We start from the raw sequence: 122073 nt of genomic DNA on the forward strand, positions 1-122073 counted from the left end.
GAGAAAACTTTTGTTGCAATTTTTTAAGGTCAAACCATAACCGCGCCCGTCTATAGGGTAAATGGATTAATAAAATCCATACTGAGTAATACATTACTTTATACTTTGCACTATACATTACTTTATACTTTGCACTAAATTCTCCTTGTGATAAATACCTGTTAGAAAAAGTTTCCCAAATGACTCAGATTTTTTTAACTGCACATTCAGCATTTCTGCGGCTTGTACGATGTTTTCTTCCTGATATGGTTTCATATTATGAAATAGCACCAGAGATGCTGTTGTGCAAATATTTCCTCGACAAGAAACTGGGTACTTCTCACAGTCACAGGATAGATTAGTGGATGAAGTATGACAGATTCCAATTTATTATATTGCTAGAGAACTATTTAAATAACGGCTCACACGTCATCTCCTTACAAGTGTTGAAAAAGCATTGTTTGAGGAATTATATAATCACTCAAGAAGGGGTAAGTTTTCATTTTTCATATATAAAAAAAAAAGCGCCTAAAATCTTTTAGCAATTTTCATGTAATATACATACAGGAAAAAGCTCGACTTGGACCTGCATCAACTTGAATTTACACAACGCAAAAAAAGAAGAACCAAACCTCTGCAGCCACGACAATGGATAAAGCTGATGGAAATGATAGCTACAGACGTCTCTCAGTGGATGGCAGAAAGCTTTATGATTCAGGTAAATGATTTTGTATCTTTTGCAATATATTGAAATATTTTGTCACTCAATACACCATGTGATGTAAATTCCAAATTGAAATTATTTGTCATTTCTGATAATTCAAAAGCCCCCCCCAGCTTTAAATTATAGCTGGTAACTATTAAATATGCAATGACCGCATGTCCCATCTCGTCTCGGGTAACATTCAGTATCATGAGGATTTAAATGCTAAACTGTTCTGTTGTTTGTTCTTTTCCTCTTGTCTGCTTCCTTTTTCTCTGCCACCCCAAATCCCCTTTCTGTCTGCTTTTTTTCTGCTAATAAATAAAACAAAATGAACAACCGTGATGGGAGTATATCAAACTACCATATGGCATAATAAAATTATTTAGTTAATAAGGACACTCAGTTTCCCATTCTTCATGTCTATGCAGCTGAACAGGACAGGCATTTTTTTTTTTTTTTAAAAACGGTAAACTAATCTCTTCTAATTTTCTCTTAATGCCTTACCATATTCCATTATGCACACTAATGGACTTCACTGAGATGGAAGAAATTTAGCACATGAGAATTTCAACATCAATGTCTTCACTTTCTACCCTTTCTTGGATCTTATAAAAACATATTGGTTTGTATAAAGTGCATCATATGTTTTTGATTAATGGCCTATAATATTTTTTTATCCAGTTCATGCATTGAAAAACAGCCCTATAAGGGTTGGTACACTTTTCCTTGGGTTGCTGTGTGCCTTCCTGGTGGCTGGAATCATTGGTCAAGCAATCTACAGTGAGTCCGTTTTATTTTGGTATGATTGTTATAAACATTAAAAGTTAGCAAATGAGGTATTCTATTAAAAAAATCTATATATTTTCCATCTTCTTCTGCAGACGGGAAAGTGGTCAAAGATCATGAGAATACATTAGAAGCTGCCAGAAAGGAGAATGAAATCCTACAGTCAAAACTGAAGATTGTACAAAATGACAAGACTAATCTTGAAATCAACCATGGGCATTTACAATCAAGTTTTAACTACATGTCTAAATCAACAAATCAAGTACAAAGCAACAACAACTTACTAACAAATGAAGTGAACACACTTAAACAGAGTCAAAGCAATTTGCAAGTCACTAATGCTGCTTTGAACAAAGAACGTGAGCAGCTTAAGGCCAGTAAGGAGCAGCTACAGACTAATAATAAGGCCTTGTCGACTGCTAAAGACTTACTACAAACAAAGATTGAATCACTGACCAAGAGCAAAAATGTCTTACAGACCAACTACGACTCTGTGACTAATGAAAGGGACAATTTGCAGAGAAAATTCAGTAATGCAACAAGTTCAAAAGAGGAGTTGCAAACGAATTACAACAGCCTGATCAAGAATATTGAGCACCTACAGGAAAAACACAGAATCTCCTCAAGCGAGAGGGACAGCGTTGCCAGCAGTCACCAGAATCTAACATTGGAAACAGCACATTTACAGAATGCATACGCCATACTCGCCAATGGCACTAACAACTTAATATCTTCCTACAATTCTGCAGTCTTAGAGAAAGAAGCCATTGAAACCCGCTTGCAAAATATGACTGCAGAAAGAGACCAGCAGAGAGTGAATATCAGCAACATGAATGCAGAGATAAACCAGCTGCAGGCTGACATCTCAACTCTGAATGCAACAGTGCAAGGTAAGGCAGTATGTATAGCAAATATATAATATCAATGTGAAAATACCTTTTTCACCACTGAGATAATCATGGCAATACTTCTATAACATCTTAATACATTATTGTTTTCTATACCTGGTCGTAACATATAATCTTAGAACACCTTTCAAATGTCCAACCAAAATAACCAAAACAAAAATCAAGTACAGTATTGAATCTTACAGCGAATTTAAACAAGGTCTGTCCGAGTGGCTGGAAGAAGTTTGAGAAAAGCTGCTACCTTACTTCTACATCAAAGAAGACATGGTACCTGAGCAGGAACAACTGTCAATCAAAAGGAGCAGACCTGGTTATCATAAACAGCCAAGACGAAATGGTAGGTTGATTCCATACTGCATTTGAAATTTTAATCAGTGATGGTCGGTCATGGTTAGTGGCCTACAGTACCTTTACCCAGGGGTGAAAGTGGGCCGGAACGGTCAGGAACGCAGTTCCGATATAAAATTCAGGGCCGAAACGCTGTTCCGGTGTATGGTGCTTCGATTCCGAAAATATGATGGCAATTGTCAAAACGCTATGTAAAAAAAAATGTTAAAAAAAAAACAAAAAACAAAACTGCCACACATGCATTTCATCTCCAAGAAGATAACAATCTACCAACATCAGATTTACATACACAAGTGTCAACAACAAGCATAATAAAGTGCTTGTGTATCGTAATCCCTTTCCAGCGATATTTATTATTTATTCTATTCCACGGAAGGCATGGAGGTTTCCCCAGCTGCTGCAGGTATCAGAGTCTGACGATGACGAGTCACGTCAATGTGCGAATGCACGCAGCAAAGCAAAACGCCTGGACTCATTTATTCGTTCAATTGGCTGACATACTGACATGTGATCAGTCAGCTCTATTAGTTCAAATGTGCATGTTTTCTGGAACAGCAAAAAAAAAAAAAAAAGTTTGTTGAATTGATGCGACAAAAAAAGGGCAATGCAACAGAAAATGGATCAAATCTTTAAGAGCAAGGAAGGAGTTGAAGTGGCTTATTTATCATATTTAGTATTATTTGCTCTGTTTGGGAGGTTCAAAACATCTTCGGTGTCAATGTGTACTTTGGACTTATATCTGTTCATTTAGTATGTTAGGCTACTTATTCATTTCCTTATGATTTGGAAAAGTCAATGTTTGCGTGATCTTCAAAATATATTCCACTTCACTCTGCATAAGATAAGTCATTTGTACTTATTTTTCTGACTGTATGCTGCTTATATCTTTATTATTATAAAAAAAAAAAAAAAAAAAAAAAAAAAAAAAAAAAAAAAAAAAGTAGATGTTTACGTTAACTTCAATTTTAATATACATCCTATGTTCGTAAGTAGTTAAAATTGAGATTTGGCATTTAGTATGTGAGGAAATGAGGGAAAATAAAAATTAGGAGATGGACGTTGGGGTTATTGCTGTTTTTGTTAACTTTTATTTTGCAGATCACTGAAAAAAATACAATTTTGAATGAAAATCAGTTTTTGTATGTGTTATAGAAGAAGAAAAAAAAAAAAAATATATATATATATATATATATATATATATATATATATATATATATATATATATATATATATATATATATATATATATATATATATATATATATATATATATATATATATATATATATAAATAACATTTCTGGCTCCGTGGCGACCTTCACGTCGGGGAGTTCCGGCAAGAAATTCTAGCCACTTTCACCCCTGCTTATAACAGCCTGTGTTAGATTTCACAGGACTTATGGTTTACAGCATTGCACTGTATGTTGGACAAAGACCAAAAATGACTGATTTATTTCTTTTTCCAGGAATTTGTTAATGGCTTGTTGTCAGGTGCAACCGAGGGCTGGATTGGACTGAGTGATGAGGGAATTGAGGGTCACTGGAAGTGGGTGGACGGAACCCTATTGACCTTATCGTATGTAAACCACATCTACATTTATTCTTCTTTATTACGTAATCATACCAATTGTTTGTTATTTCTTCTGTTGAACAACCAAGTTTAGTACTTTTATTAACTTTGACTATTGTTGTTTCTCTCTACCATGCAGTTTTTGGGCTGACGACCAGCCCAACAGCTTTGATGGTGACCAGGACTGTGTTGAGCATTGGCACCGCTCTTCGGGGAAGGGCAAATGGAATGATGCAAAATGCAGCTCAAAGAAAAATTGGGTATGCGAGATGTAGGCAGAACTAACTGGTAGAATTCGCACAATGTTTTTGAAAGATTGACTGGAATAATTAAGTAGGTGTATGTCCATTTTGATACTTTATGCAACTAAGATAAAGATTTAATTTGTAATTTATATCCAAAATGTTCTAAATAACCTTTGAAAAGTTCGAACACAAAAACTATTAAGTACTCACAGCTTTATTTACAGTTAACACTGAAATGTATGTAGGTAAATTTAAGTATGATCAAGACAATGTCTGTGAATTTATGCAAAAGTGCACAACCTTGCACCAAACATCAGAAAGCCAAATGAGCTACACCTCTGGATGCAGTGTCAGTGGAAGCTGTCTACAACAGTAACAAAATCTCTGACCTCAGCTGTACTGCAAACAATAAATAACTGATGTTAGTATCTCAGGATCGGTCCTGTTTGCTGCGCTTCAAGAGGATCATGGTCACAGTAAATCTATCAAATCAATTGAAACAAGGAGCTTTCTAAAAAAAAAAAAACCTGAAAACTTAGTGAGATCATAATGGGAGTACAGTTCATGTATTTTTTTCAAATGCTGAATGATAATGCATGTTGCATTGTTTTGTCCAATGAATTGCATGTATGGTTCAGAACTGCTGTTTAAATGCAAAGCAAATTCCAGATCTTATGTCTGACAATAAAGTATTTCATGTATCTATGTATCTCTATTCATCTGCTCATTGATTTAAGATGACAAAATAAGGTACACTTGCTCGGGGAGGGAAGAAGGTACAGAGAATCCCGAGTGTACACAAGAATATGACAAAGAGAGTCAAATTTTAAATGAGTTGGTGGCAGGCACTTTACTGAGAATAGAAAAACATAAGGAAAGATAGCCTGTTGATGATGTGATTGTTAGGGCAGGGTTGGCAACGCCGATGCGGACCAAAGTGCGACCAGGAAGCAGATGGACAGTGAAGTGATTTTTATTAACAAAGACAAGGTTTTAGGTGGATGGCGGGGGTCAGAGGTGAGTAAAGTAGCCAAATACTTTACTCAAGTAAGAGTAGCATTACTTCAAAATAATATTATGCAAGTAAATGTATAAATAGTCATCCAAAAATTGTACTCAAGTACAAGTAAAAAAGTACTTGGTGAAATGAATACTCAAGTAATGATTAACGTTGCAAGTAACTGCTTAGATTTTTTTATTTTTTCATTTTTTTTTTTTAAACACAGGTATTTTTTTCTCAGCACAGTTATCTATATGAACTGTTGTTATAATGATACTGTACAATAACCCATTACATAACTATATTAAGCCAAAGGGGGGAAAAAAGTCATTGAATTCAGGCGAGAGGGGAAAAAAATGACAGAAATGAAGCATTATTCATCCAAAGAGCATGAGTGCCTTCTAGTGGAGAAAATAGTTCCTAGTTTGAATAGTGAATAGTTCCTTCATAGTTCCTATTATGAAATTAAAAGGATCATACCTCCATTTTTCCGTGGTGAGTCGGTGCCAGATAAAGGGGAGATCAGTGGGAGAGAGCTTAAAATCCACACATTAGAGTCATGTTGAGGGCAGCGCTCTATATCAAATACTTGATCTTTTACGGTGCTTTAAAGACGCCACATGAATGAACAGGCTGCTGTGATCATATAACGGCAAGCTTGCATCTGATTGGTATAAGGGAGTCATGTGATTATTGTTCTGACGTCTCATTGGTGAAATTGGTCAAACTACTCTTAGCATTACTGGCAAAAATAAAATCAATCTAATATGTAGTAAAAAAGAGGGAAAATGTAACGACATGCAGACATGCATGCTTGTGCAGTCCAAAGTAGTGGAGTAAGTGTTTTTCCTTCACAAATTTACTCAAGTAAAAGTAAAGAGTATGGCTTAGCAAAACTACTCTTAGAAGTACATTTAAATGTAATAGATTACATGTAACATGTTACTACCAGTGTTGTTAATCTTACTTTGAAAAAGTAATTAATTACTGTTACAAATTACTTTTCCCAAAAAGTAATTGAGTTAGTGACTCAGTTATCTGAATGTAAGAGTATTTAGTTACTTGGCAAAGTAACTGGTGTTACTTTTCATGTTTTTTTTTTTCCGTTCAAAAACATAAAAAATAAAAAAAATAAAAAATTGGTCACACAATGTGAAGTTCAAAGGGTTTATGGGACAATTAACCCTAACACAATTCTTTACCCTAAGCTTAACTAGACACAGGGAAATTGTGAATGTTGCGATAACTCGATAGTAACCTTTGCTATGTTGGAAAGTCATTTAATGTTGTGAATCAACGGTTCAAGTTGTTAAAATTGCTCCCGTTAGTGCATTAGTTCCCGTCTCTCTATTTTTCAAATGTGAAAGTTTTAAAACTGTTTCATGATAGATTCAAGTCAAGATTTTGCCAATATAGGAATATTTTAGATAAAAAGTTACTTTGGTTTGCTAGGAAGGTTCTCTACAACAGAGCCTTCCTGAGAAGTCTACTTCTTTATGATGGCGGCTGTTTACCAATGCTGGCAAGTGTATCATCTCGCATCTACTTCTCTATACATTTGCTAACGCTGCCGAGTCTGTCATTTCGCATAGTTCTATATGCATGTGATATCTACCGTAGCATAATGTGGGCGTGGATTGTAGGCTCCCCTCCCTCCCTCCCTCCCTCCTTCCCACTCCTCTCTCACCGTGTCCCTCAAACTTTTCTCGCGTCATTCAACCAACGTACTAACGCATAGTAACGCACGCCTTTGCATCCTCAGTAATGGTAACGGCGTCGCAAAGATGAAAAAAGTAATTAATTAGATTACTCACTACTGAAAAAAATAACGCCGTTATACTCCAACGCCGTTATTAACAACACTGGTTGCTACCCACCTCTGGTGGGTGTGATAGGTCAGTAGATGGCTGTGGCAGGGGGCTTAGCTGGGTGGGTGTCCAGAGTCAGACTGGAATCAACTGGCACATGCTTGCTGCCCAGGCCGCACCTTAAAAGCAGTGGTGATTACTGACAGGCTGCAGATGTACTCCCAGGTACACCACACCCAGCCAACCAAGGTTGAACTAAGGCCACAAGTCAAAACAGGAAGTTTTACCCAAGTAAAAGGTAGAGGGGAGTCTGGGCAAGGACCACTACAGAGATTCTAAAAACTGCATCATAACAAAGCTCATTTCTTGTGAAACTGATGTCAAATAGTTTCCAAAGTTAAGATGGACAAAAATGTGAAGTAATGGCTGTATTTCCAGTGAGCAAATGCAGCCGTTTGTGGTATCTCTCCTGCCTTTCACTGTTAGCATTCTGACGAGGCAGCGAGGCTAAGTTGTGGACCGCAGTGGCAGACAGCACCCGCATGGTAATACACGTGACCCATTTTTTTTCCCCCCCGATGAGAAAACGTGAGATGTGATGTCACTCCCAAACTCAAGAGCAATATTTTCTATTCAAATGCTCTTCATACATTACTACAGTATTCTTCATTCTACATACAATATGAGGCAACAACAAAATAGTAACGCACAGGCACTGAGGAAACGAATCAGATTACTGGCTTGGAAAAATGAACGCGTGAGATTGCTCGTTACAGGAAGTAAGTAATCAGATTACAGTAACGCGTTACTGACAACAGTGCTGATGAGTCACGTTGATGTGCACATGCGCGCAGCAAACCATCCTGGATTGAGCTGACAGACTGACATGTGATTAGCATGGATAGTTAGCTCTGATTGGTTCAAATGCAAATGTGTTTTCTGGAACAACAAAAGAGAAAAAAAAAACCAAACAAACCAAAGATGTAATGACCAACTTAATGAATTAATGCAATAAAAAACGAAAATACAAATTAAAATTCATCAGACCTTTTTAGAGAAAGGAGAGAGTTGCAGAGGCTGATTTTATTTTATTTTATTTGCTCTGATGGGGAGGTTTTGCTTGTTTTTGCTAATTTACTGTATGTTAGGCTACTTATTTATTTCCTTATAATTAAAAAAATTCAATATTTCCGTCATCTTCAAAATATATTCCATTTCAATATGAACGATGTAAGAGTCATTTGGACTTATTTACTTTGAATAAGTAACATAAAATTAACAAAGTAACTATATTATTTTTAAAAAGTCAATGTTTACATTATCTTCAATTTTTAATATACCTCCGTCTGTTCTCAAGTTATGTTCTATAGTAGGTAAATTTAAGGTTTTGCATTTAAGATGTGAGTGAAAATAACATTAGAAGATGGAAGTTAGGGTTACTGTTTTTTTTTTTTTTTTTTTTTTAAATCACAGCATTGAAAAAATAAAATTTTGAATGAAAATCAGTTTCTTGTGTATGCCTTGCTGTAAGTGCAATGCAGTAGCCCAATGCATGTGTAAGACCTGTTGTGTTTTTATTGTGTGTTATTGGTATCACTGTGCCGAAACAAATTTTCTTTGCATTTCAGTGTTCTTAGGAGGTTTTGAACCAAGCTCTCCTCTGATTTGTTCCGCCACTGATGACAGATGTTTAGGTTACATTTTTTTTGGTCATAAGTCCATTGAACTTGTATTTTAACATTTGTCCGTCATTCCACCCACTCAGATAGGTAGGCAGTGAATTAGTTTGATACCACTGTGTAGGAACAGCAATGCGCATGGATATGTTCCTCCACTAAGGTATTAAAGAATCTCTTTCTAAATGCCAATTGCCTAAATCTTGTTTCATATTAAACACAAGGCCCACTGCAACAAGGTCGAAAATAGATAAATAAATAAAAAAAGTACCCCCCCCCAAAAAATAGGTGTAGATATACATACACATACACAAATGTACATCAAAGTATTATAAAGAAATAGCAGATGTTATTTCGTAAGTTTTCCCCATTTTGTAACATAGTTATTTAGTTTATTTAGTTATTTATATTGGTTAGTTCTCATAATTACAGCTTTATTTTATTTATTCATTTTTAACTCACCAAGACACTATGTGATAAAATGGTATATGTATAAAAATGGTATTTAAGTTTTTAAAAGTGTATTTATCCTACATAGTTAGGAGTTTTTTTTGGGGGGGAGCAGGAGCGGATTTAAAGTTTATGCAGACTTTTTTGTATGACGCTATAAAACAGCACAATCAGCAACTCTGTGGAAAAATCGCTTCCTTGTTTCGTATTGTGAAATACTGCACACACTTCTGTTGTGCATCCATTTTTTTCCCTGAATGAAACTGGTTTATTTCTCATAGTCAAAATCACAGGATAGATCAGTGGTTGAAGTGTGACGAAGCTCACATTTTAAGACATTGCTAAGAGATATTTTAACCAACTATTCTCTTACTACGTAAATCTATATAATCACTGCAGGAGTGGTAAGTCTGCTTATCTTATATTTTACATTCCATTGAATGCGCCCAAAATCAAAGGTGAAAGCTTTTATTTGTAAAGAGAAGAGCCCAAGTTGTATTTTGATCAACTATTGCCTTCAGTAACAAACAGGTAGCTGAGGCAAGAATGACAGTTAAGTACCAAACTTCGACGGAGACAACAATGGACATAGACGATGGAAATCTTGGTTACAAGCACCTTATCATGGATGGCAGCAAGTTTCAATATTCTGGTAAGAGAATTCCAGTTTATTCCCTAGCTCAAAACATAAAATGGTCAAAAGGTTTCCCCAATACTATTATCATTATTATCATTTGTACAGTCATTATGTATGTTTAAGATTTTTTTTAAAAATAATGTTTTTATTTTATTTTTTAAATACTCAAAGGCAATTTTATGTTCTTGCAATTTTATGTACCGGTTACATACTGTATGTGTGGATTCCTCTTTTGGTCTTGTTTTGATTACTCTTTTGTGATTAAGGATTACATAAATAAATTTGACTGGACATTTTTTAGGACATTATTTCTGGGCTATAAAGAATAATTATAAATGAAATACTATTAAGATGTAGTTTACTTTTTTTTCCAGTATATGCACTGAGGAACAGCCCGGTTAGGGTTGCTGCGCTTGCCCTTGGGTTTCTGTGTGTATTCCTGGTGGCTGGTCTCATTGGACAGTCTGTCCACTGTGAGTTTACCTTATTATCAATGCTACAAATGTCAAATTTCCCTAGTAGGGTATGTTTGCCTAAACTGAATGAATTTTCTATCTTCTGTGACAGACCGGAAATTGGGCAATGAGAATCAGAACAAGTTAGAAGCTGTTAGAGGGGAGAGAGACAATCTACAGTCCAACCTGAAGACTGCACAGAATGACAAAAAGAATCTTGAGGTCACTCATGAGCATTTACAACAAAATTACAATTATATGTCCAAATCAAAATATCAAATGAATAACAAAAACAGCCAACTATCAGAGGAAGTAACCAAACTTAAACAGAGTGAAAGCACATTGCAAGCCAGTAACGCTGCTCTGAGCAAAGAACTTGAAGAGCTTAAGGCCACTGAGGAACAGTTGCAGACTGATAACGAAGCCTTGTCGACTTCTAAAGACTCACTTCAAGCAAAGTATGATTCAATAGCCAAGAGCAAAAAGGACTTACAGGCCAACTTTGACACAGCGACAAAAGAGAGGGACAATTTGCAGAACCAATTTAATAATGCAACAAGGTCAAAAGAGAAGCTGCAAAACGATTATAACAGTCTGACCAAGGATATTGAGCACCTAGAGGAAAGATATCGTGCCTCTTCCAATGAGAGAGACAACATTGCAAGCAGTCACCAAAATCTGACATTGGAGAAAGAAAATCTACAGGCCACGTTCACCACACTTTCCAAAGCCACTGACAAATTATTAGCCTCCTACAATTCCTTAATTGAAGAGAAGAAATATCTCGAAAGCCGCTTGAAAAATGTGACTGCAGAGAGAGACCTGCAGAGTGTGGAAATCAGCAACATAAGTTCTGTGGTTGACCAGCTGCGAGCCACCGTCACAAGACTGAACGCAACTGCGAAAGGTAATGCAGGAAATAACAGATTTATTGTTATTGTTTGAAATGAAAACTTTAACAGAAGTACTCCTCAGAACAGAGACTTGTCATACGACAACAATTATTTTTAGAGTTGTCCGATAATGACTTTTTAACCGATAACCAATATTGTCCAACTCAAAAAATCCGATACTGATATCCAGTGTTGTTAATAACGGCGTTACAATATAACGGCGTTACTAACGGCGTTATTTTTTTCAGTAGTGGGTAATCTAATTAATTACTTTTCTCATCTTGGCAACGCCGTTACCGTTACTGAGGACGGAAAGGCATGCGTTACTATGCATTACTATATTGGTCGAAAAGTCTGAGGGAGACGGACTCACCGAGACGACAGAGCAGAGCAGGAGTGGGGAGAGGCAAGAAAGTTGTGACGCCGAGCAGACGCGATGCTAGGTAGCTCCAATAATACATGTTGTAGCCGATAGCCTACAAACTACGCCCGCATGTTATGGTAGATATGGTAGACATGGTAGATACCACATGTACTGTATATAGATATAACTAGATACAAAATGACAGACATGGCACTAAATGTGTTAGTAGACAGCCGCCATCTTGAAGCAGTAGACTTTTTAGGACGGCTCTGTTGTACAGAACCTTCCTAGCGAACCTAAGTAACTTTTTATATAAAATACTTCTAAATCGGCAAAATCTTGACTTGAATCTATCTTTAAATGATAAAACAGTTTTAAAACTTTCATATGTCGAAAGTAGAGAGAAGGGAACTAATGCAATAATGGGAGCAATTCTAACAACTTTTAACAGTTGATCCAGGGTAAAGAGTAAATTAGGGTAAAGAATTGGGCTCGGGCCAATTGTACCAAAAACCTTCACAAAAAACTTCACATAGTGTGGCCAATGTTTTTTTTTTTTTTTTTTTTTTTTTTGAGGAAAAAAAAAAAAGTAATTATCACCAATTACTTTGCCAAGTAACTAATTACTCTCACATTCAGGTAATTGAGTTACTAACGCAATTACTTTTTGGGAGAAGTAATTTGTAACTATAATTAATTACTTTTTTTCAGTAAGATTAACAACACTGCTGATATCAAACCGATACCGATATATGCAGTTGTGACAATCATAGGACGTGCCAATGCAGTGACAATTCCTGAGATGAATTTTGCTAGATTTTTGTATTACTTTTCTCGTTTCCATAGTGACAAATACTTTCTGGTAATGCAGTAGTCATACGTAATGAGTTTATAATTCATTATTTTTCAATCATTTATTGTATTTAATTTTTGCACCATGAATGCAAATGGTCTGCTCACAAAGCAAATCCCAAGCATCTTAATTTGAAGACATCTGATGGTCAATAACCATAACTACTGTGCCAAGCTGTGACCGGCAGAAGGCTTCTACATTCACTTTTAAGGCAACATGCATATTGAACCAAAATATATTGTGAAAAACCATTGCCGATATTATCCAATATCATTTTAGTATGCTTCGATAGGCCAATATTATCGGCCACCCGATAATATCGGACAACTCTAATTATTGTCCTTATGAGTTAATTATGGCATTGTTTATCTGAAGTATTATTATATTATTTTTGTATACCTTGACTTCACTTGCAGTCACAAATGACGAAAAGAGAGTAAGAAAATCAACTTGCTTGTTTGGTTTGATTGGTGAGAGATTAACATTCTTTTTCAGTCTGTCCAAGTGACTGGAATAAGTATGACACAAGTTGCTACTTTGCTTCTAAAACCAAAGAAACATGGTACGTGAGCAGATCCTACTGTCAAAGCAGAAAAGCAGATCTGGTCATTATAAACAGCCATGCTGAAATGGTGAGTTGATCCTTTATTACGCAAAATCCTTTTATCATAGAGATAAAATGAATCAGGTGGTTTTCATACAAGCGACACTAAGTTTCCGTGTGTGTGTTTGATTTTTAAGGTGCACTGCACACTTGGAAAATTATAGCAAGTTTCCCAAAAATTATTCATAAAAACAAAAATAAGTGAAAGTAAAAATTATCATAATTATTATAATTTTTATCAGGCATAAAGTAGAGTCAGATCACAGAAAAAAATCCACTTTTCTTGAAGGTTTGATTTTTGTGTGTGTAGTAAATCAATCATTTCGCCGTAGAAAGCACAAGGTTTTCTGTAACCTCACCTTTGAGCAAATTATTAATATTTTTATATCAAAATATAATGATTTTTTGGGGTCACACTTAATTTGGTTTCACCCATTTCAAAGCAGATTTGCAGATCTTTTTTTTTTTCTACGGTACGATCTTGTGTATAAATTACCAACATTACGAATATGTATATGCATTTTTTTTTCCCCCTAGAAATTTGTCAATAACTTGTATTCAAGTAACGGAGAAATCTGGATTGGCTTGACTGATGAGGGAATTGAAGGTCACTGGCTGTGGGTGGATGGGACCCCATTGTCCCTACAGTAAGAAAATATATTGCATTCTACTTTAACAACACAATTGATCAAGGATTTCTGGTAGTGTTAACAATCTACATTTGTTTTTGTGTTTTTTACCTCTCGACATTGCAGATTTTGGGCTGATGACCAGCCGAACAGTTACAATGGCAACCAGGACTGTGGAGAGTTTTGGTACCGTTCTTCAGGAAATGCCGAGTGGAATGATGAAAAATGTAGTTCAAAAAGATATTGGGTTTGTGAGATGTAGATTTGTCTTTTGATTAGTTTTAAAAGTGATTTTTTTAATGATCTCATTTGCATGGAATAATAGCTTTACCTGTAAAGCATATACGCAAATAAAGAGAGGGCCTTAAAAGGAAAGTACAGAACTAAAGGCTTTTTTCCCCTTATCTCAACGGCTGCCATTGATAGCAACAGACTTCTGATGCATTTGTACTGGGAGGCGCTGGCAGTGAATATTCATTGCCACCTAATCCTAGTTAAAATGGATTGGACATCTACTATCACCATCCATGGCAGCCAAAGAGTGAAACAGTGAAATATGGATGATATTGGCACAAAAAATACGACATGTTATGCAATTAAATTTTAGAACTGAGTTTTTATGTTCTTGCTTCAGAGTTCCTAGTTCTTCATATTAATCTTGGATGTGTACATATATTATTCTGACTGATAACATGTTGTGGATTCACTTTAATGCTACACGTATAAATGCATAAACCCCTCTGGAATCTGTATGAGCTAATCAATTATGCAATGGCGTACCGCAAGCAACACGTCACTTTTGCTCTTTAATATTCATGACATAAGCAATTGTTGCTAGGCGGGTCAACCTCCCATTTGTCCCTAATAGTAAATGCATGGAAAAAAGTTGGGCAGACAAGATGTTTACTGAGCTAAACCTACCAATTTTTCCGAAAATGATGTCCCTGATGCCAAATTCCCCCTTACCAATGTTCGGTTAAAGTGATGGTTTGAGTGTCGAGGGCTGAAAAAGACGGGAGAAAGAGGTGACCTGATGTGCTTTTTTATTGACACTTTTTTTCTTGTGTGCATTGCCTTACTCCATTGACAATGAATTTTCCTGTTTCAATTCAGTTCAATTCAGTTTTATTTATATAGCCCTATATCACAACAATGTTGTCTCATAGGGCTTTGCAGAGGCAATGTGATACACAGTCAGAAATAGTAGATGAATTAATAAAGTTCAAGTCCTGAGCATCCCCCATCCTTACACCCTCCATGTCGGCAAGGAAAAACTCCAAAAACCCTTGGGAAAAATGAGAAACCTTCATTCAACAATCTATCCTTTACCACCATATGCCCTGTCTTTCTTATGGTGTATCACAAAAGAGAGTACACCCCTCGCATTTCTGCAGATATTTAAGTATATATTTTCATTGGAAAACACTGACAAAATGACATTTTGACACAATGAAAAATAGTCTGTGTGCAGTTTATATACCGTAAATTCCGGATTACAAGCCGCTACTTTTTTCCCTCATTTTGAATCCTGCGGCGTATGCAATGATGCGGCCAATTTATCAATTTTTCTAACGACCGCCAGGAGCACTCGAGCATAAAATGCAAGCATAAGACACGTGGAATATGTGTGTCGAGGAAGACGCTAGTTGGCACTCTTACCCGTATTTTAAGTTTGTGCTTTGTGCACGAAAAAAAGTAGCAGACCCTCATCTTTGTGCATTCGTAGAATTAGCATAGCCTGGTACTCCAGACTCACTGCTTTTCCAGCTATTGAGTCTGGCCACCATTAAGCGGATACAATTTTCAGAGCGGAGCAAGCCACAGCAAACAGACAGCGGAGTGGACCAATCAGCGACGGGCGGGACGAGGGAATTGCGCGCGGAAGTAAACATACGAGGAGAGCGGAGTTTATTCAACATGTTTGAAAAACACACGGAGAACAGTCTGGCCGTGCCAGGCAAGAATTAGCATACCCGCATCATGCTAGAAGAAATGGATATGATGTGCCGAGTTGAATTGAAGGCTTGGATGGCCAGCGGCGTCAGATCGTTTACAAAAGTGGTCGTATGCGAAGAGCAACTTTTGCAAAAGTCTGACAGCGTGGAGCAGCATGAAAAAAAATCCACCATCACCAGCGGGTTTCGAAAAGCCGGAAGAGGACGACACGCTAAGGAGTGAGCTTGAGGAGTCAGCTAAGTGCCGTGTTGCTGGCGCTGTTTGGAAAGAAAAGTTAAGGTATTGTAACGATGACAAATAGTAACCCGTTAAGTTAGGTTGCAATTCTTTATTTTGGAAACTCGTCGAACAACACACGACTGCTGCCTCTAGCAGCCGACGCACACACACAGACACATCCGCAACAACAACGACAGCACGTCTCTTGCTCTTCCGCACCTCCCTTACCTGTAAGTCATGCGCTGTATCATAACCCGATTTGTTAAAATATGGTATTTAAACTTGGAAAACTGTGTATTTCTTTATAAATATTTCAGTTTAATATGTGGGCACACGCGGCTTATAGGCAGGAGAGGCTTATGTATGTACAAAATTCTTTTTCCCTTAAAAATGTACTGGGTGAGGCTTGTAATCCGGGGCGCTCAATGGTCCGGAATTTACGGTAATAGAGTTCATTTTTTTAAATAACAAAGTATTGAGATGAACTTTTGGTATTGACCAAATACTTATTTTCCACCATGATTTGCAAATAAAATCTTTAAAAAATCAAGCAATGTGATTTTCTGTTTTTTTCCCCACATTCTCTCTCTCATGGTTGAGGTTTACCCATGTTGACAATGACAGGCCTCTTTAATATTTTCAAGTGGGAGAACTTGCACAATTCGCGATTGACTAAACTTATTTGCCCCATTGTATACACATACACGAATGTACATCAAATTATTATAAATAAATAAATTTTATTTCTAAAATTTTCCCCATTTTGCAACACAGTTATTGAGTTTATTTAGTTATTTATTTTAATTAGTTTTCATAATCACAGTTTTATATTTTTTAAACCCACCAACGGACTATTGTTTTAAAAGGGTATATGTATAAAAATGGTATTAAAGTTTTGAATGTATAGATAAAATGCATGTATTTATCCCATATAGGTAGTTTTTTTTTTTTTTTTTTTTTTTTTTTTGAGCAAGAGCGGTTATAAAGTTTACCTAGACTTTTTATGTATGACATTATAAAACAGCACATTCAGCATCCCTGTGGTAAAATCACTTCTTCCTTGTTTCGTATTGCGAAATAGTGCACAGACTTATGTTGTGACTCCATCTTTTCCCATGAATGAAACTGGTTTATTTCTCATAGTCACAATCACAGGATAGATCAGAGGATGAAGTGTGACGAAGATAACATTTTAAGACATTGCTGAGAGACATGTCAACCAACTGCGCTCTTATTTAGTGAATCTTTATAATCACTGCAGGTGTGGTAAGTCTGCTTATCTTATATTTCACATTCCATTGAATGCGTCCAAAATAAAAGGTGAAAGCTTTTATTTGTATAGAAAAGAGCCCAACTTGTATTTTGATCAACTACTGCCTTCAATAACAAATGGGTAGCCGAGGTAAGAATGACAGTTAAGTACCAAACTTCGACGGAGACAACAATGGACATAGACGATGGAAATCTTGGCAACAAGCACCTTATAATGGATGGCAGCAAGTCTCAATATTCTGGTAAGAGAATTGCAGTTTATTCCCTAGCGCAAAAAATAAAATTGACAAAAGGTTTTGCCCATTACTATTATCATTATTATCATTTCTATATTCATTTTGTATGTTTAAGATTTTTTTATTTAATATATATTTATTTCATTCTATCTTTTTTTTGATACTCAAAGGTAATTTAAGGATCTTCTTCCAATCGTATATTCTTGTTACATACTGGATGTGTAGATTCCTGTTATGGTCTTGTTTTGATTACTCTTTTGTGATTGGGGAATACATAAATAAATTTGACTGGACATTTTTTTTTAGATAATTATTACATTGCCTTGCAAAAGTATTCGGCCCCCTTCAACCTTGCAACCTTTCGCCACATTTCAGGCTTCAAACATAAAGATATAAAATTTTAATTTTTTGTCAAGAATCAACAAGTGGGACACAATCGTGAAGTGGAACAAAATTTATTGGATAATTTAAACTTTTTTAACAAATAAAAAACTGAAAAGTCGGGCGTGCAATATTATTCGGCCCCCTCGCATTAATACTTTGTAGCGCCACCTTTTGCTCCAATTACAGCTGCAAGTCGCTTGGGGTATGTTTCTATCAGTTTTGCACATCGAGAGACTGACATTGTTGCCCATTCTTCCTTGCAAAACAGTTCGAGCTCAGTGAGGTTGGATGGAGAGTCTTTGTGAACAGCAGTCTTCAGCTCTTTCCACAGATTCAGGTCTGGACTTTGACTTGGCCATTTTAACACCTGGATACATTTATTTTTGAACCATTCCATTGTAGATTTGGCTTTATGTTTTGGATCATTGTCCTGTTGGAAGATAAATCTCCGTCCCAGTCTCAGGTCTTGTGCAGATACCAACAGGTTTTCTTCCAGAATGTTCCTGTATTTGGCTGCATCCATCTTCCCGTCAATTTTAACCATCTTCCCTGTCCCTGCTGAAGAAAAGCAGGCCCAAACCATGATTCTGCCACCACCATGTTTGACAGTGGGGATGGTGTGTTCAGGGTGATGAGCTGTGTTGCTTTTACGCCAAACATAACGTTTTGCATTGTGGCCAAAAAGTTCAATTTTGGTTTCATCTGACCAGAGCACCTTCTTCCACATGTTTGGTGTGTCTCCCAGGTGGCTTGTGGGAAACTTTAAACGAGACTTTTTATGGATATCTTTGAGAAATGGCTTTCTTCTTGCCACTCTTCCATAAAGGCCAGATTTGCGCAGTGTACGACTGATTGTTGTCCTATGGACAGACTCTCCCACCTCAGCTGTAGATCTCTGCAGTTCATCCAGAGTGATCATGGGCCTTTTGGCTGCATCTCTGATCAGTTTTCTCCTTGTTTGAGAAGAAAGTTTGGAAGGACGGCCGGGTCTTGGTAGATTTGCAGTGGTCTGATGCTCCTTCTATTTCAATATGATGGCTTGCACAGTGCTCCTTGAGATGTTTAAAGCTTGGGAAATCTTTTTGTATCCAAATCCGGCTTTAAACTTCTCCACAACAGTATCTCGGACCTGCCTGGTGTGTTCCTTTGTTTTCATAATGCTCTCTGCACTTTAAACAGAACCCTGAGACTATCACAGAGCAGGTGCATTTATACGGAGACTTGATTACACACAGGTGGATTCTATTTACCATCATCGGTCATTTAGGACATCATTGGATCATTCAGAGATCCTCACTGAACTTCTGGAGTGAGTTTGCTGCACTGAAAGTAAAGGGGCCGAATAATATTGCACGCCCCACTTTTCAGTTTTTTATTTGTTAAAAAGGTTTAAATTATCCAATAAATGTTGTTCCACTTCACGATTGTGTCCCACTTGTTGTTGATTCTTGAGAAAAAAATTAAATTTCATATCTTTTTGTTTGAAGCCTGAAATGCGGCGAAAGGTTGCAAGATTCAAGGGGGCCGAATACTTTTGCAAGGCACTGTATATGCCATACAAGTGATGACAATGCTTTAGCTCATCCGTGTAAGGTGCACTATTTCTGGGCTATAAAGAATAATTATAAATGAAATACTATTAAAATGTAGTTTACTTTTTTTTCTCCAGTATATGCACTGAGGAACAGCCCTGTTAGGGTTGCTGCGCTTGCCCTTGGGTTTCTGTGTGTATTCCTGGTGGCTGGTCTCATTGGTCAGTCTGTCCACTGTGAGTTTACCTTATTATCGATGCTACAAATATTAAATTTCCCTAATAGGGTATGTTTGCCCAAACTGAATGAATTTTCTATCTTCTGTGACAGACCGGAAATTGGGCAATGAAAATCAGAACAAGTTAGAAGCTGTTAGAGGGGAGAGAGACAATCTACAGTCCAACCTGAAGACTGCACAGAATGACAAAAAGAATCTTGAGGTCACTCATGAGCATTTACAACAAAATTACAATTATATGTCCAAATCAAAATATCAAATGAATAACAAAAACAGCCAACTATCAGAGGAAGTAACCAAACTTAAACAGAGTGAAAGCACATTGCAAGCCAGTAACGCTGCTCTGAGCAAAGAACTTGAAGAGCTTAAGGCCACTGAGGAACAGTTGCAGACTGATAACGAAGCCTTGTCGACTTCTAAAGACTCACTTCAAGCAAAGTATGATTCAATAGCCAAGAGCAAAAAGGACTTACAGGCCAACTTTGACACAGCGACAAAAGAGAGGGACAATTTGCAGAACCAATTTAATAATGCAACAAGGACAAAAGAGAAGCTGCAAAACGATTATAACAGTCTGACCAAGGATATTGAGCACCTAGAGGAAAGATATCGTGCCTCTTCCAATGAGAGAGACAACATTGCAAGCAGTCACCAAAATCTGACATTGGAGAAAGAAAATCTACAGGCCACGTTCACCACACTTTCCAAAGCCACTGACAAATTATTGGCGTCCTACAATTCCCTAATTGAAGAGAAGAAATATCTCGAAAGCCGCTTGACAAATGTGACTGCAGAGAGAGACCTGCAGAGTGTGGAAATCAGCAACATGAGTTCTGTGGTTGACCAGCTGCGAGCCACCGTCACAAGACTGAACACAACTATAAATGGTAATGCGGGAAATCAACTTCAACAGGCTTAATATTGGAAATGGAAACTTTAACATAAGTACTCCTCAAAACAGAGACTAGTCATACAATAAGAAATATTTTTAGAGTTGTCCGTTAATAACTTTTTAGCCGATAACCTATATTGTCCAACTCCAAAAATCTGAAACTGATATCATACCGATACCGATATATGTTGTTGTGACAATCATCGGACGTGCCAATGCAGTGACAATTCGCGAGATGAATTTTGCTAGATTTTTGTATTTTATTACTTTTCTAGTTTCTGTAGTGACAAATTCTTTCTGGTAATGCAGTAGTCATATGTAATGAGTTTATAATTCATTATTTTTCAATCATTTATTGTTCATTTAATTTTTGCACCATGAATGCAAATGGTCTGCTCACATAGCAAATCCCAAGCATCTTAATTTGAAGACATCTGATGGTCAACAAGCATAACTGCTGTGCCAAGCTGTGACCGGCAGAAGGCTTTTACATTGACTTTAAGGCAACATGCATATTGGACCAAAATATATTGTGAAAAACCATTGCCGATATTATCCGATATCATTTTAGTATTCTTCGATAGGCCAATATTATCGGCCACCCCATAATATCGGACAACTCTAATTATTGTCCTTACGAGTTAATTATGGCATTGTTTATCTGAAGTATTATTATATTATTTTTATATACCTTGACTTCACTTGCAGTCATAAATGACGAAAAGAGTAAGAAAATCAACTTGCTTGTTTGGTTTGATTGGTGAGAGATTAACATTCTTTTTCAGTCTGTCCAAGTGACTGGAAGAAGTTTAACACAAGTTGCTACTTTGCTTCTAAAACCAAAGATACATGGTACGTGAGCAGAGCCGACTGTCAAAACAGAAAAGCAGATCTGGTCATCATAAACAGCTATGCTGAAATGGTAAGTTCCTTTATTACACAAAATCCTTTTATCATAGAGATAAAATGAATCAGGTGGTTTTCATTCAAGGGATACTTAGTTTCCGTGTGTGTTTGTGTGTTTGATTTTTAAGGTGCACTGCACACTTGGAAAATTATAACAAGTTTTCCAAAAATTATTCATAAAAACAAAATATATGAAAGTAAAAATTATCATAATTATTATAATTATTATCAGGCATAGAGTAGAGTCAGCTCAGAGAAAAAAATCCACTTTTCTTGAAGGTTTGATTTTTGTGTGTGTAGTAAATCAATCATTTCGCCGTAGAAAGCACAAGGTTTTCTGTAACCTCACCTTTGAGCAAATTAATAATATTTTTTATATAAAAATATAATGATTTTTTGGGGTCACACTTAATTTGGTTTCTCCCATTTCAAAGCAGATTTGCAGATCTTTTTTTTCTACGGTACGATTTTGTGTATAAATTACCAACATTACAGCTATGTACATGCATTTTTTTCCTCTAGAAATTTGTCAATAACTTGTATTCAAGTAACGGAAATATCTGGATTGGCTTGACTGATGAGGGAATTGAAGGTCACTGGCTGTGGGTGGATGGGACCCCATTGTCCCTACAGTAAGAAAATATATCTTATTCTACTTTAACAACCCAATTGATCAAGGATTTCTGGTAGTATTAATAATCTACATTTGGTTTTGTTTTTTTTACCTCTCGACATTGCAGGTTTTGGGCTGATGACCAGCCGAACAGTTACAATGGCAACCAGGACTGTGGAGAGTTTTGGTACCGTTCTTCAGGAAATGCCGAGTGGAATGATGAAAAATGTAGTTCAAAAAGATATTGGGTTTGTGAGATGTAGATTTGTCTTTTGATTAGTTTTAAAAGTGATTTTTTGAATGATCTCATTTGCATGGAATAATAGCTTTACCTGTAAAGCATATACGCAAATAAAGAGAGGGCCTTAAAAGGAAAGTACAGAACTAAAGGCTTTTTTCCCCTTATCTCATTGGCTGCCATTGATAGCAATAGACGTCCGATGCATTTGTACTGAGATGCGCTGGCAGTGAATATTCATTGCCACCTCATCCTATTTAAAATGGATTGGACAGCTATCACCATCCATGGCACCCCAAGAGTGAAACAGTGAAATATGGATGACATTGGCACAAAAAATATGACATGTTATGCAATTAAATTTTAGAACTGAGTTTTTATGTTCTTGCTTCAGAGTTCCTAGTTCTTCATATTAATCTGGGATGTGTACATATATTATTCTGACTGATAACATGTTGTGGATTCCCTTTAATGATACACGTATAAATGCATAAACACCTCTGGAATCTGTATAAGCTAATGAATTATGCAATAGCGTACTGGAAGCAACATGTCACTTTTGCTCTTTAATATTCATGACGTAAGCAATTGTTGCTAGGCGGGTCAACCTCCCGTTTGTCCCTAATAGGAAATGCATGGAAAAAAGTTGTCAGAACAAGATGTTTTACTGAGCTAAACCTACCAATTTTGTCCGAAAATGATGTCCCTGTTGCCAAATTCCCCCTTACAAATGTTCAGTTAAATTGATGGCTTGAGTGTCGAGGGCTGAAAAAGACGAGAGAAAGAGCTGACCTGATGAGCTTTTTTATTGACACTTTTTTTCTTGCGTGCATGGCCTTACTCCACTGACAATGACATTTTCCTGTTTCAATTAAATTAAATTCAATTCAATTTTATTTTTATAGTCCTATATCACAACAACGTTGTCTCAAAGGGCTTTGCAGAGGCAATATGATACACAGTCAGAAACAGTAGATGAATTAATAAAGTTCATGTCCTGAGCATCCCCCATCCTTAGACCCTCCATGTCTGCAAGGAAAAACTCCAAAAACCCTTTGGGAAAAATTAGAAACCTTCATTCAACAATCTATCCTTTACCACCATATGCCCTGTCTTTCTTACGGTGTATCACAAAAGAGATTACACCCCTCGCATTTCTGCAGATATTTAAGTATATCTTTTCATTGGAAAACACTGACAAAATGACACTTTGACACAATGAAAAGTAGTCTGTGTGCAGCTTATATAATAGAGTTCATTTATTATCCCCTCAAAATAACTCAAAATATAGCCATTAATATCTAAACCCCTGGCAACAAAAGTGAGTACACCGCATGGGAAATACGTACATCCCTAAATGTCCAAATTCAGTACTGCTTGTCATTTTCCCTCCAAAATGTCATGTGACTCATTATAGGAGTGCTGTCAGCATTGCTGCAGAGATTGAAGAGATGAAAAAGATATACTTAAATACCTGCAGAAATGCGAGGGGTGTACTCACTTTTGTGATACGCTGTATGTTATGTTCTAAAGTAGGTAATATTGAGGTTTTGTATTTAAATGTGAGAGAAAATAACATTCGGAGAGTGAGGTTGGAGTTACTGGTGTTTTTTTTTTTTTTTTTTTTTTTTTTTATCACATCATTGAAAAAGCAATTTTGAATGAAAATTAGTTTCTCGTTGCAGGAGTGCTGTCAGCATTGCTGCAGAGATTGAAGAGGTGCGGGGTCAGCCTGTTAGTGCTCAGACCATACACTATACTCTACATCAAATTGGTGTGCATGGCATTATATCTTCTGGTTGTCTTACATCACTGACCGTTCTTGGGGGTAATTTACATGGCTATATTTGTGTAGCGATCGCAAGTACTACTAACTGACAGCTAACAAACACTTTTAATTTTTTCATTAATAACAAATCTTAATTCTGTAATTTATTTACACTTCCGCCTTCATAAGTTGTTTTTTACAACAGAAAAGGTAACAACAGTGGCAGTCAGATACCATTTTAATATTTTTCAAGTCAGTCATTGTCAGAGAGAAACAGCACGGCAAAACGCCACGTTAAAAAAATAAGTAAAAATATCAAAATGACTTACCTCTTCGTCCTTCGTAGGACCTTGGCCCTTAACAAAATGTTAACTGCATATGAACGTGAATGGCTTCACCTAGCTTGTGTTAAACTGGTCTTTTGACATCTGCACAAGTTGATCCATTCTTCACATTTTTTCCTCTGAGTTTTTGGCTTCGGGAAACTTATGAAGAAAACATCCTTCATATGTCGGCATGTTCTTTTTTTTTGAAAGATTACTGGTAGAAAAAAGAGTAATGACATGAGTTTTATGCTAGGGCGTCTCTATGTTGACGTACGGTCTAAAAACAGCATTAGTGCGGCACGCTATTATGTTGGGGCAGCTAAAAAAACACTAGGTTGTCAGAGAAGCTATAAAACTGACCTTCTTTTGAGCTAGTTGGTTATAAGGAGCATCACCTTTGTGGGTTTGATTAAACTTTCAAAATGGCCAGAAAAAGAGAACTTTCATGTGAAACTCGACAACCTATTCGTGTTCCTTGAAATTCAGGCTATTTCATAGAGAAATTGGCAAGAAATTGAAGATTTCCCACATTGTGTGTACTACTCCCTTCAAATAGCAGCATAAACAGGCTCTAATCAGAGTAGAAAGAAAAGTGGGAGGCCCGCTGCACAACCGAGCAAAAACACAAGTACTGAAGAGTCTCTAGTTTGAAAAATAGACGCCTCGCAGGTCCTCATCTCGCAGCTTCATTAAATAGTATGCGTAAAATGCTAGTATCAACGTCTAAAGTGAAGAGACGACTCTGGGATGCTGGCTGTCAGGTCAGCGTCGCAAAGAAAAAAGCCATATCTGACACTGGCCAATAAGAGGAAACGATTAACATGGGCAAAAGAACACAGACACTGGACAGAGGAAGATTGGAAAAAAGCGAAAAAAGAAAAAAGACATCATCGAAATTTTAGGTGTTTGGACTTTGGATCACAGGGAAGAACAGCAGCAGCTTGACCGTATGGTATACAAGAAGTGCCCATCAAGCCAATCCAACTTGTGGGAGGTGGTTCTGGAATCATGGAGTTTCTCCAGATTACCTCAACAAGTTTACAGCTGGCATGCCTAAGGTCTGCAGCGCTGTAATTGTTGCAAAGTAAGCTTTTTTTGATGAACACAAAGTTTGAAGGAGAAAATGATTATTTCAAATAAAAATCCTTATTTCTAACCTTGTCAATGTCTTATGACTATATTTTCTCTTCATTTTGCAACTCATTTGAAAAATTGTGAATTTTGAAGGAAAACACATATTGTCTTGGTGACCCCAAACTTTTATACGGTTAGTGTATGTTGAGATAATTATCGGGGTTTGATTGATTAAATGTTTGCTTGGTTGGTTGATTGAATATTTGCTTGTGCTCATATATACCATAAATAATACATATTGCCATATTCTTCTTACTTCTAGATTTGCTTGTGCTCATATATACCATAAATAATACATATTGCCATATTTTTCTTACGTATATAACCAGTAAATGATTATTGCTTGCTATACCAGATTGTAGTATAATGCTTAAGTGTTACAAAGAGTAAAAGAGGGTCGGGGTGACAACTGCTTTGCTTCATGGCCGCGTCGTTGCGTAACTAGACCTTCCAGGCATCCTCAGCACCTGGGGTTTGGACTTTCGCCTAGCCCTTCGAGGACAATTTTCCATCCGAGGACATCTTCCAGGGCCACAGCGGTGCATAACTGGAAGTGTTTGGATTATTGTGCTGATTGTTTAACGTTGCATAACTAAAAGTGTCTGCATTATTTTGACTGTTTATATATTATTTTGACTGTTTATATGATTGTTTTGATTGTTTACATAAGCTCTTGCTCCACACACGTGTATCACTTAATTCCACCTACATGCACACACATATCCAATCAAAAACCACATGGGTGTCGCCAGCTTGCTTTACCCTTCCCTTTAGGGCGGCCTCAATCTTGTTCAGGGAAAACCCCTAAATAAAATACCAAGGAGGTTTTTTGTCCTTTAGATCAATTTTGGTGACTCACGAGTCACATTGGTCTCCTTGGCCAAGAAAACTGAGTGTCTTCTCTCCTTATTTTTGGGTAATTTTACAATGTCTACCTAAGGATCTATTTTTGAACTTGACAGTGTATAATATATATATATATATATATATATATATATATATATATATATATATATATTTATATATATATATATTTATATATATATATATTTATATATATATATATACGTATATGTATATAGATCGTTCAGATCGTTTGTGACCCCAAACTTTTGAACGGTAGTGTATATAAATCCTGCCAGGTTTCCACACATGCATCTCATCAAGAAGAAAACTAACTACTACTACATGTACTACTGTCGGATTTAATTACACAAAAGTTGACAAGAAGTGTGGAGCATAATCCATTTCCACTGATATTTACTATATAGTATTTATTTATTACACAGAGCTCTGTGCACTGGCTCTTTGTCTGTGTTTCCACTCGGTCAGCTTTGACGGAGATAGGCCCCCTATGAATCGGCCCCGTGTCCCTTCAATACATTCTGAAGTCTATGGTACCTCCTTCTGTTCTTACAGCGTATCACAAAAGTGAGTACACCCCTCGCATTTCTGCAGATATTTAAGTATATCTTTTCATGGGACAACACTGACAAAATTACACTTTGACACAATGAAAAGTAGTCTGTGTGCAGCTTATATAATAGAGTTAATTTATTTTCCCCTCAAAATAACTCAAAATATAGCCATTAATATCTAAACTCCTGGCAACAAAAGTGAGTACACGGCATGGGAACGACGTATATTCCTAAATGTCCAAATTGAGTACTGCTTGTTATTTTCCCTCTAAAATGTCATGTGACTCGTTACAGGAGTACTGTCAGCATTGCTGCAGAGACTGAAGAAGTGAAAAAGATATACTTAAATATCAGCAGAAATGCGAGGGGTGTACTCACTTTTGTGATACACTGTATGTTATGTTCTAAAGTAGGTAAAATTGAGGTTTTGCATTTATATGTGAGAGAAAATAACATTCGGAGATGGAGGTTGGAGTTACTGGTGTTTTTTTTTTTTTTTTTTTTTAAATACATCATTGAAAAAGCAATTTTGAATGAAAATTAGTTTCTCGTTGTTACCTTGTTACAATAAGTGCAATGCCTAATGATTGTGTAAGATGTGTTGTGTGTTATGGGTATGGCTCTGCCAAAAGCATCTTTCTTTGCATTTCGGTAGTCTTTGGAGGTTTCGAACCCGGCTCGCCTATGATTTGTTCGGTCACTGATTACAGATGTTTAGGTTACATTTTTTGATCATAAGTCCAATGGACTTGTATCTTTACATTTCTCAATCTTTCACCCCATCCACCCAGATAGGTAGGAAGTGAATGAGTTTGATACCACTGTGTAGGAACCGCTATGTGCATTGAAATGTTCATCCAATAAGATATTAAATAATCACTTTCTGAATGCCAATTGCCTAGATCCTGTTCCACTTTTAATACAAGGCAAACTGCAACGAAGTCAAAAAAAAAAAAAAAAAAATTTTAATTAAAAAATTAAGAACCCCCCACACAAAAAATATACAGTATATAGGTGTAGATATATACAGTAAGGCAAATAAATATTTAGTCAACCACCAATTGTGCAAGTTCTCCTACTTGAAAAGATTAGAGGGGCCTGTAATTGTCAAAATGGGTAAACCTCAACCATGAGAGACAGAATGTGGAAAAATAAAAAATAAAAAAACAGAAAATCACATTGTTTGATTTTTAAAGAATTTATTTCCAAATTAGAGTGGAAAATAAGTATTTGATCACCTACAAACAAGCAAGATTTCTGGCTGTCAAAGAGGTCTAACTTCTTCTAACGAGGTCTAACGAGGTCTTACGAGACTCCACTCGTTACCTGTATTAATGGCACCTGTTTTAACTCGTTATCGGTATAAAAGACACCTGTCCACAAGGTCGGTCAGTCAAACTCCAAACTCCACTATGGCCAAGATCAAAGAGCTGTCGAAGGACACCAGAGACAAAATTGTAGACCTGCACCAGGCTGGGAAGACTGAATCTGCAATAGGTAAAACGCTTAGTGTAAAGAAATCAACTGTGGGAGCAATTATTAGAAAATGGAAGATATACAAGACCACTGATAAGCTCCCTCCATCAGGGGCTCCATGCAAGATCTCACCCCGTGGCGTCAAAATGATAACAAGAACGGGGAGCAAAAATCCCAGAACCACACGGGGGGACCTAGTGAATGACCTACAGAGAGTTGGGACCACAGTAACAAGGGCTACAATCAGTAACACAATGCGTCGCCAGGGACTCAAATCCTGCACTGCCAGACGTGTCCCCCTGCTGAAGAAAGTACATGTCTAGGCCCGTCCGCGGTTTGCTAGAGAGCATGTGGATGATCCAGAAGAGGACCGAGAGAATGTTTTATGGTCAGATGAAACCAAAATAGAACATTCACAGGTTCTCATGTTTGGAGGAGAAAGAATACTGAATTGCATCTGAAGAACACCATACCCACTGTGAAGCATGGGGGTGGAAACATCATGCTTTGGGGCTGTTTTTCTGCAAAGGGACCAGGACGACTGATCTGTGTAAAGGAAAGAATGAATGGGGCCATGTATCGAGAGATTTTGAGTGAAAATCTCCTTCTAGGGCATTGAAGAAGAGAGGTGGGTGGGTCTTTCAGCATGACAATGATCCCAAACACACAGCCAGGGCCACAAAGGAGTGGCTTCGTAAGAAGCATTTCAAGGTCGTGGAGTGGCCTAGCCAGTCTCCAGATTCAACCCCATAGAAAATCTGTGGAGGGAGTTGAAAGTCCGTGTTGCCCAGCGACAGCTGGCCTCCATTATTGCCAACAAAGGGTACATAACAAAGTATTGAGATGAACTTTTGGTATTGACCAAATACTTATTTTCCACCATGATTTGCAAATAAAATCTTTAAAAAATCAAACTGTGATTTTCTGGGGTTTTTTCCACATTCTGTCTCTGATGGTTGAGGTTTACCCACGTTGACAATGACAGGCCTCTCTAATATTTTCAAGTGGGAGAACTTAGACAATTAGTGGTTGACTAAATACTTATTTGCCCTACTGTATACACATACACGAATGCACATCAAATTATTATAAATAATACATTTTATTTATCAAATTTTCCCCATTTTGCAACACAGTTATTGAGTTTATTTAGTTATTTATTTTAATTAGTTTTCATAATCACAGTTTTATATTTTTTAAAACCCACCGACGGACTATTGTTTTAAAATGGTATATGTATAAAAATGGTATTAAAGTTTTGAAAAGTATAGATAGAATGCATGTATTTATCCCATATATGTAGGAGTTTTTTTTTTTTTTTGAGCAAGAGCGGTTAAAAAGTTTACGTAGACTTTTTTTTTTTATGACATTATAAAACAGCACATTCAGCATCCGTGTGGTAAAATCACATCTTCCTTGTTTCGTATTGCGAAATAGCGCACAGACTTTTGTTGTGACTCCATCTTTTCCCATGAATGAAACTGGTTTATTTCTCATAGTCACAATCACAGGATAGATCAGAGGATGAAGTGTGACGAAGATAACATTTTAAGACATTGCTGAGAGACATGTCAACCAACTGCTCTCTTATTAAGTGAATCTTTATAATCACTGCAGGTGTGGTAAGTCTGCTTATCTTATATTTCACATTCCATTGAATGCACCCAAAATGAAAGGTGAAAGCTTGTATTTGTATAGAAAAGAGCCCAACTTGTATTTTGATCAACTATTGCCTTCAATAACAAACAGGTAGCCGAGGTAAGAATGACAGTTAAGTACCAAACTTTGACGGAGACAACAATGGACATAGACGATGGAAATCTTAGCTACAAGCACCTTATCATTGATGGCATTAAGTTTCAATATTCTGGTAAGAGAATTGCAGTGTATTCCCTAGCGCAAAAAATAAAATTGACAAAAGGTTTTGCCCATTACTATTATCATTATTATCATTTCTACATTCATTTTGTATGTTTAGGATTTTTTTGTTAAATATATATTTATTTCATTGTATCTTTTTTTTAATAATCAAAGGTAATTTTAGGTTCTTCTTGCAATTGTATAGTCTTGTTACATACTGGATGTGTAGATTCCTGTTATGGTCTTGTTTTGATTACTCTTTTGTGATTGGGGAATACATAAATAATTTTGACTGGACATTTTTTTTTAGATAATTATTATATGCCATACAAGTGATGACAATGCTTTAGCTCGTCCGTGTAAGGTGCACTATTTCTGGGCTATAAAGAATAATTATAAATGAAATACTTTTAAAATGTAGGTTACTTTTTTTTCCAGTATATGCACTGAGGAACAGCCCTGTTAGGGTTGCTGCGCTTGCCCTTGGGTTTCTGTGTGTATCCCTGGTGGCTGGTCTCATTGGTCAGTCTGCCCACTGTGAGTTTACCTTATTATCGATGCTACAAATATCAAATTTCCCTAGTAGGGTATGTTTGCTCAAACTAAATGAATTTTTTTATCTTCTGTGACAGACCGGAAATTGGGCAATGAAAATCAGAACAAGTTAGAAGCTGTTAGAGGGGAGAGAGACAATCTACAGTCCAACCTGAAGACTGCACAGAATGACAAAAAGAATCTTGAGGTCACTCATGACCATTTACAACAAAATTACGATTATATGGCTAAATCAAAATATCAAATGAATACCAAAAACAGCCAACTATCAGAGGAAGTAACCAAACTTAAACAGAGTGAAAGCACATTGCAAGCTAGTAACGCTGCTCTGAGCAAAGAACTTGATGAGCTTAAGGCCACTAAGGAGCAGTTGCAGACTGATAACGAAGCCTTGTTGACTTCTAGAGACTCACTTCAAACAAAGTATGATTCAATAGCCAAGAGCAAAAAGGACTTACAGGCCAACTTTGACACAGCGACAAAAGAGAGGGACAATTTGCAGAACCAATTTAATAATGCAACAAGGTCAAAAGAGAAGCTGCAAAACGATTATAACAGTCTGACCAAGGATATTGAGCACCTAGAGGAAAGATATCGTGCCTCCTCCAATGAGAGAGACAACATTGCAAGCAGTCACCAAAATCTGACATTGGAGAAAGAAAATCTACAGGCCACGTACACCACACTTTCCAAAGCCACTGACAAATTATTGGCATCCTACAATTCCGTAATTGAGGAGAAGAAATATCTTGAAAGCTGCTTGAAAAATGTGACTGCAGAGAGAGACCTGCAGAGTGTGGAAATCAGCAACATGAGTTCTGAGGTTGACCAGCTGCGAGCCACCGTCACAAGACTGAACGCAACTGCGAAAGGTAATGCAGGAAATCAACTTCAACTGGTTTAATGTTTGAAAAGAAAACTTTACAGAATTACTCCTCAGAACAGAGACTAGACATACAATAACAATTCTTTTAAAGTTGTCCGATAGTTACTTTTTAACCGATATCCATATATTGTCCAACTCCAAAAATCCAATAGCGATATCAAACCGATACCGATATATGCTGGTGTGGCAATCATAGGACATGCCAATGTAGTGACAATTCCTAAGATGCATTTTGCTTGGCGTTTGCACAGATTTCTGTATTTTATTACTTTTCTAGTTTTTATAGAGACTAATTCTTTCAGGTAATGCAGTTGTTATATGTAATGAGTTTATAATTCATTATTTTTCAATCATTTATTGTTCATTTAATTTTTGCACCATGAATGCAAATGGTTTGCTCACATAGCAAATTACAAGCATCTTAGTTTGGAGACATTTGATGGTCAATAAGCATAACCATTGTGCCAAGCTGTAACCAGTCCTTGTACAACAGAACAACTCTTTTACATTGACTTTAAGGCAACATGCATATTGGACCAAAACCTGTTGTGAAAAACAGATGTCGATATTATCCGATATCATTTTAGAATGCTTTAATAGGCCGGTATCGGACAACTCTAATGATTTTCCTCATGAGTTTATTATAGCATTGTTTTTCTGAAGTATTATTATATTATTTTTGTATACCTTGACTTTACTTGTAGTCCATCAGCCACAGGAATGACGAAAAGAGAGTAAGAAAATCAACTTGCTTGTTTGGCTTGATTGGTGAGAGATTAACATTCTTTTTCAGTCTGTCCAAGTGACTGGAAGAAGTTTGACAAAAGTTGCTACTTTGCTTCTCAAACCAAAGACACATGGTATTTGAGCAAAGACTACTGTGAATACAAAAAATAACATCTGGTCATTATAAACAGCCATGAAGAAATGGTGAGTTGATCCTTTATTACACAAAATCTTTTTGCCATAGAGATGAAATGAATCTGGTTGATTTCATACAAGCAAGACTAAGTTTCCGTGTGTGTGAGTGTATATTTGATTTTTAAAGTGCACTGAACACTTGGAAAGTTATTGCAAGTTTCCATAAAAATATTCATAAAAACACTAGAAGTGAAAGTGAAAATTGTAATAATTATCATATTTATTATCAAACTTACAGCGGAGTCAGCTCAGAAGAAATCCACTTTTCTTGAAGGTTTAATTTTTGTGTGTGTTGTAAATTGATAATTTCTCAGTAGAAAGCACAAGGTTTTCTGTAACTTCACTTTTTAGCAAATTGATAATAATTTTTTAAAACAAGATAATATAATTTTTTTGGGGGGGGTTCACACTTATTTTTTTTTCTCCCATTTCAAAGCAAATTTGTAATTCTTTTTTTCTACGTTACTATATTGTGTATAAATTACCAACATTACAGCTATGTATATGCATTTTTTCCCTCTAGAAATTTGTCAATAACTTGTTTTCAAGTAATGGAGAAATCTGGATTGGCTAGACTGATGAGGGAGTTGAAGGTCACTGGCTGTGGGTGGATGGGACTCCATTGTCCCTACAGTAAGAAAAGATATCTTATTATTCTACTTTAACAACCTTATTGATTAAGGGTCACTGGTAGTTTTGCTTGTCTACATTTGTCGTTTTTTTTTTTTTTAACCTCTCAACATTGCAGGTTTTGGGCTGATGGCCAACCGAACAGTTACAGTGGCAACCAGGACTGTGGAGAGTTTTGGTACCGTTCTTCTGGAAATGCCGAGTGGAATGATGAAAAATGTAGTTCATATAGATATTGGGTTTGTGAGATGTAGATTTGTCTTTTGATTAGTTTTTAAATGTGATTTTTGAATGATTGAACTTTGATGAAAAAATAGCTGCACCTGTAAAGCATTTATGCACATAAAGAGAGGGCCTTAAAAGGAAAGTACAGAACCTAAGGCTGTTTTCCCCTTATTTCATTGGCTGGCATTGAGAGCGATAGACGTCCAATGCATTTGTACTGGGAGGGGCTGGCAGTGAATGTTCATTTCCATCTCCTCCTAGTTAAAATGGATTGAACATCTATCTCCATCCATTGGCAGTCAAAGAGTGAAACAGTGAAATATGGATGACATAGGCACAAAAAATGCGATATGCTATGCAATTAAATTTTAGAACTGAATTTTTATGTTCTTGCTTCAGAGTTCCTACTTCTTCATAGTAATCTTGGATGTGTACACGTATTATTCTGACTGATAACATGTTGTGGATTCCCTGTAATGATACATGTATAAGAGCATAAACACCTCTGGAATCTGTATGAGCTAATCAATTATGCAAATAAGTTTCGGTGGTTAGAGAAGCTATAAAACTGACCTTCCTTTGTGCTAGTTGGGTATATGAAGCATCACCTTTGTAGGTTCGATTTAACTCTCAAAATGGCCCGAAAAAGAGAACTTTCATGTGAAACTCGACAATCTATTCGTGTTCCTAGAAATGAAGGCTATTTCATAAGAGAAATTGGCAAGAAATTGAAGATTTTCTTCAACTGTGTGTACTACTACTCCCTTCAAATAGCAGAAAGTAGAAAGAGAAGTGGGCGGCCCCGGTGCACAACCGAGCCAAAAGACTGAAGAGTACTGAAGAGTCTCTAGTTTGAAAAATAGATGCCTCGCAGGTCCTCATTCAGCAGCTTCATTAAATAGTATCCGTAAAACGCCAGTGTCAACGTCTAAAGTGAAGAGACGACTCTGGGATGCTGGCTGTCAGGTAAGCGTGGCAAAGAAAAAAGCCACATCTGAGACAGGCCATTAAAAGGAAACAATTAATATGGGCAAAAGAACACAGACATTGGAGAGAGGAAGATTGAAAAAAAGTGAAAAAAGACAGATGAATCGAAGTTTGAGGTGTTTGGACTTTGGATCACAGGAAAGAACATTTGTGAGACGCAGAACAACTGAAAAGATGCTGGAAGAGTGCCTGATGTCATTTGTCAAGCATGATGGATGTAATGTGATGTTCTGGGGCTGCTTTGGTGCTAGTAAAGTGGGATATTTGTACAAGGTTAACAGGATTTTAAATAAGGAAGGCTATCACTCCATTTTGCAGCACCATGCCATACCCTGTGGACAACGCTTGATTGGAGTCAATTTTCTCCTACAACAGGACAATGACCCAAAGCACAGCTCCAAATTATGCAACTATTTAAGGAAAAAACAGGCATCTGGTGTGCTATCTGTGATGGAGTGGCCAGCACAGTCAACAGATCTACATCCCACTGAGCTGTTGTGTGAGCATCTTGACCGTAAGCTAAGAAGTGCGCATCAAGCCAATCCAAATTGTGGGAGGTGGTTGTGGAAGCGTGGAGTTTCTCCAGATTACCTCAACAAATTTACTGCTGGAATGCCAAAGGTCTGCAGCGCTGTAATTGTTGCAAAGTGAGCATTCTTTAATGAAAGGCCCAACCCAAGTTTGAAGGAGAAAATTATTATTTCAAATACAAATCCTCATTTCTAACCTTATCTATGTCTTGAATATATTTTCAATTCATTTTGCAACTCATTTAAAAAATAAAATTGTGACTTTTGAAGGAAAACACAAAATTGTCTTGTTGACCCCAAACTTTTATACTGTTAGTGTAAATGTATAATATATATACAGTATGTATATGGCGGAAAACACTCAGGTGACTTGAAGTTCCGCTCTGAGACAAACCAAATTAGCCAACTTTTAAAATGGCCTGATATGCACGTGTGATACATCATTAGAAAGCTTAAAATCTCAACTTTCTGGGGGAAGAAAAATTTTGAACAGGATGGCATTTAAAAAAAAAAAAAAAAAAATCTAAACAGTAAAACCCTAACTGGAGGTGAGAGCACGAGAGAGCAGAATTACAGACGCAGACACAACTGGATTTTTGGGGGATTTAATGGGTGAAACATGGTAATATAACAAGGGTCACGATGCAGAAATCGCAGACATCAAGGAGTGGTCGAAATTTTCTTTTTCATATATTTACCATTTGAAACATTTTTTTTTCTTCCAATTTTTCTTTGTTTGGATTGATTATTTATCGTCTAACATATCGGAAAAATTGTGACAGATACAAAAAAAAAAAAAAAAAAAAAAAAAATACAATTAAGCGATAGTTATGAGGTAAGTATCCGTGACTTTTTTACAGACACCGTTTTTTTCATTGTGATGTAATTTGTTTAAAATATGCGAGTGAATAATTTTTAAAAGTCGTTTTCTTTTTTAAAAATGAAATATGAGACATCAATTAATGATTTTAAGCTAAAAATGACAGAGATTTTGAATAATAATTATACCGTAATTTCCAGAATATAAGGCGCACCCGTGTATAATGCGCACCCCAAATTTACTTGTAAAATCTAGGGAAAATTATTGTACCTGTTTATAACGTGCACCCTAATTTTAGCACCAATAAATAGAAGAATACAAGAAAACAGAGCTCGTGTACAGATACAGAAATGTCATTTTACTGACTGGTGAAACACAGCACAAGCATAGCATATTGGTAGTTCAAAATATTACCATAAACTGACAATATTTACAGTAATAATATGATTTGACAACTTTCTCCAACTTACCAGAATCTAGGAGAAAACAAAACAGATGTGACTTTTCTTTTAAAGGCTGCTGTATAACTTGGTCGTTTCATTATGATGAATAAATGTTTCTTCCATGGATTGATACGGTAAAATGAAAGTGAGAACGTAAGTCGGAAATCCGAGAGAGCTCATCGCTGTTGACAAGACAGTAACAATACAGTAGGTACTATTGTTATTTGGGTTTGAGTTTCCCGAGGGACAGATATAGTTGACAGACACACACAGGAAGTCTGTGTTGTTACGTTTGTTATGGTCCGAGTTGCGGAGCTGCAATAAACGTTGACTCAAGTTCAAGAGACTAAATACTGTGCTTTATGAAGAATGACATGGGGAAAACATACCAGTGGCTGGCAAAGGCCGGACTGATAGACAGCACGGAGGCACTGATCATGGCAGCACAAGAACAGGCCCTAAACACAAAATCAATAGAGGCCGGGGATCTATCGCACCAGACAGGACCCCAGGTGCAGGCTGTACAAAGAGGCCCCTGAGACAGTCGAGCACATCACAGCAGGTTGTAAGATTCTGGCAGGCAAGGCATACATGGAATGACATAACCAGGTAGCAGGCATAGTGTACAGGAACGTCTGTGCCGAGTACTGACTGGAGACCCCGGAGTCAAGGTGGGCGACACCTCCAAAGGTGGTCAAGAACAACCGAGCCAAGATCTTAAGGGGCTTCCAGATCCAGACAGACAAACTGGTGATGGCCAACCAGCCTGACATAGTGGTAGTGGATAAACATCAGACGACAGCAGTAGTGATAGATGTAGCAATCCCGAGCGATAGCAACACCAGGAAAAAAAGAACACGATAAGCTGGAGAAATATCAAGGGTTAAGGGAAGAGTTGGAGAAAATGTGGGGAGTGAAGGCAAGAGTGGTGCCAGTAGTGATCGGGACACTAGGGGCAGTAACCCCCAAGCTAGATACCAGGAACAACGACCGACATCTCCATTCAGAAGAGCTCGATCCTAGGGACAGCGAAGATCCTGCACAGAACCCTCAAGCTCCCAGGTCTCTGGTAGAGGACCCGAGCTTGAGAGGCGAGACCATTCCGCCCGGGTGGGCGAGACAACGATTTAAAAACATATATACAGTACATACATTTAGGTATATATATATATATATATATATATATATATATATATTCATTCATTCATTTTCCATGCCGCTTATTCCTCACGAGGGTCGCGGAGGTGCTGGAGCCTATCCCAGCCAACTATGGGCAGTAGGCAGGGGACACCCCGAACTGGTTGCCAGCCAATCGCAGGGCACAAGGAGACACACAACCATTCACGCACACACTCACACCTATGGACAATTTAGAGTGTTCAATCAGCCTACCATGCATGTTTTTGGGATGTGGGAGGAAACCGGAGTTCCCGGAGGAAACCCACGCAGGCACGGGGAGAACATGCAAACTCCACACAGGAAGGCCGAAGCCCGGGATTGAACCCTTGATCTCAGAACTGTGAGGCAGACGTGCTAACCACTCAGCCACCGTGCCGCCTTATATATATATATATATATATATATATATATATATATATATATATATATATATATATATATATATATATATATGTATATATATATGTGTGTGTGTATATATATATATATATATATATATATATATATATATATATATATGTGTATATACATATATAAATGCCATGCTTCCACACACACATCTCATCAAGAAGAAAACTAACTACCACAATTACCACTACTACTACTACTGTCGGACTTACATACACAAGTGTTAATAAAAAGTCTGTTAAAGTGTGTAGCATTATCCATTTCCACTGATATTTACTATAAGGTATTTATTTATTACACGGACTGCTGTCCACTGGCTGCGTTTCAGTGTATCTGATGCGCGCAGCAAACCACCCTGTCTGTGCCTGTTTAGCCTGTTTAGCGTAATCCGTTTACACCGATATTTATCATTTATCTATTCCAAGATGTAATGTCGGGCGGCTCTGTCTCAGTGAATCTGAGTCTGACGAGTCACATCGATGTGCGCATGCGCGCAGCAAATGACTCTCAACTCAGTTGTCCATTTAATTGGCTGACAGACTGATATGTGATCAGCATGGATAGTTATCTTTGATTGGTTCAAATGCACTTTTTCTGGAAAAAGAAAAAAAAAACAAACCAGAGAAGTTATGAACAATTTGACGAATTAATGCAATAAAACAGAAAAATCCAACAGCAACTAGATCAGATCTTTTTATAGAAAGGAGTTGAAGAGGCTTATTTTATTTTATTTTATTTTATTTTATTTTATTAAATCTACTCTGGTGGGGAGGTTCAGAACATCATCCATGTTAATATGCACATTGGGACTTATTTATTTCTTTATAATTAAAAAAAAGTCAGTGTTTGCATTCAAAAATCTTCAAAATATATTCCATTTCAATATAAACAATGTAAAAGTCATTTGGACTTATAAATAAGTAAAATAATTTAACTAAATAACTTTATTATTTTAAAAAAGTCAATGTTTACATTATCTTTAATTTATAATGTACTGTACCTCCTTCTGTTCTTCTGTTCTTCTGCTCTAAAGTAGGTACAATTGAGGTTTTGCATTTAGATGTGAGAGAAAATAACATTAGGAGATGGAGGTTGTGGTTACTGGTGTTTTTTTTTTTTTTTTAATCACATCATTGAAAAAAAATGCAATTTTGAATGAAAATTAGTTTCTCATGCGTGCCTTGTTACAGTAAGTGCAATACCTAATGATTGTGTAAGATGTGTTGTGTTTTCATTGTGTGTTACAGACAGTGCTTAATTTGTAAATCATGAGGTGCCGGGATACCGGGAAGATACGCACAAAATGTTGCTGAAAACAACACACAAATGCCCACTTGCCATGCTATGGGATTTATAAGCCCCAATTTCAGATAATATCCATGGTATGAATGTTATGACAATTTTCAATTATTTAGGCTATACTATACACAGCACGGGCAATTGACCACATAACCACAGGTGGGACTTACAGTACACAGTCTAGTCAGCAATTTGTTCCTCAACAGGTCTAATTTGTAAAACAAAACAAAAAATCTGAGATTACAATGAATAACACAAACCCATTCTTTTGCGAGTTTCATCCCCCCGTCTTCTCTGGCCTCAAAGTTCCCACCGCCTAACAAATTGTGCAGCCCAATTTCCCATAGGGGTACTGGTCGCTCTGGCTGTTGGTGGTCCACCTGGCTGACAGCTGGCGCTGTAGCTGGCCCCAACTCCTGGTGGCACTGGACCTGACCAGCTGCTGCTACAGTAGCAGCCTCCTGCCCCGGCTGGCTGGCTGTCCGTGAACCTGGCTAGCTGCTGCGGCGCTAGCCTCCTGCTGCACTCGGTCCAGCCCGTTTACATGATCGCTGCAGCTGCCCTCATCGCCGGTTGTTGCTTTTCTGACTCGTTATGAACCATCTTCCTTCATTTTGAATAAAGACAGTAAATGCAACTATCTTTTTTGCATGTTGAAATACCGTTAGATCCTGGCTGCTTGCTCTCCAGATGTTTTTTTTTTTTTTTAATGTGATTTGCGTGATTTGTTGGTCCAGCTTTTCAGCGCATCAACAAATCACCGACTCTTTCAAATGACGTTAAATTTTCATAAACAACATACAATTCTTGGGATTTGTTCTGTAAATGAATTTATGCATAATATTATTTTATTTCATACATTTAAAAAAAGAAAATTATAATATTATTATTTTCTTTACACTAGAGGTGCCGGATCTGCCCAAACAAATGCCCGGAACACACCGAGGCCAAAATCAAAAGGTGCGGGTAGGATCCGGCACAAATAGTCATAGGTATGGATGTGCCAAAAGCAATTTTCTTTGCGTTTCGGTGGTCCTAGGAGGGTTCGAAACCCGGCTACCCTCTGATATGTTCTGTCACTGATGACAGATGTTTAGGTTACATTTTTTTGGTCATATGTCCAATGGACTTGTATTTTTACATTTCTCCATCTGTCACCCCACCCACTCAAATAGGTAGGCAGTAAATGAGTTTGATACCACTGTGTAGGAACAGCAATGTGCATTGACATGTTCATCCACTAAGATATTAAATAAAGAATCACTTTCTGAATGCCAATTACCAAAATCCTGTTTCATGTTAAATACAAGGCGCACTGCAACGACGTCTAAAAAAAAAAAAAAAAAAAAAAAAAAAATTAAGTAGCCCCCCTCACACAAAAAAAATATATAGGTGCAGATAATATATATGCATACACAAATGTACATACAATTATTATAAATAAATATATTTTATTTCGTAAGTTTTCCCAATTTTGCAACACAGTTGTAGAGTTTGTTTAGTTATTTATTTTAGTTAGGGCTCATATCAGTTTTTTTTTTTTTTTTTTTTTTTTTAACTCACCAAGGGACTATGTATTAAAATGGTATATGTATAAAATGGTATTAAAGTATTGAATGTTTTGATAGAATGTATGTATTTATCCCACATATTTAGGAGTTTTATGTTTTTTTTGTGGAGCAAGAGCAGCTATAAAGTTTATGTATACTTTTTTTGTATGACATTATAAAACAGCACATTCAGCTTCTCTATGGTAAAATCGCTTCTTCCTTGTTTCGTATTGTGAAATAGTGCAAACACTTCTGTTGTGCATCAATTTTTTCCCATGAATGAAACTGATTTATTTCTCGTAGTCACAATCACAGAATAGATCAGTGGAAGAAGTGTGACGAAGATAACATTTCAAGACATTGCTGAGAGACATTTTAACCAACTGCTCTCTTATAAGTGAATCTTTATAATCACTGCAGGTGTGGTAAGTCTGCTATCTTATATTTCACATTTCATTGAATGAGCCCAAAATGAAAGGTGAAAGCTTTTATTTGTAATGAAAAGAGTATTTTGATCAACTATTGCCTTCAATAACAAACAGGTAGCCGAGGAAAGAATGACAGTTAAGTACCAAACTTCGACGGAGACAACTATGGACATAGATGATGGAAATCTTGGCAACAAGCACCTTTTCATGGATGGCAGCAAGTTTCAAAATTTTGGTAAGAGAATTCCAGTTTATTCCCTAGCTCAAAAAATAAAATGGTCAAAAGGTTTTGCCCATTTCTATTATCATTGTTATCATTTCTACACTCATTTTGTATGTTTAAGATTTTTTTTTTTTAATTTAATATATATATTTTAATTTTTTTCTATTTTTTTTTTTTAATACTCAAAGGTAATTTTGGGTTCTTCTTGCAATTGTATATTCCGGTTACATACTGTATGTGTAGATTCCTGCTATGGTCTTGTTTTGATTATGCTTTTGTGATTGAGGATTACATAAATAAATTTGACCGGACATTTATTCATTTATATTTTTAAATAATTATTATATACCATACAAGTGATGACAAAGCTTTAGCTCATCTGTGTAAGGTGCATTATTTCTGGGCTTTAAATAGTAATTATATATGCTATATATAGGTTATAAATATATGTTATATGTGTTAATATTGTTAAACTTTAAAAGTGTAAAAGTTTTTTTTTCAGTGCATGCACTGAGAAACAGCCCTGTTAGGGTTGCTGCGCTTGCCCTTGGGTTTCTGTGTGTAGTCCTGGTGGCTGGTCTCATTGGTCAGTCTGTCCACTGTGAGTTTACCTTATTATCAATGCTACAAATGTTAAATGTTCCTCATAGGGTAAGATTTTTAACTTAAATGAACTTTCTATCTTCTGTGACAGGCCGGAAAGTGGGCAATGAGAATCAGAACAAGTTCGAAGCTGTTACAGGGGAGATGGACAATCTACAGTCTAACCTGAAGACTGCACAGAATGAGAAAAAGAATCTGGAAATCACTCATGACCATTTACAACAAAATTACAATAATACGTCTAACTCAAAATATCAAATGAATAACACAAACAGCCAAATATCAGAGGAAGTAATCAAACTTAAACAGAGTGAAAGCACACTGCAAGCCAGTAACACTGCTCTGAGCAAAGAACTTGAAGAGCTTAAGGCCAGCAAGGAGAAGTGTCAGACTAATAACGAAGCCTTGTCGACAGCTAAAGACTCACTTCAAACGAAGTATGATTCAATTGCCAGGAGCAAAAATGACTTACAGGCCAACTTTGACACAGTGACAAAAGAGAGGGACAATTTGCAGAACCAATTTAATAATGCAACAAGGTCAAAAGAGAAGCTGCAAAACGATTATAACAGTCTGATCAAGGATATTGAGCACCTAGAGGAAAGGTATCGTGCCTCTTCCAGTGAGAGAGACAGCATTGCAAGCAGTCACCAAAATCTGACAATGGAGAAAGAAAATCTACAGGCCACGTACACCACACTTTCCAAAGCCACTGACAAATTATTGGCGTCCTACAATTCTGTAATTGAGGAGAAGAAATATCTTGAAAGCTGCTTGAAAAATGTGACTGCAGAGAGAGACCTGCAGAGTGTGGAAATCAGCAGCATGAGTTCTGTGGTTGACCATCTGCGAGCCACCGTCACAAGACTGAACACAACTACGAAAGGTAATGCAGGAAATCAACTTCAACAAGTTTATTGTTTGAAAAGAAAACTTGACGAAATTTACTCCTCAGAACACAGACTAGTCATACAACAACAATTATTTTTAGAGTTGTCCGATAATGACTTTTAACCGATATCCCGATATTGTCCAACTCTAAAAATCCGATAACGATATCAAACTGATACCGATATATGCTGGTGTGGCAATCATTGGACAAGCCAATGCAGTGACAATTCCCAAGATGCATTTTGCTTGGCGTTTGCACAGATTTTCATATATTATTAATTTTCTAGTTTCCATAGTGACTTTCTTTCTGGTAATGCAGTAGTTATCTGTAATGAGTTGATAATTATTATTTTTTTCAATCATTTATTGTTCATTTAATTTTTGCACCATGAATGCAAATGGTCTGCTCACATAGCAAGCATCTTATTTTGGAGACATCAAATGGTCAATTAGCATAACTATTGTGCTAAACTGTGACCAGTTTGCCTGGCACAGCCAGACTATTCTCCTTGTATTTTTCAAACACTGTTAGAAATAGTCTGGGACCCAGCCCATTAACGGCCTCTCGAGCAAGGTACAAAATCAATCGTCCAATCAGATTCGTTTATTTGCGTGACGTGTTCTTAATGAGTAACGTCACTCTTGCGCGCCGAAAGTCATGTTTACAACAACACAGATGGCGAATGGGAGAGCCGAGAATATGTTCCAATCCGCGGTAAAACCAGTTTTAAATGCCCAAAAACACATCGAAACAAGTCATTGACAACAGTCAACATGGCTCGCGCTAGCCATGTTGAATAAACTTCTCCATTCTCCGCTCACGCTAATTACTTGTCGCTAATTACTTTGTCTGCCCGTCGCTGATTGGTCCACTCCGCTGTCTGTTTGCTGTGGCTTGCTCCGCCCTCGGAATTTGATCCACCGGACGGTCGCCAGACTAAATCGCTGGAACAGCGGTGAGTCTGGTATACCAGGCAAGTGACCAGTCCTTGTACAACGGAAGAAGGCTTCTACATTGACTTTAAGGCAACATGCATATTGGACCAAAACCTATTGTGAAAAACAGATGTCAATATTATCTGATGTCATTTTAAAATGCTTTAATAGGCCGATATCAGACAACTCTAATTATTTTCCTCATGAGTTAATTATGGCATTGTTTATCTGAAGTATTATTATATTATTTTTGTATACCTTGACTTTACTTGTAGTCCATCAGCCACAGAAATTATGCAAAGAGAGTAAGAAAATCAACTTGTTTGTTTGGGTTGATTGGTGAGGGATTAACATTCTTTTTCAGTCTGTCCAAGTAACTGGAAGAAGTTTGACACAAGTTGCTACTTTGCTTCTAAAACCAAAGACACATGGTACTCGAGCAGAGATTTCTGTAAAAACAAAAAAGCACATCTGGTCATTATAAACAGTCATGAGGAAATGGTGAGTTGATCCTTTATTACACAAAATCTTTTTATCATAGAGATTAAATGAATCTGGTGGTTTTCATACAAGCAACACTTAAAGACCAAATGTGAAGTAAGGTTGGCCAACCATGTTTTTGAATAATATCAATGGCTAAACAATAATAAGCATATTTTCGTTATTTTTTTAACGCAACCCTTCCAGATTCTTTGTTTAACCCATACCAACGCCCTTGACAACGAAAATGCTTTTCTTCTACAATCTTCGGATATTACGTTACACCGAGAACTGCGAGGGAAGTCCGCCATACACACAGTATTGTTGCATTGCTTCTCGGTAAGATGCCACGACGGTGTGTGGCGATGTATTGTTCTCAATCTAAAGAAAAGTTGTATGAGTGGCTGAAGGATAGCAGGGCACGTAAATGGACATCTTCTGTTCGCACTAAGCGAATGAATTTCACGCCATCATCGAGTCGTGTTCTCTGCTACAAAGACTTCGAAGATGCCTGCTTCCTCAACCGGTCTGCTTATGATCAAGGATTTGCCAAAAAGTAAGTGTGATTTTTTGATAGATGACTGATGACTTTGTCAAAGCAGAGCTGCCAACTGTTGTGGAATGATCAGTAGGAGCTGGCAACGTTAGCCGAAAGCTAACTCGTGGCAATCCCCGATCATAGTTGTTGCGTTCGCTAGGTTAAGCGTGTTTAAATTGTGCATCATTTACGATCTTGTCCGAAAGGGTTAATCCACTGTCAATTGGGAAAGGGGTGTCGATGTGCATACAAGCGGGTCGGCGATGCGATAATTCACGGTCATGTTGCCGTAAGAGACACACAACGCCGGTGAGTTTGTGCACATTTATTTGTATTTGTATTATGTATTTCCACCTTCATGTTTCAAGCATTGCATTGCTTTTGGACGGTTCGGCGTTTCTTTCACGGTGATCGCATGATAGCCTTCTAGTTTGTGTTTTACGAGAGCCACTGACAGGTGACAGTTAAAAACTAGCATGTTGGTTTAGCGTAGCCATTGAGTCAATCTCGCAGCGAATCAGCGAGCGGCGCAGATCACGCAGTGAATCATGGGAAATGTAGTCTCGGGACAACACTGAAGTGGTGCTTTGCAATCTTTTCGCTTGTGTGAAAAAACTACATTTCCTCACGCCATTAGACGCCACTTCTACAGGCTCTATCTAGTATCGCTCCGCATAGCCTGCCGAGAGCCCCAAGCTGGGTTCGTATTGTTAGCTCCATGTGTTAATAAAGAAACAAAGTTGTCAGCACGTCGTGTGTTCGATATCTTTTTCAACAAAAAGCTCATAACAAGGCACTATGCACGATCTGTTTAAGAGACGCTGGGACTGGAGAGCTGTGAGTAGTAGGAGGTGAGGGCGAGATGAGCGGGAAGCAAAACTTCGCGGTCGAATGTGGCGGCAGTCCGCTATTATTTTGTTTTCTTTTTGTTGCCACAATAAAGTGGAGAAAGCCATCAACGACTCATCTCCTTCTTTCCCCCCAACGTTTTTATATTATTATTTTATATGCACGAGAGCTGCCGGATCTGCCAAAATGAACATGAAGTCTGATTATTATTTTTTTTAAACAATGTGATCAGATAGACAAAAACATGAAATTATGTGCAAATGCCTGCATTTTCAAATCATGAAAATAATAACAGCCTATATTTTACCAATCTTGTAATCTCGATGGGTCTGGTCTCCATTCCATGTCAGGTAGTCTAGGCACATTGTTTGCATCCTGATTAGCGTCTGGCTAATAGATGTTAGGTCCAACATAAAATTCCAACCTCCTCTTCTTCCTCCAACTCTTCAAAAACTTAGATCCAGCACAAGGGAGGAGATCCATCGCTTATATCGCTGTTTGAGTCATTGTTTGAAGGGCTTTGTATGGCGGCCGTATGGCGCGCTGCCATCGCTGTTCTCGGTGTGACGTATCACTTCCGGGTTCGTCCCCTTTCAGGCTCGAACTTCGGAAACGCGATTATTTTGTCAAATATACAACATATACATTATTTTTTCATGCTTTATTTGTTGGACAATGTTTAATTACTTTAATTGTGACCCTATTTGGCATGTTATGAAATTACTTCATATTTGGTCTTTAAGTTTCCGTGTGTGTGAGTGTGTGTTTGATTTTTAAAGTGCACTGCACGCCCGGAAATTTTCCCCCAAAAATATTCATAAAAACACAATAAGTGAAAGTGAAAATTATAATAATTATTATATTTATTATCAGACATACAGCAGAGTCAGCTCAAAAGAAATCCACTTTTCTTGAAGGTTTAATTTTTTTCTGTGTGTGTTGTAAATCGATCATTTCTCAGTAGAAAGCACAAGGTTTTCTGTAACCACACTTTTTGAGCAAATTAATAATATTTCTTTCGAATAAGATAATATAATATAATATTTATTGGCGGTCACACTTAATTTTTTTTCTCCCATTTCAAAGCAAATTTGTAGTTTTTTCTTTTCTATGGTACGATATTGTGAATAAATTACCAACATTACAGCTATCTATATGCATTTTTCCCCTAGAAATTTGTCAATAACTTGTTTTCAAGTCCTGGTATCGAAAAAATCTGGATTGGCTTGACTGATCAGGGAGTTGAAGGTCACTGGGTGTGGATGGATGGGACCCCATTGTCCCTACAGTAAGAAAATATATCTTCTCATTCTACTTTAACAACCCGATTGATTATGGGTTACTGGTAGTTTTGGAGGTCTACATTTGTCGTTTTTTTTTTTAACCTCTCGACATTGCAGGTTTTGGGCTGTTGGCCAACCGAACAGGTACAGTGACAACCAGGACTGTGGAGAGTTTTGGTACCGTTCTTCAGGAAATGCCGAGTGGAATGATGCAAACTGTAGTTCATATAGATATTGGGTTTGTGAGATGTAGATTTGTCTTTTGATTAGTTTTTAAAAGTGATTTTAGAATGATTGCACTTGGATGAAATAATAGCTGCACCTGTAAAGCATATATGCACATAAAGAGAGGGCCTTAAAAGGAAAGTACAGAACTCAAGGCTGTTTTCCCCTTATCTCATTGGCTGCCATTGAGAGCAATAGATGTCCGATGCATTTGTACTGGGAGGGGCGGGCGGTAAATATTCATTGCCACCTCCTTCTAGTTAAAATGGAATGGACATCTATCACCATCAATTGCAGCCAAAGAGTGAAACAGTGAAATATGGATGACATAGGCACAAAAAATACGAAATGTTATGCAATTAAATTTTAGAATTTTAGTTTTTATGTTCTTGCTTCAGAGTTCGTAGTTCCTTATATTGATCCCGGATGTATACATGTATTATTCTGATTGATAACATTTTGTGGATTCCTTTTAATGATATACTTGAAAAATCATAAACACCTCTGCAATCTGTATGAGCTAATCAAATCCATAATAATTATCAATTAAAGTTGTTTTAAATTTTATCTGTGAAACACAAGAAGTAAAAATGTTTGTGGTTTGAAACTGATTATTCCTTATAAAAATAAATGTTACAAAATACATATTCAAATCTGTTTGATATTGTGTCACTTCTACAGTATGTTTGTTGCCTAGTGATCTTGACCCTTTCAGACAAGAAACAGAGCCAGGTGCATCCGACCATTGTGTGAATGAGCTATTCATTTTTTCTTCCATGGATGTCTTCCTCTTACCACCCCACCCCACCACACCACACCACACCATGTTGAGGTTGCACAAGCCATGGATTAATTACAACATGCGCACTTGCACAATCTATTAGATATTTACAAGTGCTGTCAGTAAGAATGTGCCTTTGCAGACACAAGACTCACTTTTGACTCTGAGAGGAAATGAAAGCGGGGAGCGGAACATGCCAAGCAGAACTTGAGTGAAAAAACATGTTCATTTGTTCGTAAGAGTTGGTTTACCCCTGAACAATTTGTCCTTCCGAACCTCAATTACCGTGATCCTACTCAGAACTGTCAAAAGTATTGGGCAAGGGCCTATAATTAAATATCCAATATAAGTCTTGCGTATGACATTTTAAATCCCTTTACTAAAATATGGAGTTTTTGCTCGTTAATTTCACTGCAGACAAATTATATAATGGCAGTGGTAACCACACTAAATTGTACCAGTGGTTATTTTACACTGAGGAGAGTTCATTCACAAACAATCATTTTGGCTCGTGAGTTTCCTCACTCTACTACCCCTTTTGGCAGCATACATCATAGATGTCAAATCTTCATACTCCTGAAAAATTTGATTCTTTTCTCTTATTGACTACGGTACTTACAGTATATTTTCTTTATTTGTAATTCTCTTTTGTTAATAACTACAGTAAATATGGTTAATGTTAATACACTTCTTGTTTATATCAACAACATACAGTGGAGCAAATAAGTATTTAGTCAACCACCAATTCTCCTACTTGAAAAGATTAGAGAGGCCTGTAATTGTCAACATGGGTAAATGTCAACCGTGAGAGACAGAATGTGGAAAAAAAACAAAAAACAAAACGGAAAATCACATTGTTTGATTTTTAAATAATTCATTTCCAAAGTAGAGTGGAAAATAAGTATTTGGTCACCTACAAACAACCAAGATATCTGGCTGTCAAAGAGGTCTAAGTTCTTCTAACGAGGTCTAACGGGGCTCCACTCGTTACCTGTGTTAACGGCACCTGTTTTAACTCATTATTGGTATAAAAGACACCTGTCCACAACCTCAGTCAGTCACACAACAAACTCCACTATGGCCAAGACGAAAGAGCTTGTCGAAGGACACCTGAGACAAAATTGTAGACCTGCACCAGGCTGGGAAGACTGAATTTGCAATAGGTAAAACGCTTGGTGTAAAGAAATCAACTGTGGGAGCAATTATTCGAAAATGGAAGACATACAAGACCACTGATAATCTCCCCCGATCTGGGGCTCCATGCAAGATCTCACACCGTGGCGTCAAAATGATAACAAGAACAGTAAGCTAAAATCCCAGACCCACATGGGGGAACCTAGTGAATGACCTACAGAGAGCTGGGACCACAGTAACAAATGCTACTATCAGTAACACAATGCGCCGCCAGGGACTCAAATCCTGCACTGCCAGACGTGTCCCCCTGCTGAAAAAAGTACACGTCCAGGCCAGTCTGCGGTTCGCTAGAAAGCATTTGGATGATCCAGAAGAGGACTGGGAAAATGTGTTATGGTCAGATGAAACTAAAATAGAACCTTTTGGTAGAAACACAGGTTCTCGTGTTTGGAGAAGAAAGGAAAAGAAAGAACACTGAATTGCACCCGAAGAACATCATACCAACTGGAAGCATGGGGGTGGAAACATCATGCTTGGGGGCTGTTTTTCTGCAAAGGGACCAGAACGACTGATCTGTGTTAAGGAAAGAATTAATGGGGCCATGTATTGAGAGATTTTGAGTGAAAATCTCCTTTCATCAGCAAGGGCATTGAAGATGAGACGTGGCTGGGCCTTTCAGCATGACAATGATCACAAACACACAGCCAGGGCAACAAAGGAGTGGCTTCGTAAGAAGCATTTCAAGGTCCTGGAGTGGCCTAGCCAGTCTCCAGATCTCAACCCCATAGAAAATCTGCGGAGGGAGTTGAAAGTCCGTGTTGCCCAACGACATCCCCAAAACATCACTGCTCTAGAGGAGATCTGTATGGAGGAATGGGACAAAATACCAGCAACAGTGTGTGAAAAGCTTGTGAAGAGTTACAGAAAACGTTTGGCCTCCATTATTGCCAACAAAGGTTACATAACAAAGTATTGAGATGAACTTTTGGTATTGACCAAATACTTATTTTCCACCATGATTTGCAAATAAATTCTTTAAAAATCAAACTGTGATTTTGTTTTTTTTTTCCCACATTCTGTCTCTCATGGATGAGGTTTACCCATGTTGACAATTACAGGCCTCTCTAATATTTTCAAGTGGGAGAACTTGCACAATTAGTGGTTGACTAAATACTTATTTGCCCCACTGTATTTACACTCTGCGTGTTCAGTAGTTCCAAGACATTGCTTACAACTGGTGACTCTTTCGGATGTGTTCATTTAGTAATACCTTCAATATAATGGGTTTGCAGGTTACTTTTTTAAATCTTTGTATTTGTCAATATGTCACTTCACCCAATCAAATACTGTAGGCAGTGAATGACTTTAATAGCACTGTGTAGGGGCAGCAATGCACATGGACACGTTCCTTTTCTGAGAGATTCTATAAAGAATCAGTCTCTACAACATGAGCTTTGATCTCAGTAAAGTGCTTGCCACCACCTTACAACCCATTTGAGATTGAACTCCCTTTGTCACACTTTCGTGTACCAGTATTAGAAAAAGACACATTTACAAACTGAAACTACAGAAAAATAAAATCGGAAGAATTTGTTAAAAATTATTATAATGCCTTGGATTTATATAGGGCTTTCTTGTTGCACATTCAAAGTGCTTTATATCGCAATATTCTTTCACTCTGCACACCCAATGGTGGCAAACCAATACTGAAGCCACAGCTGCCCTGGGGCAGCCTGACAGAAGCAAGGCAGCCAAGCAGCCCACTCATTCTAACACTCCATTCATACAAGGCAAGTACGGTGAAGTATCTTGCCCCAGGATACACCGACGAACCCTCAGTTAGTGGACGACCTGCTGAACCACGTGCGCCACCCCGATGATTGCCCTCACCGAAACGCCTGTCCTGTAAGGAACTTATTTGTTGGCATTTATTAAAATGTATTTCTAAGCCCTTACACAAAACATCTCCTCCTTTAATTTCTCAAGACTTCAAATAATGGTTGTACGGTTTATCTGTGTGTTTCAGCTCAATAAATGACAATAAATGCTACATTTGGGCACTTGCGCAACCTAGCGGGGTTGCGCCATTTAATTCACTTCAAAGATTTCTGAATATGTCTCCTCTTGTTCAGTTGGAATGAAATCCTGCACTCACCGTGGCCCTGGTCTAGGACTTCAGGAAGGTCTAAAAGGTATATCCCCTGTCTACTTAAAATACAATGTGACTGGTTGATTCCCCTGTCAGTTTCCATACAAACCAAAACAAACAAACAAACAAAAAAAAAAAGAACAGATAACCCTTAATATACTGTTATCAGTGATATGTTCACCCAGTGCTTTGGGTGTTGTGCCCCCTCCTGGTATCCATAACCAAGTGGAAGATGATGATTACATAGCCAACTACATTTTTAAGTAGGTCTACTTTTCATTTTCTGCATTCTCTATCTCTTTTATTAAATAAAAAATGTCACTCTAACTGTGAAGAAATTTAATTTCAATAGAAGGAAATTCATTCCTGAAAAAGCTAATCAGTTCTGGTTCACGTGTACTAAACTCATAAATACTGGAACATTTACAGTATTTGGCTTTGAAATTTTGCATAAAGATGTGCCCCTTGCCTACACAATGTTTATGTATACGGACAATTGTTAATTTGTGTATGTGTAACATAGAGTTACAAGTTAAAAAACAAAACAAAACAAACAACAACAACAAAAAAACAAGCAACAAAATGGTAAAACCTCATGAAAGTGGACATGAATAAGCTGGACAAAAACACTTTATTGTACAGTTTTGTTTAATTGCATATTTTACTAATCCTTTGACACTGTAAAAATATATCATTTGTATATTGACAGGTAAAAATAATTTCGTAAAAATAATTACTTGAGACAATACAGGTACTATGTAACAGTTGGTGTCAGTCAAACCTACATTTAAATTTGTAAAATGCAAGTTTTTTATTATAGTGCACTTTTGGTTGGTATGACACTCTTCAAAATGTATTTATTTATATTAATTTTCAATTGATTTAATCCAGATGGTTTTATTTGTAGTTTCAATTACATAGTTAAAAATGTATTCTTTTAGTCGTGTGATCACAAAATTTAATAAATTCTAATTATTAATCCTTTTTAAGTTTTCCTAAATTTTCTTAAAATACTGAACCCTGGATAGTTGATTGGATAAGTAATCACTACACACATATTTAAAGATAATTTTCAAAATTGGCTCTTAACAATGAGAAGCGGGAAAAAACAAACACAAAAAAAACAAACTGGGGTTCAGTGAATTAATGAATAATCCAAATTGATTGCCCACAATATGCTTTGAGAGTTGCTGTAAGTGCACGTGTTTACCAGTCTGACTTTATTTAGAATTGTATGTTTACACACTGAGACATATACTATAAATCAATTTGGTTAATTTTGAAAAAAAAAAAAAAAAAAAGAATTTTGGAAAAAAATAGAACAAAATATAACACAAATACATTCATGCTAGAGATGTGACCAAAATTTCGGCATCAAAAACTTTCAGCCAAAAATAGCTAAAATTGCATTTTTGCTTTCCGGTTAAAAGGCTGAAAGTTTACCACCGAAAAGTGTGAAGAACCTTAGTCCTCTTGTAATGACGTAATTAAAACACAGCGATCTAACACTACTGGCTCACAGCCAACATGTCCGTGACGGAAGTATTTTGAGGTATCAACGAAATATATAAATTATCAAATGAACAAAAATAAAATGAATTTTCTTCATTGCTGCTACACGCTCGTTCTGAAGATGCTTTCTGTTGATGTCCCGCGTCACATCGAGTACAAGTGCTTTGAGCCCGTGCATGAGCAGCTTGGAGTTTATTCAAGCAAACAGTATACAAATAAAGTAGTACCGAAATGCATACATGTGCATTTGCTGTTGTTTAGTACAATACGTTTATAGCACAAACACGTTCTCTTTTTGTCAATTTTTTTCCCGCGACTTCCACACCCCCTCTGCCAGTCGACGTTTAATCCGGGTAGGGGCAAGTTCACGCAGCTTCGTCGCCACTAAAACTCGGCCCACTCGCCTGGCTCTCGATCAATTCCACTTGTTCCTCAAGAAAACGCCGAGTCTTATTCTAAGGAGTTGGGGAGATTGTGATAGCTAAAGAGCTTTACTAGTTTTGTCGAAAACGCAATCACTTTTTGTTGTTGTTGTGAACTACAGTTCCACACAAACGTATATGGAGATCTCATTTAGCTTAGCAATTGGAGGCGTGAGACCCATTTTTCGAGTGTCCCAACCGTGAGTTGCAATTTCTGTTTGGGTGTAAAATCAGACAGAACACCTGAAACGCACACTGACATGGGGTTTCAGAACTGGCACCTTTCAAATTAAATTTCTCGAGTCTCCAGGGTTGTAGAACCAATGCCAAGGCAAAAAGCATTAATCGGAAAATAATTAAATAAAATAATTTTTAGGAAAATCAAATAAAAAAATGAATTATAGACATGTGTATTTTTCGGCCTTTTGGTTTTCGTTTTCTTCGGCCAAGTGTTTCTGAAATTCGGTTTTCGATTTAGGCCAATTTCCCTAATTCATACATTTGAAAATGGCATTGCAATTTGTAAAAATGATTGTTTAATGAAAAGAGTCAGCATACTCTGTGTTACATTGTTATTTTACACTAGCTCTGTCATCCCTCTCTTTGATCAATTGTCCCTACATGTTAACAGTTACATTACATACTCACTGAACAGTAACACATGCATAGGGTTCTCTGACATTTGTTTGTGAATAAAAGGATTGACACAAACATATAAATGCAAACAAGAGGGAATACATTGACAGAAAATTAACAGTGTGTTGTCCTCGTTCATTGCAGCAAAGCTGTGTCGTCAGCGAGACATCATTCGCACAAACTCTGAGAAAAGAAAAAAGAACCTGTTAACTCATATTGGATTTCAGTCTTACATAATTATGAAGTTGCACAGCGGTACCCATTTATTTTAACAGGGCGCCCTCTGGTGAGACAAGAAATAATCTCTTTTTAGTATGATACAGTATGTATGCTTTGTTGAGAGCCGGCTCATTATTTCATCAGTGTGATGCAATGCAGTTTTACAGCTGCAAACTGCCTCAAATGTATTATTATTTTTTATGCACACAGGCACTAACCTTCAAAGTCCACCTCTCCGTCCCCATTGAGGTCCACATCACGCAGGATTTCATCAATCTCACGGTGATTGAGCTGCTCTCCCATCAGCTTCTTCATGGCTTCTCTCAGCTCACTGAGGCTGATCTGGCCATCCCCATCCGAGTCAAACTGGAAATGTGAAGAGAAAAAGATACATTATAATTGTTATAAGATCAAAACACAAATAACAACTGGTTTGTGAAAGCAGTATTGTAATTGTAATGCTTACTTCTTTAAAGGCATCTCTCAGCTCTTTGACTCCAATCATGTCTGCAGTCTCGGCCAGCATTTTTGGACCCATTAATTCCACAAAGTCTTCAAAGTCTACTCTGCCTCCACCTGGGTGCAAACAAACAGAAAACAACTTACTAGTACTGCTGAACCAAAGATTTGTGTTACAACTAACTAAAGTAAGTATAAATTATGAACTTTGTGTATGGGTTGTTAACAGTGGCGGAATTACTGTACTTGAGCACCTTTTTTTTCCAGTCTGTACTTTACTTGTACGAATATGAAGTGGTACTTTTTACTTTCACTTTACTACATTTTACATCCGGTATCTGTACTTTATATTGCAGTACTTTCAATTTGTCGCCTGCATTACACGTTACTTTTGTTTCCGGCGCAATCAATAAGCCCTGTGTATCTATACCGTAAGTGAGCTCTAGAGGCAGCAACACGAGTACAATCAAGATTAGCAGGTGAACAAGATATTGACCAGCAAAAGCTACTACACTCGTGTACAGTAGGTGGCGGTATGCACCTGATCGTTGCATGGAATCAGCCACCAAGCAAAGTTTTTGAGCTTGATAAAGCAACACTATGTAACTTTTCAGTTTTGGTCAATTTTAGCGATGCCGTAGGACAAAAGCGGTAGTGTTTTGCCTTAAGGAATACTGTGTTTCCTATGAGGACCAGTGCTGCGTTTCCCATAATGACCAGTGCACACCCGCAATGATGTAAAATCATCAATCAATCAAAAATCAATCTCCCGGTCATCTGCAGATGGATTAATCAACACTTCTGTTTCCAGTGGATGTGCGAAGAATGAATAGTAATAAGGTAATGAATCCAGTTGTGGCTAAACAATAGCATATGACGGTTAGCAACATGTGCCTTAGTGTGGCTACCCCCCCCCCCCCCCACTACACCCGAATTTGTCAGCGCTGATGAGTTCGGTTGAGGGGGCTGGGGGGCAGGGCATCACACCAGCGAGTGCAAGCTGGCCCAATGTTTATTCAGTATTTCCTGGTAACCTCGCTTTTTTTCTCCTCCTCACACAAAACTTTTTGTTTATTGTTGCCCTGCCATCTTTGCAAAATTCGTGCTAAAGCGTACGCATCGTCTTCCGTCTTTATAATGAATGGGGAAAGGGGGAAGTGATGTATGCCGTAAGCAGTCAGCACATTTGTAGTTTTTTTTTGCAGGGTTCCTGCCACCCTACTCAAAGTTAATGAGTTCTGGTGAAAGCAATACAGACCTCCTTCAGATATAAAAGAGGTGTCATTCAACTAGTTGTCAGTCGACATGTCATCACAAATGTTATAAAAGTATTTTATAAAGGTTGAAAAGTTACCTAGTGTTGCTTTAAGCATCTGTTTACAGTGCAGTCAAAATGTTTTTGCCTGTTTTTTTTTTTTTTTTTTTTTTTCCAATTCTGCGCAGTTTTAAATGAAACTGAGCAGTCAATTAATTTTCTGGTTCTTTGCCTCTGAGTAAATTTTTGCACCTGTATTTGTACTTTTACCAAAGTAAACAAAAATGTGAGTACTTCATCCACCACTGGTTGTTAAAACAGGCTTTGTAAAATGCCCATTGAAATTATACGTTCCTTATAAATATCTACCTTTGTGGTATGTTTTATATATTATTTGCAAATAAATAACATTTGTTTAATTGTTTTATTAAAATCGTTTAGAAAAAAAGCATTATTGAGTTAATTATGAACTTGCTCATGAGACATGATTGTTTTGATATGATTTGAATTACCAAATGGGAGATGAAGGACTGTTGGATGATATCTAAATTCAGTACAGTATTCCCTTTTTCCAATTGTGTGTTTTTCTAGACTTACAGATCTGCTGGCTGAGCTCGATAAGTTCCATTTCTGTTGGCATGTATCCCATAGTTCGCATGCACTCGCCAAGGTCCTTACAACTGATAAAGCCATCCTTGTCTTTGTCAAACTCTCTGAAAGCCTCACGCAGCTCTGTCAAGACAATAACATACAAGTCATGAATTTAGTGTTGACATGGATGAGCATTTTAATGTTTACATGCTGACAAAAATTATGTTGGGAATGCTATACTCTCCATCAATTACACTTTACAATTACACACACTTTCAATTTTTTAAAACCAAAATTTATTGTACTAAACTACTGCAAACTCTCTCAGTTAAGTCAAATCTTATACATTGAAATAATTATTAAAGACATACCAAAGACCTGAGACATACAGTACAAAGCGCAAACAAATAGGATGAGTCATGAAGAGGTCAAAGTCAGAAAATCTCCTATTTTGCTACTCAGTTGATCAAATTGAAAGGAATTCCAGGGTGAGAGAAGAGATGCAATCATATTATGAGCGTACAGTACAAAGTGCAAACAAATAGAATGAGTCACGAAGAGGTCAAAGTCAGAAAATCTCCTATTTTGCTACTCAACTGATCAAAGTGAAAGAAATTCCAGGATGAGAGAAGAGATGCAATCATATTATAAGCGTGTTTATACCTTCCATTTCTTCAGGCCGTAAATCCCGGTCCTGCAGGGTGTAGGCCAAACGATGCATGAATAGAGGAGGGAAACCCAGTTAGCATGGACTATGTACACACCATGTACATATACAGTGCTGCTCAAAAGTTTGTGAACCCCCTCAACATTTTGGAATTTTCTATTATTTCAACCTGATTTCCTAATCAATCAATTCAGTAGTTTTTTTTTGTTTTTTTAACAGTTGTGTTGTCGAGACTAAATTAAAAAGAGTTTTCATCAACTGATGTAGGTGCAAAATTGAACTGTTTGGTCACAACCAAAACCGCCATGTCTGGCGAAAAGTCAACACTGCATACCACCAAAAGAACCTTCTCCCAACAGTGAAGCATGGAGGTGGGAATGTCAAGATCTGGGCTTGCTTTTCATCCTCAGGACCTGGACAACTCCACATAGTCCAGGGAATCATGAATTCTGAGGAATATTGTCAAATCCTAGAACATAACCTGACGCCATCTGTTTTGAAGTTAAAGCTTGGCAGAAGGTGGATCATGCAACATGATAATGATCCAAAGCATTCCAGCAATACAACCAAGGAATGGCTGAAAAAGAAGAAGATTCGTGTTCTGGACTGGCCCAGTCAAAGTCCTGACCTAAATCCCATTGAAATGCTGTGGCGGGACCTGAAGCGAGCAGTTCATGCCAGACGCCCATCAAACCTCTCTCAACTGACTGCGTTCTGCAAGGAAGAATGGGCAAAAATCCCCCAAAGTAGATGTGAGAGGCTGATTAGTCACTACAGAAACCGTTTGGTTGAGGTAATCTCTGCAAAAGGAGGCGCAATATCCTATTAACTGAAGGGGTTCACATACTTTTGCACACATGATATCTGAGTTTTTCTTAAATCAACCACTTTTGTTAAATAAAGAATGACAATATAACTATTTCTTTTGTTTCAGTCCATTATTTGGAATGTCAGTATTGTGGATTTGGGTATAACTTAACATTTAATAAGGTTATTTTAGTTTTTTTTACAAAAAATCTGACCATCGCTGTGGGGTTCACAAACTTTCGAGCAGCACTGTATGGATGATACTTGCATCCAACTAACTGTACCACCACTGGTACAAAAGCAGAGCATTCCTATGAGCATACAGTATGTCATGAAAATGTCTAATGTTTGTTCCAAAATACAACTGCACGTGTTGTGTTTAATGGTAATTAGAAACCCCACCTCATTTTCAGAGGTTGTTTTGATACCTCCAGGTTCCCAGGTGCCTGCATGGCACCCTATAGTTGGGACATAGTGGTAATTCACCAACAGTCAAACATATTTCTGAGCCTTCTGAAAATATTTCCTCTTTTGAGCATTGCTCAAGGGTGTGGCTATATAACTGGTGGTCAGTTTGCCGACCTGAACACTATTAGAAGCACTGACCAAGATTTGTTTTTTTGGGAAGTTTATTTCCACCAATATATTCATTCATTCATCTTCTGAACTGCTTATCCTCACGAGGGTTGAGTGAGTGCTGGAGCCTATCCCAGCTAACAACGGGCAGGAGGCAGAGTACACTCTGAACTGTCAACCAATATTTAATAATTATAATAATGATAATTAAATTATAACAGACTGTTACCATAATCTTTAAAATACTATAGGTACAAATATTAGAAATTTAGAGTTGAGGTGAGACAAGGATACATCTGTTCGCGATATGTTTTGTGAGGCCGTCACATCATCGGCAGGAATAATACAGGATTGGATTAGAGGTTGCTGAGGGGACAACACAAGGAGATTACAGACCTAAATTGTATTACAAATCACGAAGGCTTATCGTTTTATTCATTTTCCCACTGCAAACCAATTTTGTCATCTGCAGTTTTTTTTAAGGGGAAAGTAATACACCTGCACACTGTGCGTATATTCACATACAGTTGATATGTTTAAATCTGGATTGATTGTCGTGAATTATAATACATTTGATACTTGACAAATTGTTTACATTTTGTGGCTTGTTTTAATGATTTTTTTTTTTAATGCTGAATTTTGCTGTTATATTTTGAATCAGGATTATTTTGAACAAAGTATAAATGAAATGTCAGACTACAAATTGTTTTGCCGAACTTTGTGCCAGTCTTGTAACTAAAAAGCTTTGTTGCTGTACTTATGCAGGAAGTTTAGTTATATATATTTGACTTCATTAATTACACTGTGAAAGACAGCACCGATACCATTTTTTGGCCCCGATACCGATACCTGGCTGTGCAGTATCGGCCGATACCGATACTATACTGATTCCACTTTGTTTGAAATTTGAATGTATCACAAAAGTGAGTACACCCCTCGCATTTCTGCAGATATTTAAGTATATCTTTTCATTGGACAACACTGACAAAATGACACTTTGACACAATGAGAAGTAGTCTGTGTGCAGCTTATATAATACAGTTAATTTATTTTCCCCTCAAAATAACTCAAAATATAGCCATTAATATCTAAACCCCTGGCAACAAAAGTGAGTACACCCCTTATATTCTACTTACATCCCGAAATGTCCAAATTGAGTACTGCTTGCCATTTTTCCTCCAAAATGTCATGTGACTTGTTACAGAAGTGCTGTCAGCATTGCTGCGGAGATTGAAGAGGTGGGGGGGGGTCAGTCAGCCTGTTAGTGCTCAGACCATACGCCGCACTCTACATCGAATTGGTGTGCATAGCTGTGCACAAGGAAGCCCGCAAACAGTTTGCTGAAGACATTGCAACAAAGCACATGGATTACTGCAACCATGTCTTACGGTCTGATGAGAAGGCACTCAAATTTTGTCAGTGGTGTCCCATGAAAAGATATACATTTCTGCTGAAATGCGAGGGGTGTACTCACTTTTGTGATACACTGTATATAAAGTGAATCCGGTAGAACTTTTTATTGCATACCCGGCATGGGTGACAAAGTTAAATACACCTTTGGCTCTCAAAGGCCAAAATAGTGCTAAATTTGTGAATTTTAAACATGTATAACACTAGCCCAACAGTAAGAAAGTAAAAAAAAATACAATGAATGAATAATGCATAAACTTTTTTAAACCCTGAGTTTTGGCTCTCAAAGGCCAAACAGTGCAACTTTCATGAAATTATAAGCAATAATAATTGACTACAGCATCCTGTCTCTTTATTAGCCTCCCTCTCTGTGCACCAGCAGCAACACACACTTAGCCACTTACTGTAGCTTAGCTTACTTTGCTTACTTCTTCAGCACTTTTGGAAAGGCTTGCCACCCGTCCTTTAAAATAAGGAATCGTTCCATATTGGGAATTAATAGTTGTGTTCTGTTTTTAACCAATACAGAATATATATATAAATAGATACATTTCTATGCATTTTGGAAGTTTTGAGGATGTCCCTTTTTTTTCGTCGCCTGTACGGCTTTGGGTGCAAGGGGGGAATCCTGTATTTGTATTTCTGAAAGGTGGCAACACTACTTTGAAACAGGTGTCAAATTACTGTGACATTTCTTTCAGTAAAAGACAATAAAAATAAAGTAAACGAAGTAAGCTGACCAGGGTTTGTTGCTCCGGTCAGGGTTTGTTGCTCCGGTCCAGCCCTCTTTCTCTTGGTAGCAATTGCTGCTGTTGTAGCCTAAAACTCTTTGTGTTCGTTCACGTTTCGTCTTCAAATGCTTTATCAAGTTCGAGGTATTGAAACTACCCGATTTAACTCCACCTCTCAAAACTTTCAGGTCGCAAATCTTGCACGCAGCCATTGTACTCGACAGAGATTTTTAAATTAAATATTTCCAGACCGCCGGCATTTTCCTCTCGTAGTTTGTTTTTCCTACAAATGAAAAAGCTTCCCCGGCATTGGTCAAGAGTGGCTATTGGCCTGCTCTCATTGGTCTGGAGCAGGCCAATAGATAGCTGCTTGGCTTGGTTAATGGTGTTATACTTATACAGCGCTTTTCCACCTTTCAAGGCGCTCAAAGCGCTTTACACTATCTCGCCATCCACCTACTGGTGATGCAGCACCAGGAGCAACGTGGGGTTCAGTGTCTTGCTCAAGGACACTTAGACGAGTTCATCAGGGCGGAGAATTGAACCCACAACCTCTGGGTTGGGGGACAACTACTCTACCACGCCCCCATGCAAAGTGATCACGTGTTATCACACAACAGATAGTGTAGTGAGCATCAGGAGAAAAAAAGGCTGTGGTCAAGTGTTATAATACTGGACCGCTAAATGGTATCGGCGCCCTCTTTGCTGGTACTCGCCGATACTGATACCACCATTTCGGCCCGATTGGCTCCCCGCCGATACTGGTATCCGTGCAGCTTTAGTTATCGCGCTATTTTTTTTGGGATCGTCGTTTTCTAAAAACAAATGAAAAATACTATATAATGAACACATGTGCTTGTTAAAAAAAGGAAAAGAAATCCAATATTGACATAAATGAAATATGTAAGAAACAGTCTTGACTGCAATGTCGCGAATTATGTGCATTTACCAATTGAGAGTCGCGTCAAGAAGAAAAACGACATCAGTTTTGGACCCAATAATTAGTTAAAAACAGCTTTAAAATGATTTCCCAGTGTTATTCATTTCTAGCAACATAACATGCACTTAAATGCCACCACATACTGTAGCCTAAATAAAATTTGTGGTTTTACTGCACATTTCCCCATTCGCATTTTTTGTTACTTATTTTACAACAAAAGGTTCTTCAAAAACTTTTTTGCACCACAGAGGAATGGAATTGAAAATATAATAATAAAAACACTCAATCAAACGTTTAACTTAAAAAAAAAATTCTAATAATTAATTTGGTACATACAAATGTCAGGTACGTAAGGACTATTAGTTACAGATATTTAAGTATATCTTTTCATGGGAAAACACTGACAAAATGATACTTTGACACAATGAAAAGTAGTCTGTGTGCAGCTTATATAATAGAGCTAATTTATTCTCCCCTCAAAATAACTCAAAATATAGCCATTAATATCTAAACCCCTGGCAACAAAAGTGAGTACACCACTTATATACTACTTACATCCCGAAATGTCCAAATTGAGTACTGCTTGCCATTTTTCCTCCAAAATGTCATGTGACTCGTTACAGAAGTGCTGTCAGCATTGCTGCAGAGATTGAAGAGGTGGGGGGTCAGCCTGTTAGTGCTCAGACCATATGCCGCACTCTACATCAAATTGGTGTGCATGGCTGTCACCCCAGGAGGAAGCCTCTTCTGAAGACGGTACACAAGAAAGCCTGCTCGTCTTATCAGACCATAGGACATGGTTCCAGTAATCCATGTGCTTTGTTGACATGTCTTCAGCAAACTGTTTGCGGGCTTTCTCAAGCAGTACTCAATTTGGACATTTAGGGATGTACTTAATTTCGATGGGGTGACCCCACTTTTGTTGCCAGGGGTTTAGATATTAATGGCTGTATTTTTAGTTATTTTGAGGGGAAAATAAATTAACTGTATTATATAAGCTGCACACGGACTACTTTTCATTGTGTCAAAGTGTCATTTTGTCAGTGTTGTCCCATGAAAAGATATACTTAAATATCTGCAGAAATGCGAGGGGTGTACTCACTTTTGTGATACACTGTACTTGAATTATCAGAAGCTTCACCCATCAAATTTGACAACGAAAATATATTTGTTCATTTATAAACTGCACTGGACTATAGGCCGCTGGTGTTCACGTTTTGGGGTAAGTATAACACCATTTACCATTTACCATATTTAAATTAAAAGACATGCAACATGCTTGTAAAAATCCATGAATAACACATAGTGGATTATAAAGCGCATAGTTCAACACGGAGAAAAAATGTAATGGATTCATTCATTTTCCATGCCGCTTTTCCTCACGAGGGTCGCGGAGGTGCTGGAGCATATCCCAGCTAACTACGGGCAGTAGACAGGGGACACCCTGAACTGGTTGCCAGCCAATTGCAGGGCACAAGGAGACATAGAACCATTCACGCACACACTCATACGGACAATTTAGAGTGTTCAATCAGCCTACCTTGCATGTTTTTGGGATGTGGGAGGAAACCGGAGTTCCCGGAGGAAACTCACGGAGGCACAGGGAGAACATGCAAACTCCACACAGGAAGGCCGAAGCCCATGATTGAATCCTTGATCTTAGAACTGCGAGGCAGACGTGCTAACCACTCAGCCACCGTGCCGCCATGTAATGGATTATACTCTGGAAATTACGGTAAATACTGAGTATTTGTTCACCGAAGTACTGCTTTCAGGTACGTTGCGTAAGATTTCATTCTGGTAAACCAAATACTGTAATTCTGATTACTTAGCAGGAGGAAAACACATTGAAAAGTAATAATGAACTGAGAAACACAATACGGGCTAAAAGTTTGAGACATCATAAAAGATTATATTATCTGTCTGGCAGGGGCACTTGAAGTCACTCACAGCAAGGGGTGCTGAAGATCTTATTTTGTTTTTCCCCATCCAAAAACAGCCGTTGCAATCCAAATTTGTCATTCTCACGCCTTTTCTCCATACACACATGCTTGGTAGTTTACGTACCACTGCTAGGCTCTTACAAAGACAGCGTTCTATTTCACCTACAGTGTGTGTTGGAGTTTTTGTATCAGAAATAAAAGCGCCCGTGTATTATAATGCAAATCCCGGCAGCTAGACAGTGCAATGATATTGAAATACATTTGAAAACTAAAAAGTAAAAAAAGACTCAGTGTAACACCCACTTTTCACAACACTCAAATAAATTGCACACGAATATCCAACAGCGGCATCTCAACAGCAACCCCAAACAATAATATCGCAGCAATGCAAGCTATTTGAAGTTTTCCACGGTCTAAATCTGCAGCTAACTTTTCCTCACAGGGCACTATATTAAACTATCATAATCATTGTCATTTTCGACCTCGAATTGAATTTTAGAAAATTTCGCCATTTTTGTAAAGAAAAAAAAAAAAACGCCAATAGCACCTTATTCAAGGTGACTTGGTAGCAAGCAAGGTGTCAGGTGTTGACCATTTTATTAGTAAATATATATACATATATATATTTCAACATATACATTTAATCCCCAAAGTTAAATACGCTATTGTTTCAATATGTTTTATTTATTTATTCTTAAAAAAATCTACCAAAACACTTTTTCCCCCAACACCAGGGGGTGCTGCAGCACCTCTAGCACCCAACTTCCCGCACCACTGCTGTCAGGAGTTGGCATGGTTCTCGCTTCTCCCTTGGACAGGCATTTTATGTATTTTTTTGCTTCCAAATTTGTGCCATTGGTTTGGGATTGCTCTTCTTTGCTCCAACATAGTTTTGCGAAGATTCATTTGAGTATGGTTGCAAGGGTTTTTGCAACTTACTGTAGGTATCTAGATAATATACAGGTAATTCACTTTTTAGCTATTCCCACTGTTTGACAGAGAGAGACAGAGACAAAGAGAGCAGTGGCGCCTCCAGAAATTGTTCATCGGGGTGGCCATACAGGGCCACTTAAAATCTTGGGGTGGCAGACCAAAACTAAAAGCCATGATTTCAGGTTTTTATTATGTTGTTGCAGTAAAAGGCCAGAAAAAAAGTATCAGAAAGACTTAAGGACACACCTACTGATATACTTTGTTGTATTGTGCTATATTTAATGTTACTAATGATTTAATGTGCATAGTCCATAACAGTTCAGTCAACATTTTGAGTTCCACTGCTACTACAATCTGACGTTATACTGCAGCGGCGCTGGAAGTCACTCACCGCTTTTTTAGTTTTTCCCATCCAAGAAGAGCCGTTTTGGTCCAAATTTGTCATGATTGCACATTTTCTCCATACATGCTGGATAGTTTATGTACTACTACTAGGCTACTACGAAGGCACCGTTATATTACAGTGTGTGTTGGAGTTTTTGTATTGGATATAAAAGTGCCCATGTACTATAATGCAATTCCCTGCAGCTAGACGGCAGTGACACATTAACACATTTGAAAATTAACAGGTCCAAAAAGCTTTGGTTTAACACCAGGGGGTGCTGCAGCACCCTCAACACCCCACTTCTCGCGCCACTGTTATACTAGCCACTGGGGTGGCCAGTAGGGTGGCCAAAAAATTTATATTGGGGGCCGTGGCCACCCCTGGCCACCCACTGGTGGCGCCATTGAAAAAGAGAGAAAAACTTCATTGCAGCATTGCAAAGATCAGATCCATCTTATCTACTGGTGACGGAGAGACAATAATTCACGCACTGGTCACGTCCCGCCCTCAACACTGTAATGAATTGCAGGTCTTCCCTTACCTATAGTTTAAAAAGACTACAAACGGTACAGAATGCTGCGGGTAGGCTTCTGACCAGGATGAAAAAGTTTGATCAAATTACTCATCTACTGGCTAACTTTCACTAGCTCCCAGTTCAATAAAATGTGATTTCAAGGTCCATCTGTTGGATTATCTAAAAATTTTTCCTTCAGTGGGTATCAAAATTGTCTGTGGGCCTGTGAATCCTGTCAAGCAAATTGTTCCGGATTAAGGCTCTAGAAATGAATGTGACTCGGTTTAAAAAAGAAAAAAAAGCAGTGAGACTATATACAAAGAAAAGAGCCCAGGGAGTACCTTTCTCATTGCCCATGGTCAACTAAAATGCAATGAAGTGAGACCCTAGTGAGGATAAGCAGTGTAAAAGTATTGATGGGTTCAGATATGAACTTGATGTAGGAGTGATTGGTCTGGTGCAGCATTTTTCTATTTGCAGGGACATTAATATTATGTCACTGTTTGAAAGCTGCCCTTCATTGTATTTTGGAACCGCCTTCATCAACAATTTGTAACATAGTGTGTAATTATAAATAAAGTAAAATATTGCCAAACAAGCACAGCACATCATACATTAAATGAATTGAAGCTCTGTCGTAAAAAGTCCACTCTACATTCAAAGATTATCTCATGTCCCATGTGTACTGTAATTCAGTATATCCACCATAATCTGTAACTATAGTATGTTCTTAATGTCTTTTTTCAATTAGTGCTGCTAGCTATTCCTCCCTACATTTTATGATTGCATGACATAAATCTGAACAAAAAGATCATCTGCCCGTCTCATGAGCAGCCAATGTTTTTGTCATTTTTTCTGAGAGTGTGTGCAAAAGTCATACATACGAGCTGGCTCTGTGCAAAGCCCTGCTTGAGGAAGACACACGCAGGCCCCACTATGTTGTGCAACATGTTGCAGTTTTTAACCAGAGCGCAGAGCGGCTCATCGAACTCCGGCTCGCTTCCTCTTTCCTCGTCTTCTTCTGTGTCCATTTCGCCTGCATCCCCCTGGCCCCCGAGCATGGCTGTAGCCATTGGGGACCCACTTTGCTCTACAGGCGACATCCCCTTGGAGTAGGGGATGTAATTAAAATGATCAATTTCATCAATGGCAGAAGTGGACAGATTCATTTCTGCTATTCTCACTATTGAGAACATACTGATACTGTAAGTATGGATTTAAGGTAATACAAAGTTACTGTAACCCAACATTACAATGCGATTTGTACTATCTAATGTAGCTAATGTTCAATAGAGTCTGCTATTATTCTTTAAGTGTAAAATATTGACAAAATCAAACGTGTTGGTTAAATTTCTTACTGAGGTACAAAGTATGGACTAGAACATATCATCCAGCAAAAAGTAGTCACACACATCCTTACCTTACTCTTTGCACTGTTTTTTCTAGATGTCTTGTTGATATTTCCCATCACCACCCTCTTTTCCCCTTCTTTACCCACTCACAAACTGTTCTTCTCAGTGGTCACATTGAAACCCAAAATCCAACAGCGTGCTACATCCTTTCCATATCATTGCAATTTCCCACTGAACATCTGAAAAGAAAACTTTCCTCTCGTGCAAATGAGCTACAGTTTCTACTAGTCCAGAGAGCCAAGGTCAATCTAAAATTCCAATAGGTTAAAGGAGACTGGTTAAAAAAAAGCTTTAAAATAAGAAAGGTAATATTATGAACAGTTATGAAGAGTGACAGGTTGGTATTGGAGAGCTAGGTCATATCCCTGCTGAAACAACTCGTATCTCTGATAGCATGACTCGGACGTTTTCTCTCTCTGCCTGTCTCTCTCTCCCTCTCTCTGTTGGTCACACAAACACATTTTGTCTATCTATCGTTCACCACAGCCTACTGCGAATGATCCCTTGAATTTGGACCAACTTAATCTAATCCATCCCACCTACTTTCCTCTCTCTGCCCCTCAAACATCATGTTTGTAGTCTCAAAATGACTAGCCTGGCACAACTCCGTGTGCGCATGAGAGAGGATGGAAGGGGGAGGTGGACGGGCAGAATTACGGATGGGGAGTTGGCTGTCTGTTTAATCCCAGGCATTTCAGATTAGAGGAAAGGGTTATGTTGGACATGAGAGTAAAGGCTTGAATTGAGTTCCTGTACTAAACAGGAGACATGCAATTGTAAGACTCGGACATTTACTTTTGCAATTTTGCTTTGGAATGTTAAACTAAATATCCTGTTAAATTGATTAAGCTGTTTAAAGCAGGATGTATGCACGAGACAGACTTTCCTAGCTGTCTATTAGGATTTGTGTGACGTATATATACTGTAAATATACAGTATATACACACATTTGCAAAAACTATAATACTTCTATTAGTCATAAAGCACAACAGGTTGCGTAGTATAATCCAGTGGTCCAAAACCACTGGGCCGGGGACTGGTTCGTGGCGCATTTGCTACTGGGCCGCACAGAAATAATAAATAATTTTATAATGACCGTATTCTGGCCTGTGCCTCTTGACACACCAATATGCCTGCCTAGTCTATTGAATAATCTGAGTGGCAATATGTAGACATCACCTTCTAATGGTGGCCGCCATTACTGAAATGTTTACACACCTCAGAAGCAGCTCAGCGTCAGTCAGTGCTAACAGTGACTTTGGCTGCTAGCTGTGTGCTGCGGATGGCACATCTCAGCAATGACGGACGGTGTACTCCCGGTCGTTTTTTTAGCCAATATATATAATAATAAAACTGGATAGGATGTCGTCATAGAAATCAATTAGAGCTAGCGTCTATTTTTTTTTTTTTTTTATATCTATGTGCGCTTCTCTTCGATAATGAGGTATGATTTAGGCACATCGGATTTGCTTTCGAAAATAATAAACCCACACGCTAGGGAAGATGAATGAAAAACAGACAGACTTTGGACAGCTTTTTACAGGGGAAAGGCCACCTGACTATTTAGAAGACGAGCCTAAGTCGTGTCCACTCTGCATTATATGTGGGCAAAAGTTAGTAAATGAGGCAATGAAGCCTTCAAAGCTGCTTCAGCACATAGAGACTAAGCACCCTGGAATAAGAAGTAGGCCTTTGGAATTTTTTAAACAAAAAAAAAAGTCATTGAGGGCCACCACATCAACAAAAGCTGAAAGCATCATACTGTACCTCGTGGCGAACCGTAACGCTAAATTAGCCAAGAAACCTTTCACAAGTGGAAAATAATTTATTATTCCTGCCACTGGACGAGGAGTTTGAGGGGGGGAAGGCGGAGCAGTGCCCCCTATAGTGGCCGAAACATGTCATTGCATTCTAATGCCTGGGATAAAAGAAAAGTTTTAACGAATTTACAAGTGTAGGCAAAATGAACTCAATACAAATATTTCATTGCATATTGTTGACTTTCCTATGTATTCATTCATTCATTTTCCATGCCACTTATCCTCATGAGGGTGGCGGAGGTGCTGGAGCCTATACCAGCTAACTGCAGTAGGCGGGATAGACCCTGAATTGGTTGCCAGCCAACCGCAAGGCACAATGAGACAAACAACCGTTCATGCACACACATACCTACAGACAAATTGGAGTGTTCAATCAGCCTACCGCGCATGTTTTTCCCTATGTATGAATTTGAAATACAGTAAAGACCTAACTGGTAAAATGTTGTCCATAAATGTTGTAAAGCAGTAAAACAAACAAACAAAAATGAATGAAATAAACAAGAATCCTACAAAGTATTTTATAATGGTTCAAAATTATTTTTTGAACAGACCACCTTAGACAAGCACCTTAGAGACCCCAACCATACTCACTGAGCATATATCTTGTAACTTAATTTTATTGCTGACACCGCCTTTGGGGGTCATCAACACGTTTTGCCCCCCCCCCACACACACACACACACAAAAGTCATACTCCTTCTATGCCTTGCGACCAAGGATATTTGCCGTCAGGTTTAGGAGAGGCTGCACTTAAAAAAGGTTGATTAAGCATCTGGTGAGTAACATTTTCCCTGCACTTAACATTCATTTTCAGCCAGGTCGTGTTATTTTATATTTTCTGTATTTTTTTTGCCACATTGTGCCGGTCTGTGAAAAAAGGCCCAAATTACACTGGTTCGTGGTGCAACCACTGGTATAATTCATTTATTTCCAATACCATATGATATCAAACAAACCAAACAGTGCCAAAAAAGGCAAATAATGAAAAAGAGAAAAATAAAAGTAAGTAGGACTGATGAAATACGGTGTTAATACAGTGGTTGAATTTTTTTGTGGTTCAAACTAAATCTAAACTTACAAAGTGGGGTGGGGTAGTGGGTGATAGTTAAAAATAACACAATTCCATACAAGTAAATGTCCTTTGCTAAAATCTGCTTTTTAATAGGAAGCAATTCCTAAAAAATAATTATATTTGTGTGCGTAATATTCAATGTACTGTGTCCTATATGTCAGAAGTACATAGTCAGTGTCATGGTCCACTGCCCTTCACATAGCAAGTGCAACTTCATGGCCAATGTGCCAACATGGTGACCCGGGAGATTACCAGCCTAATGTAATCCATGTGGAAAGAATATTTTTGGACAAATTGCATTATCAAAAAGTCACCAACAGAGTGCAGCAGAGGTAATAGTTTTTTTCTGTTAGGAATTGGAAGCGAGAGCTGCGTTTAGAGTAGACTGTGATACAGAAGGACCAACAGTAGAGGTCATAAAAAGTAAAATGCAAATCAACAAGACATTTCTGTCTCTCCGACACCCAGTATTAAATTTAGAAACATGAATCCAAAAAACAATGGGAATATGAATTCTCTTTTACAAGGAGACCGATGAGATGACAAATGTCTCAGTTATATAACAGTATGTGCTTCTGTCTCCTGATCCAGCTGGACAGCTACCAGATTAGTGAACCTCAGCCCAGGAGTGGCCATTTCCATGCATTGTACATTTTCACACACAATCACTTGATGATAAAGATAAAGATAAAGCGCTGTTGTTGCAGGACATATATAGTATTTGGAAAATCATTAAAATCATAGGGTGATTTAAATTTAAAACAAAGGCAATGGCTTGAATTAATTGGAATGTTGGTGACAAAATTCAAAACAGCAGTTTGTTGACAAATTATGTGTATTCCCTCGACAGCCGGAAGCACAGAAGTTAGCTCGTCAGAAAACCCAGTGCTGCAAAAGTAAACAACAATATGGACCCAGTCCAAATATGTGGATTTTAAACTGCTAAAACCTGGCATTTACCATGTCAAAAATGTTGGCAGTGGTTTGTGTGCTGAGATGTGTATATTAACAGATAAACACGAATATATCATGAAACTACTACCAACAGTATTTATTTACATGCCATAGAAATAAATAGGATGGTTGGACTAGAAAGAGGTGTTTTTTTTTTGTTTTTTTATTAATAAATAGACTAAAGGATTACTCAGTCTGTAAAAAGAAAAATGTAGAGATATTAAACAATAATAATTCAATATTAATTGACAACATTTACAGTGGCGTTGTTAGGCCTATTTTAGAAGGGCTTTGGCCCCCCTAAAATATTCTTAAGCCCCCCCATAATAATTAAATAAAACAAAAACAAAACAATTTAAAAAAAAAATGCTGACATATTAACTATAAAGTTGCCAGAATATTAGTTTAAATCAAGTATCATATAACCTGTCATTTTTAACTTAAATATGATCATAAATCTGTCAGTTTCCCCCTTACTTCATAGAGTAAGGTAGAGCGCACCTTCAGGGCATCGCTATCCAATCCATTTTACTTGTTTATATAGAGAACGCCCATATATTTTAAAATCCAGTCCGCGTTTTCCCTGTGACATTGCTAGCACCTAGTACCTTTTTTTTTCCCACAGTTGGTCTCTGCGTACATATTCCTTTGTTGTTTTACAGTCAAGAGTTACATCCCAGTTCTAAACTAACGCTGCTACTTACCTGCTGCTAGCTAGTTAGTCTGAAATCAATTGTGAAGGTCCTACTAGAGTTAATTGTGCACTCTTGTTACCACTATCTTTGGGGTGACTTCCTTCTGGAGCATCAGCTGTGTTTCTCACTTTACGCATAGATGACAGGAGCTGAGCTCATTCACGTATGATTATCATCAGTGGATAGTCATAATATTACACTAATAATTATCACTCCACCACCTTATTGACCTGTTGGAGTCAGAGCAGAGGAGTAAAGAGGGTGACAGCAGAGAGACCTCTACTTAAAAAGTGAGTAGGAGACTAAGGATTAGAAAGTGGAGAAAGCCAAGAAGATGATTATATATAGCATACAGTGGGGCAAATAAGTATTTTGTCAACCACCAATTGTGCAAGTTCTCCTACTTGAAAAGATTACAGAGGCATGTAATTATTAACATGGGTAAACCTCAACCATGAGAGACAGAATGTGGAAAAAAACAAACAGAAAATCACATTGTTTGATTTTAAAAGAATTTATTTCCAAATTAGAGTGGAAAATAAGTATTTGGTGACCTACAAACAAGCAAGATTTCTGGCTGTCAAAGAGGTCTAACTTCTTCTAACGAGGTCTAATGAGGTTTAACGAGGCTCCACTCGTTACCTGTATTAATGGCACCTGTTTTAACTCATTATCCGTATAAAACATACCTGTCCACAACCTCAGACAGTCACACTCCAAACTCCACTATGGCCAAGACCAAAGAGCTGTCGAAGGACACCAGAGACAAAATTGTAGAACTGCACCAGGCTGGTAAGACTGATTCTAAAAAAGGTAAAAAGCTTGGTGTAAAGAAATCAACTGTGGGAGCAATTATTAGAAAATGGAAGACATACAAGACCACTGATAATCTCCTATGATCTGGGGCTCCATGCAAGATCTCACCACGTGGCATCAAAATGATAACATGAACGGTGAGCAAAAATCCCATAATCACACGGGTGGACCTAGTGAATGACCTAGAGAGCGGTGGGACCAGAATAACAAGGGTTACTATCAGTAACACAATGCGCCGCCAGGGACTCAAATCCTGCACTGCCAGATGTGTTCCCCTGCTGAAGAAAGTACACGTCCAGGCCCAACTGCGGTCCACTAGAGAGCATTTGGATGTTCCAGCAGAGGACTGGGAAAATGTGTTATGGTCAGATGACACCAAAATAGAACTTTTTGGTAGAAACATAGGTTCTCATGTTTGGAGGAGAAAGAATACTGAATTGCATCCGAAGAACACCATACCCACTGTGAAGCATGGGGTTGGAAACATCATTCTTTGGGGCTGTTTTTCTGCAAAGGGACCAGGATGACTGATCTGTGTAAAGGAAAGAATGAATGGGGCCATGTATCGAGAGATTTTGAGTGAAAATCTCCTTCCATCAGCAAGGGCATTGAAGATGAGACGTGGCTAGGCCTTTCAGCATGACAATGATCCCAAACACACAGCCAGGGCAACAAAGGAGTGGGTTCGTAAGAAGCATTTCAAGGTCCTTGAGTGGCCTAGCCAGTCTCCAGATCTCAACCCCATGGAAAATCTGTGGAGGGAGTTGAAAGTCCATGTTGCCCACCGACAGCCCCAAAACATCACTGGTCTGCATAGAGGAATGGGCCAAAATACCAGCAACAGTGTGGGAAAAGCTTGTGAAGAGTTACAGAAAACGTTTGGCCTCCATTATTGCCAACAAAGGGTACATAACAAAGTATTGAGATGAACTTTTGATATTGACCAACTACTTATTTTCCACCATGATTTGCAAATAAATTCTTTAAAAATCAGACAATGTGATTTTCAGTTTTTTTTTTCCACATTCTGTCTGTCATGGTTGAGGTTTACCCATGTTGACAATTACAGGCCTCTCTAATATTTTCAAGTGGGAGAACTTGCACAATTAGTGGTTGACTAAATACTTATTTGCCCCACTGTACATACCCCCCCCCCCCCCAACACACACACACAAATACACATATACAGTACAGAACAAAAGGTTGGACACACCTTCTCATTCGTGCGTTTTCTATATTTTCATGACCATTTACATTGTAAATTCTCACTTTGGGTAATAAAACTATGAATGAACATGTGTGGAATTACTGTATGTACCTAAAAAAGGTGAAATATCTAAAACCATGCATAATATTCTAGTATCCTCAAAGTAGCCACCCTTTGCTCTGATTACTTTTTTGCACACTCTCACACACTGGATTACATTAATAGGATAAATCATATAGTGTACGTTACAAATACAGCAGACTAGAACTGTGTGTTCCTGCTCTCTATCCCATTGTAGTGGACACAACTGTTGCTGTAATAAATGCTACTTTGGGGAAGGCCCAGCTGCCAACCTACTTTCATAAGACGGATAAAACCAGTCATGATTTTAAAATAAAGTTCTCATTAATATGCATCTAAGGTCTAATCTTAATTCACTGTGCAATGAATAGAGCAGAACGTCAATATCAAAATACTGTATATGTGTTTCAAATTTAACAAAAGTCTCTATTATGGGGTATTGTTCTCATTCTGAATTGCTAAAGCGTTTATTTTTGCAATAATCAATGTGAGGGAGAATGATTTTTCTGTGTCTTGTGCAAGAGGTCTGTGGGTCCCAGTTCACCCCCAACTGTAAATGGGATAAATTTTAGAAAATAACCTGATAGTTGGAGAGAGGTATTTCTATTAAACATTTAAACGAATGCCCGATTGCCAGAATTTAAATTGTTGACGTGTGGGACTGCAGTCTACAGTCAATAGATAACAAATTTCAATGAATGAAATAATGGAATATTTTGGTCTGGATATCTGACTCTCAGTCTGAGGTTCTGGTTTCAATGAATGAATGAATGAATGAATGAATGAATGTTTGTATGATTTTTCATGTGTCTACAGTGCTGTTTTATTGACTGGAAACCAGTGTACCCGCCCCGCCCCCCCCCCCCCCCCCCCTTGTCAAACTTGTCTTATTTGACAGACACTGGTGGTTTGACTGTGTTTCATGTCCAAAGTTTTTTCAATCTCATGTTGCTCAGGAAAAAGAAAGAAAAAACGTGCTGGGAATGATGTGCATCTGGCTGTCTTGTCTTCTCACTCATTGCAACTCTAATCTAATCCCTGCCAAATCCCAATCAATCTCTTCTGCCTTTCCTTCTATATGACATCCATCAGCCTCTGGCCCTCATCCTAGGGCCCCCACCATCTTCATCATCTGCTCCATTTGTTTTTGAGAGCATACATTATTTTAACAATTATAATAAGTGGATGTTATTAAATAATCACGGACCAGGATTGTCTTTCTTTTCACTGGTTGAGTACTGATTGCTGTCTTCCCTGGTGTTGCAAAGAAATGATTTGAAATAGTTTCCTGGTAAAATGTTGCGAGATGCTGCGGGCAAACGGGAACGTGTAGAAAATAAACCATCACAAGACGCCCACCAGGGCCCTGATGCAGTTAGTGCTTAGCTGGCCATTGCTTGGCCCAGCAGAGGGTTGCACCCGGTCTCTGTCCCTGGAGCCAGTGCTTGCTTGATGGAAACAGAAAGAACCGGTGCTAACCACAACCCAACAACGAGCACAATCAACAGCTCCGTGGAAAAGGGGCCATAGTCAAGTTATTCGGGGGTTGCTGGATACAGTCTGTATGAATGTTCAAGTGTTCCACAAATTGGTTTCTAGTATTTTTTAAGTACAAGTGAGCCAATGTTCGTTATCAACTAACTCAAACAGAAAAATATTCTTTCTTTCGCTTTTCTTGAAACTGGCGATGTTGGTCACTAACCTTTCTCTGCATAGCAGGTATTGAGAGAGACATGACTGAGTGGAAGGATATACAGTATTTTCCTTCTACCTGATGTCAGTTTGAAGTTATGTTTCTATCAGGTTGCTGTCGCTAATTCACTTAATGAAAATAAACATTCTTGAAAACTTTCATGAGCCTTCCCCACGCTAGCTTGTACTGTAAACCATTAAAGATAAATAAAAAGAGCCCAGGACAATGTCAAACACTAACTTAGATGTCAAGTAGGGGGCCACAAAATAATTTCCTATGGCCATATGTTTAAGACCACTGGTCTAGATGGAAAGTTTGTTACAGTGCAGAATAGCCAGCTATTAAATTGGATCGATTATACAGTAGATCAATAGTGAAAAGAGATTACTGCTAACCAGTGGTGTTAATCTTCCTTTAAAAAAGGAATTAGTTACAGTTACAAATTACTCCCAAAAAGTAATTGAGTTCATAATTCAGTTTCCTCATTATAAGCGCAATTAGCTAATCGGCATAGTAACTGACGTTACGTTTCCTGTTCTACACGTTATTACATTATACATTTTATAACATCTTTGATATCAAATATGGTTATATTATCTGATTGAATTGAACTGATTTTTTTCATGAAAAAAAAAACAAACAAAACGTAGGTCACACTTAAAAAAAAAAACAAAAAAACATCACCGATATAAGAGTGTACTGTATACAAACTTTAACTTTGAAATGCTGCGAGAAAAAAAGGCCTTTTTGTTTTTCCTGTTGTACTAACTCCCGCACCGAATTGTGACCCCCGTACCGAGGTACATACTGAACCGTGAATTGTGTGAATCACCCCACCCCTAATATATATTATATATATTTTCAATATGCGGGTGAGGCTCTGAATCTCCTGCCTCTCCTGTCTTTGCTCCAGTTGTTTTGTCAAAAAACATCACACAAGGTTCATGAATATGTCATCCAAGAAAAGTTTGAGCAAATGACTATTTTTGGTAATTAAAAATTATATATATATATATATATATATATATATATATATATATATATATATATATATATATATATATATATATATATATATATATATATATATATATATATATGCTGTCGAACGATTAAAAAATTTAATCTAGTTAATCATATGTCAACTGTGTGATTAATCATGATTAATCACATTTCCCTTGGGATAAATAAAGTTGCTCTTCAGGAAAAAAAAAATCTAGGAAAATACTACCATTGACTTCAAATTTGTTTTAAGATGAAATGTATGATGTGTGAATGAATTAATACTTAACCAAATAGAGTTTTAAAATTTTATTTAACAACTCAGCTCATATAAAATAATAAATAAAATAAATTGTATGATACAGCAAAGAGCTTTAACAGATTAAAGTGCCTCAGACAAACAATGTGGCTCAAGTACCGTTTGGCATATTACCCAAAATTAACTACCAATTTAAAGAGCAGACAAGCACAATGCATTAACAATAGCTTAACAATGTTTCAAAGAATGTGTAAACAACTTGTCTGTTAAATTGAACATTTCACACAAATAAATGCAGCATTTGCAGTTTTACACTAAATGGCTTGAAAGCTGTGTGATTAAAAAAAAAAAAAAAAGTCAATTTTCACACTCTTAACTGAAAAACATTACACTAAACTGTGTGTAAAGGTGTTTAGAAACACTGCTTAAGTTAGCCAGTCATACTCTTTTTTTTTTTTTTAACCAACCGCTCAGGCAAACTGGCTTGTTGACATTTTCAGATAACAGAGCAGATATTTTCTTTTGAACAATGCGCCCTGTCAAAGAAAACAGTCTCTCGCAAGGAACGGTTGTGGCAGGTGTGACCAGACGCTTTTTTTTGCATGGGCCAGCTTACTGTGGGCACCACTGTGCGCAGACCACCACTGTAGTGGACATGAGTCCATGCTGGCACTGCCTTGTACCTGTCTAGTGGTTTGTCGTTGTTGTTTGTTGTCATTGGATTTTCAACGCCCTCGTCTTCGACTATGTTAATGGGTCCACACTCTACAGTCTCTGTCTACCCATGTAGCGATAGCAGTAGTCAACCTACTTGTTGTCGTTTGTTGACAAGTCCGAGTCCGCACTCTGCCAGTGTAGCTTGATGACTGAGGCTTGTTTCCCGCAGTGTTAGAGTTATTGCTAACACTAGGTGTGCCCGAAGGTGGTACTTTAGGCTGGTTGAGCTTCGATCGAACGACAGTTCATTACATCAGTATGTGCACACAACTTTGGTTTTATCCAGATTTCCATTAGGCAGCTTTTTAAAACGGAATTTGGTCATCATCCTCACTCATCGTGGCTGGGTGCATTATGTCCTGCATTGCAGCGCGGAGAATGTAAACATCAGTGTGTGAGACTAGGGGAGGCAGTTGTGGCAAAACTTAGTGTGAGCGGTAAATTGCGTTTTTTTTTTTTTAAATGAATTAATATTTCCAGATTAATCATGGTCGTTAACGCGTTATTGTTGACAGGCCTAATATATATATTATATACAGTATATTGTAGCATCTGCAAGGACAATGCCAACTTGGTGATGGTAATGCAAACTCAGCAGGAAAATAGAACATCATTTTCAATTAATTGTACCCACCTGGAGGCCACGAACTGAATGTTAAAAAAAAAAAAAAAAAAGTTGCCTGAGAGTTTAAGATGACCCTCGCCACGCTAAATGCAAATGCTAATGAGAACGTGAATTCTCCCTCCTGCCCCCTCCCGCTCTGCTTTCTCCCAGCGAGCTATGACAAAATCAGACAACTCCCATTTGTTAGGGCCTCCACGCCTCCTCTCTTGAGGCTCGACCTACAGATTTTGTCTCCTTGAAGGCTCCAAAATCAGACTCACCAGACATTTATTTGCTTTGTATAGGAAGGAAAGTGTCATAACTTTGTGGCATAAAAGTTAAGACGTTGAGCTGTCCTGACAAAATCTATATACTTTTTGACCAGCTTCACTTTAATTTTGTCGTTTGTGAGTGAATCACTTTGCTGCCCAAGAATTGAAAGAATAGAAAAATAATAAATCATAAAGTAGCTACTACAACTATTACTACTATAATATACCGTATATATATTCCCCCCTAAATTCTTTAGTATCTTTTCAGAGGTCATTTCTCACAATGAGCGAATTGATTTACAAAAAACTACTGCTCATTTAGGAATCCTACCTGTCCAAACACGGAGTCAACAATGGGCCGCAGTTTCCTCCCGTCTCCCTCGTGCAACCAGAGGTCATCACGGTCTCCCACAGGGGAAGACAGACTTAAGGTTTTTGCCTTAGGCTTTGGAGGCCTCTTTATGCTAGCTGAACTCCACCGCCTCAGAGACTCAATCTTCTTTTTAATGGAACCCTGTAGAGAATGCAATTCTGAATTACCAGAGAAGAGACTTGTGAAGTGCAAGTGTACATGTTTGGACAATAGAAAGCAATTATGACACAAAAAACAGACAGATGGTTGTAGATATGTATCAAATATAGAGCGTGTTGAAACAAGTTGGGCCTCAAATGAGGGATGCTTGGGAGAAGAAGTTCAGACCAAGATAACAAGATGAAAAATAGCAGGATGCAGGTCACCACCAAGTGTTAGACATTATGAAAACTGTGCATCAACTGACCTTCTTCACTAACTTTTCCTCTGGTACCCCCATGGATGACATGCTCTTCATGTCAGTCATCTTTGCCGCCAAATTTGCATTCACAGAGACGCCTGCTGTTTCCTTTCGTCCTCTTTATCTGTTTGTAGAGCATCTGATGCTGGTTGATAATCTGAGGCGCATCTCTTACTGTGGTTGCTCCTCCTTCTCTCATCCCTGCCTCCCTTTCATCCCTCCTGCTCTATGCATCATATTTTCGTATGCCTTCTAGTATCCAGTGCAACTCTTTTCTTTTCCCTTAAATTAAATTTTGTTTCCCACAAAGCATTAATGGGATTGGTGGTAATTAAAAAACAAAAAAAAAAAAAACAAAAAAAAAAAAAAAAAACACCCACATATTTATTTCGAAAACTTTTTTCCCCCCAATATGTACATGAGGGAAGTTGCAGACTTTTTTCCACTAGTTCCAATAATCTCATTTCAAGCTCAATCTCTCACTGACTCAATAATGGTATGAATTGTCGACCTCTGAATGACTGGCGAGTGTGTCCCACCTGAATCAGATAGGATTGGAGTGATGGATATTTGAATGTATTACTTTCTGATGTTTGTAGTATTGTAAAATCCTATTAAAAAAGTGGATAATACATCACATTGAACCACACACATTTTTTTTTTTTATTACAAGCATCATTGATATTTATTTATTTATTTATTTTTACTTACAAACGCTGAAACCCATATAATGAGTAAAAACAATGTTTTTTTCCTTTCATTTATCAAATCACTTTTTTATTTTTATTTTTTTATTATAGAACATTACAATGCAATCATGATCATCAATACAAACCATGTTATATGAGCGACTGTATCTTCAAGCTGCTCTATTTGATTTGTATGCCATATGATGCTCACACAATGCAATATATTTAGTTGATTAAAAACAACAAACCATCAACATGTTGAATTCAAGTAAACAGGAGCGTGGTGCCTGGTGGCCAAAAGAAATCACAAACATACTACACAGATTTAATGCTCTACACAGCATCTGTCAAGTATAAGCACTGTGTTAGTGCATTAAACCCTCTCAAGCAATTCTTTCAATCACCTTCGCACTCGCTTTCTTCTGCTGTCTACCAAGCAGTACCTTTTTGGCATAGATTTTGATATACTGAGTCAAACATCTACTATGAACAATTTAAATGTATTTTAGTAGGCAGGCGCCAGAATCGAGCAACACGTTTATATTTTTATTACAGCTTTTTAGATACTTTCATTGATAAGAAAAGAAATTCGTTTGCTATATCCCTTCAAGTCACATACTTGTGCTTTACATGCACAATGCTTAGATCAAGAGAAGGAAACAGTGGGGCAGAAATGTCCCAACTACTGAGAGATTATCTGTTGAATGGTAGAGATCAAAAGGGAGCTGTGTATGTAGGTCTTAGTCTTTCGTTTTAATCCTGTTCTCTTTTTATATTCACGATCTTCCCTTTTTAATATTCTTTCCAAATTACAACTACCTCCATGGTAATCCGACATTCGGTTTGACCCACATTACACCTAGCACCCTCAGTGTGTAGAGTGATGAAACCAGACAATTTGACCGGCAGTAGTTAGACAGTCAATCAAAATTAGTGTCTGATACCATCAAGTCCAATCTTCCAGAAAGGTGGTCAAATGTTCAACAGTGCAGATTTATAATGATCCTGGATTAGGGGACCTGAAAAGCATAATCCTACTTTAACATATTTTATGTTAATGGATGGATGACAGACTGCCCTCTAGCGATTAACTATGAATTATTGTCATTTCACAACTCAGACGTATCGGTATTTTTGCAAGATTGCTCACACAATGCAATTGCATTCTTATATTCTTTATTTGGAATTCATGCAATTGGAAGTCCCGCATTATCAGACCACTTCATTTTTTTTTTATCATCAAATGTCAGCAATCTTATCCATTGGCTCAAGAAAAAAATCACAGAACTCTAGTGCCCTACCTTGAGGTCTAGATTAATAATACTAAAAAAAAAAAAAAAAAAAAAAAAAAAAAAAAAAAAAAAAAAGAATCAAAACAAATACTTTTAGGAAATTTCAGGAGGACTGAACATTTTGCTCAATCAATATCACCCAATTTACAAAGATACATATATATATATACATAGTCATGGTGTTCCTTTTGCCAAGTGAGTCACAAAATAACAATGTATTCCTCTTCATTGCTGGTGTGTATGCTTTGGGATCCTCTTTGAGGCCTTGTTAATCTGTGGCCGCTTAGTTTGGGTGAGGATCAGGCAATGTCTGAGGGGAATGTGGAGTCCTTGGTGATCCTGGTGTAGTAAAGTGAGCAACTTGGCTGTTTTCATTCCTCCTATGTGCATGCTTACTAAGTCTTGGAGCCAACCGTTTTCCTCCTCCCTCCTCAACGAGTCCATCGAAGACAGCTCCCAGGCTTTGTCTTATTCTCACACAAAAGTGCGGGCAGCTAAAGGCGTACAAAATAGGATTCAACACTGGATTTAAGAATGCAATTGTTGTAGCTAAATGCAATCCCACCTCTACCACTTTAAGGTTTTCCCGATAATACAGGGCTGACACCTCAATCAAGCAGAAGATGTGATAGGGAGCCCAGCAAAGAGCAAATACCGCAATCACAAATGTCACCATTTTGGTGAAGCTGTGGGACAGCTGATTGTGATTGTTGATACTAAATGAGGTGGTTGGAGACAAGGATACTGGGGAAAGGGACAATGATGGTCTCAAAGCGCCTAGCTTTGGAGGGATATTTGTAATACTTGTATTTCCTGATGTCTCATTATTATTTGATCCAATCAAAGCCTCACTTAACTTGACACTCTGCTGCATCCTCCTCCGATTCCTGTTCTTCAGACTCAGAGCGATTTGGATGTAGCTTCCAGCAATCACCATGAGGGGAATTAGGAAAGCCAGCAGCAGCTTTGAGAGAGCTGTGGCTGTTTGTCTCACCTCACAGTCACTCTCAAGGGTGTTTTCTGATGTTTGATACAAGGCAAAATTGTGATAGCACAGTTTCCTTTTATCCACGGTCTCAGTCACTGAGCGAAAGAGGAAGTAAGGGAATGTATTAACTGCTGCCCACAGCCAAGCCAGCAAGCAAACCTTCCATGCTCGTGCCACTGATCGATGATTCTGACACCACACCGGTTTGATTACAAGAACGCAGCGGTCCAGTGAAATGACTGCCAGCAGGAAGGCGGAAACAAACATGTTCAAGAAAAAGATGGATGCTTGTATTTTGCAGAGGGCGTTGCCAAGTTCCCAACTGTGGGAGGAGCCGAGGTAGATGGTGAAGAAAGGAAGTGTCAAGGTGGCCAGGAAGTCAGACATGGCCAGATTGAGCACCCAGACAGAGGCCACAGTACGGCGTTGCAGACGGAAGCCCACCACCCAAAGGATCAGAGCATTCTCCAAAATCCCCAAACAGGAGACGAGTCCATGGAAGCAGACCACTATCCAGTTCGTTTTGGTCTGGTTGTTAAGGGCATGCTCCTGCATAAGCTGTAGCAGGGGACAGAAATGTTGTTCTCCCGTAGCATTGGAGGTGAACGTCGCGTTTGACATAAGTGCTCTGAAAGAAAAAGAGACACACCAGCCTGAGTTAAACAACTAAAAACCAAGAATAGCATATTTAAAGGCTATACTTTGGCCATTTATCTATCAGAGGTGCTACAGTATATTTATTGATTCATTCATTTTCTGTACCACTTATCCTTAAGAGGGTCGTGGTGGAGCTGAAGCCTATCCCAGCCGACTACATTAAGGAGGCAGTACACCCTGAACTGCTTTCCAGCCAATTGCAATGCAAATCTACACAGATAAACTTTCACACTCACAATTCCACTTATGGAGGATTGGCAGATTTGGCACACGAGGTTTTACGACAGATGCCCTTCCAGACATAACCCACAAGCTTAGTTTGAACCCGGGTCACCACAATAACAGTGGGGCGCTCAGACCACTGAAAATTAAAAACTCTAGCACATTATGAACATGACCCTGTCATTTATGTGCACAAATGCCAGATTTGATTACAGAGGCCACACATCATTGCAACACAAAAATGTCAACACTGCTGAATCTGATCTTTGGCATATTCTCCTGTCACCCTAACTCATTCATCGCCATATGAGAGATTAAACAAAAATATTTTATTAAGTTGTAACAGAGACATTATGAAATGACTGTTAAAGCACTTAAACGGAAATTTTGCTTGGTTGAGCATTTCTGCCTGCAACATGGTGCTGGACAGCAAAAGAAAGTAAAGCAGTGCCCCCCTTCCCTAATTAAAAAAAAAACAAAGGTTACTGAAACAAGTGGCCTTCACTATCATTGAAAGCAAAATCATTTTTCACACTTAAACAAGTACCTGACCCACAATAAGTGTCAAGATCATGGTTTACTAAGGTTCACCATAAACTGATCACCAACTAATTGATTTGCTCATACAGACAAACAACCAATAATATATATAGGCAATTTAAAGTGTTTGATTGACATTTTGAACCCTAACCCAAAATAATTTATTCAAATGCTTCTTGGTGTAACAATGGCCTCCAATGTGTTGCACTGCGGTCAACAAAATGAATAAAGTACAATGATACACTAATGTGCTGAGTGTCCACAGGTTGTGCAACTTTGTATTCTTTCTTCAGTTAGTTCTTGCTACATAAACACAATCAAAAGATATTAGGGATGGAGAGTCCCTTCTGATTCAAACATGTCAAAGCCTGTTCCTATGTTGACTAACCACATACCAGACTTGGCATGTGGCTACTCTGATAATGCACAGTGCACTTAGGAAATGCTGAAAATGACACTAGCGACTCACTTTGATCCCCCATTATTTCCATTATTAAATTCATTTATTTTACTGGGCTATCAAAAGCAAAAGCAATAATGTAAGTTATACACCATGTTAGTACCATTGCAATACTGAACTGCTCACACATGCAGAATCTTGCCTGTGAAATCTAACAAGAGTTAATTTTTGCTTTGTCTTTTTCCCCACAGAATAGATGATCAGACACAAGTAGGTATGTGAAGTGATTTGCTTTGCTGGTTGTTTAAATTAGTCTTGTGTCAAAAATAAATGCCTTGTTCAGTAAGAAACATCTTTAGTAGATGGAGGATAGAGACATATACAGTATATATATATATGTATGTAAAGAAAATCAATTACTGACCAATTTTCTAGTTTCAATTTTATGTAGTTATTGAAAATTAGAGAGTTGAAATCACAGCAAGGCCAGCCAATAACAGTACTTACAGTGGCTTGGTATGAAGAGAGATAGTCTGTAACTTCACCGGATGTTCAAAATTTACATGGCAATCACAGATTTGAGGTCTGCATTCAAATTAGAAACATCCAATATGATTAGGACAGTTTTTCTGAACCCTTACACACGTGATTTACAAGACATGTAGAAAACACTGTTTGTGATTGTAGGATTCAGATGTGAGTAAATTAAAGCCTAAATAACACTTAGTGCTTCCTCCTTGAAGACAAGCAACAAAGATTACATTTCACTATACTGTGGTTATATACTATTGATTTGTGCTGAAACAAATATTTCAACAAGTATTGAGTGACAATTGCAGAAATGGTAAATGGTAAATACTTATATAACGCTTTATCTACATTGTTACAATGCCCAAAGCGCTTTACATTAGCACACATTTACCCTTTCACACACACATTCACACATCAATAGTGCTGCTGCCATAAAGCACACCTAAAAGCCTTCAATTTTTCTCAAAAGCCGATAGTGCGCCTTATAATCTGTTGCGCCTTGTATATGGATCAATATGGCATGGCAGGAAATTGCCTTTAACGCAGCTTCATCTAGTGGAAGCATAATGCAACCCCAACAACTACTACTACTGTGCCTTATAATGTGGTGCGCACTTCATATGAAAACTGTTTAAAAATAGGCCATTCATTGAAGGTGTGCTTTATACTCCAGAGCGCCTTAGAGTACGGAAAATACGGTACATTAGGTATAAAGTAAGAATTTAATTAACATTATTGCATTTTCACTGCACATTTAATAATCATAAACCAACTGCTTAATCGTATAGATGCCTTTGCACTATAGTACAGTAATTGCCCATGCAAAACCACACCCACACTCATACAGTACGATTACATACATACAGTACATTCTGTACATTAAGAAGTACATAAGTAAAACTTTAAAGAAAACCCTGTTTAAAATATCTTCCAGTAGAAACATTATTCATAGCACGATTTACAGTGAAGTAATACATCACTTTAGTTTTATTTTTAGTTTTAGCAGATATCACATTGTATGCATATTCCTAACAACATTAATTTAATCCAAATGATGGTCATGAATTCAAAAGATTCAACAATATGAATTGAAGGACTAATGATATTAACATTCAGTAATGAAGGTAATTCCACACCTACATGCAATTTTTTTAAAGTGCATTTAAAGTTAGTAATGTGTCTTATACTCACCGAGATTTTACAAATACGGGTAAGTCATCTAATCCTTTTCTTCCTCCTTCCTGTTGTGTGACTGGCTTACTGTCACAGGTGTTCGTCATTCTTCTCTGTCACTTAAACCGAGAGACAAAAATAAATCTTGCTTGCTCCTCCCTGAATGCTGATGGGAAGGCCTGGAGGCAGGGTGTTAGAAAGGTGCCAATTTTCTGACACCTCTGTTTATTTAAGCTGTAGAAAAGGAGAAGTACAGGGGAACTGCAGAAATCTGGACAAGACAAAAAAAAGCTTGCGATACCAGTAGTTCGCTTTTGTCTATCCGTCGTTATGCCTATTAAAAAAATGATGTAAACTTTTCATTTTGTCATTCATATTGCATTCCGCTTATCCTCATGAGGGTCGTGGGGATGCTGGAGTCTTTCCCAGCTAACTATGGCTAATAGGCAATGTACATCCTAAATTGGTTGCCAGCCAATTGCAGGGCACAAGGATACAAAATCGATTTAGATGGACACTCACACCTAGGGTTAGAGTTAAGCTACATTTATCGCAACGGCTTTCTTCTGCTGCTTATCCATGATCACGATGTCCGGTTGGTTGGCCTTGACCATCTACTCCAGTGGTCCCCAACCTTTTATGCACCATGGACCGGTGTAATGAGGGCCTTTTTTTCACGGACCGGCAATGTGTGGCAGAAAATGACAGTAAATATAAAATAATGTAAAGACCTGCAGGTTAGTTCCGCCCCTGAGACACAGCAAGAGGAGGCTTGACGAGGCTTTTCAGTTCACAGAACTTGGTTTGTTTAAAAAATACAATAACGGCTAAAAACAAGCTAAAAAGTGAGTCATTTCTGGATCGGCCTTTGTTGAACATGGGTTCTCCCGGGGAGACAGCACTGCCCTGGGCACTGCACACAAAGGTCGGCACTGCAAAAAAAAACCTACAAAAAAATAAAACCACCGCAAACAGTACTTTAGTGTATATGGGCAGGGGATGTGACCCCCTAGACTTGAGCCCACTAAACGACAGTATATGGTGCCAGAAACGTGACTCTAAAATCTCTATTAAAAAGTCCATAAAAAACATAAAACAATAAAAAAATTTCACCAACCCACCCCTGCTAAAATTAAACTTCCCTGTCTTCTGGCGCTCCAGTCCAGTCCTATCGGCCAGTGTGGCTGCATTGGCAGGGGGCGAGCGAGACCTCCATTACGACGGTGAGGCTAAATTGTTCTTTGTTGCATGCGTGCAGGAGACCGCCGGTCCTCCCTGCTTCGTTCCGTGTACTCTTGCAGTACTGAATTAATTGCAGCTCCACATTCCTCCACATCAATCTGCATAGGAAGGTGCTGATCAAACATTGCTGGGAACACCTGGGGGGGAAAGTTCACACACCCGCACTTCCAATCGTGAAAGGTATCTTAGCTTTAGCAATACGGTTTGCCATGAGATATGATGCTCTCAGTGCATTCGCTTTTGTTGCCTCGTTTGCTAGCTTTTATCCACATATTATGCAGAATGGACTTGGTTGTAAGCTCCTCTCCTGGCTCAGCAAGTGGCCTTTTCCCCGTAAAAAAGCTGTCCAAAGACGTAGTCGCCAGCAGCACACAACCAACAGCAGCTAAAGTTACTGTTTACATTGACTGGCGCTGGGCTTCTATAGGTGTCCAAACATCCTAGTAATTGCAGCCAACTACTAGATGGCGACCTATACAGTACAAATCTTTACTCGGATTAGTCTATAGAGTAGACAGGGTTATTGATGTGTCAAGAGCCACAGGCCAGATTGCAGTCGTTAATAAATTATTTATTTCTCTGCGGCCCGGTAGCAAATCCGCCACGGACCGGTACCGGTTGGCGGCCCGGTGGTTTTGTATCCAAAAGTCCCACAGGATCTTAGCCCTCTCATTTTCCACCTCCTTGGGAGGTGTTTCCCATAGCGATCCAGGGGTCTCCAGTCCATACTCTGCACAGATGTTTCTGTACACTATACCGGCTACTTGGTTATGGCATGCCATGTATTCTTTTCCTGACAGTATCTTACACCATGCAATTATGTGTTGGACTGTTTTAGGGGCCTCTTTGCACGATCTGCAGCTAGGATCCTGCCTGGTGTGGTTTATCTGACCCTCCATTGCTCTGCTGGTCAAGGCCTGCTCCTGTGCTGCCATGATTAGCGTCTCTGTGCTGTCTTTCAGTCCAGCCCTCTCTAACCATTGGGAGGACATGTTCATATCTGCCACTTTAGTTATCTGTCGGTGGTATATCCCATGCAGGGTTTTCTCATTCCATGATGGTTCCTCTAACTCCTCTTTTCCAGTTTCCACTGCCTCAGACATTCACTCACTAAGTGCTTCATTTCTTGGGGCCATCTTCGTGATTTATTTGTGGAGCTTGGATGTTTCATCTTGGAAAGTGGTCCTGATGCTCACTATTCCTTGGCCTCCCTCCTTGCGCTTAGCAAATAGCCTCTGGATACTGGATTTCGCATGGATCCCGCCGTGCATGGTGAGCAGCTTCCATGTTTTCACATCGGTGGTCTGAACTTCCACCTTTGGCCAGCTTATTATCTTAGCAGAGTATCTGATCACTGGTAGGGCATAGCTGTTAATTGCTCGGATCTTGTTCTTGCCATTGAGCTGACGTCTCAGGACCTTCCTTACTCATTGCAGATACTTGACTAGGGATGGGAATCGAAAGCCGATTCCAATTCGGAACTGGTTCCTAGTGTTTCGAGGCCTCGACATCATAATGAAAAAGCCTTAACGATCCCTTTAACGATTCCTAAAGACGCGTATTGTATCGTCACGTGACGTGACTTGTTGTCCAGACGCATCAAACTAGCATGGCGCCAAAAACCACTCGCTCCAAAGTTTGGCTACACTTCACCAGGAAAGAGGGTGAAAATGAAAGGTTACGATGGTTTAGCACGAGCATTGCAGCCCTAAACATAACAATGATGGCATGTAGGTTCAAACGCTCGAAAGTGTGTCTTCACTTCACGAGGAAAAATTATAACAAAGCGACTTGCAGTCATTGTAAGGTGGAGATAACAGCATCGGGAGGGAATACGACTGTACTGTCCTCACCGAGACGCTAAGACTCAGTCCTGGCTAGATAGCGACTTCATCTCCTAAATGACGATGCAGAAGACGTTGATATAATATGCTGACTTTATTCAGCCGTCGCTATGACACCATCACTTGAAGAGTGAAACTAAATATAGAAATGAAACAAAATTTCGTCCCAAATAACAAACAGGTTTGCATCAACGTAAATCAGCGATGATTAGCTGCTAATACAGTAATTTAACAGAAACGGTTAGCATGTGTTTGCTAGCATTAGCGCATCGTTCAAACCACTACACAACTGGATTTAAGTGTCCGATCGCTAGTGGAAACATATAACAACAACACTTAAGATGATACATACAGGCGTTGCCTCTGTATATATTTTACAAACATTAACAAAGGACGTAGGCTCGTAGCAGTGTTTCCCTCTCTCACTAACTCGTTTACTCGCTTGGATGCTTTGTAGCTGCACTTCTTCGCATGTAAGCGCGCTCTTCTTCACGTGAGCGCGTTCTTCTTCACGTGAGAAAGTGCAAGGGCGCCCCCACTTCAGCGTGAAAGCACACTAAAAACTAAAATGCATGCATTTCAATATAATGGTAAATAATACAGTTTAACACATATTGCAAAGGGCAGAACAACGACCTATATGCCAATTAAACCAATTTTTAAAAAATTCTATTAGAAAAATGTTTCAGTAAAATGTTACACATTCTTGTGTATTTGCCACTTATTTCCACAGTTAACATTGAGACTTTGGGCCTCTTCTGACCTCGTTGTGAGTTTGTAAGGCTGTGACTTCTGATTAATCAAATTCGATGTCAATCAAAATTTTAGTTCTTCTTTTTCCCCAAATTAGAATTATCGATTAAGAACCGAATCGTTAAGCAATATCGATAATGGAATCGGAATTGCAAAAGTCGTATCAATTCCCATCCCTAAACTTGACTGTTGCAGCTTTCCTTGTGACCTCTTCGTGGTTACCAATTACCTGTGGTATTCCGAGGTACTTGTAGCTCTCCTCAACATTTACTATCTTGCCCTCTGGGAGTGCAACCCCCTCTGTCTGGACTACTTTCCCCCTCTTTGTCAACATTTGGCCACATTTCTCCAGTCCGAATGCCATTCCAATGTCCCCGGTGTAGATCCTGGTGGTGTGGATCAGTGAGTCAATGTCTCGCTCGCTCTTAGTGTACAGCGATATGTCATCTATATACAGGAGGTGACTGATGGTGGCCCCATTCTTAGTCTGTATCCATAGCAAGTCTTGTTGATCAATTGGATGAGGGAGCTTAGGCCTAAACTGAACAGCAGTGGGGATAGAGCATCTCCTTGGTATATGCAACATTTGATAAAAACTTGCGCAATTAGGAACCAATCACGCACCTCGGATGGGTGCCCTTTGGTATCTACAAAGCCCCCGAGTCATGTACAGTATCTTTTACTGGGAAAATGAAACAACGCATATTTTTTTCATTTTTATTTTATTTTAATACTTTTAAAATCCCACCCGAGTAACTCAAACCGGCGAGGGACCTCTGTGTATATATATAAGTGTAAATATAACTTGTTTTTGCTTAATTCTCTGGAATAAGTATAACATTACATTGTTATCAGAAACGAGATGGAGCGGTTCTGATAATCCTAAAGCTATGTACTTTATTTATTTTAATATGCAGATTAAATTGAATAAATTAATAGAAACTGTGGACGAATCAAGATTATAATGGTGCCATTATGAATATGCTTAAAAGCAAAAGGTAACACAGTGATAACACCGTCACCATGAAACTTTACTGAGAAATAAATTTGTGCGCTGTATGTGGATGTGTTGATTGAAGCCTTTGAAGTTGATAATTTTTTACACAAGAAGAAATTTCCCGGTTAGAGCTGTGACGAATTGTACCGTTTATATCACACTTAACAATACAGTATAATAGTGATATATAAATAAACCTCATAAGGAAAGTGAAAGCTAAATACTTTTAATGACAAGATTTACTGTTATATTGCTTTGTCAACATGGATAATCAGTTCACCTTTTAACCGTACTCATTTAAACTGTGTTTTAGGGCTTTTTGGAAAATAGTGGCAAGTATTAATATTTAGCTGACATACATGCAGGGCTGAAAGTGGGCCGGAATGCTCTGTAACGCGTTCCGGTATAAAATTCGGGGGCGGAACGGTGCTTTGATCCCAAAAATATGATGGCAACTGTCAAACCTCTATGTTAAAAAAAAAAACTGCCAGGCTGCCACACACGCATCTCCAACAAGAAAACAATTTACTAAAGTCAGATATACATACACAAGTGTTAACAGCAAGCCTAATAAAGTGCTTGTGTAGTGTCATCCGTTTCAACTGATATTTATCATTTATTTATTCCATGGAGTTCACCCAGCGTGTGTCTGACGAGTTGCGTCGATGTGTGCAAGCGCAGAGCTAACCACCCTCCCTGGCCAAGACTCCAGTTGTTCGTTCAAATAGCTGTTTATGTCTTCCTTAAACTTATTTTAAAAAATTGAATTTTTTTTGTATAAATAATTTGTTTATACAGTACATATGTTCTCTAATTTGTATCATAAATTATACATCAGGCATTACATGCAGTTCTTGTGGTTAAACAAATATAAATAAAGTGAGATTGAACATAATAAGGTTTTAAACAATGTTTTTTTTTTTTATACTGCAATGAGGTCTAGATATGCTTGTCTCAAATGCGATATACGTACGTATTTGGCAATATAGTTAATGTACACTTTTGACTTATTTTTGTTCATTTACCGATGGCTACTTATTTATTTTCTTATAATATAAAAATGCCAATGTTTGCATTAACTTCAAAATATATTCCATTTCACTGTGCATGATGCAAGTCATTTGTACATATTTTTGTTAATGTATGTTACAAAATTATCGCGTTAACAGGCGGTAATGAATTTTTAAACTAATCACGTTAAAATATTTCACGCATTTAACGCATATGACCCGCTCAAACAGATTAAAATAACAGCACAGTGTAATGTCCACTTGTTACTTGTGTTTTTTGGTGTTTTGTCGCCTTCTGCTGGCGCTTGGGTGCGACTGATTTTATGGGTTTCAGCACCATGAATGAGCATTGTGAAATTATCGACATCAACAATGCCGAGCTACTAGAGAATGTTAATAATGTTAATGCCATCTTGTTGATTTATTGTTATAATAAACAAATACAGTACTTATGTACCGTATGTTGAATGTATATATCCGTCTTGTGTCTTATCTTTCTATTCCAACAATAATTTACAAAAATACGGCATATTTTATAGATGGTTTGAACTGCAAATAATTACGATTAATTAATTTTTAAGCTGTAATTAACTTGATTAAAAAGTTCAATCGTTTGACAGCCCTAATATCCGTGTATATATATATATACAGTGCCTTGCAAAAGTATTCGGCCCCCTTGAATCTTGCAACCTTTCGCCACATTTCAGGCTTCAAACATAAAGATATGAAATTTAATTTTTTTGTCAAGAATCAACAACAAGTGGGACACAATCGTGAAGTGGAACAACATTTATTGGATAATTTAAACTTTTTTAACAAATAAAAAACTGAAAAGTGGGGCGTGCAATATTATTCGGCCCCTTTACTTTCAGTGCAGCAAACTCACTCCAGAAGTTCGGTGAGGATCTCTGAATGATCCAATGTTGTCCCAGATGACCGATGATGATAAATAGAATCCACCTGTGTGTAATCAAGTCTCCGTATAAATGCACCTGCTCTGTGATAGTCTCAGTGTTCTGTTTAAAGTGCAGAGAGCATTATGAAAACCAAGGAACACACCAGGCAGGTCCGAGATACTGTTGTGGAGAAGTTTAAAGCCGTATTTGGATGCAAAAAGATTTCCCAAGCTTTAAACATCTCAAGGAGCACTGTGCAAGCCATCATATTGAAATGGAAGGAGCATCAGACCACTGCAAATCTACCAAGACCCGGCCGTCCTTCCAAACTTTCTTCTCAAACAAGGAGAAAACTGATCAGAGATGCAGCCAAGAGGCCCATGATCACTCTGGATGAACTGCAGAGATCTACAGCTGAGGTGGGAGAGTCTGTCCATAGGACAACAATCAGTTGTACACTGCACAAATCTGACCTTTATGGAAGAGTGGCAAGAAGAAAGACATTTCTCAAAGATATCCATAAAAAGTCTCGTTTAAAGTTTGCCACAAGCCACCTGAGAGACACACCAAACATGTGGAAGAAGGTGCTCTGGTCAGATGAAACCAAAATTGAACTTTTTGGCCACAATGCAAAACGATATGTTTGGCGTAAAAGCAACACAGCTCATCACCCTGAACACACAATCCCCACTGGTGGCAGCATCATGGTTTGGGCCTGCTTTTCTTCAGCAGGGACAGGGAAGATGGTTAAAATTGACGGGAAGATGGGTGCAGCCAAATACAGGAACATTCTGGAAGAAAACCTGTTGGTATCTGCACAAGACCTGAGACTGGGACGGAGATTTATCTTCCAACAGGACAATGATCCAAAACATAAAGCCAAATCTACAATGGAATGGTTAAAAAATAAACGTATCCAGGTGTTAGAATGGCCAAGTCAAAGTTCAGACCTGAATCCAATCAAGAATCTGTGGAAAGAGCTGAAGACTGCTGTTCACAAACACTCTCCATCCAACCTCACTGAGCTTGAGCTGTTTTGCAAGGAAGAATGGGCAAGAATGTCAGTCTCTCGATGTGCAAAACTGATAGAAACATACCCCAAGCGACTTGCAGCTGTAATTGGAGCAAAAGGTGGCGCTACAAAGTATTAACGCAAGGGGGCCGAAAAATATTGCACGCCTCACTTTTCAGTTTTTTATTTGTTAAAAAAGTTTAAATTATCCAATAAATTTTGTTCCACTTCACGATTGTGTCCCACTTGTTGTTGATTCTTGACAAAAAATTAAAATTCATATCTTTATGTTTGAAGCCTGAAATGTGGCGAAAGGTTGCAAGGTTCACGGGGGCCGAATACTTTTGCAAGGCACTGTATATATATATATATATATATATATATATATATATATATATATGTGTATAAATACAGTATATTATATACAGTGCATATTGCACAACATTGAAAAAAAAAAAAAACAATTTTGAATGAAAATTAGTTTCTCATGTATGCCTTGTTACAGTAAGTGTAATGCAGTAGTCTAATGCATGTGTAAAACATGTTGCGTTTTATTTTGTGTTTATGTATAACTGCCAAAAGCAGTTTTCTTTGAATTTCTGTGGTTTAACACTAGAAGTCCCAGAGAATTCTGCTACTCCTAACAGTCCCGAGCAATGGCCAATTTGGCCTCTCCTCCGAAAAACCCCAGAGGTGGCCTAAATGACCCAAGTGCTTTTGAATTAGCAAGTCGTTGTTCGACAGACAACAGCCGTTCATATGGAAATGCAACCACTAGACATACATTGTGTTGGTATGCAGCCCAAATGCAGGGGAACACACAACAGTCGTCCTATAAAGTATATATACTTTATATATATATACTTTATATATATATATATATATATATATATATATATATATATATATATATATATATATATATATATATATATATATATATATATATGTTTTTTTTTTTTTTTTAACACTCCAAATTGTCCGTAGGTATGAGTGTGTGCGTGAATGGTTGTATGTCTCCTTGTGCCCTGCGATTGGCTGGCAACCAGTTCAGGGTGTCCCCTGCCTACTGCCCGTAGTTGGCTGGGATAGGCTCCAGCACCTCCGCGACCCTCGTGAGGAAAAGCGGCATGGAAAATGAATTAATGAATGAATATTTTTTTTATGCAATTGCTATGTTATGACAAAATAAACACCTGATCATTTTACCACCTTAGGAAAGGATCGGCATACATATTGTTCCTTTGTTTCTTGGTGAGACTTATTAGTTAGGACTCAAAATAAATAATTGAGGAGGACGTAGGGACCAGCCCTGAGCAGTTGCTTTTGAACACACTGAAACAATGACTGAATATTGAATTATCAGTCCTACTTATGAAGATGGTATGTCCTGTATCGGAATTTAAACAAATGCATATAAAAACAAATTTCCCATTTATTTTCAATGGCAAGTCATCAAGGTCCCTGTGATTTTTTTTTACCATTTATCATGACAGCCCAATGAGATTGTATACCGCTAACTCTCATATAGGTGAATTTAAAAAAAAAAGTAAAAAATCTGACCTACATTTTTTGGGGGAGGAATGAAAAAAAACAATTTAATCAGTATACATAAACATCTTTGATGTTAAATGTTTTATATTGTATATTTGTAATAACGTGTAGAACATGAAAAGTAACATGAGTTACTTTGCTGAGTAACAAATTACTCTTACAATGAGGTAACTGAGTTACTTTACCCAAAAAGTAATTTAGTAACTTGTAACTAATTACTTTTTGAAGTAAGATTCACAACACTGTGCAGGACATATTCCCTTCATAATAATTAGGACTATTAGGACATTCAGTCATTGTTTCAGTGTGTTCAAAGAAACTGTTCAGGGCCGCTCCCTTCCACCTTCTCGTGACACAAATTCTGTTTCTGTTTTTCTCAAAGGTTTTCACATGTTTTCTCGTACTAACTTCAGACAAAATGGCCACAATTCATGCTCCATTAGATCCAGTCATTCTAAACTATATACATGATCTTGCTTTAAACTCAAATTGCAGTTCTGGCCTTTTTTCTGTTTTTCTGTGTGGAGTATAGGAGAAGTAAGTTAAATGTTTGTAAAAAGTGTAAAACTCTATAAATAAATGTAAATTAATAAATGTAGCTTGACTTGAACTGACAAAAACTATCACATGAAGTGTGCAACCGTGGTGTGTTCCCCTCCGTTTGGGCCGCATTCTAACACATTTAATAAGGTTATTTTAGTTTTTTTTACAAAAAATCTGACCATCGCTGTGGGGTTCACAAACTTTCGAGCAGCACTGTATACAGTACAATGTTAAGTTATACCCAAATCCACAATACTGACATTCCAAATAATGGACTGAAACAAAAGAAATAGTTATATTGTCATTCTTTATTTAACAAAAGTGGTTGATTTAAGAAAAACTCAGATATCATGTGTGCAAAAGTATGTGAACCCCTTCAGTTAATAGGATATTGCGCCTCCTTTTGCAGAGATTACCTCAACCAAACGGTTTCTGTAGTGACTAATCAGCCTCTCACATCTACTTTGGGGGATTTTTGCCCATTCTTCCTTGCAGAACGCAGTCAGTTGAGAGAGGTTTGATGGGCGTCTGGCATGAACTGCTCGCTTCAGGTCCCGCCACAGCATTTCAATGGGATTTAGGTCAGGACTTTGACTGGGCCAGTCCAGAACACGAATCTTCTTCTTTTTCAGCCATTCCTTGGTTGTATTGCTGGAATGCTTTGGATCATCATCATGTTGCATGATCCACCTTCTGCCAAGCTTTAACTTCAAAACAGATGGCGTCAGGTTATGTTTTAGGATTTGACAATATTCCTCAGAATTCATGATTCCCTGGACTATGTGGAGTTGTCCAGGTCCTGAGGATGAAAAGCAAGCCCAGATCTTGACATTCCCACCTCCATGCTTCACTGTTGGGAGAAGGTTCTTTTGGTGGTATGCAGTGTTGACTTTTCGCCAGACATGGCGGTTTTGGTTGTGACCAAACAGTTCAATTTTGCACCTACATCAGTTGATGAAAACTCTTTTTAATTTAGTCTCGACAACACAACTGTTAAAAAAACAACAAAAAAAAACTACTGAATTGATTGATTAGGAAATCAGGTTGAAATAATAGAAAATTCCAAAATGTTGAGGGGGTCCACAAACTTTTGAGCAGCACTGTATGTATTAAAAAAAAACGCATTTTGTGCTTCCACTGTGATTTCGAAAGGGTTCGTTTGAGTTGTGTTTTTTTCATGGAGCTTCCGTTTTGAAAAAGGACAAGAAATGATGGAAATATAGACATAAACAAATGATCCATGCAGCGTTTAATGTTTTTTTGAGAGGACAATAAAAATATAAAACTTAAATGACAATATCTCACGTTTTAGTTGGTCGATTGACTTCAAATAATAACGAGAGTAAACCGCAACTTCCGCACTTTAAAACGAGACCAACCAACGGCATGTGGGTGACGTAATTAAAACGTGAGGGCGCTTCAAAGACGACGTGCGCTGAGGACGCGCCGGCGCGTCCTTTGACTCTCAAATGTTAAAAGGTCATCCTAAGATTAAGACAAGGCAAGACAAGCTTCCTGAGCCAAATATGGGCGGCGCCATCTTGGACAATGTCTGCCTCAAACTTCCGGTTCACAAAAAACAACATGTATTATGGTTGAAGTAAGCAGTGTTTTGACAAAGTCAATAAAAGCAGAGGGACTCACGGAATCTCCATAAATGGATTCAACACAATGTAGATAAGACGTACTGGTAGATGACATTGTATTCTGGTTCTTATCCCTTCGTTGAGCATTCATGGACAAAATTATAACAACCTGTCAGCCTGTGTTGACGTGAGGTACAGATTGATACACCGGCCACTTGAGTGACCAAAATGAGATGAAATTACACATTATATTAAATTTGCCGAATGCAGAAGGGGTGGCAAGAATTTTGTTGTTACAAGGAAATACTACAAGGTATGTACAGTACATATAAACAAAAACAATATGTCATTCTTGTCAGGGATTGCTGGGCGGGCAGGTGTGTGAGGACCCAAATGCAGGAAAACAAAAGCAGCAAAGCAGGTGGCAGAGAACTCAAAAAATGGTTTTAATTATAACTAACAAAAGCACAAAGTACAAACAAAAACACTAGGGATCAAAAGGCAAGGTTCAAACCAAAACTTACTTAAACAGAGGGACTGGTACACGAGGGCGTGGAACGGACTCGACTTTGGCAAAGACGGACATAGACAATGACGCAACAAGGAGTGACAAGAAACTGGGTCATTAAATACGCAGACAAGGGGTAACGAGACGAGGAACAGCTGGGTAACACAGGTGGATGCAGATTGCAGGATACACTGGGAAAACACACACAGGTGAGAGCAATGGGTAATCACAGGGACAAGTCACACAAGGAGAAACCAAACACAAAACCTAACAGTACCCCCCCCCAAGGGACGGATCCCAGACGTCCCGAGGAAACAAAAAGTCAGAAGGTTGCTCGGAGGAGGGAGCAACACCAGCCCGTCACGGCCAGTCAGGCGGGCGTCCAGGACGCCAGACGTGGGCCGATCGCACGGGTCGATCGGGAGGGCGCCCGGGGCGCCAGACATTGGGTGACCGCACGGGCAGTTCAGGCGGGCGTCCCAGACGAGGTAGTGCTCGGTCATCCATACCGCCACGTTGTGGCAGGAAACGGGGAGCAGCATCGTCGGGGCGAGGGTCAGGAACAGAGTCGGAGTCGTCGTGCGGACCAGGAACGGAGTCGGAGTCGTCGTGCGCACCAGGAACAGCTTTTGGGTCGTCCGCTGGCGTGACAGCGTCTGGGTCGTCGTCGTCTGCTGGCGGGACAGCAGCGGAGTCGCAGGAGTCTGCTGGCGGGACAGCAGTGGAGTCGCAGGAGTCTGCTGGCGGGAGCACAAGACCGCGGAGAGTCGGCGCGGGAGCCACTTGACCGCGGGGAGTCGGCGCTGGAGCCACTTGACCGCGGGGAGTCAGCGCGGGAGCCACTTGACCGCGGGGAGTCGGCGCGGGAGGAACTTGACCGCGGGGAGCCGGCGCGGGAGGAACTTGACCGCGGGGAGCCGGCGCGGGAGGAACTTGACCGCGGGGAGCCGGCGCGGGAGGAACTTGACTGTGGGGAGGCGGCGCTGGAGGAACTTGACTGCGGGGAGGCGGCGCTGGAGGAACTTGACTGCGGGGAGCCGGCGCTGGAGGAACTTGACTGCGGGGAGTCGGCGCGGGAGGAACTTGACTGCGGGGAGGCGGCGCTGGAGGAACTTGACTGCGGGGAGCCGGCGCTGGAGGAACTTGACTGCGGGGAGTCGGCGCGGGAAGAACTTGACTGCGGTGAGCCGGCGCGGGAAGAACTTGACTGCGGGGAGCCGGCGCGGGAAGAACTTGACTGCGGGGAGTCGGCGCGGGAGGAACCGCCGCACGCCGTCGGCGTTGATGACCACGCCGAGGCCTTTAGTGAGTGCCTTCAGGTGGCAGGGGCGGCAGAACAGCCTCATTAGGCCGCCTTGTCCCAGGGCGACCTTGCAGACCACCCCGGGGGGTACCCCGATAGATGGCCCAACGGGACCCCAGGTAGGAGTCTCTGGCCAGGAGCTCCGAACGGGACACAGTGGTAGCGGGGTAGAAAGAAAAACGATCAGAGGAAACAGAGGCTGTGAAATCAAAATCCGGGTCGGAGTCAGAATCAGAAAATAGGAGATCGTATAAATTATGATCCTCCTCAAAATCAGAAAAATCAGAGTCTAACAAAATGTGCTGTGGTCGGGTTCGGGTTGATGGCCGTCGGCGTGCCTGCCGAAAATGAATTTTTCCCGCTGGGTCCACAATTGGTTGCATCATTCTGTCAGGGATTGCTGGGCGGGCAGGTGTGTGAGGACCCAAACGCAGGAAAACAAAAGCAGCAAAGCAGGTGGCAGAGAACTCAAAAAATGGTTTTAATTATAACTAACAAAAGCACAAAGTACAAACAAAAAGACTAGGGATCAAAAGGCAAGGTTCAAACCAAAACTTACTTAAACAGAGGGACTGGTACACGAGGGCGTGGTACGGACTCGACTTTGGCAAAGACGGACATAGACAATGACGCAACAAGGAGTGACAAGAAACTGGGTCATTAAATACGCAGACAAGGGGTAACGAGATGAGGAACAGCTGGGTAACACAGGTGGATGCAGATTAGAGGTTAGATTTTGTGCCCGAACCCGAACCCGACCCGACCCGAATGTCGGGTCGGGTCGGGCCCACAATTTAAGCATTCACGTTCGGATCAGGTCGGGTCGGGCCGCCATGCCGGACTAATAAATTATTTAAAAAAAACAAAACAAAACAAAAACAAAGATGGAGAGCATGCTCTCTGTATTGCGCTTTTGCTTGCGCGTGTGCAAGAACGCCGTGGCGCCGGCCGCTTTTTCTTCTTGTCCTCCCGCTGCACGGCCGAGGCGCCGCCCTCTCCTGTTCCCTCTCCTTGTCAGAGAGGCGCGTCCATGTGAGAACAATATCCCACACACTCAGAAATATGTTTAACAAACTTTCCCAGCGTTATTTCGTTGTGTGAATGCTTTGATAATTCTCAAAAAAATATGTAGATTATTTAAACATTAAGAAAACTTGCGTTTTTTTCTGCCAACTCGAAGAAATGAAAATAAATTGCTGCTGCTGCGTTTTTTCCGCGTCACTCAAAAAAAAAAATAAATAAATAAATTTAAAAAATGGAGAGCAGGCTCTCTGTATTGCGCTTTTGCTTGTGCGTGTGCGTGTGCATGAATGCCGTGGCGCCGACCACTTTTTCTTCTTGTCCTCCCGCTGCACGGCCGAGGCGCTGCCCTCTCCTGTTCCCTCTCCTTGTCAGAGAGGTGCGTCCATGTGAGAACAGTATCCCACACACTCAGAAATATGTTTAACAAACTTTCCCAGCGTTATTTCGTTGTTTGAATGCTTTGATAATTCTAAAAAAAATATGTAGATTATTTAAACATTAAGAAAACTTGCGTTTTTTTCTGCCAACTCGAAGAAATGAAAATAAATTGCTGCTGCTGCGTTTTTTCCGCGTCACTCAAAAAAAAAAAAAAAAAAAAAAATCGGGTTTTTCGGGCTCGGGCCTGCAAATCTAGTTAAGTGATCGAGCTCGGGCCGGGTCGGGCCTCAATACCAGCGGGCCGTGTCGGGTCGGGCTGGATTTTTTAGGCCCGAACTAGGCTCTAATGCAGATTGCAGGATACACTGGGAAAACACACACAGGTGAGAGCAATGGGTAATCACAGGGACAAGTCACACAAGGAGAAACCAAACACAAAACCTAACAATTCTTTTTTATTGCAGATAATGATCGCAATAAAAAACCATTTGGTCAACATGATCCCATTTCTTGTTTCATTTAAAACGATTGGCGCATGTGCAAAACAGGTCAATAAATTACAATTTAAGAATGATTAGAAAAAAAATAATGAAGGTTGAGCATAAGAGGAATTTGTTATCAGACAGCAGAGCTTAAGGGAGCCAAACTTCACCTGACATTACGAGACGTTCGGTTGTATTCAGACGGGCTTTCTCCTGCTGTCCTCGGTAATTCCAGCTCCAATAGCGTATCTTAAAGTTGCCGTAGATAAAAAGTTGGTAGTTGGATCTCGGGATCAAGATGACGGTCCACCGCAAGGCGAACCAGCGTCCGTCCCAGCCCCTGGCTCTCGGCGAGCCGTCCATCATCAAAGTAGAACAGACGTAGTCTCGATATTCGTCCATGAACGTACAAGTCAAGTTGTCTTCCCCTGCTTAACAGCGTTTTCCAGCTGTAAACAAATGGACAAAAACTTGTAACACTAGGATTTATGCGGTGCCATCCAACACGTACTGATTAACAACGGGTTAGCAGAAGCTGCACCAGTGGTTGTCATCAAAATTATTAAAATCATCGTAATATCAATAGCAAAAGCAACAAGTCGTTTCATGCGCCAGATTTTAGGTTTCGTATTTTTGGAGAACATATCTGTAATATCACAGCAGCAACATGACTATACGAACACCCGGTGTTGTACAGCTGTTGATGTACAGCCTGCAGTTTCGTCGTCTCCGTCCGGTGTTACCAGCACCCATGGTTTGTGGTACGGAGCATTGAGAGATTGGGTTGGTTCGACAGCCGCTTTCATGAAGACAAAATTCCCATGTTCGTGTATGAGGACACATCCAACTTTGTGGCTGTGCAGGTACGAGAATGCCTCGGAGCTTCCTGAAGGCGTTTCAATCCACTGCCATAGAGTCAATAAAATACGATAATATTTTACTTGTGGTCACCCTCGGCCATTTCTGTATGTTGTCTTCCAATGTCGAGATGGCAGAAGGATGCAGTATTTCCAAATCGTGATTTTACAGGGTTTTAGTGAGTGATGCCACTCCAGCACCACTGAGGTCGATGGTAAAAAAATTGAAAACTGAAGTTGTAGGCAGACATAAGGAAGTAAAGTGGAAGTACCTTGGAAACTTGTCTATACGCTTCGTTATTGTGTTATTATTCTCGATGTACGTTATGATAGCATAGAACACATTTTTACTCTTGTAAAAAATCAAAATAAAAAAAAAATCTAACCCATTAAACATCTTTAGTTTGTGCTGGTGTACCGATTCTTACTGCATTTCAATAAGTCCGTCACCTATTATTATATGATTTCCTGCATGACATAGTTCACATATTTGTAACCTTTTCAACGTTAAGCTCCACCTTTCCTCAAGATAACATTTTATGGTCTTGTACCTGAAACGCACTAGTCATTCAAAGCATCAGGGACTACATGTCAAGGTACATCACATACTGTAAGTTTTCTTCTTTGTTCTTTAAATTTAATACAATACATATATATTTATTAAAATATGATACGTTAAAATCTATTTAATTCAGATGGCATCTACTCTTTAGCAATACATACTAAGAGAATCAATATTTTATGGACTGATTATTTTTTTAAAATAGATGCACATTGTGGCTCCCAGAGTAAAGTAGTACGGAATTCCCAGCCTTATAAATTTCTCACTTGCACATGATGATGGTGTTTTTGGTTGTAGCATTTGATTTTTCGTTTAATGTAAAAGTATGACACAGGTGACTTCTGGCTTTCTATAAAAATAGCATCACAAACTGCATTAATCTGAACATCTTGGCATATAAGCTCCATCATTTTAGGGTCTGCATAATACATCTTTATTTCCCTTTCCAGAGTAAATATGACATCAGGGTTGGGTTTTGCTCTTCTAGCATTGATCCTGTCAGGGCCCACAGCGGCCTTTGTCCCCATCGGTGGTGTGGCATCTACCCATATCAGTATTACAGGAGCCGCACTGTTGCAAAAAGTAATGGAAACATGTCAGTCACTGGCTGAGGCTGCTGGTCATGAGTTCAAACCCACGGTATGAAAGAGGATGAATTTGACACACTGCACGTAAAACACAACAGATCACACACACACACACACACACACACACACCATAAAATGAGTTTTGTTTTTGTGCTTTAGTTTATTTTTTTGGATTGAATTGTATCAACTAAACTTTTTTTTGTCAAAATATTCAGATTTAATATACAGTACTTACTTGTCTGAAGGTATTGAAAGAATGAAGTCAATTACTTCCTTTTTACTTTAGACTAAAAAGGCAAGGCAAAGCAAATTTATTTATATTGCACAATTCAGCGCAAGGTGGTTGAAAGTGCTTTAAACTTCACCAACAATACCAAAAGACAAATCAAATGGTATATAAAAGTCACATTAAATCATCAAGACAGTTAATAAAAAAAACAAAAAAACAAAGAAAATAAATAAATAAAAATCAAATAACTTGAAATTTAAAGTATACAGTGGTACCTCTACATACGAATTTATTTCGTTCCAGGACTTGGTTTGTAAGTCAAAATGGTCATACGTGGAGCGGGATTATAAATCGATTAATTTGTTCCACAGCCCAAAAACCTACGCCAAATCCTTAATAAATACTGAAGGCACAATTACTAATTGAAATTATACTTAGCACAACAAATAAATTACAAAAACAAATCGGAATTATAGCTAATAATAATGTAACGAATCGGGTTCAGACGTGGCGTTTGTGTATTACATGCTGCTCCTGAACACCCCGTGTGACTGACGGCAGAGTGAGAGAGGTGCGGTAGACTTTTTACTTCCTCTTTTCAAGTTCTGTTGTTGTTGGTGTAAGGTACAGCGGACAGTAGACGTGTTGTGTTGCACAAATTCTAAAATAAATGATTAAAAACCTGACGAAGCTGGCGACTTCCTTGCCAATATTACAATAATAATAATAATGAAAGTAATAATGAAAGTCGTCCTCGCAATCGTAGACATAATGGTAAGCGTTACCTTTTTCCTTTTTTCACCACCTGCAGTGACCTTCTTGTGACCTACAGTATATTGATTTCTCTCACAAGAAAGTCCGCCATGCATCCGTTTTGCATGAAAACAATGAACGCGACGCTGTCATAAATTGTCAGATTTCGAGCATGTCGTCACGTCGCGACAAATTATAAGTCAAATTTTGCTTCGGATGTCGAAAGGAACATATGTTGATGCGATCGTATGTCGATGTACCACTGTAGGTGCGGTTATAAATATACTGTGGTAAACGATTCAATTTTTAGCACGTATTTAAAGGAGCTAACAGTTTGAGCACACTTCAGACCTCCAGGTAACTTGTTCCAGAGGTGAGAGGCATTGTAACTGGGTCCAGATGCTTTGAGGGGTCAAACAAATGAATCATATATCTTGGTCAAAGGCCATCAAGTGTTTTATAGACCAGCAGTAGTATTTTATAGTCTATCGACTCTCAGGAGGCCAGTGTAATGGTTTTATAACCGGTGTAATATCTGGACTAGTTTCCTCGTACAGTGTTTGTAAGGACACTGGTGGCAGCATTCTGTATTAGCTACAGCTTCCTGACTTTTTATTTAGACCTGTATACTGTACACATGTACCATTACAATAGTCCAACGTACTAAAAATAACATGTTTTTCTATTTGTTATTTGGACAAAAACCATGAATTCTGGTTATATTTTTAGATGGTAATAGGCAGATCTAGTTATGTAAACATACAGTATAGGTTTGACATCAAAGTTCAAACTTTATATTATTTATTTACTTAACCTCTAACTGATTCAGACTGAATCAGATACACAACTTGGAAGATAATGTTACTGGTACTGTATTTGTAACAATACACTAACTTTGTTAGATTAAAAAAATAGTGAAATTTATCAGATTACAGTGATCAATACTCTGGGCTCTACAGTATGTTCATGACTGTAATAAATTGAATGAGCAAAGCCAAGAGATCCAACTAAAATGAGTTTGGCGGAAGTGGGATTGTAAATTGATAATATAAATACATTTTAAAATAAGAATACCAAAACCATCTCTATTGGACAAGTATGTTGAAGAAACACATGTAGTCCTGTAGACACTACACTATAACATGAGTGCTGTCAGGGAGAGATGGCGAGGTGGACTCAGCTGCGGAGTTCAGGCCAAAAAACCTCTATTCTTGAACAAAGGTTATTCCGCTTATATGCGGTGATGAGAAAAAGATTGAACACAAAGCGCTCCCAACTGGAGGAAAAAAACAAGTTGACTATGATAAAAAATTAAACACAAAACACTCCAAATGGAGGAAAAACCCAGGATGACTGTGAACACTATTAAACAAGACCGCCGTGAACAACATGGGTTGGGAAAACACTTTTGCACAAGACAGGGGAGAGACAGACTATTTATACACAAGGGGTAATGGTGAACAGGTGGAAACAAGATGCGATTACCTGACAAGAGGAAGAGCAAGTGCACAGACATGAGGAGGATGACGCCTTCAAAATAAAACAGGAAATGACACGACACACCCCACCATGACGTGACAAATGCGTTTCGGACATAACCAGGGGTGAAAGTGGCTACAATTTCTTGCCGGAATTCCAGTACATTAAGGTCGCCACAGAGCCAGAAATTTTATTCATTTTTTTTTTTAATTCTTTCATTCTTTTTTTTTTTTTTTTGGCGGGGGGGTCAAACCCGTTAAACTACTGAAATGCAAAGAAAACTGTTTTTGCACAGTTATTTCTATGACACATTAAAAACAAAAGATTGTATTTTTTCAATTATTTGCAAAATTATAGTTAACAAAAACAGCAATAACCCCAACCTTCAGCTCCTAATTTTTATTTTCCCTCATTTCCACAGATACCAAATGCCAAATCTCAATTTTAACTCCTTAAGAACATAGGATGTACCAGTATATTAAAATTTAAGTTAATGTAAACATTTACTTTTTTTTTTTTTTTTTTAAATAACAAAGATATGAGTAACATACATTCAGAAAAATAAGTACAAATGACTTATATTATGCAGAGTGAAAAGGAATATATTTTGAGGATCGCGCAAACATTGACTTTTTTAAATCATAAGAAAATGCATAAGTAGCCTAACATAAATGAACAAATTTAAGTCCAAAGTGCACATTGACAGCTACGATGTTCTGAACCTCCCCATCAGAGCAAATAAAACTAAATATGATAAATAAGCCTCCTCAAGTCTTTCGTTGCTCTTAAAGATTTGATCCATTTTATGTTGCATTGCCCTTTTTTTGTCAACAACCTTTTTTTTGTTTTTTTTTTTGCTGTTCCAGAAAACATGCACATTTGAACCAATCAGAGCTAACTATCTCTGCTGATCATATGTCAGTATGACAGCTAAGTGAACGTATACATGAGTCCAGGCGTTTTGCTTTGCTGCGCGTATTCGCACATTGACGTGACTCATCATCATCAGATTCCGATAACTGCAGCAGCTGGGGAAACCTCCACACCGTCCGTGGAATAAAATAAATAATAAATATTGGTGGAAACGGATGACGCTACACAAGCACTTTATTATGCCTGTTGTTAACACTTGTGTATGTAAATCTGATGTTGGTAGATTGTTTTCTTCTTGGAAATGAAATGTATGTGTGGCAGCTCAGCATTTTTTATCTATTTATTTTTTACATAGCGTTTTGACAGTTGCCGTCATATTTTCGGAATCAAAGCACCGTGTACCGGAACAGCATTTCGGCCCTGAATCTTATACCAGAACTGCGTTCTGGCCCTGAATCTTATACTGGAACTGCGTTCCTAACTGTTCTCGCCCACTTTCACCCCTGGATATAACACATAAGTATAACATAGAGAAAAGCTGTGCAATGCAATTGTTACACAATATAAAGTGACAATAGTATGAGATGCTCGTCAAAGGTATATAAAGTAAGTTGTTTAAAAAAGAAGCCGTGGCAGTACCTGCTGTTTAGTGTGCAAACCTCGACAACAAATAAATTTAATTTGGTACGCTGTCCATTCATCTAATATTTTTTATCATTTTTCCTGGCAAAAAACTGAGGGGATGAGACGTTGTGTAATATAAAACAGAATACAATCATTCGCGAATCCTTTTCAAGTTATACACAATTGAATACATAAAACAAGGGCCCATACTTTCACAAACTGTCATCTCATATGCTTTAGCTCTAAATGCGACGCAAGTGTATTTTCGTGCTTACGACTGGGAAAGATGGGGAATGCTTAAACACACATGTTTTTAACATCCCCGAGGTGAATAAGTTCATTGGAAACCAGATTAGTGTAATTGGGTATAAGTGAGCATCCCTGAAAAGCGCTGTAGTTCAGAAGCAAGGTTGGGGAGAGTTTAACCACTTTGTGAACAACTACATTACCTACAAAAAAAAAGCCTAAGAGTTTGCAAAACAATATTTCTAATGCATAGTTTCAGGATTCTTAGGTATTTCATCATTTATCGTCATCACCAGACTTCAAATCAACTACTGCCTTAAAATGAACATCATTGCAAATTTCCAATGAAAATGGAAAGAACAAATCATACTCACACTGTCACTGCCGTTCCCACATTTCTCAACCCAGTGATAGTCAGTCATTGATTGACATCTGACTACAGGGTTCTTCTCCTGGGGAGCTGGTCCAGGCCTGTCTTGGCCCAACAGCTTCGGGGGAGGTGTCAGGAGTAAAGTTTCACTCGGCTCTCCAAGAGATCTATACCCAAAATGGACTTGTAGATCGTAATTTTGTCAACAGGTGGGTTTGAAAAAAAAAAAATGTTGAAACAATAGTTATTTCTAGTAAATTTAAATTGTGTAACTTATGGTCCACATGCTTTCAGTGCTCCACATCATTTCAATTCAGAAAAATTTTTGGAGGGGCGTAATCTCATTACAGACGGTTTGGCATCTATCAAAGCTAATGTTCGTGTTGAGAACTTCAAGTCTGCCAGGGAAACACTGGGTAAAATTCTCCATACACTACAGGTAGGAAGAGTGGTTCATTCGTGTATTTTTTTTTTTAGATGTTTGAGAAGTTAGGAAAAAATCTGGATGCCAGGAGAAAAATGAGTTTATAAATACAATATATACACTTAACTGGGATTAACACATTTTCTGTGTTACGACAGGACTTCTATAGCCACAGTAACTGGGTTGAGTTAGGTTACACAAAACCATATGCTGCTCTCATACGCCGTGACCTTCCCTTGGAAAACCTGGCAGGTATGTAGGTGTGTGTGCATGTGTATGCGTGCATGTTTACTCAATACTGATGGACCTCATAATGATTACATTATGCCAACAACTTAAGTTGTATTTCCTTGTGGAGGAGATAAGAATATCCGCTGGCTTTTTGTTGGGGATACTTTAAATATACGTACTGGTATATGGTGAGAGGGTAAGATTTATTTTGAACAGGCTTTTTTTTTTCCAAACAGGATTTATAATCCTCCAGTCTTAGTTTATACTGTATGTAAGTATATACTGGACTGTCTCAGGAAATTAGAATACACAATATTCTAATTTTTTGAGACAGTCAGGAAATTAGAATATTGTGTATTCTAATTTCCTGAGACAGTCCTGTATATATACACAGGACTGTCTCAAAAAATTAGAATATTGTGTATTCTAATTTTCTGAGACAGTCCAGTATAAATTTGTGAACTCAGTTTTTGTCTGAATCTGAATGATACAACCTCTCATGGACTATGAATAGTTTAACTTGCTATTTGTGTCTGTTTGAAATTAAGGGGAAGCGTATATCCATCAATTTTTGTCTGCACGGGGGCTATGGAACCTATCCCCGTGAAAACCTTTCCCATTTGACTATGGGCAGGAGACAGGGTGCATCTTAAACAGATTGCCAACCATACTTAGGTGTATAACTTAAACCTTTTGCAGACATTGATACTGCCACTTGCAGTGACTGCTGCATTGGAGGGTGCCACAACACAATTCTTCAAAATATCCTGAATGAGAAGAAGCTAACTTCTGGTTACATGGGAATCTTTTCTGCTGACAAGCCTGAAGGTATTAGCATCAATCATCAGACATTTCCTGGATATTGAGCCATAATTATCCCACTCTGTAAACCTATCTATAGTATATATTAATAAGATGAATAAAAATAAATAACATTTTTTTCAAAAGATTTATAAATATGTAATGTAAAGTATTTCTGTACTCCACAAAACCTAATTTAGAGTACAATTACACTATTTCATATTGTAGGAGGTGGTGTAGAAAATTGATGGATGTATAAATAAATAATGTATGTTTTACAAAAACTCGGAAGTGGCCCTTACTGTGTGGTTTGGTCATTTTCCTCCCAGGTTCAGTTTCATCTTGTACCAAATAATTTTCTACTGACACCTGTGGTTCACAACATGGCAAAATGTATTAATCTCAGGGCACGATCAACATTAGAAAATCACTCACAAACACATTTATTACCACGGACAACTGTTATACTTGAGCTAACCCAACATATCTTTGCAAATTTGTTTTAATAACATCGGAGCCGGTATTGGAATCCCAAACTTTTCTAGGCAGACACACCAACCATATACAATACCATAAAAATGTCAGTACAGTACACTCAAACAAAAACTAAACTAAAAAAATCAGTTGATTCCAAGGTTCATCTTAGAATTAATCATTATACTCTGATGTCAATATTATGTAACATCTAGGCTATATATTTGGTTTCATTTAAAAATAATTCATAATGTTTCAATGGTACTAGGACACGTTATGTGATGCATGTGCCGCTAGCTTCTCTGGGGCGTACCGTAGAAATTGCCTTCACGGTCCCCTACACGATTTAGAGGTATGCCAGAAATGTTAGTTCCTCTGCTTTCTAGCGGACGCTGGCATTATTATCATGCAATCATTGCTATCCAGTTGATGATGACTTACAACAATACCTGATGAGTTGCTTGACAATAAGGGCTTTATCAATGTTTTACCACACCTGACTCATTCTACTCAAGAAGCAGATAGTAGCATATGGCAATACCTTAAAATTGCATCATAGTGCAATTTAGTGTTTCCTTGCCCTTTACCTGTTACAGGTAAATGTAGCCATGGAGGTCAAGCTGATCTCACAAGCACAGTAGCTCCTCGAGGAGGAATCAACAAGGATGAGAGTCGCGCTGACAACGCGGCCTTCCACGATGTGGCTGTAAATGCAGCCACAGTCGCAAGCCTCCAGCTGCTGGAGGACATCCGATTGACAGTGGGCAACAATGACTTCCTAAGGTGAAAGAATCAGGAAAAACAGCATTTCTTTGTAATGACCGAGAATCAAGAAATGTTGCTCATTTTGTTTTTTATTGTTCTTATCCCACGAGTTTTATTTCTTCATTACAGATTGATGGGAATCGCCCGTTCCTCTGTTGTTTGTTTTGTCATTGACAATACTGCCAGTATGTCAGATGACATTGATGAGGCCAGAAAAGTTGTATACAAAATAATTGACAGCAAAAAGGGAACACAAGATGAGCCATCTGAGTACATTTTGGTAACCTTCAATGACCCATGTAAGACGTCCTGAAATTGTTTAAAGACAATTCATACCTTGTTGTGTGGCAATGTATTATCTGCAGTTCGGATTTAATAAGTGTGACAGCACAAACACATTAAAAAATTCATTTGAATACATGAAATTAAGAAGTACGTTTCTATTCACCATTTTGTGTACTTTCAATGCAGCATTTGGACCATTATTCAGGACAACAGACCCTGAAAAAATGAAAACAGAAATTTCAAAGATAGAAGCAACGGGAGGTGGTGACCTCCCTGAAATGTGCTTGTCAGGACTTCAGGTACTATAGCAGAATTGCATGGTTAAAGGTAGAGAAATTGCAATATAAAATGTTCATTCAGAATATGAAATGGTATCTACGGACAACAATGATTCAGCATAAGTAAATCAATCCACCCCACCTCCTTTTTTTTCTCACCAGTTGGCTCTCACCGGTTCTCCTGCCTCCTCCCACATCTATGTTTTCACAGATGCAACAGCAAAAGACATCAACTTGAAAAATACCATTGTGGCCCTCATCAGAAGCACCAAGTCAACAGTGAATGCTGACATTCAAACACACTTCAAAAATATGTTTAAATTCGAAAAGTTAACTCAACTGAACCTTAACTGATCTTGCAATGGCAGGTCTCATTCTATATCACTCCAAGCAGAAGACGCCAGCGTCGTTCTGTCAGGACTGCTTCCTTTGATGACTACCGGGACTTGGCTTTGGCTTCAGGAGGCCAGGCTATACATGTGTCCAAGAGTCAATTGGCTCAAGCCACAGACGTCATTCTTGATACCTCCACTTCAGCTTTGGTAAGGCTGCATTAGAATTTACCCAAAACAAAATGAGGATTATATTCCATCATGTGAAGCATCAGCATTTGTCTTCCAAAATTTCTTCTGAAGACAAGACTGAATATAACTGAATCTTCAGTTATAGATACGTTGATATTCTTCTTTATGCTATTCCTACTCTAGGTGACAGTTTATCAGAGGACAAGGGATCCTGGGAAGCCAGAGACTTTCCCTTTTGTGTTGGATGAATCTCTACAGAACATCACTATCTACATAACAGGATCATCTATAGCTTTTACATTGACCAACCCTGAAGGTATCAATTTTTGGCAACAAAAATAATAATATATAATTTCACAAGTAACAAACTAATAGTGCATTCTTATATATTCCAGGCATTAGCCAAAGTAATACTGAAACCACTGGTGCACTGGCATTCATACAGACAGTGGGTAACCTAAGGAGAATTCGTATTAAAGCAGACAAACAGCCAGGCTCTTGGAAAATCAGCATCAACTCAAAACAACCATACACAATTAAAGTAACAGGTGACTACGATTATATTATGTATACTCATAATCGTGTATGTGACAATTTATGCACTTTAATCGACTAGTACATGCATTATTACTGTACCTTTAAAAAGGCTGAAAATTTTAGCTTTTGTATCTTGTTCACAGCAAAAACTAAAGTACAGTATTTACCTTTTTTAATAGTTAGAAGGAAATAAAATAAAAAATGTGCATTGTGGTTTTTCAAATTTTTACAGCATACACATAGAGGATTTAAAAAGTCAACTATCATCAACAAGAACTTATTTCGAAGAGTATAAGAACTTATTGTGGGTCTTCTATTGTGTTTTAGGTCAAAGTATAATTACCTTTATCTATGACTTTGTGGAGAACTTTAAGGGACCTCACCCAGGTTATGCAGTGCTCAGTGGGCTTCCACAAGCTGGTATAGTATATGCAGTAAATCATTTACCGTAACAACAGTAAAGGCGTAGGACAAAAACATGAATTGAGTGATGATTGCATCCATTTGTTTTTCTAAAAAAAGATGAATACATCTAAATTTAGCCATCAAATTAATTTTTGAAATATTATTATTCACAGGCCAGCCAGCCACTTTGATCCTCGGGGTCATGGGAAGAAAAGGTCCATCCTCCATCAGTGTAGAAAATGTGAGCCTTGTAGTGCCCAACACTGGAGCTGAAAGTAATGGTATAGCAACTGAAATGGGCAACGGCGATATACTGGTGACTTTTGCTGCGGTGCCTGCTGGGGAGTTTGTGGTCACACTGAAAGGAACTGACAAGGTGTCAGGCAATGTGTTACAGAGGCAATCTACTACTCAGTTGTCTGTCTCCAAAGTAAACATCCAGGTCTGTGCCTGATCTACTTGACAGATGTGCCTGTGGCAGACAGACACCATGCATAATACTGTTAAGTATTGATCAAACATTAACTCCTGAATTTTTAATGTAGGCCCTGGTGGACAGGAGTGTGGAGCCTGGGGAACACTTTAACCTACCTTTCAGTGTTATGACACAAGGCCCAGGTGGTACATTTTCTATCAGTGGAAAAAATGACAGAGGATTCCCAATGTTGTACCCATTGAGGTGAGATGTGGATGAATGGGCTATATAAATCAGACTTGCATATTAATATTGAAATACAAGCAAACTTGGAAGACGTCATGTTTGTGCAATTCAGCTCCAAAAACTGGCAACAACTTACTCTCACAGCAGTGGCCAGATATTTGGCTGTATATCTTTAGCATTACGCCAAGTATAGATATAAGTGTGCTGAGTCGCCGACCAACCAAAACATAAAACATGCTGGTTTGTTGAGCAGCAGTTGTATGTAGGTCTACAGTACAAAATGTCCTGATTGACAGCACACTGCATTGTGTCAAGAGAAGTTTAGGGGCCACAAATGATGAGGATGTGTCCCGGGATCCGTTTGCTTGCTGTGGCATTTGTATCATAAATTCTCTTCAACTGTGAGGGACGGAATCTAATACAAAAAATCCAGAAAATCACATTGTCTAATTTTTAAATAATAAATTTGTATTTAACTGCATGAAATAAGTATTTGATACATTACCAACTAGTAAATATTTCGGCTCTTAGTTCTTTTTTAAGAACTCCTCCTGTTCTCCACTCATTACCGGAAGTAACTGCACCTGTTTGAACTTGTTACCTGTATAAAAGACACCTGTTCACATGCTCAAACAAACTCCAACCTCTCCACAATGGCCAAGACCAAAGAGCTGTGTAAGGACATCAGGGATAAAATAATAGACCTGCACAAGGCTGGGATGGGCTACAGGAAAATAAGCAAGCAGCTTGGTGAGAAGGTAAAAACTGTTGGAGAGATTATTAGAAAATGGAAGAAGTTCAAGTTGACGGTCAATCTGCCTCGTTCTGGGGCTCCATGCAAGATCTCACCTCGTGGGGCATCACTGATCATGAGGAAGGTGAGGGATCAGCCCAGAACTACACGGCAGGACCTGGTCAATGACCTGAAGAGAGCTAGAACCACAGTCTCAAAGAAAACCATCGGAAACACATTACGCCGTCATGGATTAAAATCCTACAGCGCACACAAGGTCCCGTTGCTGAAGCCAGTGCATGTCCAGACACGTCTGAAGTTTGCCACTGACCATCTGGATGATCCAGAGGAGCAATGGGAGAAGGTCATGTGGTCGGATGAGACCAAAATTGAACTTTTTGGTCTAAACTCGGCTCGTCGTGTTTGGAGGAAAAAGAAGGATGAGTACAACCCCAAGAACACCACCCCAACCATGAAACATGGAGGAGGAAACATAATTTTTTGGGGCTGCTTCTCTGCCAAGGGTACAGGACGACTGCACCGTTTTGAGGGGAGGATTGATGGGGCTATGTATCGCCAGATCTTGGCTGACAACCTCCTTCCTTCAGTGAGAGCCCTGAAGATGGGTCGTGGTTGGGTCTTCCAGCATGACAACGACCCAAAGCACACAGCCAAGGCAACTAAAGAGTGGCTCCGTATGAAGCATCTTAAGGTCCTGGAGTGGCCTAGCCAGTCACCAGATCTGAACCCAATAGGAAATCTATGGAGGGAGCTGAAAGTCCGTGTTGCCCAGCAGCAGCCCCGAAACCTGAAGGCTCTGGAGAAGATCTGCATGGAGGAGTGGGCCAAAATCCCTGCTGCAGTGTGTGCAAACCTTGTCAAGGACTACAGGAAACGTTTGGTATCTGTAATAGCAAACAAAGGTTTCTGTACCAAATATTAAGTTCGATTTTTGTGATGCATCAAATACTTATTTCATGCAATTAAATGCAAATTTATTATTTAAAAATCATACAATCATACATTTTTTTGGTATTAGATTCCGTCCCTCACAGTTGAAGAGAACTTATGATACAAATTACAGACCTCTACGTGCTTTGCAAGTGGGAAAACCAGCAAAATCGGCAGTGTATCAAATATTTGTTCTCCCCACTGTATGTATAGACAGGACCCCAGGTGAAGGCTATGCAAAGAGGCCCCTGAGACAGTCCAGCACATCACAGCAGGGTGTAAGATGCTAGCAGGCAGGGCATACATGGAACAACATAACCAGGTAGCAGGCATAGTGTAGCAATACCGAGCGATAGCAACATCAGGAAAAAAGAACACGAAAAGCTGGAGAAATATCAAGGGTTGAAGGAAGAGTTGGAGAAAATGTGGGGAGTGAAGGCAAGAATGGTGCCAGTTGTGATCGGGACACTAGGGGCAGTAACCTCCAGCTGGGTGCATGGCTCCAACAGATACTAGGAACAACGTCCGACGTCTCCATTCAGAAGAGTGCAATCCTAGGGACAGCTAAGATCCTGCGCAGGACCCTCAAGCTCCCAGGCCTCTGGTAAAGGACCCGAGCTTGAAAGGAGAGACCATACTGCCCGGGTGGGCGAGGCAACGATTTTTTATTTATATATATATATATGTATATATATATATATATATATATATATATATATATTAGTGCTGTCCCAAACAACTAGTTTTCTCCCAATTAGTCAGCCGACTATTTTTACAATTAGTCCACTAATCTAATCATTTTTTTGTAATTTTTTTTTTTTTTTTTTTTACTAATATAGCAATGTGATTTTTGTTGCCGCTTATCAATTCACAAAAACATTTTGCAACACTTAAATTCTTTATTAAAGTAGAAATAAACACGTAAATAACAGTAATAAATCACAAATAAACGATGAGTTCTAATGCTGATAGCATTTACTCGTGCAAAAGCATGGAATGTAAACAGATTCAGAACACTGACTTCGCCTTTCCAACATGATTCTTAACAATTCTTAAAAAAATACCGAGCATTAATATTATAGTATAGTAAATTATATAATATATTTATTCATTGCCAATCAGATTTTTCATGAAGGGTGTCATTTTAAAGCTATTCTTAGTGTAGAATCTCAAAGCTGAAGTATGTGGGATTAACTCCAGAAATCGTTATTTATATGACAAACATGACATGCTTTTATTAAGTACGTTTGCTAAACAGCTAACTTAAGCTTTACACTCCGCAAAAAAAAAGCATTTTTTTGTCATTGCATGTGGTGTCAGTAATATTTTTTTTCATTTGCAAATGCTGTTAACCAGCGATTTTTCATGTTTGAAGTGTCACTTTTTAACCGCAAGTTTGCGTTTTGGAGAGGACTGCCAACGTTTTATAGCAGGCTAAAGTACGTTGTATTTTTCCCCCATTCACCTCAATATAGCAATGCTAATGTTTACATTGTTTAAAATAGATGTGTTTTCTTATTTTGTATGTCTGAACTTTAATTCTACAGTGTGTTGAGGAGAGAAAAGTCTCATATGCCATCAGCACGCACGCACAAATTTATGCACACACGCACGTGCGCAGTGATAAAACGCAGCTGTGAAAATTACCGCCCTCATTTTTATTTAGCATGCACTAGATGGACTCATTGCATATCGAGTCAGGCTTAGCAACTTCAATTAAACATGTCATTAGTTAGTTAGATGGACTTACTCCTGTCGTCTTCGAAAATTACAACTGGGTGACAGCGTAGGTGTTCATTCGTGTGATTTCTAAAATGGCGATAATAAAAAAAATAGAATAAAAAAAAAGTTGACTGCGATGGCCGACGCTTCAAGGATAGGTGGATATTGGACTATTTCTTCAATAAAACACGCAACAACTGTGTCTGCCTCATTTGGAAAGAGACAGTCACTGTTTTCAAAGAGTTCGATGTGACGCAATATTACCAAACAAGACACGCTGAAATGTACAACATTACAGGGACGATATACGCAGCAACTTGAAGCTAGTTTAATTTCACAGCAGCAGTATTTCGCAAGAGCCCGAGTGTAGAAAGAGAACGCCACAAAGACGAGACTGTTAAAATTATGAATTAAAAAAAATAACAAAGCAAATGTGACACACAGAAGGGCTTGCTAAAATTTGTTTAAATATATTGTTCTATGTAAATCAGCCAAGGTAGCCCCCCGCATTTTTACCACACCAAATCTGGCCCCCTTTGCAAAAGGTTTGGAGTCTGGACACACCTGTTTAACTGATGATCCGTAGACGAGGCCAGCTTCTTTCACTTGGTACCAGTTAAATATTATTCAAAATGTAATGATGGTGGAAGAAATAAGCATCTTGAATTTGAGACTGTATGTTGTCGGCAATTAGCCTCGCAATGATCTTAATTGTGGTTGTCAGCCCAAAACCCTCTAAATATATATTAAATGCATCTTACCAGATATTAAATGACTACTACATAATCTGTGGTAATCGTTTGGAGCCTAGTTTTCTCGTCGAATTGCAGCAGTCCATCTCGCTCTCCTCTCCGGGTCTCTCGGAATACGGTAAAACTTCAAGTCTCTCCGTCTACCTTCTCTGTTACTGCAACCAACCGCCACACACGCCTTCACCATTATGATTATTAATGTTAACGAGCAGAAAAACACGCCATAATAGGAGGAATTTACGTAGCGGTAATGCGTATACACGACAAGTAGACGGACAACATGGCGCGGAGGCGTGGTTGTGACGTCATGTGAGTAGGGTCTATTGAACTGGCAAGAAAACAATAAACCATGTCGCAAAGCGACCACAAGAGTTCGCTGTTAGACAGCACAAAAAGCCTTGCTGTAAAACTTACCAAAAGGCAGAATACTGTCTGAGCGGGACATGTGCGTTAATTGCGTCAAATATTTTAACGTGATTAATTTTAAAAAATTAATTACCGCCCGTTAACGCGATAATTTTGAACGCCCTAATATATATATATATATATATATATATATACATATAATATGTATATGTGTGTGTGCGTGTGTGTGTACATGTATGTATGTATGTACTGTATGTATGTACAGTGCTGCCCATAAGTATTGGCCCCCCTGCAATTCTGTCAGATAATGCTCAATTTCTCCCAGAAAATGATTGCAATTACAAATGCTTTGGTAGTTATATCTTCATTTATTTTGCTTGCAATGAAAAAACACAAAAGCGAATTAATCATTCTTGGGACATCTCTACATGTGTGAAAGCAATGACGCGAATAAATCCCGCGTCACCTTACACGGGAATTTCCCTGGATATGTGTGTGAAAAGGGCTTTATAAATTTGAACAGAAGGTTTTGGAAGAATGTTCTCTGGTCAGATGAGACAAAAGTAGAGCTTTTTGGGATAAGGCATTAACATAGAGTTTACAGGGAAAAAAACGAAGCCTTCAAAGAAAAGAACACGGTCCCCACAGTCAAACATGGCGGAGGTTCCCTGATGTTTTGGGGTTGCTTTTCTGCCTCTGGCATTGGATTGCTTGACAGTGTGCATGGCATTACAAAGTTTAAAGACTACAAACACATTTTGCAGCATAATGTAGGGCCCGGTATGAGAAAGCTGGGTCTCCCTCAGAGGTCATGGGCCTTCCAGCAGGACAATGACCCAAAACACACTTCGAAAAGCACTAGAAATGGTTTGAGAGAAAGCACTGGAGACTTCTAAAGTGGCCAGCGATGAGTCCAGACCTGAATCCCAGAGAACACCTGTAGAGAGATCTGAAAATGGCAGTTTGGAGAAGGAACCCTGCAAATCTCAGAGGCCTGGAGCAGTTGGCCAAAGAAGAGTGGTCTAAAATTCCAGCAGAGCATTGTGAGAAACTCACTGATGGATACCGGAAGTGTTTTTTCGCAGTTATTTTGTCTAACGCTTGTGCTTTTGTCCGGCCTATTTTTGGAGTTTAATGTAAAATGATAATGATTTATATTTTTTCCCATTTTCTTTCCGTTCTGTTTTGTGTTATGCTGCAATCATTTTCAGGGAGAAATTGCGCATAATCTGACAGAATTGCTGGGGTGCCAATGCTTTTGGCCAGCACTGTATACGTATATACACAGTATATAAATAAAATAGGCATTTAAAAATTAAACAAAAATGAAAAAAATCATCCCAAACCAAATGCTTCCTTAAATGAAAATTTTATTATTATTTGAAGTGTCAATTTCTATCGTGTTTTAACAGCCTCACCCTGACAACTGGAGCATATACAAATGGAGTCCTAACCATTACGCCACCTTCTAACACATCATCAGGCACTGACGTCACTGTGACTTTAGAAGCCAAATCACCCAATAATGTTGACTCCAATTACGCTGTTCTGAGATTATCTGTTCTTACTAAGGTAATCAAACAATACATCACACACAAAAGCTTTAGCTATAATAATCTTAATTAACTAAATTTTGTTTGATTGAAGAAACGTAATTTTTCCATTTCTCCTATACCCTCAGATTACAGATTTTGTGCAGCCTGTGTGCGAGGTGATAAATGTATTATCTGATGACTGTCCCCAAGATATCTCTCAGTGTAAATTTTTCGAGTGGGAGCTGTCCGCCAACCTGACTGATGGAAATGGAACGGGAATAGAAAGAATTTCCCTCAGACAAGGCAATGGAACTTTATCATACACCTCACTGAGCGCCAAGAGTATTCAGGCGAGCTACAACGCCTCCTGCTGCTCACAAATTGTTGAATTTGTAGCTATTGATGAAGTTGGCAACGTTGGGAAGTGCTATCACTCTATTCAACGATCTGCTGGCAATGCCATTTCAAGTTCATCTTTTCTTTCTTTGGGATTGTGCCTTTTGATATCTGGGTGGAATGTAAAACGCTGACTCACACAGATCTAGTTTCGCCATAAAAATTCTGGAATTATAACACACTATTTTGATTTAATAAATGAAAGGGATACATTAACTTTTAAGCTTATGCAGCAGCTATATGTTTTAAATAATGTGAATATCTGTTATAATGAAAATGTAATCATTGGAAAGATGTGCAAAGTAGATCTACAGTAAATATGATGAATAAAGGTGGTTTCCATACTTTTAAAGAAGCATGTTCGTTCACGTCAGCCCATACAAACAAAATTGCAAAATTCTCAAAGCCTCTCAGTATTTCTTAATGTTGGGTTCGTTAATGTTGAGGCAAGCATAATTAATACAGTTGTGCTTTATACAGTATATAGATGTATGTATATAAATGTACACAAATTAGGTTTGTGTCAAAATAGCTCAATTCTGGACTCATTTTGCGGTACAAAATTTGAACTAACTTCTGAAGTAATGGTTTATATTAAAAAAGGCAGGTGAGATGAGTCCAAAATTGAGCTCTTTGGACACAATAATAAAGACCGTGTTTGGAGGGGGGAAAATGGCACAGGACATCAGACCAAAAATGCCATAGGCCTACTAAGAGTTAAGTCTGAAGGCATGAACATGATGCCTTGTGGCTGGGTCTCCACATATGGTACTGGAAAACAGATTACAATTGAAGGAAAGGTGAAAGTAAGGATGAAGATGAAACAACAGTGGGCATTTCAACAAGACAACTATCCCGAACACACAGCCAAGAAAGCTCAATTAGTAAAGAAGATAGCTACTAGAATGAACTCAGTCACCTGACTTGCACTCTTTTAAATGTCAAATCTAATGCTTTTTAAGACCTTAAAAATATAATTTAAGACCAAAACATGTTTCTGAAGAATAAGAAAAATTGTGTTTTTCTCCTCTAATTTGCGACTGGACTGTTTTGACCCCCACTGTCCCTAATGAAAGTCTTTATGCACTTTGAATCTGGGGTGAAAACCTCTGGGTGACTCATGATAAAGATCTCACGATATGGCGATACAACAATTATTGATATGCTGGTCAGGAAATCATTCTACAAAACAACTAATAAACAGACAAACACGCTCTTTCCATATTTCTGCTGTGAAATGGAGTGAGTTTATCACTAGTAAACGTCCTATCTGTTTGAACTGGGAGGGTAGCAGTGAATGAATAGTCAATAATTAGCTGCCATGGTTCCCTCTTCAAATGGATTGGACGTCCATGGCCGTCAGTAGCAGCCAGTGAGTTCATTTTGGGGCATTTCCTCTCGATATTCGGCCACTTGATTTTCCTGTTGAGCCATTTACGGGTCACTTTCTGTGGATTTTGGGGCATTTACAATTACAGGGCACTTCCTGTAGGTTTTGGGTTCCTGAAAATCATGTGACTCAAGAAGGTTACCAAGTTTATAGAAAGCGACTCAAAATCAACCGTAAGTCACCTGTAAATGCCCTGAAATGAACAAGAAGTGACCTGTAAAGGCCCACAAAATACTTGCCTAGCACGGCCAGACTGTTCCCCCTGGATTTTTCAAACACTGTGAGAAGAGTCTGGGACCCATCTCCTTAATGGCGGTTGATCAATTTGATCAAATATGGACAATCCTTTTGGTATATGATTCCTAATGCGATTTTTCAGAAATTGGGGGGGAAATATTTTTTGTTATGCTGCGACTTTAAGGACTGCTCTTTGCTGATAGAATGGTCAGATTTTCATCAACAAGTGCTCCTCTATTGGAAGATGATTTTCAAACATTTTTTCTCCGCATGACACACCTATATGGAACAATCGATATATTCTGTGAAAGAGGAAATCGATTTATTTAGAAGAGTGGAAATCAAAAGGTGTTTGGGCAATTGCTCATTTTCTGGATGGAAATGGGAGTATATTACTAGTATGAGGAGTTTTGCACAAAATTTAAGGTTAAATGTTCAATTAGTCAATTTAATAGGATGATAAAAGCCATTCCTTCACCTTTGATTTCGAAGGTTAGAGAAAGTATTTTGCACTCTAAAATCTCCCCTGGGTTAAGACAGCTCTGCATACAAGGTCTTGATTTAAGTAAATGCAGTAAGTTTATTAGGATGCTTTTGAGTCAGGAATTGTTTTTGTTGTGCAAAAATAAAGACTTGGCTTATGTTATTAATGTGATTTTACTACTTGGAAAATTCTTAATTCACAAATGCAGGTACTTTAAAACAAAACCTTGTTTTAAATATTGGATGAATGAGTTTCTTCTATGGTATTGATCTCTGAAATTGAGCAAGCAGCAAAAAGCTCTCGTTTTGGTATCATTGTTTGAGAAAGTCAGTATTTTTTGTAAAGCCTCGTAATTTGTGTGTGTGCGTGTGGTTGTGTGTGTGCTGCGTGGTGTCGTGTGAGAGTGCGTGTATGAATACAAACATGGCAATCAAGTAGGAATCTGTTTATTATGGTGGAGAGTGTTTTTTTTTTGTCAGAATGTTGCAATTGTTTTAGCCCGTTTTTGTTTGTAAATTTGGATGTGTGACTAAAAACAAAACAAAAAAACTCTCCTTAATGGCCTCGCAAGGCGAACGAAATGATCCGTCCAATCAGATTAGATTATTTGCTGACGTGTTCTTAAAAGAGTAACGTCACTCTTACGCGTGGGAAGTCGTCTCCACAACAACACAGATGGCAAACGGAAGAGCTGAGAATATGTTCCAATCCGCAGTAAAATCAGTTTTGAAGTACCAAAAACAAATCGACACAAGCCACTGACAACAGTCGGTCTTGCACTAGCCATGTTGAATACACTTCTACATTCACCACTCGCGCTAGTTTCTTGTTGCGTTACCAATGTCACATCCGCCCGTCGCTGATTGGTCCACTCCGCCGTCTGTTTGCTGTGGCTTGCTCCGCCCTGGGAATCTGAGCCGTTGGACGCTCGCCAGACTCAATCGCTGGAACAGCGGTTAGCATGGAGCTCTTAAACAAACCATCTTCCATTTTTTGTATCCAATTTACAGGGATCTTCCTGGCATTAAACGCATCGTCTGGAAATTTAATACTTACAATATCCATTAAATCTAATACAGTGATTATCCAGATTTTTAAATTTTAGACAATTTAAGGACCCGCGGGAACCCTGCAATTGTAAATTAATGGAAATAACTAAATATTAGATTTCACTGAAAAAGCAATATATGCAACTGTCTTAAAAAAAAAA

The 122073-nt window shown here is 38.4% G+C and overlaps 8 protein-coding genes across 13 annotated transcripts; 6 read left to right on the plus strand and 2 right to left on the minus strand.

Moving 5' to 3' along the window:
* Positions 1–254: 254 nt before the first annotated feature.
* On the plus strand, positions 255–5243 carry LOC130920483 (C-type lectin domain family 10 member A-like). The gene is made up of 7 exons (XM_057843752.1): positions 255–470; positions 547–697; positions 1367–1465; positions 1567–2361; positions 2565–2716; positions 4194–4303; positions 4437–5243. The coding sequence occupies exons 2-7, from the start codon at positions 628–630 to the stop codon at positions 4570–4572; spliced, it is 1362 nt and encodes a 453-aa protein (XP_057699735.1). The 5' UTR covers positions 255–470; positions 547–627; the 3' UTR covers positions 4573–5243.
* Positions 5244–9724: 4481 nt separating this feature from the next.
* LOC130920896 (C-type lectin domain family 4 member M-like) lies at positions 9725–16808 on the plus strand. Its single transcript, XM_057844424.1, has 7 exons — positions 9725–9880; positions 9998–10128; positions 10488–10586; positions 10681–11475; positions 13174–13310; positions 13820–13929; positions 14038–16808. The coding sequence occupies exons 2-7, from the start codon at positions 10023–10025 to the stop codon at positions 14171–14173; spliced, it is 1383 nt and encodes a 460-aa protein (XP_057700407.1). The 5' UTR covers positions 9725–9880; positions 9998–10022; the 3' UTR covers positions 14174–16808.
* Positions 16809–17192: 384 nt separating this feature from the next.
* Positions 17193–26433, plus strand: LOC130920895 (C-type lectin domain family 4 member M-like). Of its 3 annotated transcripts, none has more exons than XM_057844421.1 (8): positions 17193–17352; positions 17429–17600; positions 19648–19746; positions 19841–20635; positions 21426–21562; positions 22069–22178; positions 22287–22418; positions 24083–26433. In XM_057844421.1, the coding sequence occupies exons 2-8, from the start codon at positions 17495–17497 to the stop codon at positions 24273–24275; spliced, it is 1572 nt and encodes a 523-aa protein (XP_057700404.1). In that variant the 5' UTR covers positions 17193–17352; positions 17429–17494; the 3' UTR covers positions 24276–26433. The 3 variants fall into 3 exon arrangements, with proteins under 3 accessions (XP_057700404.1, XP_057700406.1, XP_057700405.1); XM_057844422.1 differs by having other exon boundaries at positions 17216–17347; XM_057844423.1 differs by lacking the exon at positions 24083–26433 and having other exon boundaries at positions 22287–23803.
* Positions 26434–29994: 3561 nt separating this feature from the next.
* LOC130919946 (immunoglobulin G-binding protein H-like) lies at positions 29995–37434 on the plus strand. The gene is made up of 7 exons (XM_057842616.1): positions 29995–30141; positions 30269–30389; positions 30818–30916; positions 31012–31806; positions 32614–32750; positions 33265–33374; positions 33490–37434. Exons 2-5 carry the CDS (start codon positions 30284–30286, stop codon positions 32715–32717), a joined length of 1104 nt encoding a protein of 367 aa, XP_057698599.1. The 5' UTR covers positions 29995–30141; positions 30269–30283; the 3' UTR covers positions 32718–32750; positions 33265–33374; positions 33490–37434.
* Positions 37435–40652: 3218 nt separating this feature from the next.
* On the plus strand, positions 40653–47902 carry LOC130919881 (C-type lectin domain family 4 member M-like). 2 transcript variants are annotated; one of them, XM_057842501.1, is made up of 7 exons: positions 40653–41237; positions 41355–41475; positions 41954–42064; positions 42158–42952; positions 44258–44394; positions 46933–47048; positions 47161–47902. In XM_057842501.1, the coding sequence occupies exons 2-7, from the start codon at positions 41370–41372 to the stop codon at positions 47294–47296; spliced, it is 1401 nt and encodes a 466-aa protein (XP_057698484.1). In that variant the 5' UTR covers positions 40653–41237; positions 41355–41369; the 3' UTR covers positions 47297–47902. The 2 variants fall into 2 exon arrangements, with proteins under 2 accessions (XP_057698484.1, XP_057698485.1); XM_057842502.1 differs by having other exon boundaries at positions 41966–42064.
* Positions 47903–51349: 3447 nt separating this feature from the next.
* Positions 51350–78968, minus strand: cabp2a (calcium binding protein 2a). 3 transcript variants are annotated; one of them, XM_057843925.1, is made up of 7 exons: positions 66753–71632; positions 66217–66438; positions 57090–57120; positions 56433–56567; positions 54588–54697; positions 54340–54487; positions 51353–54085 (listed from the first exon to the last, which is right to left on the minus strand). In XM_057843925.1, the coding sequence occupies exons 1-7, from the start codon at positions 66798–66800 to the stop codon at positions 54060–54062; spliced, it is 720 nt and encodes a 239-aa protein (XP_057699908.1). In that variant the 5' UTR covers positions 66801–71632; the 3' UTR covers positions 51353–54059. The 3 variants fall into 3 exon arrangements, with proteins under 3 accessions (XP_057699910.1, XP_057699908.1, XP_057699909.1); XM_057843926.1 differs by lacking the exons at positions 66217–66438; positions 66753–71632 and adding exons at positions 78268–78450; positions 78716–78968 and having other exon boundaries at positions 51355–54085; XM_057843927.1 differs by lacking the exons at positions 66217–66438; positions 66753–71632 and adding an exon at positions 58149–60958 and having other exon boundaries at positions 51350–54085; positions 57090–57201.
* Positions 78969–79064: 96 nt separating this feature from the next.
* On the minus strand, positions 79065–85299 carry LOC130920598 (prostaglandin D2 receptor 2). Its single transcript, XM_057843924.1, has 3 exons — positions 85220–85299; positions 84005–84082; positions 79065–82306 (listed from the first exon to the last, which is right to left on the minus strand). Exon 3 carries the CDS (start codon positions 82297–82299, stop codon positions 80974–80976), a length of 1326 nt encoding a protein of 441 aa, XP_057699907.1. The 5' UTR covers positions 82300–82306; positions 84005–84082; positions 85220–85299; the 3' UTR covers positions 79065–80973.
* A 16476-nt stretch (positions 85300–101775) lies between these two features.
* vwa11 (von Willebrand factor A domain containing 11) lies at positions 101776–118951 on the plus strand. Its single transcript, XM_057843966.1, has 18 exons — positions 101776–101799; positions 102201–102390; positions 106985–107121; positions 107207–107351; positions 107495–107588; positions 108267–108395; positions 109439–109625; positions 109737–109906; positions 110079–110191; positions 110333–110449; positions 110539–110712; positions 110878–111010; positions 111090–111242; positions 111559–111651; positions 111810–112078; positions 112182–112315; positions 118234–118393; positions 118503–118951. Exons 2-18 carry the CDS (start codon positions 102208–102210, stop codon positions 118884–118886), a joined length of 2775 nt encoding a protein of 924 aa, XP_057699949.1. The 5' UTR covers positions 101776–101799; positions 102201–102207; the 3' UTR covers positions 118887–118951.
* Positions 118952–122073: the final 3122 nt, after the last annotated feature.

The sequence above is a fragment of the Corythoichthys intestinalis genome, chromosome 8 (assembly GCF_030265065.1).
Source record: "Corythoichthys intestinalis isolate RoL2023-P3 chromosome 8, ASM3026506v1, whole genome shotgun sequence".
NCBI lineage: Eukaryota > Metazoa > Chordata > Actinopteri > Syngnathiformes > Syngnathidae > Corythoichthys > Corythoichthys intestinalis.

Bases quoted from the DNA above. Each gene is read 5' to 3' on its own strand.
- LOC130920483 (XM_057843752.1), top strand. From the start codon at position 628: ATGGATAAAGCTGATGGAAATGATAGCTACAGACGTCTCTCAGTGGAT. The intron at 2,362-2,564 runs GTAAGGCAGTAT...TGAATCTTACAG, and splicing joins TCTGAATGCAACAGTGCAAG to CGAATTTAAACAAGGTCTGT. The intron at 4,304-4,436 runs GTATGTAAACCA...TCTACCATGCAG, and splicing joins GGAACCCTATTGACCTTATC to TTTTTGGGCTGACGACCAGC.
- LOC130920896 (XM_057844424.1), top strand. From the start codon at position 10,023: ATGACAGTTAAGTACCAAACTTCGACGGAGACAACAATGGACATAGAC. The intron at 10,129-10,487 runs GTAAGAGAATTC...TTTTTTTTCCAG, and splicing joins CAGCAAGTTTCAATATTCTG to TATATGCACTGAGGAACAGC. The intron at 11,476-13,173 runs GTAATGCAGGAA...ATTCTTTTTCAG, and splicing joins ACTGAACGCAACTGCGAAAG to TCTGTCCAAGTGACTGGAAT.
- LOC130920895 (XM_057844421.1), top strand. From the start codon at position 17,495: ATGACAGTTAAGTACCAAACTTCGACGGAGACAACAATGGACATAGAC. The intron at 21,563-22,068 runs GTAAGTTCCTTT...TTTTTCCTCTAG, and splicing joins TAAACAGCTATGCTGAAATG to AAATTTGTCAATAACTTGTA. The intron at 22,179-22,286 runs GTAAGAAAATAT...TCGACATTGCAG, and splicing joins GGGACCCCATTGTCCCTACA to GTTTTGGGCTGATGACCAGC.
- LOC130919946 (XM_057842616.1), top strand. From the start codon at position 30,284: ATGACAGTTAAGTACCAAACTTTGACGGAGACAACAATGGACATAGAC. The intron at 30,390-30,817 runs GTAAGAGAATTG...TTTTTTTTCCAG, and splicing joins CATTAAGTTTCAATATTCTG to TATATGCACTGAGGAACAGC. The intron at 30,917-31,011 runs GTGAGTTTACCT...CTTCTGTGACAG, and splicing joins CATTGGTCAGTCTGCCCACT to ACCGGAAATTGGGCAATGAA.
- LOC130919881 (XM_057842501.1), top strand. From the start codon at position 41,370: ATGACAGTTAAGTACCAAACTTCGACGGAGACAACTATGGACATAGAT. The intron at 42,065-42,157 runs GTGAGTTTACCT...CTTCTGTGACAG, and splicing joins CATTGGTCAGTCTGTCCACT to GCCGGAAAGTGGGCAATGAG. The intron at 44,395-46,932 runs GTGAGTTGATCC...TTTTTCCCCTAG, and splicing joins TAAACAGTCATGAGGAAATG to AAATTTGTCAATAACTTGTT.
- cabp2a (XM_057843925.1), bottom strand. From the start codon at position 66,800: ATGGGAAATATCAACAAGACATCTAGAAAAAACAGTGCAAAGAGTAAG. The intron at 56,568-57,089 runs GTATAAACACGC...TTGTCTTGACAG, and splicing joins ACGGCCTGAAGAAATGGAAG to AGCTGCGTGAGGCTTTCAGA. The intron at 54,086-54,339 runs GTTAGTGCCTGT...TTCTTTTCTCAG, and splicing joins CGGAGAGGTGGACTTTGAAG to AGTTTGTGCGAATGATGTCT.
- LOC130920598 (XM_057843924.1), bottom strand. From the start codon at position 82,299: ATGTCAAACGCGACGTTCACCTCCAATGCTACGGGAGAACAACATTTC.
- vwa11 (XM_057843966.1), top strand. From the start codon at position 102,208: ATGACATCAGGGTTGGGTTTTGCTCTTCTAGCATTGATCCTGTCAGGG. The intron at 109,626-109,736 runs GTGAAAGAATCA...TCTTCATTACAG, and splicing joins GGCAACAATGACTTCCTAAG to ATTGATGGGAATCGCCCGTT. The intron at 111,011-111,089 runs GTATCAATTTTT...TATATATTCCAG, and splicing joins TACATTGACCAACCCTGAAG to GCATTAGCCAAAGTAATACT.